At 39.5% G+C, this 125,313-nt stretch overlaps 1 long non-coding RNA gene across 2 annotated transcripts; it reads right to left on the reverse strand.

The window, feature by feature from the left end:
- Positions 1-66,063: 66,063 nt before the first annotated feature.
- Positions 66,064-111,344, reverse strand: LOC132076342 (uncharacterized). 2 transcript variants are annotated; one of them, XR_009418889.1, is made up of 3 exons: positions 111,302-111,341; positions 78,796-78,914; positions 66,064-67,235 (listed from the first exon to the last, which is right to left on the reverse strand). It is a non-coding gene; the product is annotated as an uncharacterized LOC132076342 (long non-coding RNA). The 2 variants fall into 2 exon arrangements; XR_009418890.1 differs by lacking the exon at positions 66,064-67,235 and adding an exon at positions 75,872-75,970 and having other exon boundaries at positions 111,302-111,344.
- Positions 111,345-125,313: the final 13,969 nt, after the last annotated feature.

Consider the following 125,313-nt stretch of genomic DNA (forward strand, 5'->3'; position numbering starts at 1 on the left):
TGATGCTGCCCGGTCCGGGGAGGACTCACCTGGTCAGTCCCGGGCATCCCAACCCTGCCAGGACAGCCAGCCCTGGGTGCTCTCATTTTGGGACTCACCTCTCCACTCCCGGGCATCCTTGGCATCCCATCCCACCAGGACAGCCAGCCCTGGGTGCTCTCCTTTATGGACTCACCGGGCCACTCCCGGGCATGAGGAACCCTGAGGGAGCTGGGGCTGCTCAGCCTGGAGAAAAGGAGACTCAGGGCTGCCCCCATCACTCTCACAGCTCCTGAAAGGTGCCTGTGCTCAGCTGGGGCTGGGCTCTGTCTGCAGCAGCACTGACACAACCAGAGCACACAGCCTCAAGGGAAACATAGGCTGGATAGCAGGGAAAAGTTTTTCACAGAAAGGGGATAAAGTTGTGGAATGGCTGCCCAGGGAGGTGGTGCAGTCCCCATCCCTGGGTGTGTTTAACAAAGCCTGGATGTGGCACTGGGGGCCAGGGTTGAGTTGAGGGGTTGGGGCTGGGTTGGACTCAATGATATTGAAGGTCTCTTCCAACCTGTGAATTCTGTGACATCCCACCCTGCCAGGACATCCAGCCCTGTGTGATCTCCTTTATGCACTCACCTGGCCACTCCTGGGCATCTACAGAACAGTCAGTCCTCTGGGCTCTCCTCTATCTGCTGTCCATGGAATTTCTCTACTAAACCCTGACTTGTTTCAAAATGTGTCCTTTATAACTCTTCTAGGCCAAGAATTGACATATTTTCAGCCAAAACACCACTGCCCCCAATCATCAGCATCTTGGGGAAATTTGATCAGTCTAAACAATTAAATTCATGTATACATGAAACTCAGATAAATTATTTATGAGCCAATTGACATTTACAACACTGGTGCTGCTGGTACTCAATATACTGTGTACATTATTATGGGGTTACTGTTGTAAAAGTATTCATGCTTCCATAATAAACCTGTGATAAATTCAAGTGTTTGACCTTTACAATATTTAGGGCTCTTGTGCAGTGTTTAACAGGAGGCTGTGACTTAAAACAGACATCTGCTATCTTTAATCTTGAGTAACACTTCATGCCAAGAATGGCCTTATTGACTTCAATGAAATTGTTGTGTAATTACTTTTTTCTTTTTCTTTTTTTTTGGTTTTCTAAATGTAGTAGAGAGTTGCCAACCATTGCTGCAGTCATTTCAAATTGCTCTTGACTTAAGAGGGAGCACAGTGATGCAGGATAATTAAATAGAAGAGGTAAATGGAAGAACAAGCTCTACATGGGTAGAGGAAAACAAAATAAAATGGCCAATTGTCTTGGACAGGAGGGAGCTGCAAAAAAACACTCCAGAGTTTGAACATGGCCTCATGGTTTGGTACTGGTAGCAATAAAGGGCTCTTTGTTCATCTTTCACTTGGATTCTTGGAAGCTTCTCTCCATTTCTCCTGGATTCTGTGTAATAAAGAAGCCAGAACTTTGAAGCTGCTCACAGCAGGAATTTGTTCTAACCCAAATTTACTGGAAATAGCCCCAGGAAGGGTAAAGTAGGGTGAGACAGTGCATTAATACACTTTCAGGCTGCATTCCCCTTTAGGAATGCCATTTGTTGCTCTGCCCCAGGAATCCCACAGTGTGACTGCACAGGATCTGCATCCCCAGCCCTGGGAATCACTGAATTCTGGGGGCTGTGCTCTCTGCAGTGCTGCCTGAGGGCTCCAGGAGCAATGTGCCTGGGGTTTCCCAGCAGGAATCACATCTTGCTGCTGGTCTGGGGGCTTCCTGAGCCACTGATCATGTCAGTGACTTGTAGGAGCAGAAAAACGGGATTTTCTGCTCGATGAGAATGAGACCAATTTCTAAGTTGTAGCTCTGAGCAACTGCAAAAACGATTTCCTAACCCAGGAAACAACACCAGGGACCTAATTCCTCTTTAAATTCTGTGATGCTGTGAGACTGAGTGCATTGTGGCAAAAGCAGCATTTTACTTTTTCCTCACATCAACTGCAGGCTGAAGTGCCTGGTCAGGAAGTGCAGAAGTGGAAGCACCCTTAATTCCATGGCTAATTGGGATACATTGATGATGGTTTGTCAGACTCATAGCACAGGTCAGAGGAGAGCTGAAACATCCTGGTTCCATGAATGCCACTGAAGGTAAATTAAAATTATACATGAACCCTTCATGCTGTTTGGAACTGAGGTGGCAAAACTTTGTTTCCCTTCTTGAACCCTGGAATTTATTCTTCTCAGCACTTATTAAGTCATAATTTATGTGCTTATTTAAATACCAAAGTCATTTCTGTCTGGCCCATCTAGCATGATGTAGACTACTGTCAAATGAAGATACTTGGTTTAATTTGTGTAATTTTCAATAGATATTAGAGGAAATACTTTACCAGTGCTCAAGAAGATGAAGGACAGAGAAAACATTGAGGAGCATTAACTTCTGGATGCCTGGAAAATGCATTCACAATTTCATTATTTGCTGAAAGATAAGCTTGGTGCTTATTTTTGCACTGTGACAGCCTCATTTTCTTTGCCTTCTATATTATCTATATTTAAAAAATCAGCAGCTCTGCAGCTTGAGTAGGCTAAGGAGCTGATTGAGTCTGTGTGTATGTGTGTGACTGCTAATTTTGCACATTGTGCTGCAGTTCCTTAAGAGTAAAGACTGCTAATTAATTAAAGGGTGATTGAATCCCAAGCAGTCAGTGTTCCAAGCCAGTTTTGTCATTAATGTTGTCTAGCAGGGGAGGTGTACAGCATTCCTGTAATAATCCCACAGTTTTGGACACCAGCAGCTCCCTGAGCTGGCAAATCCAAATGCACTTCTCTGGGTGAGCCAGAGATTGCTGACCATATCTAAATGATAACAAGTGATAACAGCTGTTGATAATGATGAAATCCAATCACAGGCAGCTGATTTAGATTATCTCCCCTCAGCCTAGTGCCACCAGTGTGAATGCAGGTCACTGGTTATGTCACCAATATTTAGGTTTCATTTTATGAGGCAACTTTGTCTTCTCTCAGAAGTAGAAATAAGGAATTCCTGTCACTGGGCATCTCCTCCTTAGAAAGCCAAAGGCAAATATTAAATATTTATTTGCCTTTTTAAACATATTATGCAATTTTATGCATTGATTTATAAATAAAGACAATTGAACAAACTCAAGCAAAATCAGTTCATGCATATTTTACTTTTTGAGACTGCAGACAGATTTTAATTAACTGGTTTTAAATAATGAGCTTTTATGCTGTTTGGGGGTCGAAGGGAAGCTGTTTAGCATCATGCTACACCAACATTTCTGTGTGTAAATATTCAACTGCAGAGCTGCTTTTGGCAAAATGATGCCTTTCTGCTGGGCAAGTACCCACAAAAGGATCCTGTTGTGGATTCAGCCACAAATGACAAGGCTTTGAAGAGGATTTCTACTCAAACTAAATGAAATTGTGCAATTCCTATAGAATTCCTTACTGACCAAAACTGGTTCTGTGCATTTACCATAATCAATGTGGAGTCACAAGGGCAATAATGATTAGCTAATTATTGTTGGGGTTTAGGGAGGAACCTAATATTTCCCTGAATTCTTCATTTCTGCAGACAGAAAAGAACAGGGCAGCTCTGTTGGCAATTCAACCCTCAAATAAAACAGAATTTCTGTTGAAGTTTCCTTTTAGTGGAAGGTTTGACATGTTCTGTGCTCTAATTTGTTCTAGAGGGAATATTTAACTCAACCTCAGTGGCAGTGGGCTACAAGAAAGCAGTAGGTTCTTACCAGAGTTAAGTTAGAGGTTCTTTAACTGGGTTGGCACTGAAATTGCAAAGATATACATGAGCTAAAATGCTTTAAAATCTTCATTAAGGCATTTAATTGAGCACACTGAAAAATAAGGAATAAAGCTCTTTTTTTTTCTATTAGATTGTCTACCATGATTATTCTGAGGTATATTTTTTCCATTTCCTACTGAATTTTTTATTTGAAAGAATAGTACAAATAAAAGAGAATTGCTACTTTTAGAGAAAGACATGAGAAAACCCAATATCTTCAAGCATCTATTTATACATTTTCTTCTTGAATAATTCATCCTTCTTTGGTCCCCAGTGTAGTTAATGATAATTTCTAAATGTGGTGAGTAATCATTTTCTTAGATTTGTTGGATATGACAAAAAAGGCAAAAAAATTTATACATGAACACATCTGACTAGTTTCAAAGTATTAAAATTTTTAAATAATCTCCTTTTTTGGGATCTTCAGCCTTATCATTTTGTCTTCTAATTTTTGACTTGTAATTTTTGACTCTTAGGATTCATATTCTCATGTCTTTTTCTCTGCTAGTAAAAAATACTGAGTGTTTTCTGAATAGTGTACATGAACTACCCATTATTTGCATACATGGAAATGGAAGTTTAGTTTAGTAAAATAATGAAAAAAATGAAAAAATAACTTTAAAATTTTTTTGGTGGTTCCAAAACTGTGGATCCCCATTTTGCCCAATTAAATGTGGACATGTTTTTTGGGAACTGCCATTCCATCCAAGTCTTCTACACTCAGGTGTAATAAATTGAATTAATTCATCATTGGAGTCAAATAAAAAGTTTGTTTATGCTTAATTTTCATCCTCTGTCACTTTTTAAAATCTCTTTTTTCACACTTCATCTTCTTTTTCATCTTCTTCTTTGTCCTCTTCTTCTTCCTCAATCTACTTTGCTTTTTTTTATTCCTTCAAAGTGTGAACACCTTTCCCCAGCCCCATTTTCTTGCTGTGGATAATCAAAACATATTTATTGAACAGCATTTCAGATCTTGGTGGAGAAAGGGGCTAAATTGCCAGCTGATATTTCAATGCTGGCATTAACATAATTAATAGGAGTGATCCTCTTCATGCTCAAGAACTGGAATTGAGACAAGTTGAGATTTACGGTGGTACAAAAATATCAGAGCATTCTCCCATCAATATAATCCCAAAATAACCTCAATTTCTCCTTACTTCTGAAGGGACCATTACTTGCTCTCATTTGTAATTTTCTGGAACTGCAAAGAGCAGTTGAAAGGCTCTGACTCTAATTTCTGCTAGAGGCAGGGGGAAAAGGAGATCTTGAGATTTAGAGTTGCAAACAAAGGTTTTAGAAGTGGAGTGGAGAAGGCCACTTTTGAATACGGGAATAATCTTGTGATTTGTTTTAATGCTGCTTTCAATCCATGGATTTGGGCTGGAAATTCCCATCCATGCTTTCAGGACCAGGTCCTTTAGATCCTGGCCCAGAAAACTTGTTTGGGTTTATTTTTTCCTTGCTTTTGAGGGAAGCATCTGGATATATCAGGAAGGAAATATCACAAGGTATATTTGTTATGGTGTGAGGGTATAAATATTTATTTTTAATGAAATCTGCAGTCTTTAACTGCACTTTGAGAAGCTGCTCAGGGGCACACCACTGAATCACCAGTGGACACTGAAGTACTAGAATGTTTCCACCTATTAGTGATGTTTAATGACACAACAATTGTAAATATTAATTAGTGACTTTTGAGAATGGCACTAAGATCTGAGTTTACAAGGTTAACATTTAAATGTACATAGATGGAGAGATAAAAGAAGCATGATCTCATCTGACTTTAAACTGTGAAAATATAGTAATGGAACTTTAAATATAGTGATGGAAAGATTTAGCAAATATTGCAGAACAAATATGTGATTTTATAGGCATAAAAGGCACTTTTTTTTCACCTGCAAGTACTTACAGGTCAGGAGCACTGGATATTTGCTCAGAATTTTCCTTTCAATAAATGAGGACACAACAGTTTTTTGCAATTGTATGATCTTCACAGACCTGGCAGAAAGAGAAATTTGTAACTTTGGTTTACCAGGAATAATTTGAAGGGGAAGTTCTGTGCTGGAGGACTTAAATCTTTAAAAAATTGGGAGGGTTCTACCTATTGTAGTATTGGTGATTCAAACCATGGAATCATAGAATCTTTTAGGCTGGAAAAGATCATTGAGCCCAAAAATTAACCCAGCACTGCCCCTGTCTCAGACTCAGGATGGAAAGCACAAGTTCCTGCAAGGGAGAAATCCATATTTCCTAACTCTGGCACAGAGCTGCATCTCCTTTTGAATTTCCTGTGCCTTTCAAGCCATCCAGAGAATCAGAGCAATATTAAATTGCATTCCTGTCAAGAGAATGGAAAAGTAAGGCTAAAGCTTCAGGAGCTTTCCTTGACAATAAACCTCTTGCAGCAACTTATTTTCTAAGACAGCAAATAAGGCTCAGGAAATGTATGAGTAGCCAGCCTGGTTGTTTAAAGTGTCTGGTTCACTCTCTGAAGTGTAAAGTGCCTTGGATAAAGAAATGCAAACAGAAAAATACAAAGGAATCAAAATCAGGTATTTCTTGAAAAGTTGTAGCTCTGTATAGATAATAATGATACATGCAGATAAAAATGAGAGAGTGAGGCAGTGAAAAAGGCTTAAGTTCAGCTCCTGAGCTGAGCTGGATGTTGCCATTATGCTTTATACCTTTAATTGTGTCATCCAGCTCCTTTATAAAGCCCCTTCTTCAGCAGCCTGATACTTTTGATGTTCGAGAGATTAGACACAGACAAAACCTGCCCTGTGCACAGTGGGCACCTCTGCTACACCTACACCTTGCAGTATTTTCACCAATACTTTAAAATTTAGAATGCTTTCTTTACTCAAAATAGGTTTATTTTTTCAAAACAGCTACAAGATGAAAGGGACAAAACAAAAAAGCTCTTTTTCCTTTGAAGAAAATATCAATTTCCAAGCACAAAAAGCCATCACAGTCTAAAGTGAGATGAAGATAACAGTTCCTAACCAAAGCACCACAGCAGTTCTTAGGAATCATTAAAAGAATCACATAAATATTAAAGAACCTGGATATTACAGAATGTATCATAACACTCCTTTGCATATATATTTATTATGAAAGTATTAGCTCAAATTGTTGAATGAATCAAACCTTGTCATGCCATATGGGAAAGCTACCAATTATTTCATTTACTGTTATTTCCTGCTAGATAGTTGTACTAAAATAACTGCCAGGGCACATATTATAATCTGTGCTCTCAAAAACTTGCATTTCACCTTGCCACTGTTAAAACAAAGGGAGCCATGACACTCAGTGATGTTTCAAACCAAAATTAAAATCCTTTAGAATCAAAATTCTGTAACAATTCCACAAGATCTGGTTCCTCTCCCCAGTAACTCCTCTATCTTCAAAGTAAATCAATTACCTTTAGTTGGAGCAAAGACCCTCCCAAGGTGATTTTGAGTTCTGGGTGAGCTTTCCCAGCCAGAAGTCTGACCTGTGAAAAAAGAACATAAATGTCCCCATATTTTGAAAGTATTTGCACCTGCTAAGCAATCTTAGAGCTTGTGTCACAAGTGGATGCAATTTTTAATACATTTACTGTCTATTTAATAGATATATAAAAATGTAAAGCAGAAGTTGTCATTCATATGTGATTAATGTATAATTTCAGTAAATTTAATTGCTTTGTTTCAAAATTCCGCTCTGTTTCAAAACATAATTGAAATAAGTTGGAGTGTCTCATTGAAAACTGGAAAATGAAGGGTTTAGATTCAATTAATTCCTTCACTGAAAGGATCTGATTTCTGGAAAATCTATTTTTATTTTCCATGCAAGGCCAAACAGTAGAAACAATTTTTTCACAGGGAAATAAAAGAAAAAAGAAAAAAAAAGAAAAAACGGAAAAATAAAAAAAAAAAAAAAATGAAAGAAAAGGGCAATTCATCAGTCCCCTGGGGTGCCCAGCAGATATTCTCTGGCTGGGCACATTTCACACCCTTCTGCTGTGACCTGTGCTTTGCTGACTCCATCCACCCTTCCACAAAAAGCAGGCAAGGTACCACAGAGGGAGATGATAGATATTGCTGCTTGTTCATTCATAATCTTCTTCTCAAAATCCCTTTTCCTGTATTTATCTGTTGACCAAATGAGAGTACAAATGCTAAAATAGGTGTCTGAGACAGCTGTAGTGATGATTTGAAGACTGTGAAAAACAAATGTTTCTCTTTGTTTATATTTGTGCTTCCTGTGCTTTGTTTTAAATCTGAAAGGAGAACCCTTTCCTAGTGGAGAAGAGCCAAGAAGCAGATCAGAAAATGAGATATTCCAGTGTTATATACAGATTAATACCTCTTTTCCATCTAACCTTATGCAAACATCTTGGTTTGTGTCTGGCATTGTATCTGCACCAAGAACTGAGCTGAACAACAAAAGAGGAAGGAGTTCTGAAGGATTTATACAGATCTTGTTGATTGCCTAGTTATTAAAAAAAAAAAACAAAACCAAAAAACAGCAGGAGTGGTGGGCCAGAGACCTGTTTGAGAATAGCAAAAACAAAAACCATCTTTATCTCTTCTGCAAAAGGGAAAATCCCACTTAAGTGCAGAGAGAGGTTAAAGTGACAGGTCAGAAGTGGCTCAGAAGACAAGAGGGAATCTTTCAGAGAGCTTTAGCTAAAGCCCTGGGATTTGGAGTCCAAATCCCAGAAAGAAGATGAGAGCAAATGCTGCTCTAATGAGCTCTAATGCCAATTATAAATGGCATCCTCTGCTTGGTCATGAAACTGCATGTGGCAGCTGCAAGCAACATGTGGGCTTTTAAAATCATCTGGATTTCTTCCACAGAGAGGAAAAAAAAAAAATACATCCCTATTACTTCTTTTTATGAGATCCACCTCTGGTGCCTTCTGCTTAATGATCAGTGCAGTACAAAACATCAGTCAACAAAAAGCAGCACAAACAAGCCACATTCCTTGGCTGATTTATCTCCTGTGTGGCTGCAGGAGGGAATGTGGGAAATGCCTCTTCCTTGCCCTGTTAGAGGCTGCAGATTACAGTAAGCACATTTTCAATATTTACCCAGTGCCCCTGGGCTCAGGGCTGTGGTGTTTTCAGAGAAAAGCCTCTTGCAGGTGTTCATAATTTAATTCCTTACTGAGACCCCTCAGATCTGTGTCAATGAATAGCTTTTTAAGAGGCTGACACTATATTTAAAAAGTATGTTCCTATTTGACTTTTCAGATAGGAATCAATTTTTTTAATACACTGAAGAATTGCTTTCATTTCAGATTCATGAGCCTCAGGGAAGGGGGAGGAGAAAAGCTATGTAGATATTTTCTCCTCAGAGTTTCCAACCTTTAACATGTCTGAAAATGCACCAGTAAACAACCAACCTACCTAAAATGCTTTAACAGTTGCTAAAACATTTTTTGTCCTCCCTGTCCTAACCTACACACATTTTAGGGATCTTTGTGAGAAAGCTCACATTTAACAGCAAATGATATCCCTTTCATCCTCTTTTACAAGTTGGACTTCACAGGAAATTCTGTGAAGTCTCTTCCCCTAGCGACTTCTGCTACTTTATAAATTATATTTGGCCAAACCTACTCCATTTCTGTGCCACAGAAGTCCAGAGTAAAACCAGTCTTAAACCTTTATTCAATTTTTTGTGGGTTTTTTTTTTTTTTTTTGCATTTCCACAGTGTAGCAGATCAGAGACTGTACAGCAGTTAATAAGGTAATAAGTACAACATGAAAATTTGTTGTGCACTCTATTTATCATTATCATAAATCCTATTACAAATAGCCCTTGGAGATTAAAAATTAAATCAATGGTTTTGTCTTATATAGTGTTGATATAAAAAAGAACAGTGCTGGTCCAGAAATTTTATGTCTGTATTGGCAAGTCAGAGTACGAAGAGGGAACAATTAATGAATGATGTCAGGCATAAAAAGAGTCTTTCTGAAAAGAATTTTTCATTTAAGCCCAGCTGACTTTGCTAGAAATTGGAATCTTAAACAAACCCTAGCTCTGAACATTTATCCAAAAATCAGAATTCAACATGGTATTCATTTCACCTTAATTTTGCATTTCATAGTTGTGTAATTTAAAATGTTCATTTACACTCCCTTTGCAGTCAATGTAGAAGAACAGCATCTTCAGAGAGGAGCCATCCTGTCTATTCAGATTTTATGAAGGGATAAATCTCTTGATGAGGTGTCCATATGTGGTGATATGGCTGAGTACAATAAAGGCAGATGAACAGAAGTTAATTAAAAATATTTTAAGGCTTTAGTTCCCATGAGGATTAAAATGCTTTCTAATTTTATCTTTTTTTCTTTTATTATTATTTCACTTCTGCCTTATTTTAAGCTAATATGACAACATTGATTAGTCAGGCTTAAAAATAATCCCTTTGTGAAACACATTTAAAAATATGCATGGATTTTATTCAATCACCTACTTACATGTCTGTTTTATGCCACCTAGGCTCATGATCTTGGCACTAAGAGTGACACTGCACTTAAAGAGTAAGTGATTTAAAACTGATTTACAATATCTTGATAGAGGATGCAGCCTATCAAAGCGTAGAGATTTCTGCTTTGTCACAGATTTTAGCAGATTATTTTAAGCATACAGAGCTGAGTTCACAAATCAGTGGGAATGATTCAGTGTTGCTGTAAAAGGAGGTAAAAACTCCAAAAGAGAGCTAAAATTCCTTTTGAAGGTTGCCATTTTTAACACCAGCCAATCTCTCCCGTGGCAGGGACACCATTTCAGTTTTAAATTCTAGGCAATCTCTGCTCCTCATAACTTGTTGCTCAGTTCCCAGCCCTGATTTCTCACCAGGACCCCAAGCTTGACCCAAACCAGGATAATCCTCTTCCTTTCAAAATCAATGCATCATAAATGGGCAGTGGCACCACGCAGTGTTTTATTTGTTATTCATTTGGAAGGTGTTATTTTATGATCTTTAAATAAGAAGGGGAAAAAAATATATAAGACTGCCCATCTCCTTGTCCCCTTCTCCAAAAGTTTCAGCTCCCCCTCTGTAATTTTCTGTGAAGTGATTCCCACGTTCTGAGTGGCAGCCCTGCTGTTTTCAGAGGTTCCATTCTCCTCTGCCAAAGGCTAAAAATATGTCTGGTCACCAGTGCATCCAAGGTAATCCTATTCATATGTTGATGGTCCTCCAAAAGCCCTTCATTCCAGCCTGGCAATGCCTAGGAGTTACCTAATTCCTTTTGATTCTGCTTTTCCAGAATAGAATTTTCCCCGTAGTCCTGACAGCCTCAAAGTGAAAGGGTAAAATAGGCCAATGCTCAGAAAGATGAATGGGTAGGATGAAGTAAATCCATCTTTCATGAGAGTAACACTAAAATTCACCCTCCTGTCCCACAGCTACCTGTAAATTATGGCACTGGTTTAAAAATGATGAAATTTTTGGAGCACAGAAACTTGGATTGGATTCTTTTGTATTTTCACCACAGGCACCTTTTCTCACAAGTATGGGGTGGAATGGTCCAGGACAGTGCAGGGGGGGGGGTGGGGAAGCAAGAGAAAAGAAATTTATTTGGCTCATGGAATATAAATTCCTGGAGCTTGATTCTCAGTATTGGAATTTTAACTAAAAGAAGAAATTTTCCTCTTTCCTGCTGAAATGTGAGAGGGTCCTGAGCACGTCCCCTCTGGAGGGGAGGGGACAGCTCCCTGTCCTTGGGAGCTCCTTGGTGCTCAGGCCCGGCTTGATCCCCAGCACTGCTACTCCACATCCACCCTGACAAACTTTTCATGCAGAAAACAACAGCTTCTCTTGCAAAAGACAAAAATACATTGTGCAGAAATGCAATTAAGGTTATAGCTCTGAAGAAAAATAGATGGAGCACACCCATAACTAACTACAATCTCTTAGCTCTGATAAATCAGTGCAGAAACTGGAGCTAAAAAAGTCTATAATATTACCAGGATTACATATTGAACTGTCTGAAGGTTCCAAATGGGTTTTTGTCCTGCTCCTCACCTACTGGCTTCCCCAGTAGCAGCTCAGATCTGCAATGGTGCAAAAATTGATCATTTTCCACGTGTGAACTTCTGTTCTGTTCATCCCTCCCTTGCCAGGCAGTGAGATTCTCTCAGAAAACACAGGGATCCCACAAAAATGAACACAGGTCATGAATTATTCAAAACCAGTATTCATATCTACAGAATTAATAATATATGTTGAGGCAAAGTCTCATTATTTTTCAAACCTCTTTTTTGCAACTTGACTCATTGCTCTTTGCATGCAAAATTATACCCACAGAAGCTATATTATTACCAACTAAATATTGTTTCCACAAATCCAAATGTTAGCTGGTTTTTCCTTTCAGATACTTCAGATTAGGGCCATGAGTTTAAATATCTGGCACAGATCCCAGGAGGGGGATTTTGCTAAGGCACTAGAGGATGCAGGTTTGGGGCAGCAGATTAAAAATCACATATTTAGAACCATATGTGCTGGTACAGCAGAGCAGAGAAGAAGTTGTAATATATGAAAATACCTTTGGATCAGACTTTTTCCTCCAAATGGCATCAAAACCTCTGTTTTCAACAATGCACAGCCTAGGAATTCTAAATTGCTCTCTCATGCTCAGGTCCAAAGAAGGCTCCATGATGTGACCACCACAGATCTGTGAGCCACATTTTTAAGGCAGCCAATGTGCAAAGGCTCAAAAACCATCTCAGAAGGCAATAAGGAGCCAACCCAACATGCAAAGGCTCAAAAACCATCTCAGAAGACAACAAGGAGCCAATCCAACATGCAAAGGCTCAAAAACCATCTCAGAAAACAACAAGGAGCCAATCCAACATGCAAAGGCTCAAAAACCATCTCAAAAGGCAACAAGGAACCACTCCAATGTGCAAAGGCACAAAAACCATCTCAGAAGACAACAAGGAGCCAATCCAACATGCAAAGGCACAAAAGCCATCTCAGAAAACAACAAGGAGCCAAGCCAACCCTACTCTGCTACCAGACAGGGCCATCCCATCCTTCTCTTGGTCCTGCATCTACACAATAGCCCTGAAGTTATTGCTGGTGTTTTATGGCCCATGGGAATCTACAATTACTTCACTTTTCCAATGGAATCAAAGCATTTAATTTTTGGAGGGTGCATTTCTGGATTCATGCAGAACTGCAGGCATACTAATGCTTGCTCAAAGAGACAGGGGGGAACTCTCAGCTGGAAGAGGTCAAGCAAAAAAAACCCCTTGAGATAGAGAAGGCTGACAGTCTCAAAAATGCATTTATTCTGTAGTAAAGCTTTGAAATATTGTGCATAGCAGTCTCATATCCACAGAAAATGTCAACTAAATAATTTCTAAAGAACAAGAGATTTTAACACAGAGATTAAATCATGACATCTTTCACAAAAGGAGTGGTAAGATACTCTGACCTGGATCACCTCACATTAGAGCCAGGCATAAAACTTATAGCTGCATATTCAAATTCAGGAAGTATTTAAATTTTTATGTAGCTTGATTGCTGGCAAAAAATGTTATTAAAATGAGTAATATTTGATGGAAATGTAAGCTGATTTTGTTTGTGCAATAGCTGTGTAAGAATAATCAAAATAAACAAATGCAAACCAATATAATTTCCTGAAGTGCAGAGAAAAAATACAAACAATATTTCAAAGAAAATCTTTGCTTCCCAGCCTTAACTATACTGTGGACAGAGAAAAATACAATAGCTGCTGCAGCATGCTCAAGATTTCTGTAGTCTGAGAACAGCTTTGAAACATCACTTTTGTGCTATCAAACAAAATGTTTAAAGTAAGATTTCTTTGTTATTGTAAACTCCAAAAGCTTTGATCCCTGTATGTCAGAACAAGCTAGCTTTGGATTTATGCAATGGCTTTTTTCAGTAGCTAAACTATAAATTGATAAAATTATTAAATTGCATTCTGTGGTGTAATGGTGAGCCTCAAAATAGAAATTAATAAATTCAGCACCATGAAGTCCTTGGCTGCCCCACCTTTCTGCTGTTCAAATGGAAGTACATAAATTTATGTAGCCAGCTCAGCCCTCAGTAACACCATCATTTTGTCAGTGAGGCACAAACAGTGCTTTAGAATAACACTAAAAATTAATCCCACAGCCAAAGTTCACAGCTGAAATTCCAGGAGAATATTCTATATTCTGCATATGGAGCTCACAACACACAAGAGTAGAACCAGATATAATTTAATGTAAATCAAGTAACTGCATTTTTATTAACATACTGCAGTTTAATAAAGATGTATTCAAGGCCTTATTATTGTATTCACAAATTAATATGGAATGCAGATTTAGTCTGTTGTAATCAAAGTGCACAAAGCAATAAATGAGACCCAAAGTCAGAAAGGACAAGATTTATTATTGAAATCTAATTGAAAGCATAATCCAACAAATCTGGCCATAGCTTTTCTGTACTGCCACACAACGTGTGCAGCACCCACAGAAAATATTTTTAAAGGTCATTAAAATAAAACCCTTTTGATTTCTTCAGTTGGGAACTCATTGCACTGTTCAAACAGAGATGAAGAACTCCAGCATTATGTTTAACCAATTAATCCTTGAAATGCATGACCTCTGTTCATTTTTAGTATTTGCTTGTTCCTAATTTGAAAAACGCCTCTGCAATTGCTGATATAATTTTTCTTTGGGTCAAATTAACAATCCAACTCTAGAAAGATTTTCCCGTAACTTGTACAGTGGCTACAGATTTCCCTGAATCCAGATAAATGTTTTACAGAATCTGTTTCCAAGCTGGAAATTCGTTTGAGAATCGGCAGAGTCAGGGACTTCATGGCAGGGCAGGAAAATCTCCAGTCACTGCAATCAGATTTGCATGTCTGGATTCTGCTGTATAAAAGCAAAGCACCTAAGAAAAGACAGAAAATCAAGAGGTGCTACAGTCTCTGGGATGTACAGTGAGGTCCCTTTCCAGACAAGGAGAACCTCAGCAAATAAAGATGGCTCATTTGAATTACTTGCCTGGACTGAGTGGCTGTAATTCAAGATCAAGTGCTGGACTCCAAGGGACAGTGATATTTTATATTCCTGTGAAGAGGAAGACAAACCGCTGCCCCTTCCCATCATATTCAGTTTCAGGTGTAGATATAAAGAGGGCAATAAATAAACAAAGCAGTTAGGAAAGAAGGGGCCAGTATACTGATAAGCACATCAGCTTTTCAGCCTGGCGCCAGCAGGATAAATGCAAATTCCTGGGGTTTATTTCATGGGAATTAGGGGAAAAGCTTCCCCCCAAGACAATATTTTGACAAGGCTCAGAATTTCCTCAGGATGATCCTCCAGCAACAGGATTTCTGACTTTCTGTCCCCTGGTGATTTCCTGCCTGCAGGATCCCCAGCTTGGCTGGCTTTGTGTGCTGTACCTGCAGGCTGAGCTGGTTCCATTTATCAGCTCAGTTATTCCCTCAGACTGCCCTGGCAATTCCTCCAGCTCATCTTTCCAAGTACCTCTGCCCCTTTGGGACCCATCTGGTTCAGTGTTTATTGATTTGCTTGGAAGGTTTTGTCTTAGCTCCTCTCAGAACAGACCAGATATTCAAAAACCTCTCCTGATTTCCTGCTGAAAAACATGTGCCTTCTTCCAGCCTCAATTCTCATTAATCAGGCACTTCATCTTGCCTGTTCTTCTACTTTTGCACTTCAAAGTCTCTCCATGTAGTTCCTGCTTTTCTTCCCAAACTGTCTAACCATTATTTGATTTTAGGTTTGGGAGGATTTTGTTTGGCAGTTTTGATTTGATGATTCTAATATTTTTAGAATATTTTTTTATCTGCAGCTTTGTCTTATCCCAGGCCCTTTCAGAAGGATTCCCACCCACAATGTGAATTTTAAGATCTGATTATACTGCTGGCTGTCCCATTTTCTCATTGTCTTTAACTTGATCCTTATGCTCTGGAACTCAGTAGAACCCTATATTTAAATATGTCTCTTAATGCCCTTGGACACCTTGGTAAATTTTACCACCTTTTTATTTTTGCACTTCTCTCTTTTTGACTGGCTTGTCAGTACCACTAAAGAGGCTGTCAGGACCCACACAAAGCACGTGCATTTGGTGAATTAATATCTATGAAGACGGGCAGTGGGATGTGATTTTTCATGAGAAAGGTTTCATGCTAAACACAAAGTATTTTTGTGTTAAATTGTTCATCAACAAAGAGCTAATGCATCAAGGAATGACCTTTACTTGTCCATCTGTGCCGTCAGTCTTAATTTAGAATCCCAGCAATGCCCTTAAACAGGATAATTATGAAGTTAAGCTCACACATAAATCATCAGTGTAAAAATTAGGCATATTTTAGCTTTCAGTTTTTATTCTATAGCATTTTGTTAGCCCAGCAAGAAGAAACCGAGGAACAGCTTGTAAATTCAGGGGGTGTCATCCTGAGTCCTTTCTTGAATTCAAAACAAGAGCAGGAAATCAGGGACAGAAATGCCTCACATTATTTCCTTAATTTTGCAAAAACCTGGGCGCAGGTTTGGTGAAGTCTCATTGTCTTTGTGCTGTGGATCTGAAGTCTCACAGTGTTGCTTACATATCAAGAGTTCTATTATCATTATAGTGCAGGGATTCCATAGTTTCCTACCGCCTCAATGTTTCTCGCAGGCAACTCCTCTAAGCACTGACTGCTCTTGATCCTTGCAGCAGCTATCTGACTCCAGTTCCCACCAATCCCCTCTTTTATAACACTGTTCTAATTTGCTACAGGTGTGGCCTGTTTACATCAGGCCTGCTCCTAATCTTTAGTAATTGGTTCAGCTGCAAATCTTTGGGGGATAAGATTACATTCTACACCACCTTCATTTACCCATACTGTATCCCCCTACACCACAGCAGGGTGTGAGGGACCTCAGCTCCCATCTCCTAGCACCTTTCTGGGGTTCCTGGATCCATCCCTAATGACAAAACTGATTTTGCTTCCCTCCAGAAACACACTTGCCTGAGAAAGGGGATCTAGAAGGAAATGAGGCTTATTAAACATATAAATATTGTGACGTTTGGTGTGTGCTACGCTGCAAGGATAAGATTGTGGCTTGTGAAGCAGCTCCTGAAATACACATTACACCTAAAAATGCACTCCTCCAGGGGCACTGGGGATAGGTCAGAGCAGGGAATCACTGCAGGTGCAAACACTGTCAGCTGAGGGACTTGCACTCCCTCAATCCTTCTCAACTGCCCAATATTTATGCAGTTCAGTGATTCCCATTTCCATGTCTGTGCCTTTTGTCTTTGTCCAACACGACCTTCTCACCCTTTTGTGGTCAGATTGAGAAATAATTCCAGGGTTGTTGTTCCATCTACAGACACAGTGTTTGCACACATGGACATTGCTGCAGCTCCTTCTTTCAGCTCAGTGAGATTGTTTGTTCTTAACTTACAGACTCTCAGCTGCTTACAGAGCACTGGGCAAGTGGTAGTTTCAGAGTGACTTTGAGCCTTTATAATTGCTTTTCCCAGAAGAAACTTTCTTTTTTCATCCCAGAAGAAGTGATATCCCCCTTGCCCAGCTGAACCAGTAGCAGCAATACCATAATTCTTTCACTGGTTGCTGTGTAGGAAAGGCTGTAAGTGAACACAAACACCTGTACCATGAGCTCAGCAATGCAAATCCCATCAGGTTCTGCAGAGAGTTTGTGCTCCATCTGCAAGTGCAGCTGATTGTGCTGCCCTGCCCAGATCTGCCAACTCCCCCTTTCAGACTGCAGATTTCATCAGCAAAACTGAATTGCTCAGAAATTAGCTCAGCAGGAAAAGCTGGCTCAAAACTGGATCAATTTTATTGTTTCAGAAAGTTCCTAAGTGTACAATTTTTCCCCAGCAGACCCATCTCTCAGGGAGATATTAACTGAAATGGAACAAGCTCAATCATTCATTTCTTTATAAGATGGGCAGGCTTATCAGCATGTGGGATGGGTAGAATAGGTGAGCTGTGCAATGTGTGAAGGGCAGTCTGTCAGAATGTGCTGGGTAACCTTCACAAACATGCCCAAATGCCTTTGATTAAGGGCTTTTCTTCTCTATCTTGTGATAAATGCTGGAATATTGATTTTCACAAGCTTGTTACTGAAGACAGGGAACATATTCCAAAATGGGATTAGAACAGTAGCTAGAGAGGAAAAAACTTCAAGCTTTCACACACACAAACAAATAACAAAAAAAAAAAAAAAAAAAAAGAATTAAAAATTGCCCATAAGGGAGAAGGAAAGAGAGTTAGTTGTATCAATGTCATTATAAGAATGTTGTAAATGCCTTGGAGGAAAAAGGTACTTTCTTTTAAGATTACTAAATTAACCATAGGTGGTAAGAGGAAAATGTCTTTAGTATTGAAGTCTGTGGATTTCCTACAGCCCATAATATAAATAGGGACCCAGTCTGCTAAAAGAAGATGACATTTCTTCCCTCTCATTTTGTGCAGCAGGGTTCTGTAGCATCACTTAATACAACAACAAGTTGTTTGCTGAAGACTCATCCTCTTTTAAAGAGGCCCCTCTAGGCATGTTTGGGAAAGTTCCACAATCTGATTGCTGGTTTCTCCTTTCACTCCAGAAACAGGGATGCTGAGTGCTGACAATCATTGTATTCAGAAAATAAACTGATTTAGTTAAACAAAACAGATAACAGAGACACACTGAGATTGCAGAAAAACAAGGTTTTGGGACCTGAAATGATGCTTTAAAAATATCCACAAGGCTTACTTTTCATTTCTTTGCTGAAACATCTGCATGTTCCTTTGTCCTTTTTTTATAGAAAACAGGGAATAAGCAGATAGAAACATCAGGATTTTCCATTAATCTAAATTCCAAAAGCAGACAGAAGAATTCTGTGATTTTTTTCCATGCTCATGTCTACAGCTAAGGGGTCTCAGTTACCCAGTGAGACATCAGAAGGAATAACATGAAATGTAGGTGGTAACTGCCCATCAGAACCAAGGCACGTGGAGGTTGGTGGAGCTCAGCATTTGTAATCTCTGCTGCTCTCCCAGCTGTGCAAAACCTTTTATTGCTATTCCACCAGCTGCACTTGGCCTAAATTCTCCTGTGCCTTCCAGAAAACCAAGGTGAGATCACACATGACACTGATCCCAAAATCAGAGGGGACCTGTTTGTTAAAGCCTCATGCAGAGCCTGATGATCAGTGGAAAGATTTCTTTTGATTTTGACAAGCTTTGTATTTTATCTCCTGTGTATCCAAAGAGACACCTTGTCTTCCTCTTTTGGCAGGTGCTGGCTCAAGAAACAGCTTCAACATTACCCCTCTTTAAATATCAGAGAAACTTATTCCCACACAAGTTCCAAAATTTCAGGGCTATTCATTCCAAATGAACTCTTGACTGGTTCTTTCTAATACCAATTCTAACTGTTGAATCTTATACAATCAATTAAATTTCTCATTTCTTTTTCATTACAATGGCTTTCTCTTTTATTCTCTGTTCATTATGTATATATTGTTTACAAGATAACACTTTAATCTTGCTCCCATTTCAGTTCAGTCATGCTTATACAGTACAAACTTGATTTAATTTCTTAGCAAGGGCCACAGGGAAATTGAAGAGGTGCTGTTCATTATCCTGCTTGTAATTATGTTTCTAGCTCTGCTTTCTAAAATAGCTCGCGGGTGCCTCTGGTTCTGGGACTGTTTTAATCTGATCAGTGTCTCATTACCTGACATGTTTTAAACTGCTGAAACAGATAAACCCAACTTGGGGACTGCTCTCTGTGTGTCCAGAAATTTTAAGTAGGAAAAGGTGTGAGGCAATGCATTCACTGATGTGGGAATTCCAGGCTGGATTTGGTTTCTTTGAGCTTTGTGATGTTATTGCTAGCACAGAACAATCCATACAGATTCATCCACTTTTACTAACACTGCTTAACTCCACAGCATCCATCACAAGGACAGTATACACTTGATTATATTGCTAATGTATGAATTTTCTAACAGCCTTTGAAAGAGCTAACGACTGCCTGGCTAATTTTGTGGTGTATGAGGGAGACTGAGGCATTTTTCTTAAAATGGGACAGATTTCCAGTCTTCCCTTTGAACATAACCCCTTGGAAAAGGGTTCTATTCCCCACTGAGGAGCAAATCCAACTGAGTGCACCAGGGCACAAATTGCTGAAATCTGCACAGCTGCATAAGGAGATGACAAGCATGAGAAATAAAACCCCTTTGCTGTAAAAAAGAGTTCATTGCTGCCCAGAGGACTTCAAACTACAGAAAAGGGATAAAAAAAAACTCTCAAGGGACAAAAAATCTGACCTCCTGATCCTTCTTCCCCTGGGCTGATGGAGAATCCTTGTGGTCAATGGCATGAGGGTTCTGAGAAATATTTCAGCCTGGCATCCCTCAAATCTCCCCTGGCCATGACACAGATTAGATCACTGCCAGTTTTGCTATTTTCAAAAGAATTGTCTTGGCTCTCTACATCTGTACAACCTGTGCAATGCTAAAAATGAGGAAGGAGGTAGGGGTTGGTCACTCCTCACATTTGTCTTGAAGCAGCCATCAAAATTGGCATTTATTTGTCTCCCTTTGTGCTGCTTTCTGTAATGGCAAATCTTCAACCATCAGAAACTGGACTGAAAACGATATTACATTCTGCCTCAAGGTAAATTTGTCAGATTAATGGCACCTATAAAAGAAATAGTGGCTCCTTAAATTACTGACTCCAGGCTTTGTACAAAATGCTGCTCCACAAGCAAACCTCAGTTTTGGTGTCTGTGGTGCAGAATAAATGCACATACAGGGAGTCCAGGCCAGGATCTGCAGACTCTCTTTGCAACAACAGATAAGTGGTGTCATTTCCCTCATGTTTTCTCCTCTACCTCATGTGACCCAAACTCTCTGACATCAAGAAATTGTGGCTTAAAGAGTAGAGTGAATTAGGTATATCCTATTTTTTTTTTTTTCCTGTTGGAGCTATTCCACTGCATACCTGATTCAATATTCTCTTTATCTTTGAGATGCATCTCAGACTCAAATCTCAGCCTTGCCCTGAGAGCACTCCAACCTGTAGGCTGCAAACTTAATTGTGGACATCTTCATTTCATTCCAAATCAGTGAGTGCTTAATTAATTTTACAAACCCCTGCAGCTATTTCAAAGTTCTCCTCAATGATTTCCTGTAACCCTCTGAGAGCACTTTTCTGGAGCACAAGGAATGTGGTTTAAACCATTTTGCACAGGAATTAGAGGAAGACCTTCTCTCATGCCTCAAAGGAGTGTTTTAAGAAATGCACCTCATAAAGCAAAGGCCCCTTACACACTTTAATGAGTAAACTACACAGAAAAAAAGAATCATTAAGTATTCACAATCAGGAATGCTGAAAAAAATTAGTGTTTATCACAAAAAACAATTCAGTAAAAGCAAAGCATGACAAAGGGCACTGAGTAAAACCCTAGGATGGAAGCAGTAAAAATAAGGTGAATATCTTGCCCAGTCCCTCAAAATTTCTTGCCTGTGGCTAAGACTCATTTTTTTTCCCAGGGATTGTCCTTACTCCCCTGTTCTTGGCAAAATCTATACTCATGATTTTATCCTGATGTTAATTTATTTGAATTTAATGCCAAGAGCACTACAATGTGATAATAAGATACATTACTCAAGTACTTTTCAAAGATATAGTTATCAATCCACCAGAAGCTGTAGCTGCAATTTTTCCATGTGCTGTTCTGAGAGAACAATGGAGAGTCTGCATGAGCAGCTTCAAGGTGAAACAGTTCACCACCCTCACTAGATTTTCACCTATTGCAGTTTAAATTAATCTTAAAATTGAGAGAATTAGAAACTCATCCACCTGCCCGTGAAAGTCTGACAGGCAATTATATTCTTCTAATTAAATAATTTCCGTTCTGTATCAGAAGGCACCTGCCCATCCTAAGAACCACACTCTAACCACTAAAAATTGAGGGTTTCTCCCCAGGTTTGAGTGGGAATTTTACTACTCACACATGGAACAGAGGGGTGTCAGATTTTTGTGGGCAGGATGAGGTGCTGGAGGTGCCCCCTGAGCCATGGAGCATCCCCATCAGCACTCCTGGCTTTGGGAGCACGAGGGAAAACCTGCTGACATTTGGAGAACAGCAAGAATTCCCTTTAGTGTTTGATATATTTGTCAAGCATGTGGTTAAGCTGTTTTGTAAATGTGCTGTAATCACAATGAATGCTCAGTGGAAGGCTCAGGTAATGAGTGTTGTGCATTGCTGGGAATGGGCTGGCTGGGTAAGATACAGTAATTTGTGGATTAAGTTCTCTAGAATTCTCTCAGTGTAGAAAGACTGGCAGCTCTGGAATTTATTACCTCTCATGAGAAAATGGAACAGTAGCCTTTACACTCCCTTCACAGCCACTTTTTTCCTGTGTTTCCTAGGAGGTAATCTCAATATTTCAGAGGTTATTCACATTCCATAAACTCCAGGCAGTTCCTGTTGATTTATGGGGAAGTTAACACCTCTGACTACGTTCTCAGTGATACATTCCTGAATACCTGATGTGCTTGAATGCAACTTTAATTCAGAGCTGCATACATTTTGAAGAGACACATTTTCAAAACAAGGATGTAAAAAAGAAATGTTTGAGAAAACAGGGCAGGAGTCTGTGGCCCTTGCAGCCAGGGATTCAGAATTGCATGAATGTAGATGCCTCTCTAAATAAAACTGAATTCATCAAAACAAAACTATGGATAGAGCCCCTGAATAATTCTTGGTGTCTGGGAGAAAAGCCTGCCTGGATGTGGTTTAGCAGATAGGGCAGAAAAGGGCTCCCTTTGAAACCAGTTGATTAAAAGCCTTTCATAACATGATAGAGAACTGAATTAATGAAATAATGCCTAAAGTGTGAGAGCTTTTAATGTTGCTTTAAACAAAACCATCATATAAAATATTCATTAGCGCACAGAAAATAAAGAGATAGCATCTAATTAATCCATTTAGCCTCTAAATGACTAATTAATCTCATTAATATAGCCAACATTTTATGTTAGATAAAAGAAATTAATGGCAGTTGTGTCCCCTTCTATGTTGTGAAGTCATAGGAAACAGATATTTAAAATTTCAGCTTTTCCCTGTGTTTGGATATTTCTGAGATGTCTTTATGAAGAAGAAGCTAAGGGCAGCAGTTGTCTGGAATCACAAGGAGTGAGCAGAGCTGTAACCAGCTCACTTTTCATATGGATTTATTGCCTTGTTATTGGGAGCTCTGCAGCCAAAGATACAGCTCGGAGATTATACAAGCAAATTGGTTTTCATACTTCCTTTCTCCTATGTATTTAACAGTGATGTTTAACCTGTTTTTTTTTGTCTAATATTCAGTTGTGCTAAGATTCCAAATGATGGGATTCTTTCTGTACAGTCCAAGCAGAAAGGAGACCTGAGTTTGGGTTTAACACCATTATCTAGGTTAGATTTGTTCCTGCTGCTGTTTCATGCTGCTTGTAAGGAAAAAAAAATATCAGAGCTCCATTTAAAAATATTTTTTGGTAAGGAATTTAAAAGTTAGCCATGAAATGCAGAGGGCAGTGGAGCAATGCATCATACATCAGCTTAATGAGGTGCCAAAAATATGGATGTACCTTGTAAATACAGCTGCCCAATGACTGCCTCTTTCAAAGGCAGCTCTGTAATGATAGCATGGAAGAGAAACTGTTGAAGCTAAGGATGATTTGAAAACTAGATGCAATATCAAACTTTAAATGTATTTTCACACAATAATTTTCACAAACTTTATTCCAGTTTCTCAGACACTGTGTCATTACAAGAAAAGGACTGCCTTGGGCAAGAAACTTCAGAGTTTTTGTGATTTTTCAACGTTTTTTAACTCCTCAAAGATGCTGATTTGGCAAAACAGAGAGGAAACAAAAAATTTCCCATCTGAAAATACTTTTTAATTATTCTGCTTTATAATTATCCCTGAAACTGCTTGCTGTTCACTGTTTGCCTTAAAAGAGCCCTTGTTAAAGTTCAGATACTTTTTCAATCTGGGGAGAAGGAAAAGAAGACAATTCTCTTAGGTGGAATCCAAAATTAATGCCAAAATTTGCCCTCATTTACTGTGGTTTAAATATACTCAGCCATTTCATTATCTACAGAGGTGCAAGCAATGCCCTGCTTTGCTCTGGATGGAATTAATTCCCACACAGCCTGGGAAGTGGTTTGGGTTCTCTGAATGTGCTACACCCAGAGCAAAAGCAAAAAAGCAGAAATGTTTTTGTGTCCCCAAGAATCAGAGGCTCAGGAAATAATCAATTTCCACCAAAATGGTGTTGTTCTGCTGCAAAAATAAATATTCTGTACAGTTAAGGTGAGACAACAAGACTTTCAATGCAAACAAAATTTCAAGCAAGTAATATTATCACTGAATTCAGTGTAGTTATTAACTGACTGAATTAACCTATGAGTTAATGTGCTTTTTTTGGATCAAAGCCTTAGAAATTTTGACACACCTCTCTCCGTAGGAAGAAAACCTGGATTAGCTAATGTACCCTTGTTCTATTAAAAATACAGCCATTAAGACATTTAAATTAAATATGATTAGTCAGCTCTGATTAAAAGCTCAGCATATGTAGAGCTTTAATTAGAGTACAGTAAGTGAAACTCATATGCAACTTTGGTTAATGCTGCAGTGCTCAGTGGCCATAGGTGTCAAAACCAATGGAATTAAATTCTCTCCACATGCAAATACTTCAGGAAACTACACCAGGAAGAAATTAAACAAATGAAATTGTCTGGTTATTGATCTGTTATGTAGTTAAAATAAAATGGAACCTCTGTCATAGCAGCAAATCTGTCCTCCTTTCCCCAGTAAGGAATATTTTCTGCCTTTCTAAAATTGCATCCATTCTAAAGGCTAAACTCAGGCAACTCTAACAAGGCCTGAAGATTTAAAAACGAAAAATATTTCCTGGAAAGCTCCATCTGTTATCAGTCTACAAGAGGACTTGTAACTTGTGAAAAAACACCAGAGTGCTGTCTGAAAGGGGCTGCTCATGTTCATCTGCTGCATGTTTCCAAACACTCACTGAGAGCATCTCCCTAATCTGGGAAGCAATCACTGAAGGGTTCTGGGCTGCCCTTTAAAAGCAGTGATGCAGCAAGCTTGTGACAGAGAAAACCAGACAATTCTCTATTAACTACTCATTGCAACCTGACAGCTGCAGAGGGAAAAACTCAAATACACAAGACAAAGCAAATATGTGTAAGAGATATAATAGTAATAATCATCATCATCATCATCATCATCATGTTATTTCTCGTGAGAGATTTTAAATAATATAATTTTTTATATCTTATTTCTAGTGAGAGATTTTAAAGGAAAAGGAGTCAGGTTTTCAGCAAATATCAATAGTATTTAAAGAAGCAATGGAACCTAATGAATGTGGAATGCAGCTCTCTGGTGCCAACCAAGAACTTGCCAAGACAGGAATCATCAAAAGGAGAAAAACTCTTTTGAGGCAGTGGATTGAGATGGGCCATCAGGGTGGCAATAAATGAGTGTAACCCAAGAGCTGGAATGAATTGATAAAGAAAGAATCCATGAAAACTTGTAGAAAAATACAAAGATGTTGGGAAACAATTAGAACAAAGGCAACATTTAAAAAGCTTTCCTTGTGCAATGAGCCAGTCGCTGAACTAACTTTTTTAAAATAATATTTTTTTCAAGTTATCTTAATCAGCAATTTCTCCAACTTCCTAAAAGCAGGAATGTCTCAACGCTGATAAATACTCACAAATATTATGAGTGGCCTAATCCAATTGAGTTCATTGGCTTGACAGAGGAGAGAGAAATGACATTATCCAATGGAAGTATTTGTGGCCAGAGAGGGTTTATTACAATAAAGCTTCTGAACAGGGGTCTAAAACTGCACCCAGAGCTAAAATCACTGTGCCACATATCTGCTCCCTCAGGGATATCACTTTTACACTGACATTTACAGTTTAATTAGCTTCACTGGCACAGATTTAGGTGGGAGAAGGGTTTCTTGGTGTTTGAATATAAAACACACCACACTGGAAACATCTCTCTTAAATATTTCACTGCACCTATAAACACCTGAAAACGTTAGAACCCTCCTGGCCATGAAGCCATGAAGGAGTGATTTAAACTGGACAGCACAACCTGGTATTTTCTGTGTCCTTGTGTCCTGCCCAGCCCTTCTGGTGCCAAAGTGCAGCTCCAGTGGAGCCAACAAAAACCACTGAGGAACACTGAGATATTGCATTTTACTGCTCCCACACCAGTATAATATTGCTGGCATTCATGGAATTATATCTGATTTCCTCTGGTGAAAGGACACAGAACTGTGTGGAACAGGCAGCCTCCAAATTAAGATACAATCCTTTCAATTAAGGAAAAGTCTCACCATGCTCATTTTAGACTGCACACTTTAGTGGCACCTTATAAATATTTATAAATTCATTAATGGACATATAATATTTGAGCTTTAATTGTTTAAGGACATTAAAACTTGATTTTAATAGAGGTCATATAACTTCTGGATTCCTAGTGTACCAGCTTCAGACATTTAAAACTTAATGGCAATGATGGCTTTTCCATCACAGGGTCAGAGGCGTTGGCAAATGTAATTTTCCAGACCCATCTAAAATATCATTATTTCTGTCCTGTGCATATAAAACGATCTGAGTTATCAGAGTCATGGTTGGTTTAACACAGGGCAAATCCTAGACTTTTATCTCCTATTCCTCAAATAAACTCCCCAAGCTGACAAAAGCAATTAAACTGGGACAACACGAAGTCACATTGGGAAACTGCTGAAAATCACAAATGAGGTTAATATTCCATCATAGCAATGGTTTCATTAAACACCCCTAATCCTTGTTCTGCTTTATTGTACACATCAGGGAACTTACTCTGCCAGGTACCAAATCAAAAGCCATTTTGCCATTTGTGGAATTTTACATTTACAGAACTCTACTACTTGATTTAGCTGCATTTTCTGCTCTTGAAAGTCAGTGCATTCTCTTCAGTTCTTCCTGGGAAAATGGGATTGCTGTGGTTTATTTCTTCAGCTGGAGTAGGTGGAAGAAATTTTGATGCATTTTCTCTGTTTCATTTGTGTCACCAGTTAAAAGAACACATTCTCTGGCCACTTTGGAAAGCTTTTATTGCAGCTGGCTTAAAAAGTTTTAGATGTGCTGCTGCTTCAAGGATGTAGCTACCACAAGAGTAAAACAATATACAGCTCTTTCTACCTTTTGTTGTTGCTTTGCAGTGTAAATAGGGAAGAAATTTAGCAAGGTCTTATTTCAATCAAGAGTTTCATAAAGAAACCCTTCCAAAGGGATTCCCTCATCTTTGAAAGAAACCAGCATGTTCATCATGAGATATTCCAGCTGTTCCCCACTGCTTTGCAGCACTCTGCAGTACTGGTAGCACACTCCTACAGCCACATTTCAAAAATCATTTTGTACTGCAATTCCAAAGCAAAGCCTGGTCTTCTTTCTAAGGCAGATCCTTTCATGTTCTTGGTGGCCTTTTTTACAGGAAAAATTCTTATTGAAATAAACTGTATCTTCTTAGAAGCTTTTAAGATCTGTGGGTCTTTAAATAAACCCATGAAAAGCTGAAAATTTAAATCAGTGATAAGAGAGATGATTGTAATTGAAATGCAGCTATGATAGAAATAGAGCTGGCACTGAGATTTTAAATTCTGAAGGATGGCTATACATTAACATACTAATATTAATTAGTCCATTAACAGTTAAGCAATATACTGACATTAAAATAAAATTAGTAAACTAAACAGCGTCTGAATAAATGGAGGTGATGGAGAAAACTCATGATCAGCCAGAATAATGAAAATTCTAGCAGAGACCAACTATCTGGAGAAGGTTTCAGTGGAAAGAAAGTCACTGATCAGCAAAATATGGGTCAGAAAGGATCCCTGAAGATCATCTGCTTCAACTTTCCAGTAGAAATGGGGCTGTTGCAGAGAAAAGGTGGTGTACCCCATGGCTTTTTCAATCCATATATTTAAAATGTCCATGGATGGGAGATCCCATGGCATTCCTAGAAGATTCTGGTTTGGTACAGCAACACCTCACTAGTGAAAAGGTTTTTCCAACGTGTCCATTCTGAACCTCCCAGATTGCAGATCAGGGCTGCTCCCCTGCTCTCCAACCACCACAGGAGAGTTTGGCTCCATTGCCTTTGGCACTTCAGTCAAACAGGAAGGTTTTTCTCAGCTCACAAAATCCCCTTTTCAGGTTCAGTGCCTGGTCTAGGTCCCTGACCAGCCTGTGGCCCTCCCTGTTTTCCAGCAGGGTTGGATTGATGCAAAGGCCTCCTCACCCTACACACAAAACATTTTTGGTTCATCTCCACAAGCTCCCCATTGTCCCAGTCCCCAAGACCCCTCTGAACTGCCTCCCTGCCATTTGGCAATTATTCCTCCTGCTTTAGAATAATCCACAAACCTACAGGGGGTACACTGTGTTTTTCTGGCTGTGACTCCCTAAACATAGAGCAGTTCTTGGGTCTGCCCTCTGCACATCTTTTTCCCCCTTCAGTGGTGCAGAGGGAATTGTCTTGCAGTCAGAATCCCAGTCAGAATCCCAGTCACATCTGCCAGGATGATCACAGCTGAGTCAAGCTTCCCTCCTGTACCCAGCCTGCAGGCATAATAAATGCTGAGTGTCACTGAGTGACAGTTTCAGAACATTTTGTTACAATTTTTTTTTTAGTACAAAAGGTAGATACTGCATAATTAAAAGTGAAGTTAAATTTGCAGGGAATTCTTTCATTTTCTTCATGTAATTATTTTAAGTTGTAATCAAACTTTAAAAATATAAGGTCTGTTTTAGTGTTTTCAAGGTGAATCAATTTCATTTGCAGTTTAAAGCCTATGCTATAATTTACAAACTGACAAAATGAAGAGTCAAAACATAGATGTCTCTTTGGTTTAAAATAGTTTTCTTTCTCTTTTAAAGGAAAACTATTATACCCAAACTGGTGATTCCACTACTGGTACAAATGCAGTCCTGACCCAGAATTGAAAGCCTGTCAGGGTCGAATTCAAGATTCTAGGAGATGTCTAAGACACTACAAAAGTCATTTGTAACCATCCTCCACTGTGTCTTGTTCCATCCTCTTGCTGTGAGTGTGATTTCTGTGAGTCTGAAAAAGACTGAGACAAGTCAATGGTGTAATGGCAGATTGTTTCTCTTGGCTGTAACAACCTCTTTCTGTTTTTAACAGGTTTCCTGAATGCTTTAACTGATCCTGTACAGATTTATGCCTTTGTGTCCGTCTCACACACTGCACAAGGATCCCAGGACAATTAACCTTTGGGAGGACACGAACAAGAAACCTCAGGGAGGAGAAATCCAGGTGAAAAAAGCAAAAACAGTGACCGAGCTGAGGCACCGGAGCTGCCAGACCCCAGATTTCACAGATAACCAGATTTATTTCTCCACACAGCCAGAATTGTTGTGCCACAGCAATTGTGCCTGTTTTGAAATAAGGTAAATCTCATCCCCCGTGCAGATGGCCCTTCAGCCGCTTTGCCTTCCATACTGGAGGGTCAGTGTAATTCAGAGTGAAGTCTGGCTGACAGATAAGAAATAGAGCAAGACAGATATTGTCCTGAAAAGTAACAACCATGATTACTTTAATGGAGCATTTAAAAAAAAAAAAAAGTATTCAGTCTTTACTATAATGGAGCTGCTTCAATAAATATATTCAGGGGTTGTATTTAATTGAACTCTTAGGATTTGACTGCATTTGGAAGTTTACCAAAATATCCAGTCAGGAACAATTACCAGGCTAAGCTCTCTAATTGAGATTTAAAATGTCTTTTTCCTATTTAATATAACCTATGCTGGAGCTATGCCAGAAGAGCTGTTTTGGAAGGATTCTGAGAGTAGATAAATCTTGATAATTATGAAAGAGCCACATAATGTAATATGCAAGGACCAGGCAAAGATCATCCATCTCAAAAAAGAAATGTCAACTTTCTCCTAGAGAGTCAAACATGAGGTGTGAGTTAAAAGAAAAACTGAGATGTGGCATCTCACATATATCAGGCCTCTAAAAAAGTTCTTAAACCTATTAGTTTTAACTACATTTACAAGATTTCATTAATACTTGTAAATGCCTTAAGATGACTGGGCTTTCACTTTGTCTGCAGTTACATTCATTGAGTTTGGCTGCTAAAGTTTATGTCTTGGAATGTGTTAAATATCTTAAAATATTACAGTATTTTATACTGAGAACACATCCATGTGGCATTTATAGACCATTTTTCCACGACTAAGGCAGTGTTGTGTCAGCAGAATAAAAATTAAGATAAAGTAGAACCCATCCCTCAATGTCTCCTGGAGACAGAATAGCAGAGGCCAGGGCAGGAGAAGCAAATGCAGGACTCAGAAAATGATGCTAAACATCCAAAGAATGCCTAAATACTGCCAAAGCAACTGAGGGGGGCAGATTTAGAGCATTTTAGTTTTGTATCACTCATATGGATCCTCTGTTCATGCCTGAGGACACCAAGGGAATTCATCCTGTGAGACACCCAGAGGTTCTGCCATGGTTGGAGAATGTGATTGGGTGAGAAGCAAGGAAGGAAAAGAATAAGGAAGGGTGTAAGTCTGTAAATATTCTGAGTGCTCTGTCACTCTTGCTAATTTTATTAACATTTTAGTGGGTTTGGGGAGCTCTATAAAAAAGAGGTGTAGCAGGGTTATATCTGTGTGGTCACTCCATCAGCTTAGGGCAATAACCTTGGCCTGTTTTAGCAAGTTGTGTCTTCTTAAATCCACATTACACACCTTTGTACACACAGCTGGGTTTGGTGCTTGCAGCAGAATGGTTGACCCAGCTTTACAAGGAGACAACCAGCAGGAATTCTGGCTATAAATGTCCCTTTTTATGGATAATCACAGGGTCATTTAAGACTGAAGGAGTTGAATACATGAAATCCCTGTTGGAAAAAGCAGTGACACCAACAAAGGCCAGAAAGTGCTGCCACTTCCTTCCACTAGGCCTGAAAACTCTGAAGTAAAAAGTGACCCATTTCTTTATTATTTTACATACATTTTCCTTTTCCCTTCAGGAAAACCAAACCCTGATGAAGAGCCAGAATGAGAAACAGAAGTTTTCCAGAAATTGTGGCACTAATTTCCTGCAGCTGGGTCTGTGCTAAACATGACTAGGCCCAAAATGCTGCCCCATCTGCAAACTGGGTGTGAGCAGCTCAGTTCATCCCAAAACATTCTGCATTACTGCACTGCTACATCTCTAACACATCTCTAACTCCAGATAAGCCTTGACTGCCTGTTTCTTTTTTTTATTATTATTATTTTTTGTCATTCTGCAGTGAAACTATGCAGGAACAGTACCGACCATGCAAAGGAATATTCTCAGCTAGCATAAATCAGGGTTATTTCACAAAAGGCAATGAACTGAAGCTGGTTTATGTCTCCTACAGCTGTAGATCAAAACAGAATTAGCTTGAAACCTGCTGCATGGAGCTGTTTAGGATTATTTGTGAAGTGCCTAATCCCCAGAAGCTTATGTTCAGGTTATTAATCACAATGTACTTGTTATCCTGATCTGCTAATAGAGCTGCTGGGTAAAGATTGCAGTCCTAGCACAGAATTCTGCCTTGCCTTTTCATATTGTGTATTGTTTTATTAGTTAGCTTCACAGTAAGAAAGTGGAGTGGAACAAACCCCATTTTAATGTTTAATCAACACAAAGTGTTGGGAATCCTGTGACCCACTGCAAGTCTAATGAACCATTTTTTATGTATCTGCAAATGTGGCTGGAGATGTTTGACTGGTCATCACTTGTTTTGACCACTTTAAAGTTCACTCAAGAAAGTTCAAAATTTTCAGCTTTCCCCTTTTTAAAATCTAGATCATGTTGGGAAGGAGATCAGAAAATTCTGGTTGTTTTTGGAGTTATTCCTGTTTATAATATGCCAGATCAACAAAAACCATAATGATGGTTATGGCAAATGAGTGAAAAATAATAGAAATAACTTTGCAGACTGCCTAGTTGACAGAACTTGACCCTTGAATTTCAGTGTCATCGCAAGTTTTTGTGGAGTGCAATCAGTGCCAGGCACACACACTCAATGCTGGAAAAGGACATTTATTCTCTGGCATGTGAAGACATTTCTGTGTGAAGTCCCAGCATCTTTCATCTTTCTCCCACAATGCTGGACTGGTTGGATTATTTGAAATTTCTTCCTTCCAAATGGGTTGTTCCTTTCAAGTAACCTGGACTTGTATTTCTTTACCTGTTTCATCTTTGGTTGCAGGCCAACAAGGAATTTATTAGCCTATTTCCATCAATTTTGCCAGAAGCCCAAAAACTTTTATTGAGGAAATAAATTGATGATCTAGTTCAGTCCTTTTCTTTCCAAAATTGCCTGCTCCTGCTTCCTCACAGCCACTTAGCACTTTATAAAATTTGTGCTACATCCCATTGTACACAAGTTACAGCACACTTTCATAAATGATATGTCATCAGTTACTACAGCAAAGAAATAAAGTTCCATTTTCCTATAATTCCTTCAATTTTTTTATTATCAACATTGATATCAAATAAAAAATGAGGTGATTCTAGCCACTGACTTTTTGCAACCTTATATAACATCTTTCTCTCTTTCCCATTTTACATCTATACTTGACCCATTTCTCTTCCACAGATCTGTTTCCAAATATTCTTCTTCCATCTAATTCCAACCAAATGACTGGTTTGGACTTAATCACTCCTCCCTCAATGTCTTTAATAATGTATGGATTGCATTTGGTTTTTAAAGCTTCCTGTTTCAGTATGCATTCCTAACCATAATAAAAAAACAGTAATAAAATATTTCCTCTTCTTAATGCAAAGTCCTGCTCCAGGCTCCTGATTTCAGAATATTAGGATGGAAAATATCCAGAACTCCCACTTCTCTGCAAGTAAATAGAAATTTCTAGAGCCTGAGGGTAGCCAAAGTGATGCAATTTTGTTTATATAGTCTCAATTGCCCTTAAATCAACATCTTACATCTTATTTCTTCTTTCTTTTGAATCTTCTATTTGATCAAACACTTTATTATTTTTGATGGGATACTGTAAATAGTTTCATGGCATCAAATGAAGACGTGATTGATACTGCCAGCATGAGATGATTCATCACAGACTGAATTTCATGACTTTTTAGTAAAAAGAAACTCTATTTTTAACTTATTCCCTCTACAAGTAAGACATAACAAGCGTAGCTAACTATGTTAATATTATTATAATTTAGAAAAAAAATCTGATTAAAAGAAAGCACGTGTTGTTGTTAGCAGGATGGATATTGAAAAACCACAGTGCAAATTGCAGGGATCTCCCCCTATTTTATGTGAGGGCAGGTCAGTGAGATGTTGAACTAAAACCTATTAGTCCATCCATAGTTTATATTTTTTTCATATATTCCCCTGTTTTATTAAATCTGGTGATACATCAATATATTTATATATATATATATATATATATACATATGTATAAAAATTAGAATGAGCTGGGATCTTCCTTAATATAAGTGATTCTGGGGACTGTACTCAAATCTGATTGGAGTGAGTCCTTCATATTTTTTTTCAGGATATTTTCTGATTATTTCCTTCTCCCCATCACTTACCTCTTTACCCATGTGCTCAATGCCATTTAAACCTCACAGAGTCTTGTTGAGCTCTTTGGCTCCTGACTCATCTGTATATGGATCAAAAATCCAAACTGAAAATGATCTCACAAAATACCCAAATACATCTTTTTTGTTGAAAAAATATTCTATTCTTCTCTCATAGCCCCCAGACTTGCCTATGGATTTGTTGATATATAGGAATGTTTCATATGCACTACATTTTTTTGGATGTTTGTGAAGGGGACTAAGCAGAGGAGGCATTATTCTTAAGCAAACTCATTTAATGCAAGGTTAAATGTATTTGTTTCCATCTGCTCTGTTGGCAGAAAGGCTTTATGGCAGCTAAGCCAGAAAAAGTCACAGAGCAATCACCATCAAATCTCACTGACACTAACAAGGGTGAGGAGTTTCACTGGGCTGAAAATACCCTGGTACCTTTCACACAACATCATGTCACTGCTTCAGGAAAGAATCATGGAGTGGATTTTTTGTTTTGTTTTGTTTTCCCCCAAAATAAATACCTTAATTATTTTAATTTATTTGAGGAATGAAAAATATTCATCTGAGCAATGCTATTTACAACATCCAGTACTGAGTTTAAATTACTTTTCAAGGATGGAGCTTTCCATTTTATGGGAAATGCTAAGGGACACCATTAAAATCACAGGAGCTGCCTACATTCGTGGGGAGCTGTAGGAGTCCACCACAGAATATTTTTGCCTCATTTGCTGGCTCTCAGGAAGGTGATTAGCTATGAGAACAAGCAGAGTGTAACTGGAAAAGTTAAAAAAAAACTAATTCCTTTATTCCCTGGTTTATCCCATCCTGCCTGTCATAGAAGTTCCCTGGCAGTGATTGTCACTCAGGCAGGGTGTGCAGTCAGAGGGGACCCCAAAAAGGTCAAAGCTTTGACCTTGGCATCACAGGCTGAGAGAATTAATAGGAAGAAACCCCTCTGCTGATCACTAATTAACTTGGAGTGATTGTTGTCTTCACCTCTCCTCTGCATGCAGCCAGTGTGCTCAAATTTAAATGCATTTTACTGGAAATAGAATTTATCTGCTGTTTGTGACACTGAGGCACTGAGGCATTCACAATTGCCTCAGAACTCTCAAAATTTCCCCTAATTTTTTTCTCTTTTGTGTGAAAACCAGTAAAAATGAGATATTTCATGAACAATTATTTTTTCAATTCTCTTTCTGGGAAATTAGATTTTTTTCCTTATTGCAAGCAAGTTTTTTATAGGACAAAAAGAACTTTTAAGCAGCTCAAAGGATGGGGCTTTTTCACAGCAGTATATCCCCATCTACTTCTCTACTTTATTTTACATCATTTGATGTCTCTTTAGCCATGGCACAGTTGAAGAGGCTGTGCTGAGCTATTCTCAATTGGTTTGTTGGCCAATAAACCCAAAATGCCCAACATCTTGGAATCTGACAGTGCTTATCAGCTTAAACTTGAATTTTACAATTAAAAAACTTAAACAAATTACCTAAATAACTGAGCCCACTATTTCAGTGCTAATGGCGAGGGATGGCAAAAATCGACCAACAACTCATTTTTAAGGCGTTGAAGTTTCAAGAGCAAACAGTTCCTCCAGATTTATGATTTCTTAGAAACCTTTCTAATATTTAGAAGGAAAAATTTCTGTAATCAAACTAAAAGGCAGAATGTTAAATACTGTGCCCTGTTCTGAAGCTGTTTTCAAGTCTGTGCACCCATCCTGTCTTTTATAAAGTACATTTCTTCCTACCTCTACCACAATTTCTGATATTAATGCCATGTCCACAAGTCTCCATCTAGAAAGAACTGGATAACAACCCAGTTCTGCTATTGACTGAAACTTTAAAGCTGGTTCTTTTTTGCTTATTTCTGAGCTTCTGTTTGATGTCATCTCACTCTTAGTTTTTATTTGATGTTATTGGGTTAGTTTGAGTGTGTTGTGAGTAAATCTTGCTGGGTGGCACAATCTGCCCTAGAAATATCAATAATGTAATAGCTGCAGCAAAAATCAGCATGTTATTCTTGCAGTACTTATGAAGTAGAAACAAGTGATTTTTATGTGTTTTAGCTAAATACAAGTTAAAGAGAAAAGCAGCCCTGGTATTTACAGGAATAATTAACTAAGAAAGCAAACCACATGCTGAGAAGTTCAGCTGTAGCAAGTGATGTGCACATACGAAAAAAACATGGTAGGGTCACAAAGTGTTTCTGTGATTGGATGGATTCACTGGAGAAAATGTTTTTTTTTTAAATTGTTGTTGTTGTTGTCATTGGGTTTTGTTTTGGGGTTGTTTGTTTTTGTTTGTTTGGTTGGGTTTTTGTTTGGGGTTTTATTTTGAGGAGGGATGGTTAATACTGGCATTAAATGGAAGCAGTGTTCAACCTAATGGGGCGCCTTTGCTTGGCTCTGTGCCCTCACACAGCAAGAGATCAAATTCATTGCAATGAAATTTATCAATTCCAGTGAAACTGGGGAATTCCAGCCACAGGCCAAGGCTGTGCTGTGCAACAAGTAAAAGGCACAGGGAAAAGTACTTTTTAAAGAGTAGGAACTCTTTTAAAATCACCAAAATGATTTATCCAGCGTCATGCAGTTAAGGAACTCTCCTGAGTAAGATGCAGGTTGTCTGACTCTCATTTTGCACTCTGACAACCACATGTTGCTTTTTCCAAGCCCACAGTCTCTATCACTCTGCTGGTTTACCAGCTTAACTTCACATCCATGAGTTACAAAAACTCCATTTCCCTTCTCCATAGCCATGCACTGCTACACTTCAGGGCTGTGGACGGACTAAGGGAGGTGAAAATAACTGCAGCACATAGAAAGCTAAATTACTTCTAAGAACAGGCCTGTCTGAAACTCTGAGGACATAATGGAGTCCCAGAGATTTATGCCAACTGATGGTGTCACCACACAGCATTTCAGATGTTGAAATTGTGTGTAATTCCAGATCATTTGAATTGAACAGAGAATTCACAAGTTTCTCTTTCATGCACCTTAGCTACCAGACAGTCACAATTCCCTTGGCAATCTATTGCTGAATTTCATTTGCCTTACACATAGAAAACCTTCCTAATCTCTATCACTGTTCAGATGTGATGTAGAAACTATAAAGGAGTTTTCATTTCCCCTGTAGGATGTGAGATCCCAGAAATCTCAGAGCAAGAGATGAAGATGATGGCATCCCTAAACTGCCAAGACACAGCTTGCTTCCATCAGTCCCTCAAGTACTCTAACCTCATATGTGGGTCAGAGGAACTAAATTTTTTACATCTCTCATTTGCACTGAAAATATTTATACTAGTAAATAATTAATTACATGAGACCCTCCTGGCAATATTCATTATTAAATTAGTTATTAAGTTATATTTTGTGTCTTGGGAGATAGCAAGCAATTAACCAAGGGCAAGCCAAATCTCAGGCTGAAGAACTTGGGGTTTTTAAGTCACCACCAGAAGAGCTCCAAGCCCATCAAAATAACTTTTTTGGAGGGAGGTGTCTCCAGATAGTCCCAATTTGGCTACACATCCCACTGCTGCTGCTACCAACATTATCTCTGCAGTTCTACTAATTATCAGCTTTGTTATGCTAAACAATCACTTTATTTTGGTAATGCAGGTGTAATTCTGGATTCATTAGCTCAGACTTAATGGCACCTCAGGGAAAAACAAACTGAGAACACACTGACAGAAAAGCATGATTGAGACTGGAGAGTTGCAGGAGTTTGCTCATAATTGTATGGATTGACTTCCACCACCACTGATGCTTTTTCATTGAAAAAGCAAATTTCTGCCATTTCTTCTGACTTCCTGTGCCTATCTTTCTGAGAGGAAGGGTAAGGAATTCAAGGAATCCTTAAAAAAATGAGAGATTGTTGTGAGTTGCCACATTTAGTTCAAGCCTAAATAGAGAGTCCAGCTATGAATCTGAACCCAGATTCCTTCAGTTCCAGAGACTGGTTCCACTTTCTCCCTCTGCCCTGCACATCAGAGTTTGGTAGATGCCAACTTTTTCTAAGAATCAACCATTACAGAATCCACCTCTGAGCTGCTTCCAACAATTGCTAAAAAGTGGCAAAACTTTTCTCAGTGAAAGAATTCCATCACACTTTGGAGCCAGTTAAACTCAATTCATTCCCTCTTGCCTGCCCCCCTGCTTTCCTCTTCCCCCCTATAGTCTTTAAGTCAATATTTAATTATTCAAGTTAAGCTTTCAAATAAGCAAAAGAAAAATCAATTACCTGCTATAATACACTGAGACTTTTCAGTGCTTTTTATTTTGGGTTTGGTTTATTTTTTTTTTATCACAACAAAAACTAATCGCTGCACAGCCCAATTGCCTGGAGCCTTCCACCTTGTGAAAGCTCTGTTATTCAGGGGTTCAGTTGTCAGAAGGATTTAATCCCTAATCAGTCTCTGCAATCAGATGGTGCAGGCTGCCAAACAAATCTTTGGGTTTAATTCACTGCATTTGGGTCTTGATGTGTCTGCAGCAGCGCTGTAAAACCTACGGGTTCCTCTGCAATTTAGTGTCTGTTTGAAATTCATTGTAAACAACAGTGAAACTTCCACAAATTTTACTCAATATCAGATCCAAGTAGACAAGGACATGTAATTGCATCCACAGCTGACAGCCTGTGGGAATGAAAGGAACAAAAAATGTACCTCATCTCCCCAGAGACACTGAGAAAATAAAATACTTTTGCTCCCAGACTTCAGCATTAGTCATGAACTACTGGCCCATCCTAATGGATATCTGGCACTCTTTCCTCACAGGTGAAGTTATTTTATGCAGAGAGAAAAACATTATTTCCTGAAATTTCCATTATTTCTGCTCCTTGAACTTATGTCAGGACAAAGGAAATTAATTTAATCTTTAATTTGAAGTTTAAGTTTAGTACTTTCAGACTGAGAGGGAAAAGATCCATAAGGCTGTGAGTGGAAATTCACGGTGTTTCCTTGTGCTTTCTCTCAGCTCTGCTACAGCTTAATCTGAACTTCACTCTGTGAAGGTTTCTCTCCCTTAATAAGGATCCTTGACATCCAATCTGCTCTGTGGTGAGATTTGAATAACAGCCCTCAGGATGGGCACCCATGGCCCCACTGAGCTGTGAAATGAATCAGACACAGGTAACAGCTTTTCTGTCAGCCTGGCATGAATCAAAACCTCCCCAGCCCCCAGCTGCTGACAGACATAATTTATCCTTGAGGATTTGGAGGGAATTTGAGAATTTGCTTCAGGAACCGTGGCACAGCCACAACTGGTGCCTCAAATCTCAAATATTCCCATTTAGGATGCTGCTGCAGGAAATGGGGGAGAGGATGTTGCTGTTTAAACTTCTGGGAGGTGGGAAAATTTCCTTCCAAGTTGCTGCTTATTATAACAACTGCTGGCAAAAGGCAAATTTCAGCCTGGATTGGAATGCCTGGTGCCAAGTGTTGTGATGATGGTTCCTGCAGCCTGATGGGCTGGGATTCACTCAGGCATTAGGAAATAAACTGGCAGAGTTACAGGGAGCAGGCTCAAATCCACACCCACATGAACAGCAAAGCCTCCAGAACTTTTCCCTGCTGCTTAACCCTGTGCTTCCTTAATTTTAACCTTTCAAAAATGCCAATCTGAAAGATTCCCCAAACCTTACTCCATAATTGCCTGTGGATCCATCATTTTCTTCTGGTTTGCCTCTCCTCCACCCAGTTTTTTTTTTCTTAAATCTTTTGAAGCCCCATACTTTGAGTCACTAAGAGAAGAATAGAATTATTTCAGAGAGAATAGAGAGCAAGGTGAGAAAAGGGGTGGGCTGCATGATATGTTTATGGACCCATGGAAATATGTGAAATGAGTCACTTTTCATGGAACTGAGTGATCAGAAAGGGATGAGATATTATGAGGAGGAGGAAAAGCAGTTGAAAATGTTAGTGTGTTAACTGCAGTCTGTTAAAAAGCCACTTTAAAGTAATTAACGACTACAAAAGCAGTAACACTGTGTAATGCTGTGACTTTGGAAAAAAAATTCCCTCACACGAGTACAGTCATTATATGATCATAATCTGGTAAGAAAATCAGCACCAGCAAAACTCCCAGAGGAACACAGAACCACTGCCAGCTAACAGCAGGCAGGTTGCTCCTGGCAGAAGCAGAAATTGGATGCAGGGAATAGGATGATTACAGCTTCACCTTTCAAAGAGTTCACGGTGATCCCTTATATTTTCTCAATTTCTATGTATTGAATGTTTGCTGCTGCTCTTTAATAATCTCCAGCACACACTGCTTTGGGGTTTTTGGGCAATTTCCAGAGCTCAGTTATATTTGCAAGGCTACATTTACACAGCTCTGGGGGACTCAACTCAAGCATTAATGGGTTTTAATCTTTGAAACCTTCTCCTTCAGGAATTTGGACTAATGTGTTTCATGCAAACTGCTCCTTGCTTAACCAGCTTCAGATGTTGACTTGTTTTTTAATAAAGAGGGACCTCAGGTAGATCCACTGGAAGCCAAACATTCCCCACTTTTCTCTGTAAGGACATTGGGTCAGGAATAATGAATATCTAATCTGGTGAATGCCAGCAGAAACCATCTGAAGAAAAATTGGAACTTTTAGACTGGATTTAAATCTCTAGAACAATTTAGGGAGGAAAAAACCCCAGGTTTTTTGGTTTTGTTTTAAATAATAGACAACCAAGACTGGGCAAATTCAAATATGGTGATTTGGCTCCAATTTTCTTAATTAAATAGTCATTAATGGAGCCTAACCCTGTGTCCCTCCTCTCCCCATGCCTGAGCTCTGAGACACAGCCATTTAAATACTCAAATCATGGTAAATTTGCTGTATCTGGAGAGAACCTAGAACACACTGAGCTGATGGGAAACACTTTGTGCTTTCCTGGGTAAAAATAATTTTATTTTTCATTGGCCAGATTGCCAGATCTGTGGTCAGTCCTTGCAGGAAAATTTAAAACCTTGAAACTCAGCCCCAGATATGCAGGTCATTCCAGCTTTTAAAAGCCTCCAACACTTTTACAGGGCATCTCCCGTATTATTAATTCCATCCATCTTTCAGATATTCATGGTTACAGTGCCTGCTTCTTTCCATGACATTTTATAAATCCTGTTTTACACAAGAGATAAGGAGGCTTCAACTCAGCTGTGAGTTTATACAGAATAAAGATATTTAAGATTTTTTTTCCCCCTAATGCTGATGAACTAGAAGAACCAAAGGGTTCAGGGGGGGGTTAAGTCTCCTGCATTGAACCCACATTTTCACAGGCAGAGAGGAAGTTTGTTCCAAGCCTAAAAATGGGTCAGCAAGGGGAGAAATGGTCTGGGCTCAGTGAAACACCAGTGGGTGGATGATGGAATCCACCAGTGGATGGATGACATGGAATGAGAAAGGGATCAGGCACCACGCCGGATTTTTTTGTGGAATAGGAAGGACATCAGACTTTTCTCTGGCATTTTTGTGGAATATGAAGGGTATTAAACACTCCTTTGGCATTTTTGTGGAATATAAAGCACATCAGACACCACCCTGGTATTCTTGTGGAATATGAAGGATATCAGGCACGCCCTGGCAGTTTTGTAGAATATAAAGGATATCAGACATCCCCCTGGCATTTTTGTGGAATATGAAAGGAGTCAGACACCACACTGGAATTTTTGTGGGATGGGAAGGACATCAGACTTTTCCCTGGCATTTTTATAGAATAGGCAGGGGATCAGACACCACCCTGTCATTTTTGTGGAATATGAAGGATATCAGACCCCCCCCCCCCAGCAGTTTTATGGAATAAGAAGGGAATCAGACACCCCCCTGGCATTTCTGTGGAATATGAAGGATATCAGACACCACAATAGCATTTATGTGGAATATAAAGCATATCAGACATCCCCCTGGCATTTTTGTGGAACATGAAGGGTATCAGACACCACACTGGCATTTTTATGGAATAGGAAGGGAATCAGACAACCCCCTGGCAGTTTTATGGAATATGAAGGATATCAGACACCCCCCTGGCATTTTTATAGAATAGGAAGGGGGTCAGACACCACGCTAGCAGTTTTGTGGAATATGAAGTGAATCAGACACCACACTACCATTTATGCGGAATATAAAGGATATCAGACACCCTCCTGGCATTTTTGTGAATTATGAAGGATATCAGACTCCCCCCTGGAATTTTCGTGGAATATAAAGCATATCAGACACCACCCTGGCTTTTTTTGTGTCCCAGCCTGATGTGTCACCTTAGGGCAATGCAGCCCTGGACATGTCCCCAGTGCACTCCTCAGCTGTGCCAGACTGAGTGGTTGAAATGTGCCTGGATCTTTCCAGTTCACTGATATTCAAAAAATTCAAGGATGACAGAATTTAGGGGATTTCTTTTGCACTTGTTCCATGAGAGTCTGAGGCAGAGCACCCCTCCTTCCATGCAGAAAACAAATCCAGTGATGCCCCTTAGACTTGAATGCAGAAAAGCACACAGAGCACATGGAGCAGGCAAAAATGGAGCTTTGACATTTCTGCCTCCCAAACAGAATGACTGAAAGCTCCCAAAACAGCCAGACAAAAGACATGGAAGCAGCAACTACAATCAATGCTAAACTCCAACTATCAGTCACTTTCTGTCCTGACTTTACTTCCCGTGGACATAAAGTCCATTTCTCCAACAGGAAAAAAATGTAGAAAACAGGGGGACAAAAATGAAGCCTTAAAGTTAGCTGAAATCCACCAAGGTACTCAATGAGACTTTTTAAACATTCTTTGACTTGCCCATGCTTACAATGAGCTGCCTAATAAAGCACCTGGGATCAGCTCCCAGGCACAATCTGTACTCAGATTTTACCCAGATTGATGTGCTTACTCAGCACACTGAACTAATTGGAACTTAACTTGCCTAATTTCTGCTTCAGAAACAAATCTGACTTCTTTCAAGGCATTTTAGAGCCCAGTAAAAGATTTTCACCGTTTTAGCTGGTATAAAAAGCACCTGCCCTAAGTAAAGGATGTTCCTCTGTGATGCATAATGAATGCAGTGGTGTTCACTGCAATAAACCATCCAGGTCTGTAAACTGAATGTTGCTGAAATGAATTATTTTCTAATTTCACATTCTTAAATCAAACTCTAGCATGTCTCCAAACACAGGCTGTCTGATAGAGATTTCAGCATACATCAGGATATTTAAATATCAGAGCAAGCCCTGTTACAACTGCCTTTCCATCTGTCGTGGTTTCTGCTGAAAGATGGAATATTAATAAATTACAAACCAACTCAGAAACGTTTCTAAAACACACACACTCTGCAAAGGGCATTATCAAGATTTATTTAGAAATTCAGTGGCAAGACAAAGCAGGAATCCACAGTTTCCTGAGCACTGAGTTTTATTTCCCTTGGGGATTCTTGGGATTCAGTGCTCCAGGCCTGGAACAGCCCCAGGATATTCTGCATTTCCACCCTGCATGGGCAGAACTTTGTGAGCTGCTAAAAACACAGGCCTAAATAATAATAAAGTAATAATTAAATAATAATTTAGGGACTCAAACTCCAAAAGTTATTTGGTCACTAGTTTGTCGCAGTCTCAGTGGCACCCAGGTACAGCACACCTACTGCCCAAATCCTGCATTCTGCAGCAAGTTTACTGTGGTAATAAAGGAATGTGCAAGGAAACACCAGGAAAAGATGAGCTGAGGTTTTTAATCCCAAACTCCATTAGTGCTCCAATCTAAGGGTAAGCACCAACATCTTCCCCATAAACTCCTGCTGCAGCTGTACCAGATGCTGAGCAATTCAGAAATGCTCCTCTACCCCATAGCCATATTTCAATTTTTTAAACTGATAGAGCAGTGCATTTAAGGCAGTATCTATGATTTTTACCCCAAAGGATTGTACTTTTTTTATTCCAAGGAATTTTACATGAAACTTTTCATTTTTCATCTGTAGCTCCGTAAAGCTGACATTCTGGAGATGTTTGCAAAATAGCTACTTGAAAGCCACTCAAAACTCACACTGCAGATACTTTCTGACATTAATCTCATTTAAATGGGGAAAAAAATCCATTTCAGCTTCAAAAAAGTTGTTTCATGCAGGAAATATGCAGGGTTTGGGAATATTTTCTGCCTCACAAAGCCCAATCCCAAACTCCTGATGAAATATTGAGAGAGATTGAGCCATTCTTGATTCCTTTTGGAGAGTTTCCCTCAAATGCACCCATTTGGAAGGTGAGTCACCAGCTAAACTGCCCAGCAGAGCTGAATTTCTGTGTGATTTCTCTCACCTGCAAAAGCTGTGTCTGTCCATGAGCCCTGTCCAAACATCTTTCTCTTACCTGCCCCGTTTCCTCATGCACCCCACCCCACCAGGATTTATTCTGGTTTTATTCTGAGCATGGGCACCATTAGTTTTATATTTTTATATATTTTACAATATATTTATATTACTATTATGTCTTTTATTCTGACTGGGCACCAATACTTGCTACTATAATTCACTCATCTCAGTGCCAAGATGTTTGGCAGCTTTTGGTGCTGTTTTTCCTTCAAGTTTTCAGTCATGGTGCAGCCAAGTTTCAGAGCATTTGCTAAACTGAGCACTCATTCCCTTCTCAGGCCCTCTCCCTGCTCATCTTCATCTTTAGTAGTTTTCTACTGTGATGCTGCAAATCTTCTCAGCTCTTTATTCCCAGAACAGCAAAACAGATATTGACAGAAATCTCTACTGCAGACATATGTGTGTCCCACTTTGCTAAATGCAAAAAAAGCAGCATTTCTGCTCTGCAGGGCTCAAGTGGTGCTTTAGCTATTGATTTCTACCCAAAACACTCCCCTGGATTTCTCACCAGAGCCCAATCTTCCCAAACAACATATAATTACATGTTAAATACAGCACCCCTCCAGTGTGGCTCCAAATCCAATCTGGTTGGGTGAGAAATCCCATACAAAATCCTATCTCTTTAGTAAAAAAAAATTTAAATAGATAATTTCACACATAGCCATCTTTTCCTAAGCATTCCCATATTTATTCAAACTGGTTATATTTGCCCATTGCTTTGAAAAATAAAAGTACATGAAGGGATGCAGCAAAGGTCTTGGCCTAATTTGATTTCTTCTTTTAGACCTGAGAAATTCTACAGAATTCAGTGGAGTTGTTTTTAATGAATGTCACTGTAGGAAGAAAGAAGTAGGCCAAGTACAGGTATGTTTTATTAAAGCCTCTGAGCTTCCAGGCACACAGCAGTATTAATAGCACTGTAAAATGATCTGTGAGATTAATTTGCAAAAGAAATTCGAAGAAAATATATGGGAAATGTACTACCATTAATAGTCCACACACCAGAAACAGTAATGATTTTCAAACTGAAAAGCTAAGGATGTCTCAAGAGCTGTTTTTTAGGGAATGGCATAATAACTTCATAAATAACCAAGAGAACATACATACTACTGTACTTTTTATTCTCACTGAGCGTAATTATAAAACCAAACTACAAGAGGCCAGAAGTAAAGTAAAAAACATGAGGAAATTGCTTAAAACCCTTAAACTTTCAGAAACTGGATTTGCACTGTTGGATAAAACTCAGTGCTGCTCAGGGGTAAAGGAAATAAAAAAGAATTAACTTGTTTAGGAGACAAGGGTACAGCTTTTAGCTGGATCATTAGAGAATGTCCATGGCAGGGCAGATCTGAAATAAACTGGCAGATGGGCCTTGATGAGCAACTACAAGAGCACAGCAAAATGTGCTTTATCTGCTCCCTGCAAAGACTCTCTGCCTTTGAAAACATAACCCAAACTTCTCCTCTCAAAGAGCAAAGTTATTGTAGCAGTTCAAGGCAGAGCTGAGAAGAGATGATAAAGAGCACGTTGGCACTACAGGAGAGTAACAAACCCACAAACTGCAGGAACATGGTTTTGATTGTACTGCCACAGGTTCACTGGCTTTCTGCTGTCAGAAAGGGTTGTAATGATTCCATTTCTGCTTTATCCTTGTCTCATTAAAATGAGCACTGGAAAGGCTCACTGCCCAAACTCCTCTGGATCTTGGTCACTGTCTCTATTGTAGCTACCCACTAAATGTGCAAATTCATCATTGCTTTGCAGCAATAAACAACAGAATCATCACAGAATGGTTGGGGTTGTAAGGAAATTTAAATCCATCCAGTTCCACCCCTGCCATGGGGACACCTTCCACTGTCCCAGGGGCTCCAAACCCCAATTTCCAAGCTGGTCTTGGGCACTCCAGGGATCCAGGGGCATCCCCACCCTCCCAGAGAACAATTCCTTCCCAATACCCCATATCCAGCCCTTCATGTCTATCACCCAGCTCAAGGTCCTTATTGTTTCCCAGGTACTTTCTGTGCCTGCCCTGAATGAAGGGATTCTAAAAAAAAAAAAAAAAAAATCTAAATTTAATCGAAACCTAACTCATGCAGGAATTTGTGCCCAGAAGACCTCAGCACGTTGTGCTCTCTTTGCTGTTCAGCTGTTGCACACGGTGCCTTCCCCTGACTGCAGAGCTGACAGGGAGTGCTCAGTGCCAGAGATGGCCCATCAACACCATGGGCTGTGTGATTGCACACAGGCTCACAGATAAGGGGCTCTCCAGGTCCATTTTACTGCTGTTGGGTGTGACAAATGCTCCAAGCCCAGCAGTGAGCAGAGGGTGCTCACCAGCCTGACACTATCAGTGGAGCCCTGCATCACATTCAGCACACAATTCTATATGTCAAGATAAAACTGTTTTTCTTTCATTTTCTGGCTTAGCATTACTGGCAGTGGCTCAAATACAAAATATTCTCAGAGACTCCAACAAATATTATTTTAACAGAATAAATACAATGATCATCTTTGTTAATGACTGTTTTCCTCTGACTCCAAAGATTCAAATCTGATCTGCTATTGAAACACTGCTTTCTGCTCTGCCAGCACAGCTTTTGTTTCATCTTCCTGGCTCCAAAAACTCCAAGGTTCATTGCAACACAAATCTTCTCACAGGCAAAGCCGGAGAGGTCCCTTCAAGATTTCCTGGCTGGCAGAACCACAGCACTTGCCAGGATGCTCGGGGCTGCCTCCCAGCCTCCTGTTTATTTACAGGGATTCCTCTTTCAATACGCAGTTGTTCTGTGTTTCATTTGCTTCAGTTCTCATCTCTCCCTCTAAACTGCTCAAAAACAATTTTATACATGCATGTGTGTGTATTTGGTTGTGTAAGGTTTATATATCAACAGGCTTTGAGCCACCTGGTCTAGGGGAAGGTTCCTTGGCAATGGCACAATAGTTGGAAGTGGAGGAATTTAAGGTCCATTCCAACTCAAATCACACAGTAATTCCATGATAGATGTGAATATGACACGATATTCCATGTAAAATTCCAGAATTAGAATTCTATGTATTCCAGAATATTCCATGACAGATGTGTGAATCTTACATAGCATATTATATAACAAGAGAATTCAAAGGTACATGAACCTGACATGACCAAATTTCAGCACTAAAATGTACCTAGGCCTGTGCATGTTGCTGCTCAGGATTTCTATAGCAAATCCTACCAATATCTTTTTGGTCTTTGCAATCAGCTATTGTAAAACTTTGCCTTAAGGAGGAAAAGTTTCACACATACTTTTTTTGCCATATGAATTATCCTCAAGCCCATTTGCTCTTCTCTGAAACCTGCCTGCACTCCCAGTATAAATAAAGAATATCACTGCTATTTAGGATTTATTTCACTGTCAGCTGCCTGACTTCCCTGCTCAGGGAAGGTGCAGCATTTTACAAAAGTCTCTTGGAATTCTGCATCCAAGTCCCAGCACCAGCTTCAAGGAGTAAAGGAAGCACATGGAATTGGACCAGCCCTTATCCATCAGTCCAGAGCAGTTTAGGTATGCATATACCTATATAACAGTGTGTAGAAGTAAAGAAGTAAAAGTATATCAGAAAGAAAAAAAAAATGTGTAAATCTAAATTTGGAAACCAAAAGTTGCAAAATCCAGACTGGTTTGAAACTCAGATATGTGCAACACCAGAATATGCAACAGGCCAGTCTGGGTTCCAACTGGTGTGTGACAGAGGCAGCTTTATTCCCTCCCCATAAACCCACTGTTCCTCTGAAAGAAAAGAAACTCTTGAGTTTTTTCCTCTGAAAAAAAACCAAAATATCCGTAGATAAGGGTCTAGATATTATGGAGCAAACCAGGATTAAAGTCTCTGAGAGAGTACTTCTGCACCAATTCACTCTTGCAGTATCTCTTTCAGTGACAGAAAGTCTTTAAATTATTATGATAGTAAAGCAATGGTAGACAGAGGAAACAGCTGCTCCTGTTGGCACACTCCACTGCAAGTGTGCTCTGGGATGAGGATTTGGCACTGGGGACAGAGAGAAGCACTTGTCTTTTCAGCGGGTAGAAGCTGGCCATTTTCTGCCACTTTTCACAACACTGTTAGCCCTCTATTGCTGCATTTCCTTTCTTCCCACTGCCAAATAAACAAGGGAATTGCTTACTCAGGGGTGGCGAGGTAAGGGCTCAGCTAATTAATGCCTGAAGGTGCAGGTGGATTTCACACATGATGGAAATGAGGGTGATCTTCAACTTGCTCCTGCTCGTTTATTCATGAGGATAACAGGCAGCAAAGAGCAGCTTATTGCAGTTAGCAGGAAAGATTCATTCCTTCAGACACACACAACTCTAAGACAGAGCAGCAGTGGGGCTCTGTGTCTGCTCCCACTGCAAAGTGTGAACCAAGAGGAAAGTAAATTAAAAGCTTGAGTCCTCTGCTTCCCCAAGGCATTCCCTGCAGCTGAGAACAAAAGAAAACCTCATCGTTCTTGACATGAGAACCTTTTATTGAAAAGAGAAAAAGATCTTATTTTACTCCACTTTCCCCCTAAGTGGACCTTCCTGCTTGGACATTAAACACAGCTCCAGCAGCCTCAGCCCCCTGCCCAGCACACCAGGGAGCTGTTGCTGTGCAGACAAGGAGGGAGAGAAGGAACAGAGGCAAGAAAACCTCTTTGCTTCAGTCAGCAGCACTGTAGTGCCTGAGGCAGAGCCTGGAGGGACACTGAGACTTGCAGGTACAGACTGAGCCCCTCCTGAGCAGCACCAGTCACATCCATGCTTGCTCTGAAATGTTACCAGGACTCAGCAGGATCACCTCCTCAGTCTGGGTTTTTTTAGGTCAGAGTTGAAACATTTCAGATCTGATGACTTCTGAAACTGAAATCCTGTTTTCTGTGTGAGTACCCATTAAAATTTCTGTTTCAACTGATGTCTGGGTGACTTTTTGTGAGTCTGCGTGAGCAGTGTTCCCAAAGTGATGTTATCATTTTTACAGACACTTCAGTATCCAGTTCATCATTTAATCCTTGACACTAAATTGGCCTCAACCCATCAATCCAGCCTGTCCAGATCCCTCTGCAGAGCCTTCCTGCCCTCCAGCAGATCCACACTCACACCCACCTTGGTGTTGTCTGTGAACATCCCAAGCCTGGGTGCAAAATCAGGGAACAGCAGGTGGGAACTGGTTCAGGCAAGGTGACCAGCCTGATATTTTTCACCAAGGAATGTGATGGAACGAGAAGATCCTCTGAGTAGGACAAAATTTCCAGTGGAGGGCATTTGAGGATAAATGTGTTGTGAAAGCCACCAGGGCCTGTTTGGAGAGGGAAATGGGCCCAGCTGCTCATCACAGATCCCTCAGCACCTGACTCAAGAGAGAGCTCTGTACCTTCAGAGAGCAGCCAGGAGAATGCCTTTCTTCCTAAATTCCCTGAGCAACACTTACACAACAGGACATACAGGACATTGCTGGACCTGGGGAGCAACTTGGGTCGCTTGAAATTCAGAGCTGGAGTGTGCTGAGCTACAGCAGCTGCTGCAGAGCCATTTGATCAGCAGAGAATCCCAAGTGCCTGCTATTCCTGCTCCTCTGGTACCTGTTCTGCATTTCATTCCTCCCTTTCTACTCCTCCTTCTCTCCTGGCTGTCCTGGAGGTTGTGCAGGGATCTGGCAGGAGCCCCTACAGAGAAAAAGGAGCCCCAGGGCCCTGATGTGCTGGGAGTTGTAGATTAGAATTTTGGAATAGGATGCAGCTCTCTCTCACCCTAACCACTCAGCTAATGCAGTGATTCCTCTCAGTGTTGCAGTTCTGCTCTCTGAACATGTATTTCAGAAAAATCCCATGTTCCTGTCATAGCCAGGCCTCAGCATGTTTGCTGAGTGTTTGCTCTGCAGTAAAACACTTATTTGCACATTTCTTGGGTTAGGTCTGGAGCAAACACTTGGAGAGATGAAAGAGCATCAGCAGAACAATAAACTTGCTGCCACCTACAGAAAGCAAGATGAGACTAACAATGAGACTGGAAGCACTGAGACAGAAAATAACTCAGGGCTAACGACAGAAGCTTTCAGAACACTGGCAATCTCAGAGGCCAGCTGGGATAAAATATTGAGGAATAAGTGATTGGCTTGAGATTAAAAAAAGCCAACACTGACAGTAGCCCAGAGCTAAAGAGTTATGAAAATTCATAGGATGGAACTGGCCACACCGTAGGATGGTGTCTTTGTTAAATTCCCTGTATCATACAGGGAAGGAATTTTCAGTGATTAAATCCTCATGGCTGCTTCAAAGGATGTTAAAAGTTATTTTAAACCACCTAGAAGTGTTTGTTCATTTAAGCACAGCTTGGTTTCCTAAATTCAGATGGATTTGCAAGACACCAGATACATTTGATATTGTGTATTCAATGCAGCACAACACTGTGAAGGATCTTTAAGAAAAATGGCAGATTAGCAACAGATTTTCAATGGAGAAAAAATAGACACTACAAAAACATCCATAAAATCAAATAAACAGCCCAAGATTTTAAAATACAGAGCACATACACTTATGTGTTTACAGGAGGTACAGCTCCAAGGAAAACACTGGAGAGGCGTGAGGAGTCAAAAAACAAGCAAGTGAAGATGAAATATGATGGCTTTCTGATTTTTATAAATATCTGCAATACATCAGTACAGACAGTGCTGGACAAAAAATCCAACAGGAGTTTTTACAAACAACTTGCTCTGAAACCTGAGAAAAATTGAAATCACATTCATGGGCTTGAGCAGATCAAAACCAAACAGAAATCAGAACAAAGCTCTGAAGAGAAAATATCACCAGAATTTTCAAAAGAAACAGTGAAATAAATTTGAATTTATTTTGAATGGTCATAAGAACAATGCCTGGCAGGGACACATGTTGGGTTTGACATATGTCAAAGAAGAAATGATGGATTTTTTTTCTAGGTGTTCAGCTCTGAGTTTTGTGCAGAACAGTCATCATTCATCTCACAAACTCTTTAGATTCTATTTTTTTTTCTAGAGCTGACAGAAACATTTCCAAACCATTTGGTGATTTTCTCACCAAAATATCTTTTCTTCTAATGCAGCATAAATGTTATACATATACTGGATCCACCACAGGTTTTTTTTGCTCAGGAGGATTTTTCTGATCTAGGACAGAATTTCTTACCAGACAAAATAGTTCCATAGCAGATTTTAGAAAATAAACACCTTGCTGAGTGTTTTGGATAAACAGCACTTCTAATGAAAAATGGGGGAAATTGATTATAATTACCAGTGAATAAGAAAAGTCCGACTCTCCCTCATTATCTGCTCCTAAGGAATAGTCTGTACCCAGCCTCCACTGGAACCTCAAAAGGCTGTTTAGCAAATCTGTTGCTTCAGACTTTTCTTCCTGCAGGAAACATCTCCATTCCAACAACAAAGTACTGACTGGAACATGAGCCCAGCACCCACAAGATACACTTAGATCAGAAAGGTGTTATTCTTCTGATCTTTAATAGGTTTTATCAGCATTTTATAACTTAAAAGGACTGATTTTCTCTGTATTGCATTTTTAATAAATACATATTATGGCAATGCCTAGTCAATGCACCCACTGAAAGATCCACAGATCACAAAGATAAGCACACTTGAAGCAATCATCTGCCTCCACTCACAGACTAGAGCCACCTTTCATCACTTTAATTCCTCAGAATTTCAAAGAACCTCCATGAGAAAATATCCTTCAAAAGGAGCTTTGAACTTCTCCTCATACCAGAATTATTTTCCAGGCAGCCCCAGCTGATGGGAGGCACCTCCTGCACCTGGGTGCTTCAAACTCCAGGCCCATGAAATGAAGGGTTTAAATCAATTAATTCATTTCTACACTTTAAAAGGAAGAAACAATGGTGAAACCACGGCAAAACATAAGCAGAATTACTTTTTCCCTTCAGATATTCCAGATATCTGGCAGTATTTGTATTTTGTTCCAAATCCCCACAATGTCTCTGCAAACCAGTGCAATACCAATTAGCAGACACATTCCTAGTGAGCTGACTCAAGGATCAAATGCCCATTTTCTGGCACCCAAAACTATCACTGAAAGAGCAATGGAGGCAAGATATGGAAACAACAACATAAATTCATTAAATCATTGTCAGAGTACCACAGATCTGTGCTGAGCAGCATGAACAAAGCCAGAGCAATCCCCTAGGAACAAACAGAAAAAAGGTTTCTGAGGCACAAAAGCCTCAAATTTCTATTTTCCAATAGAAAGAAAGGCAAAACTGTTTTAAAAGAGACCAGTTTTTGTCTATTTTCTTCTCCAATACAAGCCCTGTCTTGTTCTTGTTTTGATCTGTTCATCATAACAGAGTGAGCACCACTGGACTGCGTTGTAAAAATAACCGAAATAACAGACAGAAAGATGAATTCTGTGAATGCCAAGATAGCTGATTATTCAGGGAAAAGAAGGCTCCATAATTCACACATTCTAACAGCTCCATTATTTCAGTGTGCCTGACCTGGCGATCTCTTGTTAGCTGGTTAAAAGGACACCAAAAAAGTGAAATCCCTTTTCCAGAGGAAGCCAATCAAACTCAAGTGATCAATTAGCCATAATCAGCACTGGGATGGGATGGAACAGGAGGTCTCATCCTTTTCTGTATCTGAAAAGGTAACGTGACATAACTGAATTTGGCTGAAACCAATCATTCCAATTTAAGTTAAGGAACAAGGGTCAAAAAAATAAAAATGAAAATCTCAGTAGCATTGCCCCACACTTTGGTAGGTGCTGCTTAGCCCTTGTCAATCATTTTTAATTCAGAAAATCCCCTTTTGACCTGTTGGCACCAGTGTGTCTGTTGTCTTCTTCTTTTTTGTATTTGCATCCTGTTAACAGCAATAATCTTTACATCATTGCTCTCTACATGTAAACCTGACCCCAGCTGGGGTCAGTCCAAGGAAACAGTGAAGGAAAGACAATTTCAAACACATACATCTGCTCCCCCCCAAATGTCTCCATTATTATTACTCTATTACTTGCTATAATTTCCTCATTGTTTCTTCTATCCTTTTCCTTCAAAATCTGGAAATAATAAGTGCAGCTTTTTCCCATTTCTCTTCCTAATATTGAAAGTCATGTCTTTTTTGATAGTGTAATAAATCTAAAGCAAAAATTATGTCCCCTTTAGGGCAAGCATGACAGCTTGTTGTTCACAGAACCAAGTAAAAGTTTACTAACTTTTACTAACCCATCAATCAGTTTTCTGAAAACTGAAAGCCTTTCTATCAAAATTACACAGCTGCAATTTCTAAGAAATAAAATAACCCATAATATCACTAATTAAAGCACTTGAAAATGAGGGCAGAGACAAAAAATAGTTTATTTGGCCCTTAGGATGTCCATGTAAACACACAAAGACAGACTATGGAAGTCAAACTCCTTGAGCATCAGATTTTACTCCATTTTTCCTGTGAAAATTCTGGTTGGAGATGATCATAATAAATGAACTAGAGATAAACTAGCCCAAAGAAATGAGCACAATTCTTAAAAACAAAGTTTAGGAAGTATTTTCTCCTGTTTTAAGAGATGAAAAAGATCACAGAGTCATATAATAGTCATAGGAATAAGGCTCTCAACCCAAAATAAACCATTTATGGAATGCAAGTACAAAGCAAAAACATTCTCTTTTCATTTTTAACATCATTAAAACTTTAAATTTGTATTTTACACAATAATCCCAGAAAGGTCTGTCCACTGAAAGATAACAGCTCAACCAAAGAAATAAAGCAATATTTTAAAAAGCTGATAAAGATGAGTTTGTTTCAATGAACTTGGAATTTGACACTGAGAGATCCCATCACATCACATCACATGTCAAGGGCTTAGCTTAGTCATAAAGAATGTGTGAGTTAATTTTATTTGGAAAACATTTTTTTAAAGCAAATTACATTTATCTGATCCCTCTCAGTTGACTGAAAACCTATGAATAAAAACATTTCTTTTGCTGAATACAGGAGGTTTAGGAAACATGAGAGTTTCCTTGTTTACGATTCCAACCACATTTCTTGTCCAAAATTTCCCTAAAAAATAAATTCCATCTATACATTTTCCCCCAAGGTCATGACACAAAAATTGAGTTTCTTATTATTCCCCTGGTTGCTCTCCACTTTTATTTTTGCTTCCCTGGTTTTTCTCCTCTAACCACTGACACCTCTTCCATGGTGATGGAAGTGAGGGGTGAGAAGGGAAGATGAGATTGCAGAACTATTAAATTCCAATCCCAGCATTTACATGATGACAATCCCTTGGCCTTTTTCATCTAAGAGCCATTTAATTGTTCATTACTTTCAAACAAGTGACAGATCCCCAATATGTGCATCAGCTTTAAGGAGATTTGTGGTGGTTGCCAATAAATCAAAAAATAGACATGCTGGAGGCCACCTAACTTTGGGTTAATATATTTAAAAAAGAGAGATTTATATGGCATTTAGGATAACCCTGTGAAATACAGTAAGAGTGATGGGACTTTGCCTAGATAACACCAGATTATGACACTAAAAAGCCAGCAGGGTGTAATAAGGACAAGTTAGCAGGAATAAGTAACTGCAACACTCACTGAGCAGCAATGTGAAATTTGTCACAGTGGTGATTATTTATATTGCAGCATCAAAGCAGCAGCACTATGATTAAAGTCCTGTTACAGAATTCAGTTTTAATAAGAGCTTTAACCTTTAGCTTGTTGGGGAAAAGTACCATTAGAATGGCAAAAAGTCAGAACATAGAATAAGAACTTTGAGTGGTATTTTAAACTACACTTTTATGGTGGTTGGATGAAAAATTTATTGAGACATCAAGCATTGGATCTTCTAAAATATTTTTCATTGTGTTCATTGAAAATAGTTTTGTACAAGGAAATCATGACCATTTTGACCATGAAATCAAGACCAAGCAAGATCAGCAGTCAAAGTTTGGCTCCATGGAAGTTTCCTCCTGCAGCAGTAGTTACACATCACTGTGTTCTCTGTCTTGCATTTTAGTTTCATAATCAGTGTCACAAACCATCATTTTAATTTCAGACATCTCAGCTGTGTTAAGACAAAATGATTCCACAGACGTGTGGAATATTGTGGCAGCCCTGTCAGTGAAATTGCTGCCTAGGAACAGAAGGATGATGGTAAAGGTGAATAACAAAGAGCAAATGTTGAAATGTAGTCACCTCTAAAGAGGGAAATGAAAGCACTGCTGGTCCCACTACAGGCAATACAAACAGGAAGGTAGGAAGAAATCTTTCCTTTTTAGCTTTTATTTCTACACCTTTAGGCATAGAAAAGTTCATTTTTAAATTATTGTTATTATAATAACATCAAAACCTAATATTGATGTCATCAAACAGACCTTTGATAGTTAATTGCAATTTGGGCTACCATAAAATTGGTAGTTTCCACAGTCTAATAAAATACCACTTGGAAAAGGAAATACTGCAGTGATATGGGTGGAAACAATGGAAATGGTGGAAATTTTGAAATATTGCAGGGTCCCAGTTTCAGCCCACATGGGATTGAAAGCTATTCTGTTTTTTGCCCAACCTTTCCTTCAATGTCCTTCATGATTAACAAAAGGGCCTCTGCAGCTGGTGTCTCTCAACAGAGAAAAGAGACTCAAATCCCTTTGAATAAAGAGAAGAATAGCTTCTCTCTATTAAATATAGTGCTGAAACAGGGGTAGGTGTTAAGGAGGAGAACACTGTGACATTGTGACATTCAATAGCATGACACTGAATTGAGGCAGCATGATGAGACACAGCCCACAGACACTGGGCACTGCCACTCTCAGAAATGACAGTGGGAAAAGATTTCTAAGATGTATTTTCATCTCTCACACTCAATAGAGAACAGTGATTCTGACTCCCACATACCTGACACAGTGCTGGGCGATGATTTGAAGAGAAGAGAATGAAATAATATTATCTCACTTTGAGAAAATAGAATTACTTTTGAAAATGTCATGGTTTGCAGCAACTGTACATTGATTTCTTTATTGCCATGAAACCATGCCTCCACATTTTGTAAATCAAATTAAAAGCACTACAGTGGAAATTGCTTTTCACCACTCCTAATAATTTTAGACCCTGGGTCAAATAAAATAATTTTTCAACACACTTTTCATAAGACCTTACTATGCTTCACTATAGCTTTTGTTTCTGCAGTGCTTTACATCTTTTTCTCAAAATAAGAAAAAAGGGAGTTTTCATAAAACAAACATGGGTTTTATGGTCAAAATGCAAGGGAGAGCCCAGGAAATTACACTGACTTGGAAAAAAGCAAGTTGCAAACAATCCCTCTGGGGGACAAGCAGGGCTCTTGCCCTTTCCTTTCTCTGTAACAAGAGCTCATTAACTGCTTGCTTTTAATCAGTCCTGCAGCACCTTTGCTGCTCTGTTCCTTATCTCATCACCAGGGCAGACCCAGGTCCCTGGGGCTTGGACAGAGAGCTGGGATTTCCGGGGAATTATGTGACATTCACATAATTCTCCCAGTTTCAGTTAATTTTTGCTCTAATGCAGTTGTTTCCAGGTCTGTTTAGAAAACCGGAGGTGTGGAAATAGATTCAATCAGGTTTCAGCACAAGGCTGCAAGCACTGTTAGGGACATTTCCAGTTCCACCCCATAATGAGCTGGCCCTGGGAGTGATCTCTGAGCATCAGCTTTTCATCATTCCCCTCGAGCCCATCTTGTAAATCCTCTTTTTTTCTTAGTCATGGTTCTATTTGCCAGTAACTCACCCTCCTTAATGGAACAAGGTGACTTTTAGGGATATTAGAAAGAGATTTGTTTAAAACTTAAGGAATAAAGCACAGAAGCTGGGTATCCATCCTCTCCTTTAGAGCATGCTTAAATAAACAGGGCCCAGTGAAGTCTACAGCATCATTTTCATTCACTTTGACAGATTATGGGTGGGGAACATTAATCACTGATCAATCTTGGGAGATTTGACACAACCTTACCACATCACAAACTTAAAATCTTAGTGCAGTGCATACATCAAAGCATGTACAAACCTACACCAGCAGACAGAAGGCAAAATAAAAGAAGAAAAGAGAAAAAAATATCCACAAAACAAATGTATTCCCAACTTCAGACAAGTAAAAGGTCTTGTATTCTCATTTGGTTTGAATACAGCTCATAACAGCAATAAATATTTCATGCCAGGGGCAATAGTCTTACACAGCACTTGCTGTAGTCTCTCTCATTTCTCTCCTCTTGACCCATGTTCATATTTGCAAGGCAGATACCTCAGGGACTACCCATGTCTGCAAGCTATAAAATGATGTCAGGTTTACAGCAAGCATCCATCTTCCTTAAAAATGCTCTCCCTATTCTTCAGCAATATTCCCAATTATTAACCTAGGGCAAAGCTTTACAGCATTCTGGTTGCACTGTGGAACGGAGCTGTAAAATTATTTTCCTAAGAGGATTCATTCCCATTAGTGATGTATTTACTGTTGCCACCACATGCAATCAAATCATCATTTATATAAACCTTCCCTTGCAAATCAAGTGTTTGCATTCAGCATCTCTCAAGCTGTTGCTGCTGTCACTGTGAAAATAACAAAATAAAAGGATTCTCCTGGGATGCTCTCTCCTGGAGTGGGTCCAGTGGTGGCCTACAAGGATGGTGAGCCTGGAAATTCTCTATTATTTGGATGAGGATATAGAGAATGATGCCACAGATTCACACCTGTGCAGACACATCCACCTCCTGGCAGCTCCCTCCAACCTTGTCCTGCTTCAGGATCTGCTCGTTTGAGCTCTAAAACAATTAACAATTCTTTACTCTTACTTTGCACCCAGTCTATTTTTTAAACAGGAAACTGCAGATATTGAAATCCCATCTAAAGAAGGCCAAAAGCAGCTGAATTTTTTTTTTAAAATCCCCAACCTTGCTTTCCAAGATATTACATCTTACAGGCAGCCAGTATTACTTTATTTATATCCTATTACAAATGGCATTGAAATTTAAACATCTGCAAGGTGTTAAGCATCCTCAGCAAATTTCTGAGTAAGCTCAACTCCCACCAGCCACAGATGGAGAGGAGGGGGCTGAGAAGCACATAGCAGGAGTCATTCTTGAGCACATTCAAATTTAATTCCATTTTGAGAGGTGTTGTGCTTCGGGGCCACCAAATCACTCTCCACATTTAGAAGGCTGAAAGCTACACCTCAGCCTCCCCTGATGCTCTGCATTTCTCAGTACTTTGACACTGTGGCTGCTTGAGAAGGTCCAAAGTATAAAACCCCACCATAAAATCCTTAAAACCAGGAGAGCATAGCATAAAGATTTTAATTTATTTACCCTAAGTTTGGCTTGAAAGCAAAGCAGCTCCCAGCTTTTGGAATCTGATGGCAGCCTGTGCCAGTTGGGTGGATTCTACATGGGAAATGTGGATAATTTGAGTGGATTCTACATGGGAAATGTGGATAATTCAGATTTATGCAGGACATTGGCTGTTTCTCTTCACAACTCATTGCTTGTGCTCTCCATTGGCTGAATAACAATGTGCTCCTGCTGGGTTAGATTAGGGGTTTAGGCCAAGTAAATTATCAAAATACAGACTCTTGTTGAACATATCCTTGGGAATTCATGAGAGATATGTCTCACAAAGAGACCTGGGTTGCTTAGCAGTACTAAATTACAGGAAGAATTGCATTACAACCTTTGCAAAACAAAGTAAAAAATTCACCTTTTCCATTAATTCTGTTTAGTAGGTGCAGGCCAGCCTAAGACTAGAGCAATATTAGTAACAATATTAGCACTGTGAGCAACTTCTTCAGGAAAACACATGTTCATACTTTATGAAACTGAATAGACTTACAACTTTGTGAGCCACTGCAAGCCATAAATTATAACCATAATATTCCTCTCTGTAGGTTTTAGCAATAAATGAAGCTAAAATATCATAACAGAAGCTCTAAGATGCACTCTGCAGCACCAAGCACATCCCAGCCCTGATCCCTGCCTGGGGAAGGAGGTTGTGCTCATTAACAAGATAATAGAACATGAGAATCTATCTTGTAACATTTGTAAACAACTGCAGGAGTTATCCTCAAGTTAGAAGCTTTCTACAGATCAAAGGAGCTCGAGATATCAAAGCTTCTGATGCACAAGGGAGGTTTAGAATATAATCAACATTCTGAGCATCAACACAAAGGCTCTGGAGCCCAAATGCCCCTCCCCAGCTCTCAAACTGCTTGGGATAAATTTGATTTCAGCAATCATCGAGCAGAAGAGATTTGGGGTCAGTTTGGGTTTGTTTGGGTTTTTTTTCCAAAGAGTTTGGGTATTTTCCAAAGAGTTTTATTTTCTCCCTGAAGTGAGAGCAGCATGATTTCAGAAAAAAGGTGTACATAAAAAACTTTCCCTTTCATTAACATCTTGATTAGACTACCAGTAGCGTACAATTAACCACTTTTAAATTTAAAATTGTTATGAGCCATTTGTTGAGGTTGAGGTTGTAATTGCACCTCAGAATCCAAAGCAGCTTAAATAAGCATTACATATACATCATTAAATAAAACAAAATATCTCCTGATTATAAATCTCAATATATAGATAAAATATTTATATATATAATATTCTCTATATTTATATATAATCTATTTATATTATATTATATATATTTTATATATATATAATATATATGTATTCTTTATAGTCTATTCTGATAGACTAGTCAAATGTAGTAAAGTTATCTCAGCAGGACATCTGAAGGCTTTGGCATGGTTTGAGGGTATGGGTTTGCTCTCTACAAAGGCAATAAAAACCTGCATTTGGGAGAGGTCATCACAGAACCCAGTGGGATTTGATGCTGTTGCTGTACTTTGTGTTAGTATCTTTTAGCAGGGAACTGCTGAAATATTTCATCAAAAATATAAAAATATAAAATATACCAAACAACAAAACCTAAAAATCCCCCTTTGACAGCTGACTCCAAATTCTGAGGTTGTGGGTGCACTGCAGGCTCTATCCCTAAGCAGTAACCCCAAGATAATCACTTTGATACCCTCAAAACCCATGAAAACAGATGGCATCAACCATCCTGAAAAGCCACACTTCAAGGCAACGCTTGGGAAAAAAATAACTCAGCATATATCCAGTGATTTAATAATATTATATCTCTGTTAGAACGATGGTAAAACCTTCAAAGTGCCCAGAAGATCATAGCCAGTGTTTTTAGCTTTTCCAGCAAACACACAGTGTGCCTTTGCTCTAAGAGCTTAAAATCAGATGTGGAGAGAGCAGAAAGGAGAAAATGAAGGGAAATGTTTTCACTTTAATGATGCAGAATTGAGGCATTGGGAGTTCAGGCAATGCCTGGTACCACACAGATCTCAGCTCTGACACCTTCGTGCCCCTGGGCTCCAGCTCCCTTAAAAATGCTTCAAAATGCTCCTTCCCTTTTCTGTACAGGAGCTCCAGGACTGGAGCAGCCCAGGTTCCCTCCATAAATATCAAATAATAGAGACAGATGAAGATGTCAGTAGTTTACACCAGGTATTTTTATATATATATATATTAGAGACAGATGAAGATGTCAGTAGTTTACACCAGGTATTTTTATATATATATATATTAGAGACAGATGAAGATGTCAGTAGTTTACACCAGGTATTTTGATAACCTGGTTTGAAAGATTCTAATTAGGGCCCAAGAATCACAGAGGATTACAAGACTATTTCACAACACCAAACAATGCTAAATATTACACAATTACCCAATTTATTTATTTTTTTAATACAATTTCCTTAGCACGTGCAGGATGGAAAAATAATGGGCAGTTCTAGCACATGGCTCATTAAGTCTTAGGCTGAGTCCTAATTATTTTTCAAACAGAAATGTCAATTGCAACACTGCTTGTTAATTTAGCCACTGAAGTGATGTATTAAGAGCAACATCTCTGGGCAGAATGACAGTAATTACCCATATTGCAATAAAAGCTCAGCACAGCACATCAAGGAAATCTCAAGTATGGTGAAACAAAGTCATTCTGAAAAGATTTTTGCCGGCTTAATTCCTTTGGATGTTCTTTCCTTGAGCAACTGATGATTATTCTGTGCAGAGATAATTACAAAAATCACACTGTGAAAAGAGCAGTGTCAGTTTGTGGCAAATTCTGTGGAAAAGCTTTCCATTTATTAGAGAAAAAAAAGTCTTTACAGTTTTTCTGAAGCATTCACATTCTATTAAATGTACATTCATAATCATAAAACTCCTCAGTTTCCACTTTCTTCTCAGTTTAAATCAAATGAGCAGATATTTTTTCTGATTTATCTGCAAACTCATAAAATACTCATGTATCAATCAACACATACTATCTAACTGACAAAATAAAGGTTAAGATATATTTCAATACATTTTTTCTGTTCAGCTGGTGCATTTCTCTTAGTCCACTAATTGAAATAGTTTAGATTTTTCTGAATCACTCTTGGGTTTAGAGAGGAATTTTATTTGCCTCAGATTTAGCCTTTCCCTCACTTCTGGAGGATTTCATTCTTCAATGGCTTCTATGATGGCTTTCATATTAAAATAAATTTATTTAAAATTTTTATTGCTTCTATGGATTTCGTATTTATGGCTGATTGTATTTTGCATATTTTTTAGTACAAAAATATTGTATTTTGCGTATTTTTTCAAATAAAAAATATTTTATTGCTCTAGATCTCACAGAAATGATCACATTTGGAGGTGTGTGATCACTGCCCCAGGTTGTGATGACAAGTAAAGCCTTCCTTTGGTTGAAACAAGCTGCTCCTACACCCACAGTGTGGTGCATGACTGAACCTTTCGGATGTCTCAGCTTTGCTGCCAGCACCAGATCTCTCCACTCTCACTTTGAAACCAGCCCAGCTCCCCCAGGCTCCCCTCAATCACAAAGCATCAGCACCTGATCTCCTCCTGCCTGGTCCTTCAGCTTCTAATCACTTGCTGCTCATTGCATTAAAGTCAAATTTTCTCCTAACAGAGAGCTTTTCCCAGTTTGAGAACCCCCAAAGCATTCAGGAGGTGTAAAAACATTTAAAAGCACAATTAAAAGGCAAAGCAATGAATGGTGAGCTCTGCCCCAGCTTCAAAGGATGAGGCAATAAACCCTAGAGTCCCAGGACATCAATTTACACCATAATCCCTGGATATCCCCAAAATTAACAATTTCTGCAAGATCTCTTCTGACTAACAAGGATTTTCAGAATCTTGAGTTTGTTGTGTGTTAGACCCTCACACACAACTGAAGAAGGATGGATTTGAAAAGAATCCCAAGCAAAAACCTCCAGGATTAAAGAAAATTAAAGAAAAATAAAGTGGTTCCTGCCACCTCTGTCGACTCAAGACTCCAACTAATAAAGGGAGGCCCAGATTGGTAATAAATGCAGCAGCAATTTGCCTATTATATGCAGTTATCTGACAGGATTCATTTTAGTCCCTTCTTTTTTAATAGCAGACCCTTATCAACAGTCCAATTATCTTAATGCCAAGTCATAAAAATTAAGAATAAAATCAGAGAAGACAGAAATAACATGGCAAGGATGATTAGAAAAGCACTTCATTTGCAGGAGGTGCTTTGACACCCACAAAAAGAGCAGTGACACCAGAAGCAGCAAGAACCTCATTAGTCACCAAGGGGAAGTTTTGCACAAAAAGCCAAAAGTCATCACGAAACAACAGAACCTCCTGGTGGAATGAGGCTGGCCCCAGGTTTTTCATCATTCAAGCTGTTTTCTGTGCCATATGGTCAAAAATGAGGAGCTTCTAAGCTGACTAATTGCTGGGAGAAGTAGAGTGAGCTGTCTGGCCTTATACACAGAATTTCCTCCAGGTTCTCTCCCCAGACACTTCCCTTCCACAAAGGGGTTTCAGTGACAAAATCAGTCTTTTGTTTACTTGTAGCAAAACAAATCTATTTATATAAAAGAGATATATAAAATAGATCTCTTTTATATATATATACATACACACGCATATATATAGACACAATATATATGTGTGTGTGTCTATTTATGTAAGTATATATATATATTAAAGAGATCTATTTTTATTTTTTATATATTTATTTTCAGATCCTTATAATTTTGCTCACAGACTCAGGCATGGAAAACCTTCCCCTTTTGACCCACTCATGGAAGTAGCAAGGAAAATGAACAGATAATTATTGTGGTTCCTTTATTCCAACCACTGAAAACCCTTAGGTGATGGTCAACAGTGTGATGTGGAGAAAGAGCTTTACAGAGATTTAAAAGAGGTTGAAAAGAGATTTTAAAGACCAGTTAATTGCTTATAGAGTTGTGAAGATCAACTGAGGCTGAATTTAGTTGTTAAGACTGCAGGGATGCAAAGGGAACGGGAAATTGCAGCTGCTGAGGTTGTCCATGGTCCATAGAGTGTTCATCACCAGGATGGCCCAGGAAAGCGGGTTTGTGCGAAATATGGGATTGTTTGTATGGGCAGCATGCAATCACAGACTTGCACATTTATCAGAAAAATAGCAGGGAAAAAAAGCAAGGAAAGAAGAGCAGAAATGTCCTGTTACTAAAGCAGCCACAGAACAACACCACAAATCTTCATTTTTGGCAACATTTTCACATCAGTAATATTCCACTGTTTCTACCCTGGATCAGTCCTGCTCATGGGTGACAGGGAAACTCCATCTCCCTGCGATCCCCCCTTGAGCCAAGATGAGCTTTTGCTCCTCAGAACAAGATCACTTCACCACAGCTCTCATGCAGATGTTCCAAGCACTTGGAAATTGATATTTTACAAAATCAAAGAGCTGCAATGCCTCAGTGCCAGCCCCAGAAGGTCAAAACCTCCCTGCCTGCATCTCACACTTGCCCTCCTACAAATGTTCTTCACAGGGAAGCCCAGCTGAGAGGCCTCATTCTGCTTGCTGTCATCTGCCCAAGGAGGCAGAGGACGCCTTTCTTCTAAATAAATTATCACTTTTAGGCAACCTTGTGATCAGTGGGGACAGCAGAGCGTTGTGTGCAGGCCGGGCACAGCCAGCTGGGGGTTTTTGTTCCTTGCGGCCTGCACAGACTGGTGAGAGCCTGGCCAAGAGCTGGGGTTGAGCCGTGTCTGCATGCTGGGCTGCTCTGGCATCCCAAACAAACCTGGCAGGTCCCACACAGCTCCAAGGTCAGGAGTTCTGGCTTTAAAAGGGATGAGTTTTGGAATATCTGTTGAAGCTTAATTCAGCATTTTGGGGTTGTCCACTGTAGGTATCACGGAATGCGCTATCACGAGGGTATTCATGCCAAAAATTCGCATATTTGAAAATTAAACAGGCTCTCTATGGTCAAAATTCACAATCTGTTTTATCTGCATTCAGCTTCAGTCATCAGGCTGACTGCAGCACCTGACATCCTGAATACAATAGCTAATAAGCTGAAATTCAGTTACATTCCAGAAAAAAATGTCACAAGCCAGGGGTTTATATTGGCCTCCAATGGCAGAGAAAAGACAAAACAGGTACACCAACTGTTGAATACATTTTTGTAAAAAATCACAAGGGAATGAGCAATAGTCTGCATGATTGACTCAAGAATTTCCAACAGCCTTTCTGGCTTTTCTACCAAAATAAAACAAATGCTCTAATTCACTCATCTTTATTATGTGACAAGTGTTGTAGCACATTTAAAATACAACAGAATTCTAGTAACCAAATTTTTTTTTTATGGATACTTGTATTCAGCTGAAAGCATTATATAAAGTCAAATATTCCCTATGATTTGGGATATATGGCAACAAATCCACAATTCTCTATATTACCTTATTTGTTTTCATGTCAACACCATGCACACAGCCGAATTACAATTCCAAAATCACAGGGAATGAAGGAAATATTTGCTATTAATATGATTGCCCTCAAAGTATATGGAATTTCTTTTTATGATTCTTATATAACCAATTCAGTCTGATGTGGTGAAAGTGTAAAAATGCCAAATCCAATGTATAAACAATATTGTGCCCTCGAGTTAGTCAGTAGCTGCAACACATGGTTATGTTTTGGAACATAACTGAGCTGAACCCACACATTTCTCTTTTTAGCATGTGTGATTCCATCAAATATGTTCAAAGCTCAATTCCTGCTTGTGTTCTGTGCTGACAGCTATAAAAACTAATGACTGTACTGCAGGGTGGAACATTTGGGTCACTTTCACCCGCAGAAATCAAGAATAATTTTCCCATTGTGCCTGAGTAGCTTCACACTGAAATCTCAGCTGGCAATTTCTCTGAGTAAAAAACAAATCCAAAGCAGGACTGGATGGCTGGGGGGCACATGGAATTTGTACTACAGCTTCTTTTAATAATGACATGCATTAACTATTCTAATAAATGACCAAAAAATATGACACAGGGACCTTTCTGAAATCTCCTGTTAGGTCCGTATGGCTTTTTTGCTTTCACAGATCCTTCTGGTCTGGCCAAAACAGCACCACCACATTTTGTTGCCAAATTTGCCAGGCACAACACACAATCAGTATATTGCTATATTTCTCTTTTTTTTATAGGGAGAATCAACTAACTTGTTCCAACTTTCTTTCCTGAAAAATATGGTATGAAAATGTTTTCCATCTTTTACATTCTATCACTGAATTTTAAGGAAAAATTACAGCACAGTACAGGGAATTTGAATAAGGCAATGTTTAACAACACAGTTGTACCAGAGAAAAATCAGTGAAGTGGCAAAATCACAGCTCAGAATTCCTAGGGATGACTGAGAAACACTGCCAATACCAGAGAGGTTATTCTGTTCTTGTCTCTCAATAAAAGCCACAAGCACGCAGATCTGGGAGGATTTAACGTGGATGTTTGAAAATGCCAAAGCAGTTTAAATCAGTCTCTTTGTTTATCAGCAGCTCCTCCCAGCCCCACGGAGGAGTCAGCTCCCAGTGCCAGCTCCAGCTTCACAGGCTGAGCAGAATTTTATAATTTTATAACACTGCTCTGCCAAATTACCAGGGCATGACCAGCTCCCAGACCTGCAGGCATGGAACATCACCAGGATCAGGCTTGGGAGCAAAAAACCTGCTCCCTTCAGGTCTCATTTTTACATCTCTGCACAAAAGATCTTCCAGCAAAGTGCTCCTGATGCAAAGCTGCAAACATTTTGTCACATCCAGAGACACACAGGGAAAGGACTTGAGGCATTCCCTGTTCCCCCAATCCCACTAACTTCTTGTCCTCCAGGCAAGAACAAATCCAGGCAGTTTGTTTCTGATAAATTTCATTTATCCAGACCTCACGTAAAGTGAGGTGATGTTTTTCCACAATACAGTGGACACTGGATCAGGTTCTGTGAAAAGGTCTCTCTAGGTGGGTAAAATTTTACAAAACCTTCTCATTCCCTTGGATTTTGTACTAAGGCCCAAATAAAGCATTAGCCAATAATTTATTACCAACGCACCGTTAATATATTTTCAGATATGCAACACAATTATATATATGTCCATAAAACATATTTCTATACATCCCTATATATATTTAAAAATATACCAATTTTTATTGAATTCAAATGCACAATATAACTTTATTGAAGTATGTGGGGTTTTTGGCTGGGATTTATTAACTGTTAATACAGCAAGAAGTAAATTTAATTTAGGAACAGGGCATTGAAAAATGTGCTCATTTTTACAGGTAACATTGAACTCATAGAATCATTTTGGTTGGAAAATACCCTTAAGAACAGAGTCCAAGACTTTAAATATAAGCTATTAAGACAGGAGCTGTAGTTTATCCAAGCTGCCAGAACTCAAAACTTTCCGACCAGATTCTTCTAGATATTCTACAAGTGCAGGGTGTGATGTTTAATATAAAATTTATTTATTTGGTTATATTTTGTGGTCTATGGGATTTCTTATTTGGCAGAATGGTACTGCAATATCCTAAAATCACCATGCAAGTGAAAATATAGGAACTGCAACCTGCAGTTCAATCACAAGCCCAATAAGAAACCCACTGTACAGCACATCTGTAAGGAACAAAACAACTACATGAAATGGGTGTTATTCAAGCATGACTGCAAACATCAACTTTTATTTGTCTGTGGTAGACCACTGTCAACAATTGCTGTATTTTACAGACCTATACTCCTTCCTAAATCCGTTTTTTAGCATCTCTCTCTTTTCTGATGGGTGTCAGGAGAGCTTTCACAGATCTGCAATGCCTCTCTGCAAATGTGGCAATTTCTTGTCAGATGCGCAGGTGGCCACTTACTGAAATAAAATTATTATGTGCATCTTCATTCCTTTTGGTGATGCTTGTAGGGAAGAATTGTAGCATTTTCTAATGGACTGGATAATCACCTCTTGGCCTTTCTGCAGTAATGACAAGCAGTGGAATTTCCAAATGTGCCCGGAGTGATTTCTCAAAGAAAAAAAACCAAAATCAAGTAGTATTTAACATCTGTCAAATCTCCCATTTTTATCCAACTTACAGCAACCTGACAGAAATCAATATTCTCTATATGTTCTCTTAATTATTATCCTTTGACATGCACCTGATTAATAAGGAGTAGTAGGGAGGGTGAACTGAAATCACTGCCTCCTTCCCTAATAAAAAATAGCTTGCCAGTGCTTTTTACATAGGAAATGAGCCCTGTTCTGTGTTACAACAGTATTTTGCTTGATCACCTTAGAAGGTCAAATTTCCCTGACTCACAGACACAAGGAAAACTTCCTGGACAGCTTCCTCCTTCTAAAGGCCCAGCATAAGACAACATTGATTTTTCTTAATCAGTTAGGCATGCTATAGAAGATACACAGAAAGGAAAGAATTTTAAGAAAGAGAGAAATTTAAGAAAGATTACATTAATTAATTTTAAAGCATTTCAGTGTATATATTATATATTTCTCACTCTGCCTTTTCTGCTGTCAAGATCTAGACTTGCAGAAAACACCTGCAGCACTGCACTATTTTAACTGAGGCAATTTGGAAATAAAGGGTGAAGTGGAAAATGCCCAGCTCATCCCCAACCCAGCTGTGCTTCATCCTTCTTTATCTGAGATTTTCATCCCTGTTTTAACTGCAGGGAGTCAGAGAGGCTTTCCTTGTTGTCCAAATACTCTGCCAGGGTAAAAGATTTATTAATTGCTCCTGCATCTTCATCCCTCCTGCTCTGTGCTACCCAGAAAGGATCTCCATCACCACACAACTGCCATGACTCAAAACTGCCTTTCTGCTCCATGAGGACTGCAAGAGAAGGCAAAGATAATGCAATACCTCATTAAAAAAAAAGTAAAATTCTATCATAGAAACTTTGTTAGAAGGCTTTTTAAAAAAAACTCACTTGTCAATTTTCACCTTCATTGATTTGTCCAGCATCTTAAAAAATTAAAGTCAAATTATTTGGCAATATGTGCCATATTGAGAAGCCTGATTAAAACTTAAAAGGCAATTATTGGTTTTCTAGCTCTTAAAGAAATAATGCTAATGCAATTTTGTCCAAAATAGGAGTTCAGTGAGTAGGACTATGGTACTGAAAACAAAATTGAGGCTCTGCAGAAGTTCTGCTGAAGCAATAAAGAGCACTAAGAAGGAAGAGAAAACCCTGAAGGCCAAATGATCTCTAAAAATACCATTTCACACTTTTTATTAGGAAAGAACAAAAACACTAATCCAGAAACCAATTTATATAGTTAATACCAATTCTCTTGCCCTAGCAAACAAATATGAATTTAAGTGATAAAGCCAGTAAGGCTTAATGTAGGAATTCAAAAGAGATTAAGCACATTTATCACATGCAGGTAGATAACAAATAGAATATGAACCATCAAGTCAGAAAATAATGCCATGAAACCTAAAGAAAGGCAAGGAAATTCATCTCATTATAGCAGTGCTGCTCCTCCAGACTGCAGATTTCTGCTGAGGCTCATTCTCTCATTTCCCACAGGGCCCAGGGTGTAACAAAACCTGCTCACTCTTAAACCAGGTTTAAAGGTTTAAATTTATATAAATTTAAATTAAATAACCACTCTTAAAAAGTTTAAATTTACTGGTCTTGGCAAGGACTGCATTCTCTGCTGAGAACAAGTGGCATGACTCAAGCACTAAAGGTCCCAAAATCTCATTATTTCAGATCAATAAAGTGGTTTTTCACCCACATATTCACACTGTGCCTTCCTGTGTCCCTATTGATCACATTCCTTTAACTGAATAATGTGCTATTAATCTCTGGGGGCATTTTGACTTCTCCAGAAGAGTGCATGTCTGAAGTGAACACAGGAAGACTTAAATGAATGTCAAAATCTTCGGGTTAGGAGGTGCCTTTACAAAATACACAATTCTATTACAATATAATAGCAAGAGAAGTGATTTTTCTGTCTCCCAGCAGCATGCCAAGGGCAGCACTGCAGGGACAGCAAGAAGCTGCTGATAAGGACCAGCTGACAAAACAAGATTTGTTTCTTTCAAATCTTGAAGGAAGCCTACCTGCACCTTTCATCATGGGAAAAAGCATGAGCTAACCCAGAAAATATATATAACATCACAACCAACCCTGCAAGCAGCTTCAAACCACTTCTGAAAATAAATAATGTGCATTAAACATGACAAAACAGTAGGAAGTTCAAGAATTAAAAGGTGGTGTGAGGAATTAGGAAACAAGCAAAATTACTCAGAGTCATGCTCAATGCTCTGTTTGCTGAAGAAAGAACAACAATCTGTTTCTAAAATTCTTTAAGGAAATTGCACTTGTATTTATTGCAATTAACAGATTTTGAAAAATTGTAATACTCAAATTTTCCAGTGCCAAAACCAGGTTTGGTCAACCCCAAGTTAAAAAAAAAAAAAAAAGCACCCTTCTGCTTGAAATTGCCAGATATCAGTAATTGCATTGTTATAAAACCTCTTTCACCCCTTTTTCCATGCTGTCCTGCAAGGTTTCACTCCAGCCATGTCCTGTCCATCCTTTTTCTCTGTATGCAGGTCCCACCTCCCCCAGACTCTGCTCTGGTTTAGCACTGAGCTCACTCAACATCTCAAAATAAATGTCAAAACCAAAAGAAACACTGAGAGCAAAAAAAGGGAAATTAAGTATTTCCACTTTTTTTTTCTACAGGACAATTTATTGGTGTCACTCCCATGGATTGCTCAGTTGAATAAATTGCTTCTGCCCAATGGAGAAGGAGATGATTGCTACAAAAACCCAAGCAAACCATGAAATCTGTGGTAGGAACAATCATTAATTTTGAAAGAAGTGATTAAAATATGCCAGAAACATATTTATATTCTCAGCAATATTTCACTGACAAGGGACTTAATTCAGGAATGGGCACAACTTCAGCAAAACTCTTCTAAATATTATTTTTGACATGTTTAAATGGAGGCTTTATTGAATTAAATTTCAGTAACTTTCTGTTTGAAGTTACACTGTGAGATTCACTCATGGAATGAAGTTCAGTGCCACACTTTGTATTTTTTATTTTGTTTCTGGATGCACTCCTTGTAGAACATTAAATAATCAGAAAGTCAAATCTTCTTTGCCTCATCTTCTCACACATTCAAGATGGAATTCATTCTAATTATATCTTTTTAAAGAAATTACATTTTTTAAAAGAAAATTACATTTTTTAGAATAGGTTTTAAAGTCAAAGGTAGCGCTTAAATGATTTAGAATTTTTTAAGTTGCAAAGTGGTGTCTTTTCACTCTTTATCTGATTGTAATAAAGTGAATGCTGGTTTTGCAGGGAAAATACAGAGCAATGTCACTTGCAGAGCTTCTCTCAGGTAAGCACACCCTGGTTCAGTGCCAGCCTAATTAAAACCAAGGTGGATCCAGAGCCTTTCATGGTGCAGCCTGGTTTGTCCTTTCTACATGCCCAGCTGGGGATCACCTTCCTTCACCTGCTGAACTGAGACACTTTTTGTAGTTCGAGAGGAAGAGAAAAACACAGTTTTAACATTTAAAACGAACTCTAATTAGCTCAGCCTGCCTTTATGTTAATGAGTACCCTGCAGCTCAAACAGCACTCAATCGTGCCATTCATTAATTCATCTCACAATTAATTGCATTAAGTGCTTTCCATATCTGCTCTTTTAGAGTCTCACTTTGCAAAAATGAGTTGATTCATCTCTGGGTGCTGGGCACATGTTTGGAAACACAAAAACGGTATTTAGAGCACCAAATACTGTGCATTAACCTCACTACTGCAACTGCTCTGAGGCTCTTGCTATATCAACCCTACAGATTTTTATCCTGAATATTCCCTCCAATGAAATAGATAAGAGATGAGAAAAAAAGAATATTAAATTCTTCTTTTTTTCTGCCAAATAGAGGGCCAGGCAGCAATTTTCTCCAAACAGTAACAACACATGGAGGTCAGTTGTTGTAACTCAGCCTAACACAAGTAACATCACGGTAATTAAACCTGTTAGAAGACTGAATTATCTGCTTCATGAATTCTAGAATTTCCTGCTTGATAAATAAACTAAACCAATAGCAATCCTGTGATGGATTAGCAATTCCCACTTGCCTTTTCCCAGCCCTTCTCAGGCAGTAATTGGCTCTGACACAGTTCATCACCCTCATTGCTACAGCAGCAGCCACCCTGCGTTCCTAAAGGGAACCAGGAGCACCAACGAGCTCTGCAATTAATCACAAAACTCATCACCTCCAGAAGAGCTTTCACCTCCACAGTGCCTTGTAAACATGCACCAAACACAAGTCCAGGACATTGAATCAGTGAGCAGTAATGATTATCCTGTTCACAGCTCTGCCAGGACAATTCCTCCTCTCCACCCTCAGCCCATCCTGCACCTCCTCCTTCAACCCTCCTCTTGCTCATGTATGTTCATTCCCACATAAAGCATTCAGGGAAAAGGGATCTGCTCTAATTTTTCAATATTTGGATATTTTCTCACCCAATTTTAACAACACTTAATGAAATGAGTGATTAGGTGCCCATAGAATCAGAGAATATTTTGGATTTGAAGAAATCTTTAAAGTCTTTGGTCTTCAACCAAACCAAGTTGCTCCAAGCCCCATCCAACCTTTGGCACTCTCAGGAATCTCACAAGGTAGGTAATTTCCTGCATTTTTAGGGTTTTCCCTACACAGCCAGGTCTGCTGTACTGTCCCTATACTGCTCCCAAGAAAATGGAAATAGAAAATAATTAGCTTGTGAGTTCCCACTAAATGTTTCATGTGTTTTGAAAAAACCTTCTATCTCTTTATTCCAAAACAGGAAATCTCAAAAAAAAAACAAAGCCACAAGCAACCAACCAACCAAAGAAAATGAAATAAAAGATATAAAAGCAAAAGGATTAATCCTTAAAATTAATTACCTGCACTGAAAATGTCCTGCTGACTTCAGTTTGTGCCCTGCCCACGCTCTGCAGGTGCACAAAAGAGACATATGGCACAGGTAGAAGTCTTTGCTTATTAATTACCCTGCAGTAATTAATTAAAACTTTAATCTCAAGCTGCTGACTTGCATTTCTCTGCCTAAGGGAGGTCAAAAGATTCAGAGACAGGGGAATTGTTTCTGTCCCAGACCAGCTGCCCTGCTGGACATCCACAGTCCTACAGCCTTTAGGTCACAGCTGTTCCTCTCCAAGGCTTGGAAAGAGAAACCTCTGAAAATCTGCTGCTGGACAGCTCAATATTTTTATGTCCGATGCTAAGTGCAGAAATTCAATGTGAACTTAAAGGAATATAAATTCTTCTTGTCAGTACTGTCTCTGCTTTCTCAAAGAAAATCCCATCCAAAGCTTGGCTCCTCCATGCTGCATCAAAACCACTTCAGCTTTCCTCCCAGCTTCAGAACAAAATTCTTATGTGCTGCATCACAAAATAATTCAGGCAAGGTAGAAAAATACATCTTTTGGAAAAGGGGATGTTTGGGATAAAATAATAGTGGGGTCCTCCTTAGAACAAACACTAAATTAATAGTAGGAGTTGCCAGAAAACATGGAACAGGGAATACAGAAATTGATAGCAACCTGGAAACTTTAAAGGGCAGGCAAGTAGAGGGGGGGAAAGCAATAATATTTTTGATATTTTTGCCTGGGAGAAAGCAGCAAGCAATCACATTTCTTACTGGGAGTCCTGGGGACCAGACAGTGCCAGGTGCTCCTGTGTGAAATGGAAAACAGAGAACAGAGAAAAGCACACCAAAAATGGCCTTTGATGGGGTAAATGTGAAAACTCAGACATGTTTGGGCTGAGCATTGCCATGGAATTGAACAGAGGAGCTGAAACAGAGCTTTTTGTGGATAAAATGTATTTCACATTGGGGTCTGTGTTCTTTTGTTGTGCCCAATGTCCCCATTGCAGCTGGGAAGGAATTGATGCCTTGAGAAAGCTGACCCATAACAGAAGCTGGACAGAGCTAAAGAATCAAGCAGGGATTTATTCAAAGCATCTCCTCCATGGACACACCTTGGGCAGCACCAGAGCCCAGCCAGGGCTGCACCCAAGATGAACCAAAATGGCCCCAAAATGCACGGCCGGGCACGGGCTCTGTCCCTGGGATCAGTTCTGCTCCATTTGCACCTTGCAGTTCATTGTCCCATTCCAGCTTGAGCCCAGGCAGTCCCACCCTGCTTGTTTTTCTCTCTCCAGCCCACGGTGTTTGTGCTCCTGGGCTGAGATTTGGGTCATTTGTCCTTGGTGCCCAGCTGGAGCAGGAATTGTTTTGTCTCCCTGCTCTGTGCACAGAGCTCACCATCCTTGATGTGAACCCAGACCCACACACTAAAGCAGCACAGAATGGGAAAAATAGAAAATCAAAAACCTGGGGTATCAGAATCACAGCCCAGGCTGGGACATCCTGGTTAAGAAGCTCTGCAGGGAATGGCCTGGGCAGCCCTGATGGAGCCACCACTCAAAAAACCTACTGAGCAAACATGTAATAATAATAAAAAAAATAGTCCATTTGACACCTGATGCTCTAGGAGCCTAAAACAAAGACTAGGAGATTCAATTATTTCTTTTGGCTTTGTCAGGAATAAATAGCAAACTACTTTTTGTAGTAGAAGTAACATTTAGTAATACTAACCCATCAGGCAATATCACCAGCCATAGTCAATGTCAGATCATGAAAGTTTAACTTGTGGCATCAGCAGATAAATTATTTCAATGCAATATCTTCTATTTTTTGTTCATTTTGCATCACAGCAAGTCAGAACTTGGCAAATCAACATTATGGGTATTTACAGTGCAAAATCAAAGAAAAAAAAACTTCTTGCACAGCACATCTCAGATGAAAGGAAATAACCACTACAACAAATAAAACAGGGAAAGTTGTGATATGGAGATCCTGTCTGTACAATATTCACTGATGCTGAGAAAAGCTAGTCCCAGTGGAAGTAAAATTAATGAATTTCAAAATAATCTCTTTTGTCTAGTGTCTGAGTTCAAAGAGGCTGCTCAGATCCTCAGAAATCATTAATTTGTGCTTGAATTCTCTGCCTTGGTAACCTTCCACAGAATTCATTTGGGCTGACAAAGGAATGACCCATTTCACACAGAATGCTTTTCCTGCTGGAATGAGGGCTCTGGATGGGCAGCTCTTCCCAATTTCCACACAAAGCCTTGGCTCTGACAGGATCCCACTTCCTCATTCACAGTCATAAATCCTCTTACATTTCTCTCCCACACTTCAAAAAACCAGCTTAGCAATGAAAGTGCAATTATGTAATTCCACATAACTACACCCTGTTCTTCTGAGCGTATTTAGGAGCTTGCCTCTCTACCCTAAGTACCCAATCAGTCTAATTCAAGGCCTCCATTACTCTAATCCCAGCTCTAAGAAGATTTCCACTAACAATTTGCTTGTTCCCAGCCATTATTACAAGCCTGCCAATACTCTAATTATGAATTTCATTTCTTTTGGTCATGTTACCCAAGCTATTTAATAGGTACTTTCATTGATTTAGGTTTTTGGGTTTAGTATGAGGTTTTTTGCCAAACAGCTTTTCTATAAAAGCCACAATTCGTAACTGCTCCCTAAGCCAGATGTATAATTTGTTTGAATTTTGAGAGAAATGAGAAACTTTATTTCTGTTCCTGAATTCTTATCTTTCCAGATCATAAGAGCCAGAGAATCTGCTTTCCCACCCTAATTGATTCCCCATAAAATTCCTATTAGTTATGCTGAGTAGTAGACACTTATAAGCTAATGGAATTGGGCAACTTAATTACAAAAGCATTTTAAATAATCATCTACATCTGTCTATTGCAGCATTTCCACATCGCCATGGCTTGCAGCCCCATAATGCTGAACATAAAATCATCCACATGCAATATTGCACTGGGCTCCAAAGTTTTCACTTTTGGAAACAGGAAAATTGAAATCTGTCAAGTTTTCCCAGAGTTTTGAAGGACACAGCCCAACCTCCTTCACTCCACACCCACCCTGCCCAGGCAAGTGCACTCAGAGGGGGAAAGCCTCAAGTCCCACTTTTTAAAATGTCATGGATTGTGCCAAGGGTTTGAGGATCCTGATGGTTTCAGGTGACAGAAATCTCTCACAAGGGCTGGGGTGGTTTTTTTGGAAGCCCCCACAGCTGCACATCAGCAGGTAATGTTTGGCAAAATCAAAAATCAGCACTGCACATCACAGGATCCTCCCAGGTGAGCACCAGGAGAAAGAGCCAATCCCAAACCATGGCATCAAGTGAATTAATTGATCCATTACATATTTAAAAATCTAAATTTAAAAAACTTTATCACAGAAATTCCTTCAGGAAAACAATCTCATGAGCAAATTTGTACCCCAAAGGCTAAATCTGCGCAAACTGGCCAAAATTTCAGATGATCCAACCAGACACAGAAGAATATGGAATAACATCAACAAATAGCAAACAAAGATGCAAGTCTTCCTATGCAAAAAAAGCCAATGCTGATGAAAAAAATCATTATTTATGACTAACTTGGTGTTGCCTGCACTGACATCAGAGTTACATTTTCTGTACATTGTACTTTCAGATTCAATTGCTCTGTGTGTACCAAATTAATTTACAGATGAAGGTAAGATTTCACCTACTACCTGTATGGCACCTGATGCTCTTGACAAGTGATAGTCTAATTCTATTTTCTGTATAAACAATTTTTTTATGCACACACGCTGGAACCATACTGCACCATGCTCCAGATATATCTGCAAAGAAAAGGTGCAGCCTAAATTAGAGAACAAATTGAGGGCAATTTGAGCACTCCTCCTCCTTGTATTTTTTCAACAAAGAAATACAGATTAATTGTAAGCCTGGAATTTCTCACATTTCAACTGTCTCCTTGAAAATCTGATTGTAATCTATTAAACACTATTTCTCAGAGATTATAACAACTTAATCACATTATTCTATGTACAGCCTTATACACCAAATGTAGCACTTTGGGATAGGAGAGATTTCTCAAATTTAAGCTATTTATATATGTCTAACTCTATACTTAAAATGGATTCAAACCCCACTCACTTTTTTTTGTGGAAAGAATTCTACAGGTGCTGCATGAAACAGATACAAATTAATTTGTGTTTAAATTCACATTCTCAGCTTGATTCCTGTATTTTGGTTATTTACTGATTCAGTCCCCATGACTACACTTTTTGCATCAATAAAGTAAAACTGTTTCTTAGTCCAATTCTTTAGCATTCCAAATATTTTTACAAACCTGTTGACCTTTAAGAAGTCAAGTATTTAATTTTATTTAATCAAAGATGTGCCTTGAGAATACATAAATCCTAAATCCATTGAAACTGGAATTTCAGGAGAAAAAAAATCGGGCAGTGTGTTGTGTTGTCAGACCCATTTATCAATAGTTACATTTTAAAATAACCTTTTGCTATAAAAAGCAAATTGGGTGAAAATTACCTTTCAAGAAATATCCAACACAAAAATAATTGCTTTGAATGCTATGAAACTAAAATTACCATGTCAGTGCCAAAACCAGCAAAGGAATTTGAATCAATGGCACATTAAGTCATTTTCCATCAATAATTAAAATTCCAATCCTTTCAAATCTTTGCACTGATTTGGCATTATGGAAGTATTGTACCAATCTTCATATCCACATATCAGGAGTGCAGCTTTTCATGGTGCTTTCCTGTCATCTGTGAGGATCAAGAGTTCAGTTTCTACTTTGAAACAGTCCTTAATAGCAACAGCAATCCCCAACGTCAAACTTTTCAATTGTTAACTTTTTTTTAAATGATGGCCATTATAGTAAAGGAGGGATGGTGGAAACGGAAAAACAACTAATCCCCCACTCTGTAGTGGGGTTTAAAAGTCAGTTTCCCTCAAAAATTTTGGTAATAGAAAATTAGGATAAATCAAAAAACACCAAAAAAACCAAAACCAGCTGTCCTGGGTCAAAAGAGCTTTGTCCATGAGACCAGCTGGGATGAGAAAGTGAGAAGTCCATGACCTGAGTACTGGAAGAGCTTGAGCTGAACTCTGCTTGCTCCACCTGCATCTCCTACTTGATTACTGCAAAGGGCTCTGAATCACCTAAAAATCATCACAAACCACTCACTTTCATCTACAACTATGCATGTAGTTGACTTATTTCTATTTCTCTTCAGGTAACAGACAAAGCTGTTGTGATTTCTACGTCACCTTTGGAGCCTTTGCCAGAACCAGGATTACTGGCAAGGAAGAGAGGCAAGTATTTCTCTGAGCCCTCAGGAAGAGTCAGGAGAAAAGCTTGAGTTTGAATTCCTAAGGGTGTTCACCTCCCAGAGCAGTGCCTTTAACATCTGCCACAAGGTTTGTAGAAAAAGACAGGAAATGTCACTTGTTCAAGAATTCCATTTTGACCTTCCTGAGAGAAGACAGCAGCTTGGATCAGGGGCACAGGCAAAAGCTTCCCCCAGGTGATAAAAATTGAGCTGCAAGCTGAACCTTCACATCCCCACCATGTAGGCTCCCAAAGGAGATGAATATTCATAAAATTTGCCAACAATTCACCTGCAGGAAACCAGACACTGTGGGGGGAACCTGAGGTTAAATCTACATGCAGTAAACAAGTGCATCTTTGGTGCCATGTAGCTTCCAGGCCAGAGCCACATTTGCTTCCCAAGCTGCAAAGGCAAAACCAGAGCAGGAAAATCTGCTTCAGCCATATTAACACCCCACCCATACACCACATATACACTGAATTTAAGGGTGCCCATCAGAGCTGCTCCCTCACGCCCCGGTGCAGTGATAACTGCAAATTGCAAACTCCAGCAGCCAGAGCTGCCTGCAACACAGCCTGGCTGCCCCTGCAACAAGCTGGTTTTATACATCTGCAATGCACTAAACATAATTATCTGGTAATTTTCCTAAATGAAAAAATGAATTTAAATTACTGAAGCACAAAATGCCTTCTGCACGCCAGCTTGCAAAGGGCCAAGCTTGCCACATCTAGAAAACAGCAGTGCTTTATTCTAATTTTGCCTAAAGTAGATGATACAATTTCATAAATAAGCTTTTACACTGGTAAGACTGAAGAAATGGCTTCATAATGTTTGTGCAACTTATTTTCTCTATTTTCAATTCCAGCAAAGCCAGAATTTCAACAAATAAGAAATCCCTTTGAGAATGTGAAGGGCAGACCTCAGTTCCACACATGTTAGATATTCTGGTTTTTTATTCATATGGATAATTTTGTCAAAGGCCATGAAAGTGCTCCCATGGACACACCACAGATCAAATCCTAATCTGAGTTGACAAGGTGCTGATCAGTTAAAGGTTGGACTCCGTGTTCTTAGAGGTCTTTTCCAACCTAAATAATTTTATGATTTTTACTGATAATTAACATATAAAGATATATGAATAGTACAATTAAATGGAAGCCATATCCTGATTACAAGCAGCAAATGCAGTTAATGCTTAAAGGAAATAAAAAATGCTTAAAGGAACTAAAATGCCTCCCATTTGCTGCAAATATTCCATATATTCTGATCCCATACAGGACAGAGAGGGAAGTGAAGAGGCTGATTACCTGCCAGTGCCACCAGCCTGTCCTGAGGACACCTCAAGTAGCAGCAGATCCATGAGAGAAATGTTCAGAGTTAATCAGGATCGATTCACTATTGACCCGTTCAACACACAGCTCAGCTCCTACACAGCAGAGAGCAATGTCACAGATAAATCAGGTGTAATAAGGCTGCCATTGACAGATTGAGAACAGCAAATGCAGCGTGAACAAAGAATTGAGTCCACTAATCTATATAAAAAAGGCCACTTTCATTTTGTGAAAATAATAATTTAATTTACTTATGTAAATCCTGAAAAGAAACAAGGATGATGGGTTTAACATATGTATTTTCTTTTATGATTTGTATGATTTAACAGAACATTTATGCATTTGTAAGGTTTGTTTTAAAAACTGGAGATTTAACATACTTGTGCCTTGTAGCTATTTTTCAATCCTTTTGGTTTTTCAGTTGTGTCTTTGAAGCATGCCGACTTTACATGAGTATGTAATTGCTTTACAAATTAATGAACAGAATTAAAATCTGCTCTGAAAATGGGATGAGTTACTCAGCATTCTGAATTTCAGAGTGTGGCAAGGGAATGTACTTCTTGGGGACTCTGCCAAGATCACAGCTATAAATGGATGGGTTATCCTTCCCTCTTTTGGAATGGTTATCCTTTCCTGTTTTGGAATGTGAAACTTTAGGAGGTTCTCAGGAACCAGGGGGTCTCTGGGGCACAATGTGTGGCTCAAGCCAGACATCTGAAGGAAGGGAAGCAAAATGACCCTGCAGTGTGGCTGAGCTTTGGAATCAACTGATCCAACCCTGCAATATTGACCCTCCAGCCAGCACACAGATGGGCCCAAAGGATAAGGAGAATCCATTTAGAGTATTCCATTAAAATTTCAGGTGGAAAATGGAGCTAAATTGTGACAGTGTTCACAGGGGTTTTCAGATGAGGGAAGAGACGAGGATCTGACTCCATGTTTCAGAAGGCTGGTTTATTATTTCATGATATATATTATATTAAAACTATACTAAAAGAATAGATTTCATCTCAGAAGGCTAGCTAAGCTAAGAATAGAAAAAGAATGATAACAAAGGTTTGTGGCTCAGACACTGTGTCTAAGCCAGCTGGCTGTGAATGGCCATTAATTAGAAAGAACCACATGAGACCAATCACAGATGCACCTGTTGCATTCCACAGCAGCAGATAATCATTCTTTGCATTTTGTCCCTGAGGCCTCTCAGCTTCTCGGGAGGAAAAAATATTAAGAAAAGGATTTTCATAAAAAGATGTCTGTGACACTAAATGCCACCTTAGGACTGAATCTTGGGGAAATGGATAACATCCACACAATCCTGCTCTAATACAGTGTGGAAAGCACAAGGGTTTCACCTCCTAAAACAGAACAGGTACAGGCAGTCTTGTGTATGTCCTAGAAAACTAAACTAGGGACCTAAATTAGAATTAACTGTTAAAAATAAAACAAAAAATTAGATAATGTAAAGATTAGGAGAATTTTCCCACCTTCATAACAATATAAAACACTAACCTGCTGCTTTAGGACAGCACAAAGTCAGCAGATGTGTCTCTACCCCTGATTATATTTGTAAGTTTCTCTTTCCCCCTTAGAAAACTGGAAATACAATTTTTCTCTCAGAAGCTCAGCCTGGCTGCCAGGTGCTCACACCACACAGGGGTGCCCAGGCAGTGTCACCAGTGTCCCCACCCTGTCCTGCACATTGTCCCACCCAGCTGCTGGGGAAGGCTGCAAAGCCTGATTACCCCCACAGCAGATGTGACTTCTCTTTTCCAAAAGATAAACACCAGACAAAACAAGGCTTAAAGACTCCACATGAAAAGATTCAGCTTCAAAGACAACTCCAAGCAAAGGAAACCTTGGCAGAAACGCTCCTGAGGGCAGAGGCACTGCAGGAACCTCATGTTGTGATTTTGCTCTGGGTTAAATACCTGTATGTTTAATCACTGACACTGATTTCTGAAGGGCACAAACACAGCAGAAACAGCTGTGGGTGCTGTTGTGGGATTTGGTTTCCTCCTTTGCCTCTTCTCAGCATCACAAGCAATTCCAGATTTATGGGTCTCAGCATCAGCCCCAAGACAGGACTTCGCTCCATTTCTTTCCATTTTAAAGCTTTCAGGTTTCTGCTCCAGTTTTAGGTTTATTTTCGTTTTGGTTTGTGGGGTTTTTTTCCTAAATTCACATTCTTCATTCCTTAAAACATTCAATGAAACTCCTTCAGCACTTTTCACTGTGATTAATCTCACCCTCTAGGTCTTCCTTTTTAACATAATCCATTAGGCCTGCATAATTTTTTGTTCTAGACCTGGATTTATTCAGAAAGTTGCATTTTTAAGTGAATTCTCAATTACCACTTTGTTTTCTGGTTAACAAAGTGATTGCTGCTGGCAGCCTCAAGAGATCCAGCCAAAAAAAAGCGGTTCGACAGAAATGTGAGGTTTCTTGATTAGCTAATGACACTGGCTCTCCCAAAACAGCATCTTTTATGCTGATCTACATCTGTTTGAATCTGAATTATCTACTACTTCTATTTCCAAAATTTAAAGCCAAAACAGCCTGCCTGCTGCTTTCTCTGATGTGTCCAATGAAAATGGCAAAACATTAAAAATGAAAAGAAATGTCATTTTGCCTTTTTTCTTTTTGTATTTTACTATTGAGGCTGCTTACAAGGGAATCCACTACTTCTTGACTAATAACCAACCCATCCAAGGTGCTGGCACAGAAAGGTCAAGGAAGAAAATTAAGAGATCTTAAGTAAACTAGGAAATCTTAAATTCACCCAGGCTGCCTAAGAGACAATAAGAGCTGTATGATTGGGTGGACTGTGCCAAATTGACTTTTCCCTGGACACAGAGAACCTTGGAGGGATCAAGATGGGCTGAGCACCCACCAGACCGAGCCAAATGGGGGCAGTTTGGTCTTCAAAACATTGATTTTTACTCCTTTAGCTACAAAAGCTTTATAATGATTGGTTAAATTGGTAATTCCAAGCTCAGTGAAACTAAGAAAAAGTAGTAGACAACTTCCACAAAAAGAATAAAACTGCTCACACAGCTTTCAATAGGGAAACGTATTACAAGAAACTTATTTGTCAAGCAATTATTTTTTAAGATCTGTCTCAAAGCACGAGTATTCTGAATGAGGTCCTAATGAGCACTGTTCTTATTCTGATTAAGCAACTCTAATGGCAGTCCAGCCCTTTTCTTATTTGCACAGTTGGACCTGAAGCTTGATGTAGAATTTTTCAAAAGCTTGGAGTTTTCCATTGTATCATTTCTTAGAGCCAACTTTTTATCTTCAGAACAGTAGAAAATTAGAGTGATCACAATATTCTAAAGGACCAGGCTCACTTCTTGAGCAAGAGGCTAACCCTGCTGTGAATGCCAGCAGCAAAAAAAAACTTGAGAAATTGTCAGCTGTTGTCTCAAACTCCTCAGGGAGCTGCAAATTACCATTACACACAGTTGATAGATGCCTCTGCAGGAGTTACCTATCATGAAGTCCACATTAAAGACTTATTTATGTCCTTAACAGGAGAAGTCTTGCTGATCTGAATGTCTTTAAGCAAAGGATTAATTGCCTCTCCCTCGAATATCTGATTTTGTTCCATCAATCTGATTACATCACATTCCCTTGTCTGCAGCACAAAACTTCATTACAGCCCAACCCCTGCAAGCAGCTCCATTACCCTAAGAACAAAGCCAGCTGTGACTGCAGTGGAGCACCATGATTCAAGGTGATTTTAGCTCTCTCACTTCATCCCTCATGTTTGCTTCCTTATGGGGTTTACACTCCTGCAAAAAGGGTTTAAATCTCCCAGGACAGGGAGTGTGAGCAGCAGTCAACCCACGTAACATTGGGCAGTGTGTCTCAAGGAAGGGGGATCTGTTGCAGACATCTTTTATGGAAAATCCTTTCCTTAGTATGTTTCCTCCTGAGAAGCCTCAGGAACAAAATGTAAACAATGGTTATCTGCTGCTGTGGAATGCAACAGGTGCATCTGGGATTGGTCTCATGTGGTTGTTTCTAATTAATGGTGAATCACAATCAGCTGGCTCGGAGAGAGAGCCACAAACCTTTGTTATCATTCCTTCTTTTTCTATTCTTAACCAGCCTTCTGATGAAATCCTTTCTTCCATTCTTTTAGTATAGTTTTAATGTAATATATATCATAAAAATAATAAACCAGCCTTCTGAAACATGGAGTCAGATCCTCGTCTTTTCCCTCATCCTAAGACCCCTGTGAACACCGGGGTCAGTCCTTTGCTTGTGCCTAGTACCTGGTCACTCATTTATTAATTGTGGAAACTGGGTTCTTACCCAGATCACAACAGAAAAAGGAGAGTTTCGTGTCAAAGAAGTGCTCCAAAAGCCCAGCATCTGCCTGCTTACTACACAATCCACTAAATTGTTCAGCAATAAAAAGGATTAAATGTATGCTGAGCTGGAAACAGCCTGGCAGCAAGCCTGCTCCATGAAATTCCGTTTCTTCCTCTAACTTCTGATTAAATATTTTATGGAAATACGTTTAAAATATGTGGAAATATGTTTAAATATGTTCTGTCCGATCCCTGGAAGCATTCAAGGCCAGGTTGGATGGGCCTTGGAGGAACCTGGGATAGTAGAAAGTGCCCTGGGCCATGGCAGGGGGTTGGAAGGAGATGATCCAACCCAAACCATTCCATTGTTCTATGATATTACCAAATTTCTGCTTCTCATAGCTCCAATTCCCTTCAAAATTCACCTATTCAAGATCAGCAGAAGATACAAGAAGCTGAGGACATCCTCTCCTTGCTTTTCTGGTAAATGAAAATACATTTATTGCTGTGGACATACCCAAAATCTGATCATTCTAGACCAGGGATACCTTTATCCAAAGTTTAGCCAAAAGTAACATTATTTCCATAAAAACTTTCCACAGTGAAGAATCAGTGGTCCTAATTAGTTAATTTCGAACTGAGCACCTCAAAATGAGTGATTTCAGTGCCAGAACCTTACCTTAACCTGACCACTCTTTTAAAAGCAAGTCCTAAAGGACATAAAGATGAGAAGGAGACAGAAAGAAGCACATTTGCACACTTCAGAAGCACAAATTGTACAATTCAACAATGCCTGGCATTTCAAAGTCGGGCACAGTGAAAGGGGCTGATTGTGGCTAAAACCCAGGATCTGCCCCACGGCTCCAGCATTCCCTGGGCTCCTGTGAGCATGATCAGGAATAAAGCAGGGACAATTGCTGAGAGCCACGTGAAGAGAGTGCCAGAAGTGACACTGCAGCTCCTCGGAGGGCTGGGATCAGACACAGCTCCAGGCACGTCCTTCAGTCCCCCCCGAGCTTCCCAAAATCACAGGGCCTGATCAGCCTGGGCACTCAAAGGATGACTGCAATAATTTTAAGTTCTGTATTAAAGGCAAACAAAAGCTCAGTGGAACACCTCACCGAAAAGCAGGCTGCTTTTAACAAAATCACAAATTCTTCATTAAAAAAAAAAGTTAAAAAAATTATGTGATATCAAATTTCCTCTGCTCCCTTCTCATTTTTTTTCCCCAGTAGCAAAAATGAAAAGGGAAGAATGTGACCAAAAAAAATACACAAAGCAAAATCAACATTTCTTTTCCAAAAATTTACAAATAAATGCCTCATTCATAAATTCTATTAAAAACTATTTCAATTTTTTCTTTTCTTAATGAAACTGTCCAGCTCAGGATACATTTAACTCCTTTTTTGCTGAATAATTTAGTGGCTTGTACAGTAGACAGAACATATTTAAACATATTTCCACGTATCTTAAACATATTTTCATAAAATATTTCATCAGAAATTAGAGGAAGAAACAGAATTTAAAAGGTTACATGGATCTATAACCAGTTTTCAGGAGCTGAGAAGACAACACCCTATACATGTACCTCCTACCCACACCTGAAATGTGATAAACACTTTGCTGAAGTACCAAAAACACTTTGCATTTTTAAAATGGCATTCTGCTTTTCCATAGATTTTCACACACACCTTCAAGTCCCAACACCATTTGAAATGGTTCCGTTTTATTTTTGGAAATACAGCACTACAAAGTGCCCTACAGTGATGTCTCTATCCAGATCCTAATGAAGAGTCATCCATAAAACAGAAGTGGCAATAAAGCCATTGAAATCAGACAAGAAGACTGTGGTAGTTAATATGTAGATAAATTATTATTCAGTAATTAGCAGGGAGGTGCAAACATGAGCCTGACAAGTATCTGACAGCATAAAATGTAGCAGGAGCCTCTAAGATTGAGCAGAAGGAGAAAGATCCTCCAGAAAAAGATGCCCATTTGTTAGTCTCAGAGAAAAGTCTGCTTCTTGCTGCACCTCCCTATTAATAGGAGAAATGTAAAAGGTCAAAGAGGAGAGAAAAAAGAAAGATCAGCTGAGGTCTAGAATGGCTTGGAATTGTCACCCTGGGGCAGAGATGCTCAGGCAGATATAACAAAAAAAGGATGCAAGAAAAGGAGGCAAAATCAGGAATTCCAAAGAGAATGGGATTGTTTGTGCACAGTCTCTTCAGGATGAGAACTGAGGACATCAAATTGATGTTCACAACAAGAGGCAGTTTGTCATTCAACCCTTTGTTCATATTAAAAATTGCTTATTGAGACATAGATGGACAGAACCTGCTGAGGGTTGCTAAACACACAGACAAAATCTGCTGGAAGAGTTTGAGAGCTGCCAACTCCTTTTTATGCATTCAGATGTATCTGGATATTCAGCTTTTATCCTAATTTGCACTCAAATAGAGCACAACAAGGAGGCTGACTACTTTTGAAAACTTCATCCCAAGTTCTGACAGGAACAAGGATCCTAATGACTGTTGTCACATCCTTATCAAAGCATTTAATGTACAGAACTCTTTAGAGTATAAACACCTGCAATTTTTTACTTAGAGTTCCCACTGGAAGCTATGATCTAGATAATGGTAAGAAAAGGATATTTTTCTCTTTAAGTATTTACCTCTCCCCAGAGAAATTGCTCTTCTTCCTCTGGGTAATCTAAAGCAATTTGAGATGGTTCTTTATGTTTATAAATACAGAAACCAAGATGTTATGCAAGAGCAGACCTATAATTTATCTTGGCTGGCTAACCAGTGTGTTTATTTATCCTCTTTTTCCACTTACACAAGAGTTCTCTGAAGCCCAGAAAATCACTGCCCTAAGGCAGGCTAGATCTGCACAGCCATGAAAAGTGATACAAACAGCCACAGATCCAACAAAAAAATAACCCCAAGTTTAAAGCAACAAAATAATATACAGCCACCTGTGCTGTCATCTCCTTCCCTGCTGCAGGAGCACAGGATCTCTGAGATCAGAGCTCTTTCCCCAGTTTGGGCAGAAATTATTCCTAGAGATCCCTGAAAATGCTTAGTGCTAATTAATACATTGAGCTAAAAATATTCAATACTAACATCTATACAATGATTCTACAGAATCTTTGAAAGGTTGACTAAAAAGGCAATTTGGTGTAGTCAAGCCTGAACTTCTTTGGCAGCTAACAAATTATTAAATAAAAAATAAAGAATGACTTGAAAAAAATATTTGGGAGATTTTACATCTTTTTACAGGGCTATTTTGTTCTTTCGTTTATTCATTGATTCCCCTGCCTGCTGCATGGGATTAATTTTCTCACTGTGGAACAGGGTGTACAATAAATTTAATGACTACATTGAAAAATTATTTATGTAAACAGAAAAATAAGTACTAAACCACAAGAGGAATAATTCTGGGTTAGATTTGTTGTTTAACTTCTGTCTTTAGAGGGAAAATTAATGACATCTCACATTTAAGCTCCTCACTATCACATCTACCCTGGGTTACAGCAATTGAGGACCTCACTTAAAAAGTAGCTCCACTAAGAACCATCAACATTTAGATTATTTAGATTAAAATAGTTAACCTGAAGACCAATTGGAGAAAAAAAACCTAAAGAGACTTGAAAATAAAAACCAAATCAATTGGTTTATGTTTTACCATTAAAATTCAATTATAATTGTGTTTTTAACAGATACATTCTGAATCTAGTCACTTCTCTAATCAAAGTTGTCACTGAGGGAGAAATTTTAGATTTTTTACAAGCAAAAGTAGGGCAAGTCCTAGGAAAGCAGTTAACAGCTGTGTCATTTGGTCCCATTTCTATTTCACTGCCTATCAGCCTCAAAGCTAAATTCTATGAATTTATTAAAAAAACATATGAGACAATGCAACAAAGAAGAGATTTAGAGAGAGGTTTTAAAAAGCACAATAAAGTAAGTGAAGACATTTACAAGGTCACTGAAAAATTATGAAACCATGGGGAAGATGCATAAAGATATTTGTCTGAGCTTGTAAAATGTAGATTGAGACTGAAACTCCAGCCTGGGCAGAGAACCTAATGTCAAACTGAAGGAAGAAAAATAGTTTTAAAACTGACAGCCACTGGCTTGTACCCAGACATGCATGGTACAAGCCAGTGGCTGTCTTTAGCCAATTTAACTGATTAAAAAAAGTGATTTTTTAATATTTCCTGCTCTTTCCATAGGGGAATTCCCATCCTGTTTAGTACTACCTTGGGTGTCGTAATGTAATGAAAATTTATTCTGTTGTCTCATCACCTATCTCTTTAGGGATTACCTGGATTTTCTGCAGTGACTTCAAAAACTAAATCACTAAAATAGGGGACTTCTCACACCAGCATTGTCCCCATGGAAAAACAATGTCAGCAGGAGGAGGAGACACATCCTGCAGGGCTTTTCCAAACTAAATGATTCCCTGATTCCATGACATCATGGAAGAGCCAAGCCAAGGGTGTTGTACTTGCCAGGAGGTGAAAATGGAACAAACAGGACCCACTTCTTGTGGAGGGGGAGCAGAAATGGGGGAAATTCCTCCAGGCAGAGCAAGAGGCTCACTGGTGGTACCCAGCTCTGACCCTGTGCTGAGAATCCCATCAGAGGCAACAATCTTCCTTTGATTTAGCAAAAATAAAGATTTCAAATTTTTTATACAAAATATTTAGATACCCAAGTAAGATATAGATAAAGAAGCAGATGCAAATATCTCAAAGCAGCTGAAGAGCACAGGAGTGGCAAATATGTTGTGTCATCCCTCTTCCACTCCTCCCTCTCTACTCAAATATTGTGCTTTCTTTTGATTTGAGCATTGGAGATTTGGTAAAAATCTGTGCCATAAACCAGGGGGAAAAATTAAAAAAATCAGTCTGTTTTAAGCCCAAGAGCAGCAGAAGATGAGCAGTTGAGATGATCAATGGCTCTTGAACAGGTACTCTGCGTTTTATTATACAAAATAATTTGAAAGTTGTATTCTATGTTCCAGAGTCATAATAACTTTAAAACTTAATTTCCCCTAGATGTGTTATGTGGTCCCTGTGGATATATAATTCCTGGAGTCCCAAAATTTTGGGTTCAAGTGAGATCCAGCACAGAGCAGGCCAATACCAAAGGAAGGGGTCATGTCTGATTTTATCTCCCCTGTTGGTGCTTAAACAGCTGAGTTGCTTCTGCTGTAAACTCTCCAGTGCTCTACAAAGAAACTCCCACCACTCTGCATATGTTGGGTTATTATGAACTGCAGAGATTAATTACTGAAAATATATTATATTTCCATGCTTTCAGGCATCAGTGGCTGCAAGAAAAAAATGCCTTTTTGAACTCAATTGCTGTTTGTTTCCAGAATGAGCCATATGTGGCTGGCAGTGTGCAAAGCTTTGTCCCCAAGATATATCATTTAACTATGGGCAGCATCTGGAAAACAGCACCAATAAATGTGTCACAATGAAGTACTCTGTAGAAATGACCATTTATAATATTGTGGCACCCTCTGTTCTTCCTGCATCAACCATCTTGTCCTTGCATTTCCACATTTATTAAGTGCAAAAAGTTGGAAGAGGTTTCTTCCTAGGAGCTGCACTAGCCTGGTTATGTGAGGAAAACTGTTCACATGGAGCTGGGCTGGGAACAACTGAGGAACTTGTGCACAGTCCATGGCACACCTTGTGGCAATTGTTTTTACTTGATTTAATCCATGGAATACTTTCCCTGCCACTGATCTCAGCAAAGCTCCCCTTTAAGGATGTCCTTGCTTTGCTGAATTTTGCTGTTCTAGCATATTCCCTGCCACAGTTACAAGAGAAGCCATAAATAAATCAATTTAGGCTGGATGGTGGATCCTGATGACCATCTCTGCATGTCCTGGGCAGAGGTGCCCTCACCCAGGTGCTGCTGGCTTAAATGAACAACCCCAGAGCTGGTAAAAACCTTATCCAACCAGATTAACATGCTGATAAACCAGACATATCTGAGATATTAACAAATGCAGGTCTGGCATTGCAATAACAGACATCAATATTTTGGTTATGTGTAACAACAACTGAGAACATGGCACAAGGCATCTTCGCTTGGACTGACTACGTGACAGGGAATATTTGTTTCCTTAAAATTTTATTATATATCTAATGGGATCAGAAATTTTATTATTTTATTATATATCTAATATGCAATAATATCTACAATTTTATTATATAGCTAATGGGATCTCTTCACTGGCCTTTAAACACCAGAATGCTAAGCAGAACTGATAAATAAAAATAGCAATATTTTTTCATGCACATGGTGGGCTTACAGCTGTAGAACATTGATCATCTTATTAATTATTAAATCTTGGTCAGCCAGGGTGAGATTATTAAAATGCCTGACATTCAAGCTCCATAAACACTGCTGCATGGCAATTGTCTGGAACAAGGACCCGGAGTGCTGCAATTCTCACCTTCTTCTCTTTTGCATAGTCCGAGAATGTCAAGTGAAAACTCACAAGAGGCACTATAAAAAGGGAAATTTGTGAATAGCAGTGGGTCAGAGATGCTCTGTCTGGGCACATCAAAGTCCAAAGGAGAGCAAACAGAACAAAGCAGCTCCTGGCCATGACTTCAGAACCAACATTACTGCTGAGCTTCCACCAGAACATTGACTCTGGAAAGAGTTGGGTTCTCACCAGGGTCTGTGAAACACCAAGTTGAAATTCCCCATCTCTCCAAGCCTGCAGAGTGCTCAGAGTCAGGCACGACCCCTCTGGGATCAGCAGGGACAACTGGAGAGCCAAGAGAGGGAAAAGAAAAGGCAAGATTGAATCCTGGGACAGAAAGAGGGCAGGGGACAGATCACCCTGGGAAATGCTTTATTTCTGTGTGAAACGGAGACAGAAATAAATTTAGGCACACTGTAAGTCACTGTCAAACCAACATGCCCTGCTAGAAAACCTGGAATTTTGTTGAGACCAGAAATAAATAACAAGCATGGCTTTAAAAAACTTTGTAAGCTATTCTCCAGATGCTTAAAAATATATTTCCCAATACAGAAATGCACAGCTGCCACAGTAACTTGAATTGAGTGATGTGTGTTGAAGTGTGAAGGTCTGAGAATTTAGATTCCTCAGAATCTAAAAGCTACTATATTTGCTGTAAGTTTCCAGTAAATTAAAACACAAAGAATTCTGGTAGAGTAGAAAGGAAGTTTTGTATCTCCTTTACACAATGATGGGATACTTAGTAGGATTGCTAAATAGCAATAACACGCTTCAATTGGTTTTGCAACAAGAAAAAAAAAAAAACTCCAGTTAAATGAGCCTGAGGAAATATTGTTATGATTTCATTAGCACAGCATCAAGTACTCACTAAAGTTGGTGTGTCCTAATAAGGTAGATCAAAGAGGGGAGATGCAGATAGTTGAAGTATGTTGGCTTAAGTCACAAAGATGTTCAACAAACAAAAAACACCAACATGGCAAAAAACACAAATACCAACTGGTTTCATGCTGTCCACAGCATTTGTGGAAGTCAAAAGGGTCCCTGTGAGGTTTCACAGCTTATTCAGAAGAACAGTTCCAAACTCTGTGTTGCCTTTGAGGTGAAGTAAACTGTAAAATGAAGCCAAGTACCTTTTGTGATAACCCCATCCTTATTTCCCTTAGGGAGGCAATCAGAGATGCACAAGTTGCTCACACATCTGTGTGCTCCAGGTGCTGCCCTCAAGCTCTGCTCCCCTCCCAGGGACACCAACACCCAGCTCATGGGCTTGCCTTGTCATCGCTAACTAACAACATTTAACATTTTCTTCTACCCTGCTGCTTTCCTTTCAATTCATTTTTGCATTGGAGAGTGACTTTTGGATTCCTGCTTTTTCTTTCTTCATTTACAGATTTTGGAGAGATGGCAGGATTTCAAACTAGGATGTGTCTAAGGTCCAGCAAAAGCAATTAAATGGTAATAGGTGATTTTAAATACATATAGAGAGATTTGGCTTCGCCCCAGGTAAGACAAGTGATACTGCATAAAAAGCTGAAAAGTTGAAGTTTTCTGCCATTCAATTCCCATCTCATTGCATTCAAAAGGATTAATATTTCAACAAAATCCGCCGTGTTTAGACCCAATTTTGTGTAAACCGGTAACACAGGTTTTGGGAGAAACATTATCCTCAGAGGCCATTACACAGACTTTATCCAGTGGGAGCTGAGGAAATAATAGTTACTGCTGTGGAGGTTGTAATTCCAGTTATGAGCTACAGCACAGCAAGACCAAAGGGTAAAGCCTGACAGAGCAATAAAGCAAAATGAGTCCATTATCCCAAGAAAAAGCTCCCTAATTCCACCCAGATTCTAAACCAGCATTGTCACCATCAACAGCCTCAGGATTTATGCAGACATTTCCATCTCCAAAGCCCCTGATGTGCATTAAAGCAGTCAATGCCTGCAGAGCTCCTGTGAACAAACTTCATTATGGCCAGCACACCATCCTAAAGAAATAAAGGTATTTTTTTCCACAAGTTCACCTGCTGGCTGACCCAATTCTGGCTCCATTTAGACCAGAGTAAATGGTGTCACTACACTGGTGTGACTACACTGTCATCGCACAGTCATAATCCCCTTCTCCATGGCACAGCCCCTTCCCAGCCCCCAGCACACACCACTAGCTGCACAAGAGGAAAAATTCCCTCCCCAGATAATTCTACAGGTTCTTGTGTACTATTGTCAGGAGAAATGCCTGACACACCCCATAAATCTGCACCAACAGGAACAGCCATGCTGTATAAGCAAGACAAGGGAAGAGTTACATCCCCACCTCTGAGAGAGCCAAGGCAGTGTTTTATTGTCACTGCTCCTGGCTCAGACTGGCAGTGAGGGAGGAGATGGAATATTTGTCTCTGAACCAAATGCACCAAGCAGAGCTGTGAGCCACAGGCACACAGAGCCTGCCCCGAGGTGCAGCTGGGCTGCACTTCCTACCAGGGACATCAGAATCCATGGGCATTGCCCTGCAGGTGCATTACGTTATGAAAACATACAAAGGTGGGTCTGGGATTTTTTATGGCTTTTTTATGGCTTTTTTTTCAGTGCCAGCAGAAATACAGACCCTAGTTTGGGATCAGACTTCATGCCATATCAACTTCCCCAATTCCATACACATGACAGGGTGTAGGGTCCTGCCTCTGCTCCTTTTAAAGCAGCACATCTGTGACTGTGTTCACAGGGGTCCAAGGGTGAGGGAAGAGACAAGGATTTATTTTATGAGATATATTACAATAAAACTATACTAAAAGAATAGAAGAAAGGATTTCATCAGCAGGCTGGCTAAGAATAGAAAAGGAATGATAATAAAGGCTTGTGTCTCAGAGTCCAAGCCAGCTGACTGTGATTGGCCATTAATTAGAAACAGCCACGTGAGACCAATCCCAGATGCACCCGTTGCATTCCACAGCAGCAGATAATCATTGTTTACATTTTGTTCCTGAGGCCTCTCGGCTTCTCAGGAATAAAAATCTTAAGGAAAGGATTTTTCATAAAAGATGTCTGTGGCACACATCCTTGATCCCTGCTCCTATTTGTAGCAGCATCATTTGTGTGTGTCCTTGGGCAAGCTGTGAACCAAAGGTTTGGAAGTTTCTCACAGCTTCCCCTGCTTTGGGCTTTCATGGACACAGGACAGGAACATGTACAAACAGCTCTGCAAGCACAACAGGCCACAGCAGCTCTGCCAGAATCACATTCCCTGAACCTTTCTTTCCAGGGCATGGCATTGGTGCTTGGAGAACAGAGCACTGATGATGTAGGCTTTAAGGTGGCAAGGTCAGGCAGGAGGAGCAGGCCTGCCTCTAATTTGAGGTTTCAAGGGGGTTAGTGTCTCATTACAACAAGTTAAAATGGTTATTTTCTCCCCTTTCTTTTCAGCTGTTCTGTGTGGTGGGTTGACCTTGCCTGGCTGCTGGTGCCCATCAAGCTGGTTCATCACTTCCCTCCTCAGCAAGACAGAGAAAATAAGATGGAAAAAAGAGATAAAACCCTCATGAGTCAAGAGAAAGGCAGCTTAATAAAGCAAAACCAGTGCAGAGGAGCAAAGGAAAACAAAAGATTTATTCTCCACTCCCCAGCATCAGGCAATGTCTAGCCAATTCCCAGGAAGGAGGGCTGCAGTACCCACAGCAATCACTCCAGGAGACAAATGTTGTAATAATGAACACACACACTCCCCTTCTCCCAGCTGCCATTGCTGAGCAGATATCCTGTGATCAGGCAGATCCTTGGGTCACTTTGGGCCAGCTGTCCTGCCTGTGTCCCCTCCAGGGTTTTGTCCAGCCCCAAGTGAGCAATTCTGACTCTGTGCTCCCAAACACTGGTGTGCTCTCAGCACCTCCCCAGCTCCCAGCACAGCACTGTGAAGGCTGCAGAGGGGAAAATGAACTCTTCTCAGGCAGATCTAATGTGTTCTCTTCAGCCAAAAGCCCATCCAGATCCCCAGGATGAGATAATGAGATGAGCACCAAGCCTGTCCTGAAGTTTGTCAAGACTTTTGTCTGGGAAGCAGAGTCCTGCCCAGGATTTGAAGCTTTGAGATCACAGTGCCTCAAAACAAAAACATTTCCAATTCAAACAGGCATTTGGGGCTGAAATTTGGTTTTGTCAGAAGAATTCAAAGCAGGTTCCCTCAGGACACAGTCAGTGCTCCCTCATTTCTCCTTTCCTCCTGATTCACTTTCATTCCTCCACAGCCTTTAATTCTTCAATTTTTTTCTGCTCTGGGGACAGCAGGCAAAGAGCATCTCAGGGCTGATTCCTTCCCTCTCTTCTTTTACACTGTGCAACCAAACCAACAGCAGCTTCAGGACCTTGTAAGACTGAAATAATAATTAACAAGACTGAAACCATTATTAACAGAAAGAACTGAACACCAAGGTAAGAGGCGGGAAGGATGAATGTTTAACCCTCCCTTTTTCCACCCAAAGACAAACAGATTGATTTTCAGGATTCATCCTCATAGTATTTCAAAGAGAAGCTTCATTAGTATGAGACATTGATCCAGCAGCAGCCCAAGATGTCTCTATTGTTTCAGTTCTGCTGGCTGAGCCACCTGGGTGCAAAAGCTTATTTCAAAGCTCTGTACTCAGAGGAAAGTCAATATTTGCTTTGCTTCTATAACTTCATATGAGCCTGTGCACTGAAGACAGGGGGAAAAAAAATAAAGCCCAAAATATTCACAGTGGGCTGCAAAGGATTAACCCCTTCTAAATTCAGGGGAGGAGGGTCAGAGCTTTAAGGATCTTTAAGGTTCCTTCAAACCCAAACCATTCTCTGGCTTTATGATTGATCTCAGGTGTTCCCATGAAGAAAACGGACATTTTCTGTCTAACTATAGTTAAAAAAAAAAATCTATGTATTAATTAGCTCCAAACTCAGCTGACTTCCTACACACACACATACCAACATTATGGAATTCTAGCAGGCATCCTATAGTTGGTTTTTATAAGGATTATCTGATTAAGAACTTATATTCCAGAAAGAAAACTGCTAAGTCTGGTTTGAGCTGTAATACCTGCCATGATTGATGTCCTGCTGTGATTATTCAGAAAGTCCTCTGCCATGAAACAGATAAAACAATACATAATTACAATTCCTGTTCTGTCTGAAAGAAAGCTCCCCTCCAATCCCTCTCATGCAATCCAATTTGTTTCCCTTGCAGCTTTTGTTTTCTGCCCAAATATCCAAATTAATCATCTTCCTTCCAACTTAAAAAACATTATGAAAATCACCAAAAAGCAGAACCTGAGAAATTTTCCTGCTGGCATTTCGTTCTCAAGATAAATTTAGCAAGTCACAAAGTGAAAACCAAATCCACTCTGCTAAGCTTTGTGAAATGGGCTGCACAAAATATGCAGCAGCAAACCAGAATCACTGCAAATATTTATACCTATATTCTTCAGGAAAATGCAGTGTAGCTCTCAATTTCACCCACATTCATTAAACTTTTTCAAATGATGACAACTGGAGAACAAATTAAACTAAACTATGGCTTAAACTGAAACCAGCCAGCACCCTGACCCTGTATAGCTCACAAAGAACTCTCTAGTTCAGAATATTGTGGTTTGGAAAGTTTTTACTAACCCAAGAAGAAATTTCACTCTTAAATTGACACAGACTTTTGTTTTCCCACTGCACCAGGCTACAACAGAATAAATTTATGAAATTAATCTCTTTACTTACAAACAACAGCAAAATGAAACAGGAAAAGCTATCAGAAACTCCAAGTTTTATGCACGTTGTTTCCAATCACTCAGGATTGAAAGGGAAATTAATTATGGGGCTTTTTCCTTCTGGATATGTTTTGGGGGGGGGGGATTTTTTTTCTTTTTTTAGCAGTGTAATCATTGCTGTGTCTTTTCTGGATGTTTGTCTCAAAGGATGGCTGAAGATGAGCAGCATCTAAACCTCCATGCTGAGCAGCAGCACACCAGGAAGAAATGGAGTATTCAGGACATTAATATTCATCCATTAAATACGGATGGAAGGGGTGTCAAAATCAGCCTCTTACCTGCGGGTCAGGTTTGAGGCACTTGGCAGCACAATTTGGGAAACAAACTCTGCTGCAGCTTGGTGGGGACACAGAGACCTTCTGTCTCTCCCAGAGCCCATCTGGCATCTCCCACAAGCCCTGAATTCACTCACCCAACACAAACAAGTGAATAAGCCCTGTGTGCTTAATACTCCACAGAATTTCATCTTAAAGGGAGCTGGGGAAAAAAAAAATAGGAAGGAAGGAATCAGTCTGGCTATTTGTACAACAGACCGCACACTGTTTCCTCTTGGTCAGGGCTGATTCCATGCACTGATATTATTTGCATGCTTTGCTGATTGGCATTGGAAGAGAGACATTATCTCATAGAAATTAAAAACGAGCAAATGAATATGAGTATTTTATCACCATAAAACAGAATAAATTCCAGTGGTTTAATCAGATGAATACTATTATTCTGTCAGTCCCACCTCAGTGACTAAATACTGTTATTTGGGGAGAAATACATAGGCAACTTGGTCAGCAAGCCAGGATTCCTTTAAAAGAAAAAAAAAACCCTAGATTTTATTTTTTCCTCCCTTTTCTGAGTGGTAAACAAATGAGCTGTGAATTCAGCTGCAGAAATAAACCTTGCTGATGTATGAGCTCACCTAATTTGAGGATGCATTTAGTCAGAGCTGTCTGACAGTCAGATCAGTGCATTGATGCCCTCCTCACTCAATATTTAGGAGTGTTGAGACACAATATGTCATTAAGGGCCCCTTTCCAAATGCCATGATAGCTGCACCACAAGACTAAGGAACAAATTTTATTTATTAAAATCCTCAGCTGCTCAAACCAGATTTCTGTGTAAGAATCTTTTAAGGAATTGAAATTTCAGTCTTGAGACTCTCAAGAACAGCTTGTTTGAGAGGTTGTGCTCCTTCACAAGATTAAATCATCTCCAGAATCACAGATTAACACCCCACTAACCCTCCTGTGAGTCCTCTGGCACCTCTCAGCATCACCCAAAGACATGGGATTTACAGACATAATACTCACTTATTTCTCTTTAAAATTTGGGCTTTTTTAAACTCTATTGGCACAAGACTGGTCCATGCAGTTTTGTACAAGATGATTCTTAAAACACAAGTGCAGGAATCCTATCCCAGCTGTTCCCAAAGGTCAACCATCATAAAGAGCTGGATAAAGTCACGTTGTTATGCTCATAAAAGTGTAAAGACAAACTAAAGTAGAAGATCTGGTTAGGTATGAAAAAATTGTGGTTTTTTAACACAACAAAAATGCAATAAATAATAAACAAATACAGGAAATATGTATTGAGCTGCATAAATAAGTAGTTGGGCTCAGGTTAGCAGATTTTTTATCACACACCATGCAAAAGGCATCTTAGCTGAGGTACTTGGCAGGTCTGAGGCAGTTTCATAGGTAAAATAACTCATTCCTCCAGTGTTAAAACTAATCTGCGCTTGTTGCTTATTTCTTTGTACCATTATAAAATTTCCCCTTGACTTACTCACATATCACCATCATTAAGTGATCACACTTAAAACATCAGAGAAAGAACACTCAACATCACAGCCAAAGCTCCTCTATGATATTTATTTGTTATTTGCTATGCTACATCAACTATAATTTGAGTCACCATCATTCTTCTTCAACAAGGAGGCAATTTACTGACAGCAAATGAGCTGGGACTAACATGCTGGTAGTGCATATTTCCAAGTCATCAATATTGTTTCCTATGGTATAGAAAGCAAAAACCAAAAAAGAAACCCTCCCAAAAAAGCAAGCTCCACCCCAAAAAAAAAAAAAAAAAAAAAAAACAAAAAACAACAAAAAAAATAACCAAAATAAAACAAAAAAAAAAAAAAAACTCCCCAAAGCCAAAAAATGACAACAAAAACCACCAAAAATTAGTTACTGGACTGTTATAATTCTCAGTTCAGAACTGGGTACATGAAAAGTCAGAATCCAAAGTGCTGGGCACAGCCTGGCATTGCCAGCACCCCTGGCTCTGCTTTGGGCTCACTGTTTATCACAGGCCAGTGTGAATTTAATGAGCCCCAGCCCGCCCACACCCCCCAGAAGAGGCCAGAGATCCTCAACAGGGTCAGATTTTCCCATTCTGCATTGGCCCAACACAACTCTTATCACTTGGTTTCTAAAGTTCTTTTGCTCTTTCCTCTTAGCTTACAACTTCTAAAAAAAAAAAAAAAAAAAAAAACAAAAAAGCTTCAAGGAGCTGAAACTCTAAATCTCACATTTCATGGAAAGCTGGCCAAGTATATAATTCAAATCTCCTTAGAAATCCCAGGCAATATGTCATTTGACTTCGTTTCCACAGCTCTGCTCTATTTTCTGTTGCTTGAGTCCATCCTTTCCCGGAATTTCTGATGCAGCTGCAGGGAACTTGAGGAAAAGGAGTGGAGCTCTGGAGGGGTGAGTGGGCAAAGCTGCTGGGCAGGGTCTGGGGGCTCCTGCACCAAGGGGCGCAGGTTGGACAAACAAATACAAGATCGTGGTCTGTCAGACTGAGCCCTTTGCTGACCCAGAGAGGTGTTTTAAAAACTTCTATTCCATTTTCAGTGTCATGAGAAGGGTGAGACAATACTGATGTTATAATTCACGCCATCACAATCAGAAGGTAATTATTTCCTCATTACAATACATTATAAGTGTTTCTTGGCCTATCGGGTTTTGCCACACCATGCTGTAAATGCCTTAAAGCCAATCACCTAAAAATTACCACTTATGGGTCCTACTACAACACATCTTTCAAAATTCTGTTTCTCCAAAGTATTTAGTCTTATTTGCAAGGGCATCCTTTGAAATTTGTTTGTAACTCAATTTCTCTCTTAACCACATCTGTCCTATTCCATGGCATTTCTAAGTCACCATTTCTTGTCTCAAGGTCTGCATACAGATGAGAACTTTCTATAAACCCACTTCCCACATTGGTCACATCTGATGACAGCTCAGCTCACCAGCTCCCTGTGAGCTCCTCTGGGTGAATTCCCAGCACACAGGGATGTCCCAGAGCTGTCCTGCTGCCCCAGATCCCCATTTCCCACAGCAGAAGCTCCAGAGCTGGGGGAGGCTTTGGGACCCCACTTGTGCTGCCTGCCTGGACCTGGGGCCACCACAACTCACACAAAGGCTCAAGTGCCACCATTTTCTGGCTCTGTCACATCCCCTCAGACTTTTTCCTAATGCACAGCTTGCCTGGGTTGTCTATAAATCCAAAGCCCTTTGGGGCAGATATTTTTCTAATTGCCTGTTTGTACTGGTAGAGGCCTCAGCTGGATTCTCCTGTGCCTAAAAATCATAATTCCAGGGCTGCCTTTTTCTGCCTCAAGCACTGTGTTTTTCTTTTAAGTCAGCGAGCATTTTAGAACATGGATCTGGAAATCTACATATTGCTTTATTACAAAAGTGTTTATGTTTTTAATTCTTCCTTCTCTCTGCATAATGAAATTACAAAGCAGGAATCTTTCATAATAAAATTTGATGTAGATATGCCTGGAAAATGAAATCAGAAGGCAGCAGTGATGGGAAAAGCTGCCATCAATCACTGCAGGCAGACTGTTCCCCTTGACAGCAGTCAGACAGAGGTAGAAAACACAGTAATTTGATAAAAGCTGGAGTAGAAAACCAGGAAAAACATTATGATGCCAGTAACTGCATATTTAGCATCAGATCTGCCCTGCACATCAGGCTCCTGAGTGATGGCAACAGCAGAAACTGCAGTGAAGTCAGGCTGCAAATGCTTATTTAGGGCTGGATTGGGCTTGTTCTTAGTCCCACTGCCTGCAGAGAGCAAACCAGGGCTTTTCTGATACCCCCTTCCTTCCACAGCCCCCAGAAATAATCCAGGGGAGAGGCACAACCAGGTGAGGCTTCCCCCACCTCAATCCTGATGAGCTGAATTGGCAAGGGTCAGGTTTGCTCCACTGACTACAGTGATTTTAGAACTGGTGTTTCAGGCAGACAAGTTTCCTCCAAAACATTAACTTCATTGAAGCCTTAAATGGATAAAATTCGTGGAATTGACACTAAATAAGCTTACAGAAACATCGGCATTCACCTCCTCAGCATTTATGGAGCAGGAGAGCTGAGGTGCCCTCCTCTCCCCTGTTCCACAAGGAGCATCTGAAGCAGCTCCTGCTCCAGCAGAACTCTTGGGTCAGAACAGAAACCCTGGATTTTTTAAATAAATTTGCATTCGTTAACTCTTGCATAAGACTGCCCGCACCTTTTTTTTTTAGAGACTGGGAGATGTGCAATGCAGCAAATTGCTCTAAAATTTCCCTAACTGGCTTCAAACACAAAAAATGCAGCCCAAATTTCTCTAGCTGGCTTCAAGCACAAAACCAAAACCTGCCTAAAAGCTTCACAGCCTTCTCTCATTAATGGAAGGGATAGAAATTTGAATTTTCTAATTTCAGCCCCAAGTTTGGGACTTATAAAAACCAAAGAAACTGTAATAAACCATGGTTTAGACAGACAAGAAGATTCTTGGAGTTTCCAGTTTTATTTGCAGGTTGTGGGGTTATTTCAAAATCAAAGGCTAAAGACTAATAACAAATCAGAGAAAACACTAGCATAAAATACAGAGAAATTAAACACAAATTATTTTAAGGCAAACTCAAACTCTAGTGTTTTTAATTCTAAGTTACCCTAGTGAATAATGGCAAAGCCTACAAAAAGAAAGGCTCCATGTATAATCCTTTCAAGCAGAAGGATCCAAAAATCTAAGTATCAAACCAAAAAATATTTTGCTGCCATTTCCTGTGAATTCAGGCAGCCGAAAATCCTTTTATTGAAAGATAAAACACTCATAAAACAAATCTACAGACAAAAAAAGTCAGTCATAAGTTATGATTACACTTTCTTTCTCTCCAAGGATCTCTGCAACTCTTATTTTCAGACTTATCTCAGTGAAAGAAAAAAATATGTTGGGAAAGCACTGGGTTTTTTAGAAGAGAACAATTGCTTTTATCAGTTATAAAAAAAAAAAACAAGCTAAGGTTATAAGTAATCTCATAGGAGAGCACTCCTGAATCAAATGTGAAAGACAAAATATTCTTGTGGGAAAGTTATCCTGCACCAGGTCCTTCCAGTCCATTAAAGGCCATCAGTCACAACTTGCTAATTTGGGCAGCACCAACACATTGGTGTTGCCACAGGCAGAGCTGAACCTCTGATCTAGGAATGGAAATTGCCCCTCATGTCATGCTGCTGCAAGAATTTAATATTTAGCCACCCCTCATGACAAAGTAGATTTCAATTAAAAAGAACAAAGGCTGTATTAAAAAGATTTTTTCTTATTAAAGGGAAAAAAACCCTCATGTTTTATCTGATATAAATATGGAACTGGGAAGTTCAGTGGTGTAAGCTGAGCTCTTTAAAATAAAACAATAAAAAAGCCAACTCAGCCACTCCATAAATAAATCTTTCAGACCTGATTTCAGTTGGAGCCAAGTAAAAGAAACCAACTAGAAAGATATTACAGGATATTTTGCTTCACAGTTGAAGTGAATTTGCATTTTACAGCTGTTTGTGTGTATTTGTGATACATTTAATACGCTGTGACCTTCAGAAGTAATAAAATTTGGGTTTTCATCCCATCAGAAGCTCTTTGGCATGCTGCAGGTTGCTGAGGCAGGCCATCACTCCAAGGTGGGAAGCAATAAAACTTGTTGGACTTATTTCCCTGAAGCACCCTGACTCCTGGCTGACACTTGGAGCAGTCCTAACTAATTATAATTGCTCCATAAAAACAAGACTTGGGCAAGAGTGACTTTTTAACAAAGCATTCTCTGAATGGGTTGGCAGAAATACATCAATTTCCCTTAACTCCTTGGAGATATCTCTAGGTGAAATCAGGTGAGTTAGCTCTAGTTTCTCTACTATAAAATTTCAAGAACATGGAACAATATTTCTGCTTACCTGCAAATCAAAACACAGGGCAGAATTGCCATTGCTTAAATCCATGAACAACAATCAGACTGGGCTGACAAAAGAAAAAATAACATTGCAAGTAGTGTTTCATGATAAATTTTTTTTTTATTGTATTTGTACCTTCTTGGCCTAGAGTGGTACTGCTAAATTTCACGTGATTTAAATTACAGCCTTCTGGAATTTGCTGGATATTTACAGGTTATGAAGGTTTTCCACAGTGGGTGTAAAAGGCAGTGCCCTTCCAGCACAGAGCAGGCAGAGCAGAAAAGTTGATCACATTTATCAGAACAAGGCACAAGTGGTGGTTGAAGGAACAAATTATTCCTTAAATTTACTTTATTTATAAGGATTCCCTAGATAAGAAAATAGTTTCCACTCTTTCTTCATAAGATGCCAGGTGCAGCACATAAGAAGAGACAAGTGGTGATCGTGGGAGCAATCTGGCTGGATCAACAATGTAAAAAGACATTGATAAACTAGCCAGGGATAGAGCAACCAACTGCTTTGCTGGAAATTCCCCAATAAAACAAGGAACTAACTCAGTCTGCTCATCCCATCAGGCTCCTCAGTGGGAGCTGAAATCTCTCCCTGATAACTCAGCACCATGCTCCAAAGTGTGGCAATTATGCTTCCCACACAGCTATTTGGTTATTTACATCTATTTGTACAAAATCACAGCAAAAACTGAGCTGTGGTTCATGTTGTTTCAGCAGATAACTGAGTCTTCAGTTTGTACCACTTTTACCACAGTTAGATTACTTTTAAGTTCAAAATCCTTTGAAGAACTTCTCTTTAAAAGAATGGACAGTACTCCTTACAGGAATTGTTTTTCTCCCTTGTCATATCCTTGCCAGCTCTAATTTAATCAAGGGAACTTAACCTCTCCATAGAGGCAGAAATAGATTCATCTCTTTTACCCTGGTGGAATTTATCTCCAGTTTCTAACAACACATCCTCATTTTTTAAGCTGCAACCAGACACACTAGAACCTGCCAACTTCACTCAACAAACAAAAACTGGTGCTTCATGCAACAATCCTGAACAAGACAATTCACCAACAGATAAATTTCACACACACATTTTGCAGTAAGGTGGAAAAATAATAAAAGAAAGGCCTCACAAAACCAGGCCTGCTCTGTGAGATCAGTGCTGGCCTTGTCAAGCTGCCATGTGAAAGCAATCCTGATGTGAACAGTTTGTTAGCACAGCAATCTATTCCTGGGTGAAAAACAACTTGCACCTGCATAAATATTAAATCTAACCCATGAAACCAGTGAAGAAAATATATAAACAATTTAAGAATAGAGGGATTTGATGGACAAGTAAAATATCTTTTATTAACCAATAAAGCAATTAGCAAAAAAGCTGCAAACCAGTTACAGTCACACACCAGGTCTTTAAAATTAGTTATGTGAATAAAAATTATATGTATAAAATTTTATGCATAAAAATCAGTTATGCTTTGATAATAATCAAAGAAGGCAACTTTGATTATTATTATCAGTGCAAAAGAATTTTCCTGCCTGTGACTGGACTATGTCCCTAGATCTTGACAACTTGTAGATGTAGGAGCACAGTCAATGTACATAAATATATAAATAGCTTGCATTGATTTCTGTTATAAAATTAGCTTTTTTGAAAATCTTGTGTCATAGATTCTATGCAATAAATTGTGAAATCTCTCTGGAAATGCTGTGTCATTTAATAGAGACTAAACACCCTCAGCTGTTCCTCATAAGATGTGTTTTCTAGACCTTTCCCCAGCTTCATCACCCTTCTCTGGACAGCTCCAGCTTTCTTGAAAGTCTTTGAAAAAACATCCTCCTAAAAACACGCATCCTCCTTTTTAAAAATAGCAAATATCTCTATTCAAAAAAAAACTTAAAAACACTCCTGAGTCACCAACTGTACATTTCTGGTTAGTCAGAGAGCACAGCCTGGATTTCGTGCTCCTTTCTGTCAAATTTATGCCCACTGACAAAGCTCCAGGCAGGGCACAAAACCTTCCCATTCCAAAGTTAATCCATAAACATTCCTTTAAACAAAACTTCAACCCCCCCCAAGCAAGTTCCCTCTGATCTGAGCTTTGTGCCAGGCAGGCACAGCATTTCTGATCCTCCAGCCCTGACTGCAAAGCCAGGTTTATCATATCATCAAGGCACAGCTCAGCTGCTGCTAAGCCTTCCCTCCATGCAGCTGTCTGAAGTCTGGCTGCTGATGAAAACATGGTTTGAGTTCCAATTTTTACCTCTTTGATCCCCATTTTGTCCAGAAATCAATTTTCAGCACTAAAACGCTCCCATCTCAGATGTGAGCTGCCTGAATAAGGCAGTAGATAGATCTGTAACCAATTTCAGATCTTTTGTTTTTTCCCCCCTCATGACCAGGCACATGAAATTTTAAAATAGGAAAGCAATAGTGACTGTTTTGTTCCAGGAGTTGCTTATACATTTGAATTTCCCAGAGGTCTGATGGATTATAGCAGATGCCAAGAGGAGGTTGAATAGTTTTATTCCTATAATCCACACTCATTCTTTTGTCACATTTTTGTTGGCAGCACTCCCCTAGTACATTATCCAGCCTCTACATTAATATTGCAAAGAAATCATTTCTACAGAGTCTAAACTTCTTGTTATTGCAATTTTTGCTTTATTTTACTTAGAGGAGAAGGTGTAAACTGTGACTCTGTCAGGATTAATTCATGGCAGGTTGCCCAGAGAGGGGCTGGATGCCCTGGGAGTGTCTGATACCCTGTCAGGTCCTGGCCTAGTTGAAGATGTCCCTGCTCATTGCAGGGGGTTGGATGAGGTGACTTTAAAGGTCCCTTTAAGCCAAAATATTTTGTGATTCCCACTTACTGAGCTGGAGACTCTCCTGATACCTCTGGTAATCTCACAGGTGTGATCTCCCAGCTCTGAATGCTCTCAGCCTTTCACAACCCTGTTGGGCCCAAATTTACTCTCCTCTGAGCCCAGGAGGCTCCATTTCAATCAATCCATGCACAACCACTCCTATTTCAGATATAAATTGTGTATTCAGTCTTTCTCCACACTGACAAAGGGATCTCAGTGTCAACCACAAGTTCCTTGGGTGCCCAAGCCAAGGCAATCCAATCAGAGGAGCACATTTCATCAGCAAAACCCAACAGCAGGCAAAGCTAATTAATCACTGCGAACACATTTTCTCTTTGTGACCATCTATGTGACTTTAAAAGCTCCATTTTATCTTTGGCTGCTGAATTCTCTCACACAACCTCAATGCCCATGCACAACCCTTCCAAGACTGATGACCTTCCAGTTTCTGTGACACATGACGTGCCCCTCCTTCAGCAGGAACTCTCCACTGCTCCAAGATTGGCATTAAAATACTGAGAAATGGCTTTTCACTGGGCAGGGGATGAATAATGAGGATTCACAGGGGAGAAAATTAGCACAGCCCCAAAAGGACCTCAGAGAAGCTACAGATCCCCTTGGTTCCTGGAGAAGCCACTGAACTTCAGTACAAACTTTTCTACACCTGTAAGTGACTTACCAAGAATACATTGCTAACATTGAGTTATCAGTGAGTAATTAATCTGCATATCTCTGCCTTAATTCTGGAAACTATTCTATGGCACAAACCCTCATTTGTTAGAATCCAAAATGCAGGGAACTCTCAGAACCTTGGGCCTGTAAGCCAAAGCTTCGAACTAAACACAGGATTTGATCTGAGACCTTAGAAAAGGCTTCCAAACTCAGGTGCTAGAAGCAAAAAATGTGGATTTAGAGTTTAAAGCAGAGACATGTTTAGCTCAGTAAAGTTTAGAGTTTTAGAGTTTAAGATACAGCAAAAATAAAGTAGTAACAGAGGTAAACAAGGAGATTAGAATGCAGCACTGTACATTTGTGTGTCATAACATAATTAACCAAAAAAGCTCACACTGCAGCATGGGTCCATAAGAAGAAATATTTCAGGATTGGGTCAAAAACATAAATGTCCTTGTTGGAAGTGTTTTATTGGTCAAGAACTCCTTAAAAGGTCTTGTAACTAAGAGTCTTGTGACCTTCTAAACCATGTGGTAAATATGTGAGCCAAACTGACCCTTCCTGTCTACATAGAAAAAAATAAGCCACATCATCAAAAACAACCAAGGTCCCATATCTAAATCATTCAAAATTCCTTCCAAAATTCCCCAGAAGTGAATTATCACACTCATTTCAAATATACAGCTGAGCCCTCCACAGCCAGTCTAATAACACACTCCCATTTTTAAGTCAGTCAGCAGTGGGTATTTGAAGTCTTGAAGGTCATATTGACACTCATTGCTGGATTTTCCTTAGCAAGAGAAAGGCAAAAGGAACTGTGAACAAATAAAAAATACTGTGAACAAATGCTACAGTGGCCACTGGAGAGCAGAAACAGATGTTTGAGGGATTCCCTTCTCTCCTGCAGGTGTTTCTGGGTCAGAGCCCTGAATTACAGCTCTTTCTTTGCTCTCAGATGAGAGCAGCATCCCAGAGCATCCCCAAGGAGAAACTGGACCACTGTGTTCTCTTTCTGCCTCCTGGAAGGACAGAAGGATGTGCTGAAGGACATCATTTCAAGCGTCTCACATGAGTTTTGTTATTCAGAACCTGAGCTGAGCCATTCAGGGTCTCTCTGCAGAGCTGCACTGAAAGGGAACCTTTGGAAAAACCCCACTACCAGCTCAACACCTGTACAGACAAAGGGAGCTTGGAGTCATCAGAGGGAAATTGTACATAAATGCCATGGAGATTGGAGCAATATGTTTCTATTTGCATGCGTGTGCTTTATTTTTTTGAAACAAGAATCTACAGGGCAGAACAAATGCATCATGCACCGAAGCCAGCTCAAAAACTGTCAGCAATTAGTTTTCTTCAATAGAAATGATGGGTTTTTCTGTGACAATGAAGCTCTGGGACTGTTCTGCCTCCCAGCAGATTGCAGTGCAGCTCATCTGTAAATTCCCCAAAGCACCAGGACGTCTGGCTGTGCATGGTGCTGCAATCAGGATGGGGAATGCTCTGAATGCCTGAGTCTACCTTCAGCCATCTGGAGTCCTTCTTTATTAAATTATTTCTAGTGTTTATGCAGTCTCCTGCTAATTAATTTAAGAGATAAATTAGATTTCAGAAAACTGGCATTCTTCAATTTAGTGACAACTTGAAAAAGACAAAGTAATAATTATATTGAGTATATTGATATAAAAATGCAAGGCTGTTAACTTAAACACCAAACACACACCACCCACTGAGCAAGAGCTGCCATTTCTGATCATGGCTTTGCTGTGGAGAAAGGAGAGGATCCAGTTTTGTCCACATTAGGAAGGGGTTCTGATGCAGAGCCAGGCACAAAGCAAGGTCCAGAGAAGAGCAAAACTGCCACCCCAACATCCCTTATCACACATGGCCTGCAGATACAGAGAACACAGAACCCTAATGGGGGCATGAACCAGCTGCTCCCATTTCCAGGAACACAATGAGGTCACAAAGCTGCCTATGAGACCACAAAGAAGCTTTGAAACCCATTTATACCTGTGGGTTTAATGCTGCAGTCACCAGTGCCCCAAATAAACCATGGAGATTTTGCATATTTGGGGCTGCTCTTTGTCCCAAAGTTCTGTAGGATTGTGGCTGGAGCAGTTGATAAACCAGGAACTGGTGTAGGGGTTTTAGGAGGTTTGTAATTGTCTATGATTTTTTTTTTAAATTTCTTTTTAACAGAAGCTTGAATTGCATTTAATCAGAGAAAGGGTGATGCACATAATTACACCACAGCATGGATGTGCCATTATGGGCTATTTTTTTTCCCCCTTTTAATTTCAGTCAGCGATTTGAAGCATTAATAACCTTCCTAATTTTTTCTAACTAATGTAAGCACAGATGCTAATCTTACTTACATAAGAAGCTCCTCACATCACTGTTTCCCAGGGACCAAATAAAGTTCAGCAAATCCATCAGACTCTGCAGGGGAATTGGTGAATTTGCCTGGGAACATTTGATCATTTCCAAGTGCACCCCAGCTTCCACCACTGAGCCCTGTCTGAAGCAGTGCCCAAACTGCTCTGTTTGTTTCTTATTTGGAACTCTCATGGAAGACGATATTCCTCTGAGCAGTTTTGTTCCAAACCTCCATAAATATATTTACCAATAACTACCCAATCCTAAATTCCAACTAATTATGGACAATTAATTATCAATCAGTTGACATAAAACCTAGGACTAGACCCAGTCAAGTTCCCTGCACAGAATTGTATCACTACAAACTCGCTAAAGAATTTAGGTCATCTATTCTGCCATAAATTTCAATTTCTTCTTAATGAAAATAAACTTGCTCATTACAGCAAACATCCCAAGACCAACCCGTTATTAAATTATTTTCATATGGATACAGCTTGAGGAAAACCCGAATTTTATTGGGAATTGCCTCAGTCTCCACTGGTAAGCTACAAGAATTGAGATAACATTACTAAAAGGATTTCAAAAGATTTAATAAAAAGTCATTTAATAGCAGATAGGTGAGAGAATTAAAACCATCTACTAATTGCACAATTTATCTTGCAGTGCCTCCCATAGGGAGGAAGAACATCTGTAAGTAAAAATAATTAGATCTGTTTTTCAATAGACGAGAGTACAGTGAAATATTGGATACTCTCCTAGCAGAGCTCCAAGCTTAATTCCCCCTAAAACCACCAGAACATCACCTTGCAAAGGCAGAAAAGCCATTTGGGTAGGAAAAAAGATGCTTGCAGGCTATTGTTTGTTTTTCAAGATTGAATTTAATGAAGAAAACTCTCCCAATCCTTTATGAGGCTGCCTAAAAAAAACCAACCAAACTTCTAATCTAACTTATTTCTGCCCTCAAACCTAATTTATAGTTTGGAGTTCCTCATGGGCTTTTATGGGTCTTAAGGAAATAAACAAAGACTAAACACTAGCAATGCTAGTTTTATTTCAAATTAACACTATGAAATATGCCTAAACACACACAGGTGATTGGAAAAGAAAATAAATACATGGGTCACTACTCAGATTCTTGTACAAAACCAGAACAGCCTAAAGAACATCCCTGAAAGCCACAATCCTGTGGCAGACTGGATCAGAGGCAATATTACCCAGAAGTCCAGAAGAACAGGATTAAACCTGTGGCAATTCTGAAAAATTAGTTTTATTTTTTACTTCCTACACATATAATCACACAACATTATAGTCACAGACACTTAAACACAGCAATTACAGAGCAATCATCTTCTCCACCTATAAGTAGTTTAGGTTCCAGAAATCACAACTATAGTTTTGTTTGGGGTAATTTTCAGGCAAAACTAAAGAAAGGTAAGCAGAATGGAAACAATTCTTCAGAAATAGAAGAAATATCAGTTCAGAAGTGCCATAAGTGCTGTTCCAGATGTCCCAGACCAGGCAGATTTGTGTTGCAGTGCTCCATGGTGCAGAGCAGCTGCCAGTTTGTGTTAAAGCCGCCACTGCAAAGCACAGAACCCTTCCCTGTTCCCTCAGAACCACCCCATTTCCACCACAAACATGAGATAAAATATTGAGCCACAGCCAAAGCACATCCCAACAACACACTTTGCATTCTACTAGACTGATTCACCAGCAATCCTTTTCCTCTTCAATCATTTTTTTTTTATTCTCAATCATATTTACTCATTGTGGTAAATGCCAGACCTCATTCACTCATTGCCAGGTTTGTCTCAGGCACCCTCTGCAACATCCCAGGAGCTCCAGCAGCTCTGAGCTCCCTTGGATCTCTGCTGTGAGCACAACCAGGGCTGGACCAGCTGCTCCTGGGAGCCCCTGTGACCCCCCCAGGGCTGCAGAGACTGAGACTGATCCAGGGCTCCTGGTCTGCAGCAGCACCTCTCACTGTGCTACACACAAACACAGCAAAAAACACCAAACAGCTTCCCAAAAGCTCAAAGGAAAGGGTAATCCAGGTGTATTAGGGTCCTCTTTCCACCCACTTCCATGAGGTGTTATGCAATTATCTGATTTCTGTGTCCAATGGAAAAATAACATCTGAATTTTCTCTTGGTTTGTGGAAAGCTGCACTGGCATGAGCAACGTGCTTCAAACCATGAGCACACCAAATTAAAGAGTGCAGTCTGTGGATCAACATCTCATTAAAATACCAGTGTTTGCTACACCCAAAAAAGGGTCCAGAATGAGATTTTTGTTATCAACCACTGGCACTGAGCCAGAACTATGGGATCTTTAAGGTCCCTTCCAACACAAACCATTCTGTGATTCTGCAAGAAGGGAGGAATGGGCAGAGGGAAGGAGTTGTTTCTAAGCTGGTTAGGTGACAGCAGTGGCTGCACAGCCCCAGCACCACCTTGCCTTTACGCACCTGTGCCTTATTTTCATTTGCACAAGTTATAACCAGGTAAGACACAATCATTGTGTTCTTTTTAGCATTAAAACACATAAAGGACATTTGCAAAGCACAAGCAAAGCTTCAGATGAGAAGTTTCACTGCCAGGAAAAGTGCTGGTGATAGAACACTGGGGATGATCTGCTCAAACTCAGCCCTGGTGTGTGGGACAGACCCTCAGGGAAGTTAATACAGAGCCCAACAACTAAAAAAATTCATCACCCTCCCATCCCATGCCAGCTTTTTCCCTTAACACAATGCATAAGGAAGACCAAGGAAAATGGAGAAACCAAGGAATTGTTTTGACAAATGTTCCCCTCCAAGCCCTGTCAGCCTGGGGAAGCAGGTAACATTTCTCACAGACTCTGCAGCTTGCCAAACACCCAACATTTAACTGCCAGGCTGTAACCCAAGGGCACAGGCTCAGCAGCTGCAGGCTGGGATATACCTGAGCTGGGAACAGAAGTTGGAGCAGTTGAATCCATCCAGGAGCCCACCCTGAATCCATCAGCCCATCAGGAGCTCACCCTGTGCCCTGCTGCACCAACACCTTCCACTGAGGGAGCCAGGTGCCCATGGAGGACAGCACAGTGCACAGAACAGGGCAAAGGGCACAGAAAGAGGGGCTCAGAGGTGATTACAGGCTCCATCAGGCAGAGCAGGTCCCTCCCTCCCTGTCCCTGCCCTGTGACAAAAGGCAGCTGAGGCACACAGGGCATCCCAGTCCTGGGAACTGGTCACTCCACCTGGTTTATTGCCCTGGCCATAAATAGAGAACGAGCTTTTACTTCAGTTTTTAATTTGCTTATTGCTTCTCAGAAGCCTCACAAAGAGAAACAAGCTATAAGCCCATGTTTTCCAAAGCAGCTCAGTTCACAGGGCAAGAGAAAAGCAGAGAAACAGTGGAAAAAATAGCACAGCAAAATCCATGGAGATCCAAACTACACCTGAACTTCAGCTCCAGACCCATCCCTGCCTGGCCATGCCATCAAGAAAGAGCCCAGGGTTTGTAACTGCAGAGTTATCTCCACTTTCCAAAGACAACAGAAAATTTAAGTGTAAAGTATTTATATACAATTTCTTGTTCAAAGTCACAAGCCCAAGTGCAGGAACCCAGCCTGTCCCAGGGGCTGGCCAGCAGCAGCCCAACAAATGCTCTGACAACACCAACAAGGCAGAAACACCCCACCAGCTTCCCCAAAGCACTCAAAAAAAACTTTTGTTTCATAAAATTGAGAAAATGAACAGATAAGACCAGTACTGACCTCTCCTGAGCTGAGCCATTCCTCATTCCTGCTCCTTCTACGCACACAGCCACCCTCTGCTTGTCTACAAGACTTTTATAGCAGCTGTGGTGGATCAGGGATAATTACTGATTAATAAATTTCACCTGGCCAGCAGATCAGGCACACCAGATAAGCACCAGCTGGGATGGGAGCTGTGCTCTGTTTCAGAGTTTGATTGTTTTTTATATTCCTGTGATTTGGCTTTTGTTTTGGGGGCTGGAACATCCTCTTATGTCAGATACCTCATCCCTTATAATTACAGGTTCTGAATGTTTGAATCAAATTTATTATATTTACCATTCCATTTCCTCTCAGAAATACTGGCCCTTACAGTGGAAATGAAACTCTGATGCCACAAACTGAAGGGTGACAGCACTGAGGCAGAAGCACCACTTTTTCACTTCATGAAATTCTAATGTTTTTCTCCATTTTGACCAATAAATAGGAGTTATTATTATTATATTGCTCAAAATAATAACTATTCACAGATTCGTTGCTAGCACACATCATTGCCTTCTAAAACAGCCATTTCCTGAAAAAAAAAAAAGAAAGAATAGCATCATTGCTGGAAAAGCAAGTTTTGAAAGAGTGACTGTGTTTGGCATAGCAGACACACTGTGCCTTTAATTTGGTTTTGACAACCCCACAAACGAGTCTGTTCAAAAACGGAGCAGGCATGAAATGGATGGCGCTCTCTGGAATCAGAACTTGTAACAAAAGTGGCATTTAGGTTTCAATTTCTTCTGTCACACTGTGAGCCTTTCCAAGGGTCAATCAGTGAGAATTGGAATCGCTGGGAACAATTTCAGTGCAAGCCCAGGGCACACTCACCAAGGTGCAAGAGAGGGCAGAGTCTGTCCTGGAGCAAACAGCACTGGGGGGGAAATTATTCCCAGTTAAAAGGTTCATTATGGCTTTTGAAGCACTTCTGCAGTAATAGAAAAAACAATATAAAAAGCTGAAGGCTTCCAGTAGGCTCTGCCTTTTTATTCAGTGAATCAAAATGGATCCCATTTCCTGCCTCTTGGAACAGAAAATTGTTTTTTGATATTTACTTTTTGGCACTAAACAGCTTTATAATTTTTGTCTTGTTTGGAAATAACTTTTTAGCAATTTTGTTGAACAGCAGAAGAAAAATAATTAAAAATTACTTTATATGAAAAAATTAATTCCGTACAAAATTCATTAGAATCACACATTAAAAAAAATTAAACCAAAAAAACCATCAGCCTTGATATCCAGAAAGTTTGTATAATTTCATTTTTTTACTTATTTGGGTTTGAAATCCGAGATCATCACTGTAACCCTGTAACACTGTGACCCTATTCACATAATGTGAGGACGGGACCCGAGGGCTTTTTCTATTAACAATTACTTAATTTCTTGTCATTACTGAAAAGAAACTTCTGGCAGTTTTGTGTTTGAATTATTTGGTGATACATTTGGCACACAGACATTTCCCTGTGTAAAATTATGACACTTTCAGACAGGGATATATTGAGTGTTTTCTTGGCTGGGCACAGTGCCTGGCAAAATCCAATTAAGTATTAAAGACAAGTTTCCCAACTCATTTTGAATGCTTGTATTTGTCATTCACATCCCTTTGCCTCCAGATATTGGAATAAAATATCAAAGAATGCAAGGTGCAAAGGTGTCCAAGAGTCTCCAACAACAATTGTATCCTCTGCTGTCATAAATAAATAAAAGAAAACCAAATAAACATTGTGGGGAAAACATTGCTAAAAGTGTTTCATATCTCATATTGCATTTGAGCAAATGGATGATGATGGAAAGCACAGCTTGCTTTGCACTTGAATACTGATGGTTTTATCTGAAGAAGTTATTTTTCTGAATAAGATATTTTTGTCTATTTCAAGCAAGCAGTTCCATTTATGTTAGATATTTTTACATGATTACCTTAAAAGACCATGTAGCTTATTCCAGCTTTTGCCTTGATTGCATAAACCGGCAGTTATTTTCATTTAAGTGGAAAATACTCCGACTTGAGACACAAACAGGGCAAAACTTCTGTCTGCTGAGCCATCTATGTGACTTTAAAGGCTTTATGTGTTATTGAGGCTGTCATTCCTGTTTCCCTCAGTGGGGAGAGCTGGCTTTAATCCCATTAGCCCTGCTGAAGGAGCAGCCTGGAACCAGCCAGGGCCAAGGCAGCAGCTCCAGTGTCTGGGGATTTCTGCTGGTCACAGTGACCCCAAGATAAGTACAAGTCTCTTTTCCCAGCCCAGCAGCCAAAGGAGTCAGAATTCTTCTGTTCTCATTCTCAAGGTTATTTATTTTCTCTTATCTATTACATTCTTTCTCTGACCTGCTGAGATCTGTCTGGCAGGTTGGTTTGAGGCACACTGACCGCCCTCAGGGCAGTGTTATCTCTTTATACTAAAAATTACCTGTACTTTATTTACAATCATTTTCCAATACCTATCACCTATGTTAGGCAGTCTGTCTCTAAACCAATCCAAAAGTGCCACCATCACAGCAGAAGATGGAGAACAAGAAGAAAAAAGGACAAGGCACGCCCAAATTCCTCCATCTTGGCTTCTGAAGCCCCATTCTAAAAACTCAAAATTCTACTTTCCTATCTTGTAACTTTTGACTATTATCTTAACTTTTTGTCTATTATCTTGTAATTTAATGTTAGACAGTCTGTCTCTACTCTAAACCAATCCAAAAGTGCCACCATCACCCAGAAGATGGAGGCCAAGAAGAAGAAGGAAGAAGGACAAGGCACACCCAGATTCCTCCATCTTGGCTTCTGAACCCCCATTCTAAAAACTCAAAATTCTACTTTTCTATCTTGTAATAAAATAACTATCATTCTACTTAAACTTTTGTGGCTTGTGAATCCTCATATAAGGTTGGTAATTGTTTTTTCCAAGGGATAAATCAAAGGCGCAGGTGGTTTTGACTCTGTGCCAAGGTCTCTGAGCCCCCTGGGCAGGGTCTCCAGTCCTGAGGAATTTCCTGAGTTCTGACACCACAGGAGCAGCTCCCTGGGCTGGCACCCAGCCTGAGATGTGCTGGGGTTTCATTCCTGACACACAAACACCGTCACTGCTCCCCAGGGCCTTTCCCCCAGATGAAAACCCTGCTCTCAGGAGCAGTAGATAAAATAAAAGTCTTTTCCCAGGATGTGGTGGCAACCAGCACCTGAAAGCACCAGGAGTGCTCTGGATGGTGCCCTGGGAGGGTCAGGAAGGATTTGGGACCAGGAGAATGCAGGTTTGGGGCAGGAGGGCCCAGCAGGGAGCTGAGGGCAGTCCTTGGTTTGGAGAAGCTGTGAGGGTACCTGAGGAAGACCAGGGAAACATGGAATGGGTTGGAAGGGACCTTCAGGCCATCTCCTTCCACCTGCCATGGCAGGGACACCTTCCACTGTCCCAGGTGGGTCCAAGCCCTGTCCAACCTGGCCTTGGGCACTGCCAGGGATCCAGGGGCAGCCACAGCTGTGCCAGGGCCTGCCCACCCTCACAGTGAGGAATTCCTTCCTAACACCCAATCTAAATCTGCCTCCTTCAGTGTGAGCTCATTCCCCCTCTGTCCCATCACTCCATCCCTTGTCCCAGATCCCTCTCCAGCTCTCCTGGAGCCCCTTTAGGCAATGGGAGGATCTCTAAAATCTGCCTGGGGCCTTCTCCAGGCTGGACACCCCAACCTCTGCTCACAGGAGAGGTTCCTCAGCCCTCTGAGCTTCATTTCTCATCCTTTTTCCAGATGTTTCCCAGGCCAGCAATAAGCTTCTGAGGTTTTCAAATGAGGTATAAAACCAATCCTTCCTGCTTTGCAAATAATTTCTCTCTCTGTTGCCTGTTTTTGCCTCCTAAGCTCCAAATGAAGCTTCCAAGCTGGTGCTGGAAAAGGAGCAGGAGCCTGTAGGAAGGGCTGGTGCCATGTCCAGAGCCTGCATTTGGCTCCTCCTCTGTCTGGTGCTTGAGGAACCTTCCAGAGCTGTGATGTGGATATTCACACATTAAATTCAATGCCATGACCCAACACCCTCCAGTTTTTCCATTTCAATGCAGCTGGCTCATCCCATCAGGGTGATTTAGGCTTCAGTTGCTTCACTTTTTTTCCCCCAACCAGCTGGAATTGGCCACTTAGCCACCAAAGCTGGTGTGGTACCTAGCAATATTAATTACTCTGCCTAGTGAGCCTAATAAAGAGCAAAGCTTTGTATTTCTCTGTTCTATTTCCTAATTAATTCACTGTATGCTCTTCACAAAGTGTTTTATAAGGAAACAGATACAGGCTGCCAAGTCTTCTTCCCCTGTAAATTCCAGGCTCTGCTGCTCGTATTGGAAATAATTTTAGCGCACTGAAAAAAACAGAGTAAGGCATTGGACAGAAATAAGCATTCATATTGAGAGATTAAATATATTCCAATTCAGCCACAGGATTTTGAACATTTCATTTCCACCAGGGTCTCATTTTATGAGCATATAGGTAATTTTGCCATGGCATGTGACTGAACTGATTTCATTGCTGCATTGTCTCAGAACTATCTTAATTCCCAAGTAAGGGACAAGTAAATTCCCAAGTTATGGACGAGGGAATTTCCTTTTTCTAGTCCCATCCACAATCCCTGGTGAGTCCCTGCTTTGCTATCAGCCACCATCCTAAGCTGGAACAAGATTTAAAAGTGAGGAAAAATATTGAAGTTGTTTGGTTTTGACACCCCTCAGGGAATGGGTGACACTCCACTGACACTCCTTTGGGCATGGCTGGAAGGATTTATTTCAGTTTTCCACCATTTCATTTCAATTCCCTGAAGTTATATATAAGAAAAGGTGAATGTAAATGTGATCTAGTTTTGGGAATTTATCCCTTTTGGGGTGAGGGATTAAACATTTTAGGGTGTGTTTTAGTGGTTTTGGGGGTTTTTTAAAGCTTTTATTTCAAGTAAGACTTTGATGTGAAGAGCAAAACAAAGGCAAGGGAATTCTCCCTTTGCAAGCAAATGTCATGGAGGAAGGCAGTTTTTATTTGGTACAAATAGGTTTTAAAAGATATATATTTATTGTTTGACTCCACAGCTCCTGTCCAGACTCCAAGTTTTGTCCCATAGCTTCAGTCAGTCTGCCTTAATTAAGCTTTCACAGAATGAGGAAAGAGTTGGGCAAAAAGTGAATTTGAAGCAATTTTGATCGATGTGATTACACATTGCTGACAGGAAATACAATGGCTCAGAACTAATAAAAGCGGAGGGGGGGAAAGCTGGAAAATGGGAGAGGAAACAAAGGTAAAAATGGGTTTAATGCACAAAGATCTACCATGCAGAGTTGAAAAGCCAGACTGTGAAGAGCCAATTAGTGCACCAAATATGAAAAGCAGCTGAATTAAACAGAGAGAACATCATCAAAGAGAGCTCAGATAGGGATGTTCCCAGCATGCAGACATGAAGACATTTCAGATGAGTATATAAGCAAATGTTTTTAAAAAGAAATGAAATGCAGTGGGAATTCAGTAAAAACAAGCCTGTAATGGGCAAATGATAGGCTGTGAAATAAAGTAGAAAAGCCAAATCTTTATAGTGTCTTACACTGACAAAACACTTTAAGGCTGATTTTATGAGGTTCTGTGCCATAAACATCAAAACTTAGAGAGCACATTTGTTTCTTGATGTCTGTTTTTATTTACTCTCTTGGAGTGTTAATGAGCAGAAAGATGGATTCTAGTATAATACCCATGTTACCAGAAGAAAAAATAAAAGGACCAACATTAGCATTGATGTTTTAAATTATTAAAAAATGTCTTGAAAATGGTATCTCCTGTTAAGCAACTTGGATGCTCCTTGTGCTCTGAATACGCTGGAACTGCTTTGATATAAAATTCAAATTTGTAAGTAATTTTCTGCATTTGGAGTGGTCACCTGCTGGCTTTTATTCAAAGGGGATCAAACAGAAATGTTTTTAATGGTCCTCTTCCATTTGGATAAAGAAAAGTGTTTAGGCAGTACAATAACAAATAAAAAGTTGCTTGAGTTTCTAACAATTACTGACAAAAATGAGTTTAAAACACCAAATACAATGAGAAAATATTTTGGCAAAGTATTTACACTGAGATATGAGGACCCTGAATTAAGGAATGTGGGTGCTTCCTGCAGGATAAATGAATCCTATCTCTGTATCCTTGACTATTTCATATTTCTGGAGGCAGTCAGTACCTCCAGCTAATGCCAAGTCAACACCCAGGATTCTCAGTGAGCTCAAGTTAATATTTTAGTTCAGTCACCATGCCAAGATGATTTGCAGTGCATGTGGAAATTTTGCTGCCTGCTCTTCAAATGAGCATTTTTTCTTTCAAACAATAAATTCCCTACAGTCAGAGGTTAGCTTTGCAATCAGGACAGTAAATACTGAATTGCTATGAAACCTCAGCACTGCCTTCATCTTTGGGATGGGTGGGGTGTTGGTTTTTTTTGTTGTTGTTTTTTGGGGGGGGAGGTTTTGGGTTTTTTAATGTTTCACCTTTGAAGATGTGACTGCCACCAGAGGTTTTGCTCAAGCTTTGAAGATAATTCTGACCTGTGTCCACAGCAGGGCCTGGGAATGAGATGATCTCCCAGGTTCTTTCCAAGCCAAACCATTCTACAATTCTGAATTAACTGCCCCACTCTGTGAATTATGTGTCACTCTGTGAATTAGCTATCCTCACTCTGACACACCAGAGTCTGTTTAATCAGTCCTGGCTCAAAGGTTGCATCATGAAATGCCATGAGAGAGCTGGCAGGCCTTGGGGTGCTGCTTTGCACAACAAACCACAGGATCATAACGTGCTGGAGATTCCCCTTCCCAGTGAGAGCAGCTCCATGAGGATTCCCTGAAGAAGTTAATTCTACCTTTGAGCTGTAAGGACACAGCTGCAGGATGGTGGAGACCTCAACAAATAAATGTTGGTGAAGGAATGAACCTCCTGCAGCTCAGCCTCCAAGAAAACACATCCAAAGCTGCAGATGAACCAACCTGGACTGTGTTAGAAATGCCAATTTTGTTACTTCATCATCTCTGAAACTTTAAATGTTTGATTTCACAGCTCTTCAAGTGTTATTCTAAAGCTGTTGACTGAATACTGTGTGTAAGCTCCTGCCAATGTCTTTCAATTCATTCAGCGTGTAAAATTCAAACTTTTCCTACTTTTCTGTGACTAGTTCTTTAACCCACTAAAGCCCAACATACTCTAGAGGTCTCTGATAATTTTCTGAAGAATCTACATAGATATCTCTGTGTGCCCATGTAAAAATTCTATATATACATATATGGATGTATTTACATAACCGCCACACCAACAAGTGTTTTTGGCATGAGAGAAATTCTCTCTCCTCCGGTTTTGCTGACTGAAATTTCAGACAGCACCGTTTTTTTCCTAAACTGAGTATTAAATTCACTCCATTTTACTGAGGAAATAAAGCTCCTAGCAGATGGCCAGCCAAGGCCATTACAGGCTGTCATTACTTCCCACACCCACTTGTCCCTCCAGATTAGGAAATACAACTGAAGAGTGGCTTTTCCTCCTGCACTTTTCCTGTTTCCATTGCCAGTGAACAGATGATGCCTCACAGATATCTCCAGCTCTTCCCCAAGCACTCTGCTGCCCTTCCAAGGGGTTGCTTTGCTTTCCTATATCAGAGAAGGAAAATGGGAGTTTTGAAGATGCACACCTGCTCCCTGCAAAAGGGAGTGCAGCATTTCACTGCACAAATAAAATCTAGTAAAGCTCCTGGTCATGCTCTGTGACCTTTTTGTCAGATTCTAACAGAATCTCTGAGGCTGGAGCTCAGACAGTTCATGAGGGTGCTTGTGCACACAGCAGCTTCAGGACCTGTGCCTGAGACACAGAAAATGTCAGAATAAAAAGATTTTTTTTTAATTTTGAATTTTTTTTATTTTATTTTTTATGTTTATTTTTAAATTTTTTAAAATTTTATTTTATTATTATCTTATTTTTTATTTTTATTGTATTTTTATTTTATTTTTCTTATTTATTTTAATTTTTTATTTTATTTTTCCTATATTATATATTATATTATATTATATTATATTATATTATATTATATTATATTATATTATATTATATTATATTATATTATATTATATTATATTATATTATATTATATTATATTATATTATATTTTTTCTTTTTAATTTTACTTTCTTTTTTCTTTTTTTAGCTTCTCTTCTCTTCTCTTCTCTTCTCTTCTCTTCTCTTCTCTTCTCTTCTCTTCTCTTCTCTTCTCTTTTCTTTTTCCCCCACAGCATCAGTTCTACAGCTAAAGTTTACAGCCAGTGGAAAATGAAAAATTTTCATTTTCCAGACTAGATGGGGCTTCCACTTGCTGACAATGATTTTTTTTTTCAGCATCAGGATTAAGTAGATGTATAAACACTTTCAGAATTAGCTTCCAAACACCAGATGGAAAAGTAATTGGAGTCAATGTAGGAATCTGTTCCAAATCACTGATACATCTTTAATTCAGGGTTACAACAGGTATCTTTCATTTGCATTTTTTATCTCAGCTCTGATCTCTCTGGGCTTTATCATGCTCAGTGATGATGAATCATAAGCAGTGAAGGACATGGCTGAAATTCCCTTTCAAAATGTCATTTACAAAAGGCAGAAGAAATGCCTTTTTTTGGTTATGAACTGAGCAAGCTCACCTGGGGAGACTAAAGTGACAAATGTGCCATTTCCCCCTGCCACCCTCAGAGTGACTTTCCAGAACAGAACCAGATTTTAACTTGAAAGCAAAAATTACCTCTGCCAAGTAATCCGTAGTAAACAATGTGATTTTAATTACAGCTCATTAGTTTTTGTTTACTGTGTCAGAAAGTGCCTGGGGCGCAGCAGCCTGTCCTGATGTTCACCAAACCCTGTGGGTGGATTGCCATTCATTTTAAAGGGCTAAAATGATCCCTTGAAATCCTGCGTTTTAAAAATTTTGACTTTTAACTCCTTTGATATCAAAAAGATGTCTTACCTGCATGTTTTTGCAGACCTAAAAGCCTTGAGAACAATCCTAATGGGACACTGCTTGCTGAGTTTAGTGACAGAAGCAATTAAAACCTTGAAGTCTTGAGTGGCTGAACGAAAATTCTGGTTTTCTTCAGTGTGCAGAAGGTCACTAAAGTGAATTTGAAGCTGGTGTGATAGCACTGGATGGCTTCTAAAAACCTGACTCAGAGTTAGCAGGGTTTGACAGGGTGTGTCAAATGGTTTCTGTGGAGCTTGAAATTCTCATTTCTGATTATTTTGGAAGAGAAGTGACACAAGAATATGGAAGTGCTTTTTCAGAGTTAGATAGTGAAATAAGCTTTAATAATTTAAGCTCGTCCATGCCATAAATACCAAGCAGCTTCCACTCTGGAATTTCTAACCCAGAAGAGGAGGCCAACACCAGCTCAGCAGAAGATAAAACGAGTTGAAGAAAATGTTTTTGATCATTTTAGTGGCCTCTAAAGCTCTGAGGATGCTCAAAAAGATAACATCAGCTTTTAGGAACTGTTTGACTTCAAAGAAATTGCTGTCACAGAAAACTGAAAATTGATGATCCCATTTCTCTATCTTACCCAAGCAGGTATTTCAGAGCTGCTGTTGCTGTGAAGGGACCATCACTCCTCAAAATCCTAAAGTAATATTCACAGCCTCCCAGTAAGGGTGGAAAAAGTGAAATATTGCCATGGCAACAGAAAAAGCTGGAATCCAGAATACAAACCACTTTTACACAGGCTGCCCCTAATTCTGGGTCATCCTCAACCATGAAAAAGTTGAGGTTTCCTCTTTAAAAAGCTTTTCTTCTTTCCTGCTCTAGCTGACCATTCCTGGGCTCTGCCACAGTGAGCTGTTGCTTCACCTGCCTTCAGGACTTCTCAGAAGTATTTTTCTTTTACCAGTATTTTTCTTTTACCAGTCTTTCTTGTTCCTCTCAGTCCATTAGCAGGCAAAAGTTGGAAGGTAGTGATATAACCCATGATAGAAAAATGCAATAAAACCAGTTACATGCAAATTAAAAGAGTTGTTTCCATTCCAGGAAGAATTGTTGGAATTTTACTCTTTGTTATTTATTTATGGCTGCACTGTTTCTATGATTAGTGCTGCATTTGGTATAAATTACTTCTAACTTTTGGCCAGCTAGTGCACTAAAAAGTATTTGTATTGCAAGCTGCCAATGCAAAGAGGTACAACATAAATCAGTCAGTGTGCAGATTAGAAGGAACTTGATTCTTTTCTTCCCCCTCATTTAGCAGTGCTAACTTTTCTCCACTCAGAAGTATGAAAGATTATCTTACAGTTTTCAAAACAACTCCCAGGCCACTTTAATCAGTGTCTTAAAGGATGTAAGCAAACAAGAAGGATTCAAAAAAACAGGAATTACAAAAGCCCAGGCTATGAAAAGGCTTTTCCAAAGGAAACAAAGCCTCTGTGAGCATCAATCTCTTTCAGAACTTTAATTAGGCCTCTGTTTAAAGTATATCAAAGAACAGATGGTTTTCACAGTTAATAGGCAGCTTGGAACCATCCAATATCAGTCATCCAACTCTAAGCAGGAGCCCCAAGAGGACACAGTTTAGGGCCAGACCATCTTTCCCACAGGGACAAGTCTGAAAGTCTGAATGCTTCTTTCTAACCTGGGCAAAGGCAAGCATCAAGAGAAGAGCTAAAACAGTGTTTTTCTGTAATTGGAACTTTCAGCTTTTTCCATACAGAGGCCATACATGTCCTCCCATCCCTGTGGTCAGATATTTATAGAGGCCAGTATCCACCAGGACAGAATTCACTCTTGTTTTGAAAGTCAGTGCCAGATGTAGGAATTTGAAGCAAACTCTACCTAAAGTACAAATCCTTAATTCCAGGATCTTTTATTGGGCTCTGAATCTCATCCTTGTGATGCAGGAAATCCCAGAAGAAACAGAAAAAGGAGTTTCAGTTTGATTCTGCTTTTCCTTAATAAGTACAAGTTACATTGCTGAGCTCTAGTAATGATCCTCTGGGTTTAATCCCTGTATTATAAATTAACTTAGCAGCAAAGTTCTGCTTAAGTTTAATCACTGTGCTCCCTCAGGTGAACTTTTTTACTCCTGAATTCTTTATTGGGCTGTGAATTAATAACAACTTCTCTCTTCCCTTCAAATCCTGCAAACCTTAATGAAGTTCTCAACACCACACAACTTCTCAGTTTCTGGATGTGGTCAGGAAAAGTTCAAATCAAAGAACCAAAAAGAAGGAACCCTAAATCCCATCCAGTGCCATGGCAGGGACACTTTCCACCATCCCAGGCTGCTCCCAGCCCTGTCCAACCTGGCCTTGGGCACTGCCAGGGATCCAGGGACACACAGCTGCTCTGGGCACCCTCCCAGGTAGGACTTCCTTCCCAATATCCCACCTAAACCTGCTCTAAAAGCAGATTATTTGTTCATTTTGGTTCATTGTCTTGATAGAGAAATGGGAGAAATAGAGAAATAGAGAAATTCCTCCATTGTCTGGATGAAGACACTGACTTACTAAAAGATGATTGCACTGTGATCAGATCCAGACACTCACCACGATGTGGAGCCTCCCAATGCCCACAGTGACTCCCAGATTCCAAAATGTTCATATTCTGGCCTTAAAAGAGTCTCAAATCACAGCAGTGACAGGCAGCAGTAATAAAGCTGCAGTTCTTCATGTGCAATTTGAAAATAACAAAAGAAATTGGATTTTGGACTGATTTCCCTAAAAGAAAAAATCTTGATTGCTTGGAAGTATAATAGTATACAGCTTTGGAACTATGCATTTATATAACTGTACAAAATAAGGCTTTTTATCCTTTAGACGGAAAAAGAAAATACTGTATTTTTCAAGGTGAACTCATTAAAGGCAGTATTTAGGACTTGAACATTTAACCTTTCTTGCTATAGTGATGCCACAGTGATGTATATCAATGCTTCAGTTTGTTCCACTTACTTTTATCTCTTTTTTCCATAAGCTACATATACTGTACCATCTTAGAGACTGAGTTTTTAATATAGGGATATAGGAAAATGACCTTATACATATTCGTATTTTTTTGGCCCTTCATCATCTGTTCTAGAAAAGCAATGACCAGGAATTCCTGTGAATGAAATGTACCCTCCATTTAAAAATAAACCAAATTGTAGCAGCTGGCTTCAGGTAATAACAATTCCTCCTTTTAACAGCTAAATACTGCAGATGGGCATTTTCCACTCTGAGAACAGAAATCATTTTTCCTGGGTAACATGTGAAGCCAGCTCCAGTAGCCTGGTGATCACTGATGCTTTGGTGTAGTGGATTCTCTGCTTTCCTGCAGGGAAATGCTGATGTTTGGAATGAAAAGCTGTCACCAAACAGCTGAGTGCTGCCCCATGTACCTGCCCTGCTGGGCAATGTTCACCTAAGCTGCATTTCAGGGTCATTTCTTGCCTGAATGTCTGGGGTCTGTGGTTAGATGAGGTGCAGAGCTTCTCTGGTTTCACAGAATCCTTGCTTCCCTTTCCCCCTGCCCTCTGGAGCTGTGGGCATCTGTTGGTGGGAGGGTTTGAGAAATGAAACTCAACAGGTGGTGGCATTGCCACTGGCAGCTCATTTGTTATCATTAGCTGGTACAAGGAAAACAATGTTCAAGAAAAACATTAGAAATAAATAAATAAAGTGAGTGACAGGACTCTAACCCCTGTATTTGGCGTTATTTTTAATTTCAACAAAGCCTCACAGGAACTATTCATCAAGTTCTTTTCCTGGAGGAATTTTTTCTCTGCGTACATTCAGAAGACAGAATTTGCAAAAATTATATTGATATGGTATCTATTTAGAGCAAAAAAGGGGAAAGTGATCCCTTTGCTTCATTCCAGAGTACATCAAGAGGAAAGCAATCATTCCCACTGAGCTACATCAGACTGAGACCAAAGACACACAACAAACACATCAGTATTTAGCACAGTGGAGTTCCACTGATGTTAACAAAAGACACTGAACCTGGGAAATATTACACAACAGGCTGAGCCTAGATAAGAAAAAAAAAACATACTAAACCAATCTTCTAGAACATATTTTTATCTCAATCATGCTAAGACTAATTAGATGGATATTTGAGTTAATAATTCTTCTTTTAAGAAAGAGGAGCTGGTGTGTGGTCACTTTTTCTAAACATTTTAAGGATTTTATTCTAATTATTTTATTCTAATTATTTTGTTATATTTTAAGGAAGCATTTTGAATTAAATTCAATTTTAATCGAATGCATGTTGACTTTGCTCTGTTAATTAGATCACTTCCATCTATTTTATATAAATGTTTTGGTTGTAGTTTTCTACTTTCTGCAAGAACACATTGTAACCATTACTTCTTATGAGATAATAGAAATGTCATAATTCCATGTTCTGTATTAGATATAAATGGAGCTGCCATGCAATATTCCATTTCTGACAAGAAACCAATAAACCAAGAGAAAAAAGAATGTAAAAACCACTAAAAAAATCCAAATGAAGCTGTGATTGATGGACATACAACTGAGCTAGGATCCCCATGAATAATGTTAGTTACACAACATGCCAAAAGACAGGGCTTCCAAAGGGAGTGATTTTGTGATTAGTTGTAAATTGTAATCAGGACCAGAATAGTTCCAGGAATTAAATGCTGCTAAGCACAGAAATGAAGAAAATGGAAACCCATTCTCATGTTAAACAGGGCTTTGTTTTTCTTGGCATCATATTTTGTGGCAGCTGTCCTGCCTATAAAGTATTGATTTGGGGGATTTTTTAAATTGACAGCTGAAAAATCTTATTAAAACTAAGCCCAACCTGTGCTGCTGATATTATTCCATATTATTAAATCTGAAAGAACATTTGAAATCTGATTTTTCTCTTCTGTAATTTACCACTCATACATAAGATGTCTTGGGCAATAAAAACATCTGTCACTATTTTGCTTTCTGGATTGTCACATTTTAACAGGGCTTTGTAATATGTAAAATGCTCAGAGAGG

Source organism: Ammospiza nelsoni, chromosome 8, assembly GCF_027579445.1.
Source record: "Ammospiza nelsoni isolate bAmmNel1 chromosome 8, bAmmNel1.pri, whole genome shotgun sequence".
Taxonomy (NCBI): domain Eukaryota; kingdom Metazoa; phylum Chordata; class Aves; order Passeriformes; family Passerellidae; genus Ammospiza; species Ammospiza nelsoni.